The sequence below is a fragment of the Lithobates pipiens genome, unplaced genomic scaffold (assembly GCF_037356315.1).
Source record: "Lithobates pipiens isolate NorthernLeopardFrog02 unplaced genomic scaffold, aLitPip1_a1.2 Scaffold_16, whole genome shotgun sequence".
Classification (NCBI taxonomy): Eukaryota; Metazoa; Chordata; class Amphibia; order Anura; family Ranidae; genus Lithobates; species Lithobates pipiens.
Genome location: NW_027507748.1, coordinates 189,263,434 through 189,407,612, shown reverse-complemented (window position 1 = coordinate 189,407,612; position 144,179 = coordinate 189,263,434).

Below are 144,179 nucleotides of genomic sequence, written 5' to 3'. Positions count from 1 at the left end.
GAGTCCTCCCCTGGGGTTCCTCAGTTGCTGGGCCTCTCCCTTCTGATGAGACGGCACCGGACCATACCTGGATCAGTAGGCCCTGAAATTTGCTCGGGCCTATCCCTTCAGTTGTGTCACCTCAGGCCAGCCAGCCCCGAGACACAGGATGCATAGTTCCGCACCCCAGGCCAGGAGGGCCATGGGGCTGGGTCAGGAGGACCACCAAACAGACAGAAAGTAATCCCCGCCAACATGGTGTCGGTACCTTAAAAACCACCCCCCAGAATGCACAGCAGGAAAACACTCCCACTGGGCTGGTTCCAAGAGATAAGTAGCATTCAATGAATCCAGCTGGACTGCATTTCTACTCTTGCCGGCGGTGACAGCGACACCTGCGGTCAAGGAGAACCCAGTGCAACCCAGCTGGACTGGTACTGAAACCAGAAATTTAGAGAAATAATCCCGAAGCCCAAATGTGGCTTAAGCAAGTTAACTTTACAAAAACAATAGCGCCTGCTCGTCAGGAGCCAGTGCTACAAGTATATAAGCTAGAAAATATCCAATGTATATAGTGTGCAGAGATTGATTGTTTAGTATAAGGTTTAGATGCAGGAGAAATTGGGATATTTAGGGATATTACACTGTATGAGTGAAATACAGTAATTCAATATCTTGATCATCCCCATGAGCAAACATGACTGAGGAGATGGTGAGAATCTTCCAATAAGCATTTTAAGTATGAATCTTTCCATAAGGGTTAAAACATGAAAATAGTAATAAAGAACAAGGGGGTCAGAAAACACAATGTCATCTAACCTTGCAATATTTAGGAGAGGACAAAAAAGTCCTAGACTCACCAACAAGATCTGTCACGACATCCCGGGTAATGGGGATGCAGTACCAGGCCGCGAAAGGGAGTATGGGATCAAACCAACGACGGCAGATGTGCCAGGTAAAAGTATACATATTAAAAAAAACGTAAAGTGCATGGTTATAGAAAAAAACTAAACATTACCTTGAAGATCGCCATAAATGTTAAGTTCTAGACAGAGTACCAACAAGTGTATTCAAAACCATGCTAAATGTCAAAACAAAAACTAAAACAAAAAAAAAGAGGGGGGGGGGATTCTTCCTTTTCTTTTTTTCCTCCCTACTTCATCCTCTTCCTTTTTCTTCTCCACTATAAAGGCGGTTGTCAAGGGTGACTAGGGAGATTGTGACTTAGGTTATGTTGTGAGTGTGGCTCGAGTTTCCAACCGTAGGATGCCATAAGTTCCATTGCATTTTGGGTAGAAATAAATGTTTTGCATGGGGATGCAATCCAGAAGAAAGGTTAGTAGTCTATCACAAACCACATATTTGAACGGGTGAATAGAGGCCCTGTAGTGAATCTCCTTATCTCCGTCATCTTAAGTCATGGTAATGGGTTTATAGAGTGCATAGGTGGACTTGGTATATCTAGAGTACCTACTTGTTAAGGCAAAAAAAAAGAGGTGGAAGGAGGTTTTAAGCTGTGTGTTTAGAAGGTAGAAAAATAGTCTTATAAAAGGGATCCAGCTTGTTGTTGGAGGTGATTATAACATGAAAAACTGATAAACAGTCAATCAAACCAGTAAGGATAAAAATCAAAAACATTTTTGAATGCACGACTGGTAAACTTGAAAGTCGTTATTATTCTTGATCTTGGAAGGATTGGCACCATCTTCTTTGGTCTCTTTGGTTGCGACAAGATGAAGGGCTAGACCAAATAGATGATGAACGGGGGGTTGTAGGAAGTCGATTTGAGGGTTCTGGTTCCAGCAGTCTCAGCTTGACTAAAAGGTATTTTCCTTCTATTATGCTGTAGACTGTGTAAGTAGAGCCATTATGCATCACTGATAGCTTAAATGGGAATCCCCAGTGATATTTAATTCTGGCTGTCTGGAAGATCGTAGTAACTTCTTTCATCCTGCATCTCCTATTTAGGGTAGTTGGGGATATGTTGGGGTAGATTTGTACCCTGATACCATCCAGTTCTATGTTAGGTTTATTCCTGGATGCTCGCATGATATCTTCCTTGGTGAGAAAATCTTTCATACACATTATGATATCACAAGGGTGTTTATTGGGTGATGGTTTTGGGCGAAGTGCTCTGTGAATCCTGTCGCATGTGAAGGCAGACAGGGGTTTATCAAGCAAAAGCATGTGGAATATCTTTTCTTATATTAGCTATCTCCTGTGTTAAGGTGTTTGTGGATTTGTGTAGTTCACACTGTATTTTATCAGCTAGCTTTTCATATATAGCTGATAGGCTAGCGTCAAGATCTTCTTTAGATAGCGGGAGACTGTACTCACGGTCCTTTGGTAATAAGGCATGTTCCTGGAGTGGAGCTGTTTGAGGTCGCCTGTGAGCCGTTGCCATTTTAGGTCATCCATTTGTGATTTTTCAATGCTGAGAAGGTAGTTGGTCAGCAAGTGCTGGGAGCGTCTGCATGCACTATGATGTCCCGCAGAGGTGCTGGAGAAAATCGTCAGCCCGCATGACTCCGCAAATGCGTCCCCGCTAACGCTTTTTTTTAAAGGCACAGTTCCCCCTTACCAAAAAAAAATGGCTATGCAGCTAAGACAATCCATTTACCACCGACAGGGGTCCTTTTAATGTTTAATTTTTATTAATTTATGTAAAATCTTTTTTCCAAAAAGGAAAAAAAAGCTGATGCTGTAACTAGTTCACCTTTACCAAAAAACTGCCTATGCAGGTAAGGGATGTATTTAGATGAAAATCAAACTGTGCAGCTTTGACCAAAATTGAATAATGCTATTGCTATAGGTGCAGGTTATTTGTATACTTATCAAAGCCCGTCTGAATATCTCCCAGAGATAGCATCCCTGCCCTGTTTTGTTACTAGGACATTGTTAGGAGACTCCCGGCTGTTACTGTTCACCTCCACCATCACATAAGTGAGCGCTTTCTCTTATTCAGACCCCCGCACATTCGCTTTCTCTCCCCTGACTCAGTAGCTCTGAGCTCAACATTTGAGAGTTTGCTTGTATGATAGTAGGGGTTAACAGTAACAGCTGTTAGCAACATCCAAGCAACAAGGCAGGATGGGATGATGATATCTCTGGGAGTTTTTCAGTTGGGTTTCGAGAGGTACATAAATGGCTTACAGCTATAGCAAGGGCATTATTCAACACTGGTCAAAGCTGCACAGTTTGTTTTTATCTACAGGCACCCCTTACCTGCATAGGTCATTTTTTTGTTGCTGGTAAAGGTGAACTATGCCTGAGATACAATTAAAGCTTTCGTTTCCATTTGGAAAAAAAGATTTTACATAAAGGAATAACAACTGACCGTTAAAAGCACCCCAGTCAGTGGTAAAGCATTTGTCTCATTGCTCTAACCTCCACCTTTGCTGGAGAACTGTGTTCGTTAAAGCAGGGGTCCACCCAAAAGGGGAAGCTCAGCTTGTTCACATCCTTCCCCATCCACTGCCACATTTTGCACTTTTTTTTGGGGGGGGGGGAGCAGGTACCTGGTTTTGACAGATACCAGCTCCCACTTCCATGTAAGATTGCCGCAGTTATCTCCAAGCATTTTCAGCCCCTCCTCCTTTTCCCTACTGCCTTCTGGGACACACACAGGTCCCAGAAGATGGTGAGACCATTCAGAAAGCGCAGTGACACTCTAGCTGAATACAAAGTGATTGGATATATTAGGTAGGGTGTTAAATTTACTTGTTTTGGTAAATCTAATTTAGATTTACAAAAATTGTACAGCCAGAATGTGTATGGTGACCCATACTGGCTGGATGATCAGGTAAAAATAAAAGGGGAAAATAATACTATGCCATAGCCAAAAGATGGCTATAGCGTGGCTCTCTAGTTCTGGGAGGGCATCCATGGAACACGGGAGAGCTCTGTGACCCCTGTGTCCTTTGGACACAGCTGATCACAGATCAAGGTAAAGGGCCAATCACAGTAGTCCTTTACCATGTGATCAGCTGTGTCCAATCATAGCCGATCAAATGTAAACAAACTTACCAGTTATCAGCATTCCTTTCTTCACGTTCTGCCTGTGGGAGGAAAGGAGAGTCAATAAATTGCAAGACTGACAGGGCACATTTACACTGATAATCAGGGCACTGATAATTAGTGCCCTCATCATCAGTGCAACCCCATCAGTGCCCATCAGTACCTCTTATCAGTGTCCATCAATGCAGCTTATCAGTGCTCACCAGCGCCCACCAGTACCACCTATCGGTGCTCATCAGTGGTTATCAGTGTCACCTAATCAGTGCAACCTTGTCAGTGCCTCTTTATCAATGTACTTTATCAGTGCCCATTAGTGCCACATTATCAGTGCCACCACATTAGTGCCCATCAGTGCAGCCTCATCAGTGCCCGTCAGTGTAGCCTCATCACTGTCCATCAGTGCAGAAGAAAAATGACTTATTTGCAAAATTTTATAACAGAAACTAAGAAAAACTTTTTTTTCAAAATGTTTAGTCATTTATTTAGTAAAAAAAAAATGGTGATTAAATAGCACAAAAATAAAGCTCTAGTTGTGTGAAAAAAATGATAAAAATTTAGTTTGGGTACAGTGTTACATGACTGTGCAATTGTCAGTCAAAGTGCTACAGCTCTTAAAGTTGAAAATTGGCCTGGGCAGGAAGGGAATGAAAGTGCCTGTATTGAAGCGAGCACATTTAAGAATTGATAACTTACAAAATATGAAATGTTTGCATTTTGGTTTAGAGATGGTTTAAATACTATAATCTTGTTTCCTTTTCATACTTGGAACAATTTTTTTTACAAAATGTGGGGAAAAAATAGTTAGTTTCCGTAATGTAATATATATCCAGGGGTCCATGCCTTTACACATATTTGCCCTTCTTTTTAGAAGTCTGATTGTAAGATGATTTACCGCCCACTTGTGTACAGTAGTGGCAAAAGAGATTAATGATTATGATCAAAGGATCATAGGATGGTTTTTCTTTACACTTTTCATTTTCCACTGAGAACTTTATGTTAGTTAAAGAGGAATTGCAGTCTGCTCACATAATTTGTAATAAAAACATTGTTGCCATTCTGAAGCTTCCCTCCAACTACTTTGCATATATATATATATATATATATATATATATATATATATATATATATATACTGTGATTCTGTACTTGCTGAACACTGAGTCTAGCGGCATCCATTTTAACTGTGGGCAGTTGAAGCTGCTGTCTGTTCACTTCCTGGATTTACACAGACACACAGAGGCACACTTCCAGCTCTGCATCCCTGCATCTCTCATTGGTCCTCTTATGACTCATCCCCCCTTCCTTCCTAGTAAACTCACGAGAGTGAGAGGGAGAGCTGTGCATGATGTCATAAGCCTAGGCTTTTTACCAGATAAGAGACAAGAAGTGTATAAGGTATTTACTGGCAGAAGATTTAATAGATGGAAAGTTGAAAAAATGACTGAAGTTCCACTTTAAGTCTAGTGTTTTATCGTTCAGATTTTAGAAATGTAATTACCTTGTTTTGTTTGTTTTTTTACTTCTCCCCATAGTTACATATGTAGCACTAACCCCTGAAGGAGCTGCTGGTTTTATTCGGGCTTAACATTACCTCACCTGCTCGCCTCTTCATCTTAAGGGAGTCCCGTGGAAAGTGGCCCAAATGATGATAGATCAGACACGTGGTCCTTTTTGAAGATTTATTTAGGGGTAACACCAAAGAAAGACACAAGACACAGTCCTTCAATAGAGGGTTGGAGGATAAGGGGGAATTCAGGCACCTAGTTTTGAATTAAAAGTTATTCGTCAGATCCAGAGGACAAACAGCTCCACAGACTGGATCCAGCAGTCACCGGATAGGCCTCTCTCACTTGACCTAGCAGCTGATGAGATGCCAAACAAAGTCTCTGCCACATTAAACTTAGTGGTTTTGAGAGTAGATGCGCAGCAAAGTCTCTGCCACAGACTTGTTAACTGAACTTAGAGATTTTTTTGAGTTTTTAGGAAGAACTACCATACAGTACCAGATTCTTTCAGCCGACCCGGCGATACTGTAAGGCTATTGATCCGAGTTTCATCCTCAAACTGAGTTTCAGGCTCCTCTAGACATGTGCGATTAGTTTAGTACGAAACGAAAATTCGTATGAATTTCCAGAAATTCGTACGAATCCGAAGTATGAATTTTTATGCATACGAATTCGGAACGAATTACAAAATTTTGTTTACGAATTTCGGATCCAAATTCATAATGAAAATTTGTATTTAATGAAAAGTTAACAAACCTAAAAGTTAAAAACCCAGGAAGTCAGCACAGCACAGGGATGGTGGGGACCCTTCATAATGATAAATTCATCATAACAAAAATTCGTAATTGTTACGAAAAGTTAATGAACCTAAAAGTTAAAACCCCAGGTAGTCAGTACAGGGATGGTGGGAACCCTATGGGAATTTCTATGCTTATGAATTTCATACGAAATACGAAATTTTGTTAACAAATTTCAGATCCAAATTAACAAAAACATGACTGGTGTTTTGTTCACCAATCAGAGGAAGCCAGCACAGCACGGGGATGGTGGGAACCGCTCATAATGATAAATTCATCATAACGAACTTTCGTTATTTAACAAAAACTTTACGAATCTAACGAAAATTCGTATTTTGTACGAATCCAAATTAAATTTCATACACAATTTTTTTTTCATACGGAACGAAACGGACCAAACAAAACTAATTTTTTGACGGCGCCAATGTCTAGGCTCCTCCAGAGACACCAGCCTTTCGCTCGGTCCTCCACTGGAAAAGTCCTCCCCTGGATCCTCCAGCTTTTCTTGGCTTCTCCCCACAGGTGAGACAGCACAGGACCACCCCTGGATCAGTAGGCCCCAAGACATTCCTGGGCCTACACTCTCAGTTGCGAAGCCTCGGGCAAGCCGGCCCAAGGCGCAAGACCATGCCACACAGACCCCAGGCCAGGAGGGCCCTGGGGTTGGGATCACGGACCCCGGAAAACGAACCAAAAAAAATAGCGTTGGTACCTTAAATACCCTCTCCCAGAATGCACAGCAGGGAAACTACACCCACTGAACCATTTCCGAGCAAGAGGTGGCATTCAATGCATCCAGCCTGCTGCTGTTCCATATCCACCGACGGTGACAGCGATATCTACGGTCAGGTGGGAATCAGTGCAACCCAGCTGGACTGGTACAGAAACCATAACTTTTAGAGAAATTAGTCTGAACCAAACTACAGCTTCAGACAATTAAATTTGAAAAAAAATCAATAGCGTCTGCTCATCAGGAGCAGGGCGGTACACATAGGAATTGTAATGCAAAGTTTTAATATAGAGTGACCTCTAATTTACTTCATCCAAACAAGTATACCATTTTACACTCTCTTGTCCCTGCCTACCTTTTCCCATAAGATGAAATAGAGAGGACAGTCATCAAGTGAGGCTAAAAAAATCTATAATGGGAGGAATGGCAGGAAGGGTCATATAATGCTGAATGATGTAATGCAAAATATCTCAGATGTCAACACATTTGCAGTATCAATCTCTTCTGATTGATTGCTTGCCACTCCTCTATCTTGTACTTGACCCAGTTAAGGAGATCTTTGTCTAATATCTAAAACTTTTAACAAACAGGAGCACAAGGAACCTTCCTATGGCTGGAAAACAAAATAAAATTTCCTTATAGCATCAGCTTTTTATTTTTCTTATTTTTTTTTTTACTAGTGCAGTAATATATTGTATACGAATAACTGAATTTATTTAAAGTATATCTACAGACAAAAGGTCTTTCCGTTTTGAGTACAGTAATAAATGGTTATAACCCTGTAATTATTTTTGTCCTATGTGTCCCATTCAAGAGATTTTTGTGAGGAAATGTCTTCAGTGTGAGTAAAATCTCAAAGGTGACAGTTGACACCTGAACATGTGTCTCTTTTAAAAGATCTCCCCTTTTCTGTGTTGTGTGATGGATGCTCCATTTTTGACACTTGTTAGTGTGTGAAAATGATCGCTAAAGGTCCTAGCTCTCTCTCACACACACACACACACACACACACACACACACACACACACACACACACACACGGGTAATATAAGTATTGAGCACCTGCTCATGGCTAGTTTATGGTGAAATTATGTTCTTTTCACTTTTAGATTACGGGCCCAACAGTGCTCACTGGAACATTCAGAAGTTTAGAAATCCTTCTGTAACCAATGCCATCAGTAAGTTTTGCAACAATAAGGTTGCAAAGGTCTTGAGCGAGCTCTTTGCTTTTACCCATAATGAGATGTTTCTTGTGTGACACCTTGGTAATGAGATACCTTTGTATAGGCCATCAGTTGACACTGAGCCAGCTGATAATATTTTTCACTAACAAGGGGCAGGATTGCTTTCTAATTACTGATAGATATAGGCTGAACAACTCCCTGTTCGGTTTTCTGCAGAACTTTAGAACATCGTAAAAGTTTGAAACCGAATAATGAACCTCATTGAAGCCTATGGGACCCGAATGTGAAAAATCAAAAGTGCCCATTTTGAAGGCTTATATACAAGTAATTGGGCATACAAAGGGTATGGGGGTCTGGGTACTGTCCTGTGGACCCTGATGGGCCTGCGCCGTAGACAGCGGTGCCTGTGTTTTGGCAAATATCTCCTAAACCGTGTAGGTTTAGGAGGTATTTCTTGAACCTAAAAGTAAGCCTTAATATAGGCTTATCTGTCGGTCAAAGTGGTTTGTAAGGGTTTACAACCACTTTAAAGTGAAACCATCAAAATGAGAAATAACAATAAATGTGAAAAATTACTTTAAATATAGTGCACTGAATGCCCGTTCGAAAATCACGCTGGATGTGGGGCAGCTCAGCAGCTCTTTTGCATACTGGGCAAGTTCTTATTACCCAGATAAGAACAAGCGGCGCCACTCTAAGTGCAGTATTAGGTAAATGTTTAATAGTGATACCCTCACATGTTGGTAGAAAATAAAAGGCTTGTAGATAAGTAGCCATGTAGTGTGCCAAAAGTCTGGGTGGAGGGCTGTCTTCTGCAGCATCTCAGGTTGCCGGCCATGCTGGTGGATTCCAGGGCTCCGGGGCGGTGGGTGGAGCAGCTGTCAGCCTAGTATGACCAGGGAGATCAAGAGGCAGTGGTCAAGATGGCATGCGTTTGGAGCATGCATGGCCTATTCTCATGACACAGTAACCCAGTGAATTCTCATCTGGAAAGCTCTCCATATATGTTTTCACCCCTGGATAATCTCCCACCATATGATGAAGATGCTGCTGATGGGATGTGGAAGCTAACAACCCTGGGCGCCAAAGACTACAAAAATTTCAAAAGGCATCACTGAGGCAGCCCCCTTCTCCACCACTCCTCTCTTGACCAACAGAAGCCTCAAAGCGACGTTTTTCACCAGACGGTAACCTACCAGAGTTGGGAAAGATGTTACATAAACTCCTCTTTAAGGTTTCTTCAAGAGATTTAACTCCTTCCCACTGAGCGTACGCACATATGAGGCCTAGGCTTTGAGATATTATACCGGGATGATGTATGCAGATGTATGCATCATCCTGGTACTGTTTTTTAGAGCGGGTGGTTGGCTCTTCAGAGATAAGAACCGATGCAGCTAACAGCCACTCAGCTGTTATACTGGAGAAGCGAGAGGGCACCCCCCTCCTGCCGCCTTCCACCACTCCTCCCGGGCCTCCCGTCCCACCGGGAGATGCGAGACACGATCCGGATCTTCCGCTGGCTAGAGCAGGAAATGGCTTTGTTCCAGTCTTTTTTCTGTAAACACGGAAGCGGCGTCATAACATCACTTCCGGTTTACTCGGCTGCCAATGGCACCGTTTTTAAAAGTGTTCAGAATCGCCCTTTTTGCCGATCAGAATACTTTGAAGTGCATAGGAGGGATTTGGGGGTCTTTGAGACCACTGATCCCTCCATAAAGAGTACCTGTAACCATCTAATACTGTCACAAGGGGTGTTTACATTCCTTGTGACAGCAATAAAAGTGATCAGACTTTTTTTTTTTAAAGTAACAATGTAAAAAAAAAATAATAATTTGATTTTTTTTTTAAAGCACCCAAAGACAACACACTCGTAAGTTGCGCCTGCATATGTAAACAGTGTTCAAATAACAAATGTGAGGTATCTCCGCGATCCTCAGAGCAAGAGCAATAATTCTAGAATTGGAGCTCCTCTGTAACTCTAACCTGGTAACCGTTATTTTTTTTTAAAAGTGCTGCCTAAGGAGATTTATAGGTACCCTAGTTTGACACCATTCCACAAGTGTGCGCAATTTCAAAGCGTGACATGTTGGGTATCTATTTAATCAGCGTAACATCTTCTTTCACATTATACAAAAAAATTGGGCTAACTTTACTGTTTAGCTTTTATTTAATTCATGAAAATGTCCTTTTTCCTAAAAAAAACTGCCTTTGAAAGACAGCTATGCAAATACAGTGTGACATAAAATATTCTCTGCTAAAAATATATATATAATGTTTGGGGGTTCTAAGTAATTTTCTAGCAAAAAATACAGATTTTATCTTGCAAGCAACAAATGTCATAAATAGGCTTAGTCATGAAAGGGTTAATCTTCTGCTCTCTATGTGGGGAAAAGATTAATCCAGAGACTTTTCCCTTGCAACTATAGTCAGGGAGGGTTGCCAAAGAATAGTGATCATTGGAACAGGTGCATCAGAGCTACTACCTCCTGTGCAATCCTAGGTGATCCTCAAGACCACAGCACTCAGCCTGTGAAGTCTCTGTAAACCTCCACATGGTCCATGCAAAAAAGGAGAAAGGCTTGTGCCATGGAAGTCGGCTAAAACACTGTTTTATTATTGCATGTGAACAAAAGTCAAAAAGAAAGCCAAGGAATTTTCGGCCGAAAACGCCTTGGCTTTCTTTTTGCCTGTTGTTCCCATGCAATAATAAAACAATGTTTTAGCCGACTTCCATGGCACCAGCCTTTCTCCTTTTTTGAATAGTAATCCTTCTCCTTGATACCACGTATTCTCAGGTCCTTTTCGCAGGCTTTGAAGAATTAAGGAGCCCATGCACCGCAAGTTTGCAGAGGCATGAGAAGCAGACTCCTCGGGGTAACTGAGGATTACAGTATCTGGAACTGCCTCCTCCCAGCCACGTACTACTCCCAAGAGTTCTGGGGATGTAAAACAATCTGTTAAGGGTTGACGTATGTCTTGCTCTGCTTCAAAGCCTTTAAAGCTGCCACAATCCTCTTCCTCCTCCTCCTTCTCCTCCCTCTCCTCCTCTGTGTTCTGTGGCATAGGAAATGGTGTCCACATAAAGTGGACTTTGAGAGGAAAGGAAGTCCTCCTCTTCCTCTCGCTGCTCTGCCTCGAATGCCCTGTCAATAATGCCAAGCAGAGTTTGCTCCAGCAGGACCACAACAGGGATTGTGTCACTGATGCATACATTGTTATGGCTCACGATCCTTGTTGCCTTCTCAAATGCTGACAATACACTGCATGCATCCTTTATCAATAGCCTTTTGCATTGGGAAAAAAAGCATAGCCGGCCTGAGCCTGTCGTTGTGCCATACTAACACAGGTACTCATTGATGCCAAAGTCGAGTTCCATCTGGTGGGCATGTCACAAATCAGGCAGTTTCCAGGCAGGTAAAATTCCCACTGAATTTCAGCCAAACAAGCATTGGCTGTGTATGATCGCCTGAAATGGCTACAGGGTCTTCTGGCCCACTGCAGCGGATCTTCCAACCCTGGGTACCTGTTTAAAAAACACTGTACCATCAAATTGAGAACATGTGCCAGGCATGGCGCATGTGTCAACTTTTCTTGTCTAAGGGCGGGCAGGAGGTTTGTGTCATTATCGCACACCACCATTCCTGGCTACAGCTGGCATGGTGTGAACCACCTGTGGGCCTGCTGCTGCAGAGCTGCCATAATCTCTGCTCTGGTGTGGCTCCTGTTCCAAAATGTAAAAACTAGTTACACTTTAATCACACTTTGTATGTTTCAGTTACATTTGAATCACTCTCAGTGTTACAATATCAGGGTTTGGTTACGCACAGCTATATTTTTCATGTGGTCGGTTTTAAAGCTTTTGCTGCCGCTACATTCTTGGGGTTTCCTTTTGCAGGGAAGAGTAGCTAACAGACTTTAAAAATAGACTTTTTATAGTATGTCTCATTATCTTTTAAGAGCTGTATTAGGAGTCATTTTTTAATTGTGGCCTTGTGATACACAGGCTCAGTGTTATTAATGAATTGTTCCTGGTTCAAATTTCACACATGTTCACAAGATTACTGGAGATATGTGCAATATGCTCACTACATATTGTGCTGCATATTATCTGTGTCTGAAAAAGCTTCATCTCTTCTTGGGTTCCAGGAAATTAATATTCTAGGAACGATTTATAAATAGCATCACATGGACTCTTGGTCATCTGTGGTATGCAGAAATGAATGAACTATCTAGTCCCTTGTGAAAACATTTCATTTACTTCCATAATACATTAAATAGAAACTTACAGAATTATAACTGGATTACTTATGTAATGAGTGCAATACTAAAAGAAATAATAAATTAATTTTAATATTATGTATTTAATATATTGTAAAAGAGGACAACGGGAAGGCTAAATCCAATATGATGGCTGCTTTAGACCTTTCCCATGCATTATCCATATGCAGTTCAATTTCTAGACTGATTCATTGGTAGGAATTAGGCACCATACACCACGTTGTCTTTTTCTCTTCATTTTGCATGTAGCTTAATTTTCAATCTTAAAGGCAATTATAAATTATTCTGTGGCATTCCAAAGGAACAGCAATACTAATTTCATTCATTGCAATTCAGTAGATGTCTACAGAATATACATGCATTTAAAAGAAAAGTATGGGTTTTCGTTAACATACTTACCTTAGTGCAGGGGTACCCAACCAGTGGCCCGGGGGCCACATTTGGCCCTCGGGCCCTCTAATGTGGCCCCCTACCTTCTGCTCTAAGATGGCAGATTGGCAAGCCCAGATCATGGGTTTCTGACCTGCCATCCCAGAGCAACAGTTTTGTAAATGAAGCCACTGGTAGTGCAAGCAAGTGGCTGCGGAGCAGAGCCACATAAGCCAATGCTTTCTGTATAGTGGCTGCTCCTAGTGGCTGCCTAGGACAGCAACAGCCAACGATATCAGAATGGAAGACAGTTATTAAAGGTAAGTTTACTACTAAATTCACAGTATATATGGATATATCTGTTTTGCAGTGGTTACTGGGCTGCTTTCAAACAAATTTGCAGGTGCAGTGCAGCTGCGGGTTACCTGCATTGAGCCATAGACATCTGTTATTACCTGTGGGTTTGTTGCGCCTTCAGAAAGTGCGCCAAACCTGCAGAATATAATAGAAGTTTATGGCAAAGTACAGCTAATCTGCAGAAAATCCACAGGTTCACTGTGCTGCACCCGCAGTTTGGGAAAATCACAGCTCATCAGTGTGAAAGCAGCCTTAGGTCCCTTTCAGATGATTGGTCCGACCCAATACTATTCATCTCTATGAAGCAGCAGATGTAAACGGACTTGTGTCTGTTTACACTCGCCGACCTGAAAAAAATAGAAAGGGATCTGCCCCTTCCATCTGGGCTAATCGAATCTGATCAGAGGGCCCATAGAGTAGAGTGGGCTGTGTCAGTGGACACAGACCTGTCATCCTCCCGCTCCACTCATTGTGGCCCACGACCAGTTACCAATTTGCTTAAGTGGCCCTCGCTCTTCAAAAGGTTGGGCACCCCTGCCTTAGTGGATGGAGCATCAGACTGATGCTGCAGCTTTCCCACGGTGTCTCTGCACTGAGAACCAAGCCACCGAACACCGCCGATGGCTCGGTTCTCACTCCTCCTCGAGCAGAGAGATGCTGCCTGTCAGCTAGCATTGACAACATTGGAGTGATGAATTGTGGAGGGGGCGGAGAGTAGCCATCTCAGCGGCTCGCTGAGACTGCCATGAATCAAGGCAGCTGGCAGATCCAGACTTGGGAAGTCGGGATGACGTACTGCCTCGACTGATAGCAGTGATGTCAGCAGAGAGCGGACTTCAGACCACTCTCAACTGAAAACAGGTCACGGGAGTGCAAAATGAATTGCACTCCTGTGACCCAGAGGAGAAACCCAGCCTAAAAAGTTCAGGCTGGACTTCTCCATTAAATTACATTTTACGAATTAGTATTGAAAATCATACTGTACATCCAGTGCCTTGAAAAAATATTCATACCCCTTGAAATTTTCCACATTTTGTCATGTTACAACCAAAAATGTAAATGTATTTTATTGGGATTTTACGTTAATAGACCAACAAAAAGTGGCACATAATTGTAAAGTGGAAGGAAAATGATAACCGTTTTTCAACATTTTTTACAAAAAAATATGTGAAAAGTGTGGCTTATGCTTGTATTCAGCCCTTTTTACTTTGGTACCCCTAACTAAAATCTAGTGGAACCAATTACCTTTAGAAGTCACCTAATTAGTAAACAAAGTCCACCTGTATGTAATTTAAACTCAGTATAAATACAGTTTTTTTGTGAACCCCTTTAGAGGTTTGTTAGAGAACCTTAGTGAACAAAAAACATCATGAAGGCCAAGGAACACACCAGACAGGTCAGGGATAAAGTTGTGGAGAAGTTTAAAGCAGGGTTAAGTTATAAAAAAAATCAAAAGCTTTGAACATGTCATGGAGCACTGTTCAAGCCATCATCCAAAAATGGAAAGAGTATGGCACAACTGAAAACCTACCAAGGCATGGCCATCCACCTCAACTGACTGACTGGGCATGGAGAGCATTAATTAGAGAAGCAGCCAAGAGGCCCATGGTAACTCTGGAGTAGCTGCAGAAATCCACAGCTCAGGTGAGAGAATCTGTGCACAGGACAACTATTAGTCATGCACTTCACAAATCTGGCTTTTATCGAAGAGTGGCAAGAGGAAATCCAATGTTGAAACAAAGTCATAAGAAGTCCCATTTGCAGTTTACTAGCCAAGTGGGGGACACAGCAAACATATGGAAGAAGGTGCTCTGGCCAGATGAGACCAAAATTTTACTTTTTGTCCTAAAAACAAAATGCTATGTGTGGCAGAAAACCAACACTGAACACACCATCCCCACCATGAAACATGGTGGTGGCAGCATCATGTAGTGGGGATGCTTTTCTTCAGCAGGGACAGGAAAGCTGTTCAAAGTTGATGGGAAGATGGATGGAGCCAAAAGCAGGGCAATCTAAAGCCCCGTACACACGAGAGGGATTAAGTCTGACAGACCTCCAAAGGAGTTCCGCCGGAGTTCAGACGGAGTTCCGACGGAGTTCTGGCGGACTTTTCGACCGAACGGACTTGACCACACACCATCACACCAAACTCCGACGGAGTCGAACGTGATGACGTACGACTGGATTCGACGTAGGAAGTTCATAGACAGTAGCCAATAGCTGCCCTAGCGTCGGTTTTAGTCCGTCGGAGTAGCACACACACGAGCGGATTTTTCGACGGGGACCGGGTCCGGCGGAGTTCCGTCGGGAAAATTTGAAGCATGCTTCATTTCTAAAGTCCGTCAGACTTTGGCGAATCAAAAGTCCGTTGCAGCCCACACACGATCGGATAGTCTGACGGACTCAGTCCGTCGGAGTTTGGATGTCGAAAAGTCCGCTCGTGTGTACGGGGCTTTAGAAGAAAAGCTGTTAGAGTCTGCCAAATACTTGAGACTGGGGTGGAGGTTCACCTTCCAGCAGGACAATGATCTTAAGGCTGAACCTACAATGGAATGGTTTCAATCAAAGCATATTCATGTGTTTGAAGGGCTATTCAAAGTCCAGACTAGGGATGAGCCGAACACCCCCCGGTTCGGTTCGCACCAGAACTTTCGAACGGACCCCAAATTCGTACGAACGTTAGAACCCCATTGAAGTCTATGGGACTCGAACTTCGAAATTAAAAGTGCTAATTTTAACGGGTAATATGCAAGATACTGTCCTAAAAAGGGTTTGGCTCCTGCCCCAGGGGACGTCCGTTTTGGCGGGAGCACTGATTTTAATGACGATTAAAGTGGAAAAAAAAGTGAAATATTCCTTTAAATATGGTGCTTGGGGGGTGTCTGTAGTATGCCTGTGAAGTGCCACGTGTTTCCCGTGTTTAGAACAGTCCCTGCACAAAATGACATTTAACGGAAATAACGTAATTTAAAGCTGCTTGCGGTTTTAATGTTATATCTGGTTCCTGCAATATGGTTGAAAATCATTGAGAAAAATGGCATGGGTAGCCCTCCCTGCCCATTACCAGCCCCTTTGGGTCTTGTATGCATATTAAGGGGAACCCCGTACCCATATTAAAAAAAGGAAATGCGTGTGGCCCCCAGGCCCTATATACTCAGAACAGCAGTATACAGGCGGTGCAAACAAGACAGGGACTGGGTAGGTTTGTTGTGTTAAGTTGAATCTGTTTATAATTTTCAACTGGTACATTTTTAAAGTGTAGCTCCAGTCAAAAAAACTATTTTTAAGCTTTTTGGAAAACATAGGGAAGGGTTATCACCCCTGTATAATTTGTTTTGTCGTCCATCTTTTTTCATCTCACTTGCTGTTGTCTCCTTCCGTTTGCAAGTAGGAGATGTTTGTAAGTTGGATGTTTGAAAGTAGGGGCCTGCCCTATATGCTCTGCAGAAATGGCGGAACAAGGTGTTGGTTTTGCCACAACATTGTAAGCCCTCAAAGTGACTCTTGGTGGGCGCTGGAGCACCCTGCTGTGAACGATTATATCAAGAATTGTAATTACATGCCATTGTTGAACAGTGGTAGAAAAATTGACCTTTGGTGGTTGTGGTGCTGGTGCCACAACACTATAAGTCCTCACCGTTACTCTGGGTGGGCACAGGAAGGGGCCCTCCTGTGAAATATTATATCAAGAATTGTAATTACATGTCCCTGTTAAACAGGGGCAGAAAAATTGGGCCTTAGGCACTGGTGCTGGTGCCACCACACTGCAACCTCTCCCATATACTCTAGTTTTATTGCAGGAATTAGCCCTGCTGCAAAGCATTGCATCAAAAATTGTACTTAAACGCCCCTGTTAAACAGGGGCAGAAAAATTGGGCCTTAGGCACTGGTGCTGGTGCCACGACACTGCAACCTCTCCCATATACTCTTGTTTTATTGCAGGAATTAGCCCTGCTGCAAAGCATTGCATCAAAAATTGTAATTAAACACCCCTGTTAAACAGTGGCAGAAAAATTGGGCCTTAGGCACTGGTGCTGGTGCCCCCACACTGCAACCTCTCCCATATACTCTTGTTTTATTGCAGGAATTAGCCCTGCTGCAAAGCATTTCATTAAAAATTGTAATTATATGCCCCTGTTAAACAGGGGCAGAAAAATTGGGCCTTAGGCACTGGTGCTGGTGCCCCCACACTGCAACCTCTCCCATATACTCTTGTTTTATTGCAGGAATTAGCCCTGCTCAAAAGCATTGCATCAAAAATTGTAATTAAACACCCCTGTTAAACAGGGGCAGAAAAATTGGGCTGATGGCATCACCCAGAACCAGAAATGTTCTTCCAACATATCAGCGGAGGAGGAAGAGGATAGACAATCAACATAACAGGACAGTCACTCAGCATCAGCATAGGCAGTCTTGAAGGGATGTGATATTTCAAAAAAAATTATTTGGTTACATCAGCTTCAGGTGCTTGGTAGCTGTGGGTTATCCAAGACTGATTCATCTTGATGAAGGTCAGTCGATCAACTGATTCGGTGGACAGGCGCACCCTGTGATCGGTAACAAAGCCACCAGCAGCACTGAAGGTGCTGTCCAAAAGAACGCTGGATGCAGGACAGGCCAGTAGCTCAATTGCATATTGTGCAAGCTCTGGCCAGTGATCCATCCTCAAGACCCAGTAAGCCAGAGGATTTTCGGTGGGAAAGGTGTCCAAGTCTGACCTTGCCCCTAGGTATTCCTGCACCATGTAAATCAGACGCTGGCGATGGTTGCTGGAACCGATCATACCTTGGGGCTGCGGTCTAAAAAATTGTCTGAAAGCATCAGTCAGACGGCCACCTTCTCCACCACTCCTTCTGACTGATGCCTCAGCAACACGTTGTCTAGGACCAGGAGTTTGTAACCTCCCAGTCTCTGGGAACGCGTTGCACAGACCTTTCTGCAAGGCTTCCCGGAGATGTCTCATCCTCTGCTCCCTCTGCGATGGCAAGATAAGGTCGGCAACCTTACCCTTGTACCGTGGATCAAGGAGAGTGGCCAGCCAGTAATGGTCCCTCTCCTTGATCCGAAAAATACGAGGATCCTTCCACAGGCTTTGCAGGATCAGGGAGGCCATGCAGCGTAGGTTAGCTAGGTTAGCGTTCGGTCCGGAGTCCTCTGGGTCACTAAGGACAACATGATCCACAGCTACCTCCTCCCAGCCACGTACAAGTCCACGGGTTTCTTGGGACTGTAAATCACCCCTACAAGACTGCTGCTGCTGCTGCTGATGCTGAGTGTCAGCCTCCACCTCCATGCTGACACAATCATCCTCCTCCTCCTCTTCCTCCTCCTCATCCTCTTCCTGTGTGATGGGTGGCACAGCAGGAACACTGTCTGGATAAAGGGGGCCTTGAGAGGCAAGGAAGTCCTCCTCTTCCTGCCTCTGTTCTGCCTCAAGTGCCCTGTCCATTATTCCACGCAGCATATGCTCCAAGAGGTGGACAAGAGGTACAGTGTCACTGATGCATGCACTGTCACTGCTCACCATCCTTGTGGCCTCCTCAAACGGTGACAGGACAGTGCATGCATCCCTGATCATGCCCCACTGGCGTGGTGAGAAAAAACCGAGCTCCCCTGACCCTGTCCTGGTGCCGTAGTCGCACAGGTACTCATTGATGGTCCTCTGCTGCGTGTGCAGCCGCTGCAGCATGGCCAACGTTGAGTTCCACCTGGTGGGCATGTCACATATAAGGCGGTTCTTGGGCAGGTTCAACTCCTTTTGGAGCTCAGCCAGCCGAGCACAGGCATTAAATGATCGGCAGAAATGCACACAGACTTTCCTGGCCTGCTTCAGGACATCCTGTAAGCCCGGGTATCTGCCCAAGAACCGCTGCACTACCAGGTTAAGGACGTGAGCTACACAGGGCACATGGGTCAGTTGTCCCTGTCGGAGGGCGGAGAGGAGGTTGGTGCCATTGTCGCAAACCACCATTCCTGGCTTAAGCTGGCATGGCGTCAACCACCTCTCGGCCTCCCCTTGCAGAGCTGACAAAACATCCGCCCCAGTGTGGCTCCTGTCCCCCAAACAAACCAGCGCAAGCACGGCATGGCATCGTTCTGCCTGCGTACTTGCGTAGCCTCTGGAACGCCTACGGAGCACCGCTGGTTCTGAGGACAGAGCACTGGAAGAGGCCATGGAGGAAGAAGAAGAGGAGGGGGTGGAAGAGAGAGGTGTGTCACAACCAATAGTAGCATTTTGGAGGCGTGGTGGCGGAACAACCTCCAACACTACTGCACCTTGTCCTGCATCCTTCCCAGCTGCCAGAAGAGTGACCCAATGGGCCGTGAAAGACAGGTAACGTCCCTGTCCATGCCTGCTGGACCATGAGTCAGCGGTAATATGCACCTTACCGCTGACCGCCCTGTCCAGTGAGGCAAGGACATTGCCTTCCACATGCCGGTAGAGAGCCGGAATCGCCTTCCGTGAGAAAAAGTGGCGTTTGGGGACCTGCCACTGAGGAACCGCACATTCTACAAACTCACGGAAGGGGTCTGAGTCTACCAACTGAAAAGGCAGTAGTTGAAGTGCTAGCAATTTAGCCAAGCTAGCATTCAACCGCTGGGCATGTGGATGGCTGGGAGTGAACTTCTTTTGCCTCTCCAGCAGCTAGGACAGGGACATTTGCCTGCTATAATCGGACGTGGGTGTACTGCTAGCAGAGTGCCCGGAAGCACTTGGCTGTGACACACCTAATTCTACACCTTCATTCCTCTCAGAGTAGGTTTCAGAGAGGACTGAAGGTCTAGTGGGGTTGGAGATGCCAGCTGATGAGGAGCAAGGAGAGGTCCGCTTTGTTCTTTGGTGTGGGTCTTTGAGGTACGCTTGCCAACGAGCTGCATGGCAGGTCAACATATGTCTGGTCAAGCATGTGGTGCCCAAGCGGCTGATGTTTTGGCCACGCGAGATACGCTTGAGACATATGTTGCAAATAGCAGCGGTGCGATCTGATGCACTTATCTCAAAAAAGGCCCACACCAAAGAACTTTTAGAATAACGCGCAGAGGCAGCGCCCTGCACAGGCGGGGCTCTGCGGTGTGATTCAGTCGGTGTGCTGCCCCTAAGCTGGCCCCCGGAGGGCATCCTGCCTCGTTGGACATGTGCCTCCTCCTCCTCCTCCTCCTCTCTCCTACCAGGCACCCACGTGAAGTCAGTGCCCTCATCATCCCCTCCCTTTTCATCGCTGTAGCAAACCTGGCAATATGCTGCAGCTTGTGGAACATGACTGCCAGATTGCTGTCCTTCTTGAGCATCCCCTCTCTCTGCATTCAAGCTACTGCCTTCCTCTAGCTGAGTGTCATCATCAGAGCCTACAAAACACTGGGCATCCTCCTGGAGCATGTACCCAACACTGTGCTCAAAGAGTTCAGGAGATTCCTCAGGAGGACGTCGTGGTTCTAGGGAAGGAGTCACTGATGATGACATTGAGAGGAGGGAAGACGATGCGTTGGCAGCTGCTTTGCTAGTACCCTGAGACTGGGTGAGAGAGGATGAGGAGGATGAAGAGGGCTTGGTCATCCACTATACCAAGTCGTTGGCATGTTGCGGTTCAACATGTCCAGCTGCCGAAAAGAAGGACAAGTGTGTCCCATGGCCACGTGCTGATGACAATGCACCGCGTCCACGACCAGCACTGTTGTCTCTAGACACAGAGCCTGCTTGCCCTCTTTTATCGGCTCGCGCCTGTCTGCCTCTCCTTGCTGGCCTTCCAGACATGGTAATGGCCTGAAGGGAGTTGGGTAAAACAGCAGTTGGGTAGTGTATATTGTGCTGGAGGCACACAACACCCACTAACTCCTGCAGATGCCTTTATTATAGAACACCAGAGATAAAGGGGTATACTGTAATGGAGTCACACAACACCCACTAAGCCCTGCAGATGGCTCTATTAGAGAACAGCAATAAAGGGTAGATACAGGTGTATATTGTGCTGGAGGCACAAAAAACCCACTAACCCCTGCAGATGCCTTTATTATAGAACACCAGAGATAAAGGGGTATATACAGATGTATACTGTGCTGTGCTGGAGGCACACACAACTTCCAATAACTCCTGCAGATGGCAAGTGGGCTTAAATAGAGAAGAGCTATGTAGGTGGATATAGCGGTGTGTACTGGGTACAGAGCACGCAGACAGCACGCACAAGCTCCTAACACTACTGACTGCAAGCTCTATTATAAAAGATAGATCACTAGCTATATAGGTGAGGTGAATATAGCGGTGTATACTGCGGTCAGGGCACGTAGACAACAACCACTACAGAAGAGCAAGATCGAAAATCGGCCGATAACGATCGGTGTGTGTACTGTGTTGAAGGTACACAGAACACCCACTAACTGCTTCAGACGGCAACTTACTACACAAGGCCGCCGCACTGGCGGCCTTATATAGTGTGGGGCGTGTACTACACAGCCTGAGCTATGATTGGCCATAGGCATCCTGCCGGTGGCCAATCATGGCTCTACTCGCTGCTGGCGCTGTGATTGGCCAAGCATGCGGGGTCACAGTGCATGCTTGGCCAATCATGAGCCAGCAATGCACTGCGATGACGCAGTGCATTGTGGGCCGTGAGCGCCACACGAATTTGGCGCGAACGGCCCATAATGTTCGGAATTCGCCAAACGGGCGAACAGCCGATGTTCGAGTCGAACGTATGTTTGACTCGAACACGAAGCTCATCCCTAGTCCAGACCTAAATCCAATTGAGAATCTGTGGCAAGACTTGAAAATTGCTGTTCACAGACGCTCTCCATCCAATCTGACAGAGCTTGAGCTATTTTGCAAAGGAAAAAAGACTTGCAGCTGTAATTGCAGTGAAAGGTGCTTCTACAACGTATTGACTTAGGGGGGCTAAATACAAATGCACGCCAATCTTTTCACATATTTATTTGTAAAAAAAAAATTGAAAACCATTTATCATTTTCCTTCCACTTCACAATTATGTGCCACTTTTTGTTGGAATGTCACATAAAGTCCCAATAAAATACATTTATATTTTTGGTTGTAACATGACATGTGGAAAATCTCAAGGGGTATGAATACTTTTTCAAGACACTGTATTTGCAAGTATGTCCTATGCAGTCACCTGGCAGCTAACAACTAATTCATTAACATTTTGGTTTGGTGGGGAAGAGTTAGCATATGGTAAAAACAAGGCCCGCAGGCCGAATTCGGCCCACCAGGCCATTTCAAGTGGCCCTTGCTCCTCTCCTGCAACTGCAGGACCACCCTCATCTCCACCCCCACTGTCACAGCAGTTGGCAGCAGAGAGGAGGACAGAACTCCTCCCTTCAGATCCTGCATCTCTCTGTGCAGATGAAACACCCTCACATCTCCTTTCCCACTCTGTCTCAGCAGTCGGCAGCAGAGAGGAGGACAGAGCTCTTCCTGTAGTCCCTGCACCTCTCTGTGCAGCCACAACACCCCCCATCTCCACCTCCCCTGGTCTCAGCATTCAGAAGACTCTGGCAGCTGACTGCAGCCCTCCTCTGGTCATCCTACAGACTCTGCATTTTCTGCTTCCCAGTTTCACACCCAGTTTATTCCCATCAACAGCACAAAATAAGGGGGCTGTAATGTATGGGAGGGTGGGGACTCAACTTCTGATAATGGGGGACTCTTGACATCTAATGTAAGGGGGTTTGGGGTACTCTGGACATTTAATCTAGCCCTTTGAGGGCAACGATAATGCTGATAGGGCACGCAATGAAAATGAGTTTGACACCCCTGTTCTAGAGCATGTTGCACCACTGAGCCATTTAGAGACGTGTTATTATCAAGCATTAGCATTAAGAGCAATTTTAGTTATTATAGGAACTTATATAGCATTGTCAATTTACACAGTACTTTACATATATATTATACATTCACATCAGTCCCTGCCCTCAAGGAGCTTATATTTTAAGGTTCTTATTTCTCATTCATATATACATATACATACTGTATTAGGGCCAATTTAGACAGAAATCAATTAACTTACCGACATGTCTTTAGAGCAGTGATTCTCAACTAGGGTTCCTCCAGAGGTTGCTAGGGGTTCCTTCAGCATTGGGCCATTTCTGCCTCTCGGATAAGTTCCCACCGACACCATTGATCTTTTTAGCTATTGTAAGGAAGTAATTCTTCCCAATGACCACAAGCATAAGGACCATTCTTCCCACTGACCATCATACTAATGTATCATGAGTTGTAGATTTCTAATTTTTAGCAGGGGTTCCTCGAGACCGGAGAACTAGTATTTCAAGGGTTCCTCTGTGTTGAAAAGGTTGAGAAAGGCTGCTTTAGAGTGTGGGAGGAAACCAGAGTACCCAGACAAAACAGAGAAAATGCCAGGCAGGTAGTGCCATGTTTGGGGATCAAACTGAGGACCGCAGTACTGCTATAGAGGAGCGCTAACCACTTAGTCACTGTGCTGCCCCAATAGCAATATCAGGATCTCAATAGCTGCATGCTGACCAGGTTCTTCCTCTGTTGCTGAATGTCAACCAGGTAATTCCTGCATGCTTGTAAATAAGTTGATCCAAGTAGATCCTAAAATAAAGTAGCCCCAGGTCTCCTTAGATGTGTATGTTTTTAATGGTGTTTGGAGAGATTTCATGGCTATCCAATAATCTGTCCTGTGGGTGACTGATATTGATATAGTGATCGGTCCTGCTGGCTCTTTATGAAAGAGAAATTCAGCAGTTGAAATAGTTTAGGCCTAATAACTGGCTATAAAGTAAGCACTACTTAAAACCTTTACCTTAAAACAATATTGTTTGCATCTGTTACTTTATTTTTAACAATATTTAGGCATGGCCTTTTTGAGGTTTATTAGATTTGTTTTACAGCATTTGGCATGTGAGCTGTAAAAGACTGATTTTATTTTCTGAATGATTACATTCCAGGTATACTGTGTATTTAATTATGTAAGTAGTAAGCAGAGAGGATTTGGCGCAGCTGTGCATAGTAACCAGTCAACTTCTAACTTCAGCTTGTTCAAGTAAAGCTTTGAAAATAAAAACTAGAAGCTAGCTGATTGACATGCACTACAGCTCCAGATTCTGCCTGCTCCAGTCTTTGATTTTTTTACCTTTTTTCATCCTCCGTTGCTGATCCTCGCTAGCCATTTTCATCAAATTTACATGCAGTCATTGCTGAATTACTGAAAAAATTAATAAAGCGAGCGCTAAACAGAAAAATAAAATGAAATAACAGCTGCTAGCAAAAAAGGCAATATATCCAATTCTCCAAAGCAATAAACATAAAATATGCAGCGCTGTGATGATTATAAACACTAGTTACATAAACATAAAACACATAAAAAAGTCCTTCTGCGTTAAACAAAAAAGTCCAATGTCTACACTCAGTAAGTGCAAAAGAAGATGTCCGACCAACATAAGGATTATGGGGAAAAGGGGAATAGGAGTTTCAAGGCCCCCCTTATTCTCATGGGATCACAGCAGCAAGGGTTTCAAGTCTCCCCTCAGGTCAGGGACTTGTGGCCTTGAAAATAAGCCTTGAAAATAAAATAGAAGGTTCTGGACCCTCTGGAGGTCCCTATATAAAGGGGGTGAGGATAGAGTCAGGTGTCAGTTGCCAGTGGATGGTATAGCTGCAGGATCTCAGGCAAAAGAGCTCCCCTTTGAGCCAGCAGCATTATACCTCCTAAGGCGGCATTAAGACCCTGCTTCTTAATTGGCCGAGGCTGAAGGTGGCTAAGGCTGGATCCGAAGATGCCTTTCCCTACCTACTGATGAAGAGGCTCCAGAGGACAGTGGGGATCCCTTCGTGGATGAGGTGGTGGCCCGCAGAAAGCAAAGTAAATGGGGGCAGCATGGCAGAGTCCCTCTGGGAAGATGATGGAGAGACGCCGGATTTCTTGGTTCCGGGTCGGCATGACGGAACTGCTGGAAGAGGAGCCATCGAGGTTGTGAGGTGGGACCGAAGAAGGAGGAGCCAGAAGAGGCCATACAGTTCACCGGCAACCTCAAGACGAAGGGGAGGGAGTGAAGACATGGCTGTCTATGCCCGCAAGAAGAGAGTCGGCGACGTCAGCTGAGAAGAGGCGGAGGCTCATCAAAACAGGCCCTGCTCGGCAACACGGATTGGATGTTCGTTGCCAAGACGGCTGGCAATGCCGACGCAGCTGTTGGAAGCGCCAAGGGTAGGGTGGGTTTGAGCTCAGGCTCAGTCACAGCAGCAAAGTCCACGTCCTCAGTGTCAGCTGATTTAGAACAGGGTCCTACGGTATCCAATGTATGGGATGTCAGTGTTGCTGGTGAGTCTGATCGGATTAGCCTTTTATTTTCTTTGTCCTCTACTCTTTTGCAGTTGATCTCATCTCTAACTTATCTGCAGTTACACCTCACAAACTAATGGTGGCGGACAATGATGCTGTGGCTTCTGTATGGGCAGGTAACTGCGGGGTCGCTGGGCTTGGGTAGCTTACTAATACACCGATGGTAGTTTCTCCCCCTATTCAGGCTCTGTCTCAGGACAATTCTACATTGAACAAAGTGACTGAGAGCTGTGGGAAAGAAGCTATGCCCTGTACATTGTCCCCACTGGGTTTTCATTTGTCCACCCGCACAAAAGAAAAGATTTGGCGTGGGGAATTTGAAGACATTCTATCATTACATTCTATCATTACTCCCTTCGCAAACAGAATACTATTCTCGGTTGGATAAAGACAGAAGTGAAGATGATAAAAAAAGGCCAGTTGCTAGGACACTTAATAATTGGCTCCGAGCATTCTCTACTTATGCAAGGGTTATGTGCGAAAAATTTCCAGAGCGTAGCTCGGCCCTTTTTCAGCACTTAGATGCCATTTTGGAGGCCTATAGAAATTTAGGTGGTTTATCGTGGTATTTCCAAGATGAATCTTTTAGACAAAAAATGGCGGTACATTCTAATATTCAGTTTGGTAATAAGGATATAGGGATCGGGTTTAATTTATGGTGTCCCTCCTGAAGAACATATTGGGATTAATTTACTAAGATGAATGCGATGCGCTGGTTCACACCTTAATTTGTGCACCAGATAAATTATTAATTGAGCATGTGAACCGGTGCACGCATAACCGCAACAGATAATATGCCGGCGCACGCGATAATGATATGCCATTGTTAATAGCGCACGCCATATCATTAACAGTCCATTCACACAGGGGCAAGACGACTTCCAGCGTGACTTTGGGAGGCAACTTGGACACGAATTGAGTATAAATAACAGCACAACTTGTGTTGACTTACAACACGACTTTAAGTCGCCCCCAGGCCAGGCGACTTTAATAAAAAAAAAAAAACTGGCATGGGTTCCCTTCCAAGAGCATACCAGGCCCTTCAGGTCTGGTATGGATTTTAAAGGGAACCCCGCTCCAAAAAAATGGCGTAGGGGTCCCCCTCAAAATCCATACCTGGCCTTTCAGGTCTGATATGGATTTTAAGGGGAACCCCGCGTCCCAAAAAAATGGCATGGGAGTCCCCCTCAAAATCCATACCAGACCCTTATCCGAGCATGCAACCCTCCTTCTCAGGCCGCTCCGCGCAATGGGAGGCTTCCGCTGTGTGACGCTTCTCTTCATCTGACACTTATTTAATGGAACTGTGCTTAAGAGGGGGCAGGGTCACCAGGTGGCCCCGCCCTCCGTAATATAAGAACTGTCAAAAGAAGATAGGACCGTCGCTGGGGACGTCTATGACGAAATGCGTACGACGGAGCCACGTACACTACGTCACTTCCGGCTGGTACACTGGGTGAAACGCAGCTGGCGCGCACGCTGTCTCTCCGCTGCTTCCTGGTATACAGACCGGAGCAAATAATTTTTCTCTAACTTTTTCAGTGCATGGGGGCATTGTTCATTTTGAATATACCAGGGCATCTAAGACATTCATATGCAATGGACATATTCAATTGAAATACCTTTGTCCCCTGCATTAATTTATGAACTAATTGATATTTTTGGTCCTGGCCATTTCCTAAGCACTTTTTCTAACCAACTAAGGATTTTTTTTTTTTTTTTCATTTTTTTATGATTTCTGTTGGTTTTTGGACTTCTTTATTTTTATTTTTGTTTACTTTTATCCTTCATTCTAATTGTACCCGTGGGCTTTGGAGGATTTTTATGGCTTTTTATGACTTTTTGAGCCGGTCTGTAATAAAGATGTTTTAATGAATAAAACTTTTTGGTGACACTAAGTTACTGCACTGGGATATATTTTTTCATCTCCCTGAGGATCTACTGGCTTGCTTGCACCTGACCTACAGAGGCACCAACCGCACACCTGAGGAGTGCAATAAGGCAGATGATCTGGCTGACAAGCTCTTGGAGATTGGGATTTATAAGCACAACTACCTCTTGTGGGTACAAGGATCCAGTGAGTGGGGACCTGAGGGGGTGAGCACAGAAGTCACTGGCTTGTTTGAATGAGCACTAACGTCACCTTATGGTCCACCTGCATGAAGATTTGCTGTATATAGAATTTTCCTTCTAAAGAACTTTCTAAGGAACTTTGTATGACATTTACAGACTTCTTGCATACTACAGTACAAACTAATGTGAGCATTTGCTCTCTTTGCACTTTGGTTTTGCACAAGCTTATTTATCACTTATATTAACTTATTTTTGTCTTTTGGTTGTTACTATACACATCTTTTGATATCTTGCAATCTTTTGGCCATTTTTTGCATTTTTGCAAATTTTTGCAAATTTTTGCACATTCCTTGCACTTTTGCACATTTTTTGCAAGTTTGCACATTTATCCCTTTTTTGGTAAAACAATTTTTTCTCACATATGGTGTGGACTTTATTCAGCACCCAGCGAATTGGATTAGAATGCCTGCTATATCAAGTTGGAGATTTTTGATATTGGCTTATTGTACTTATAAAATAAGGCCTGTAAAAACCGTATATAGCTAGATAAGTGGAAAGTGACAGAAAGCTATATAAGTCAACCATTATCCTATCATTTTATTCTTATTTTATTTCAATTTATTTTCATTGTTTGGTTACGTCTGATTATGTGCCTGTGATATGATATACCTTATCAATTTTTGATTATCCCTACCACATAGTACCCTTATACAATAAGCAGGCTTATATGGAAAAGAAAGGGGGGTGGTTGTACCATACCCAGTGCCTGTCACTATATACCTACGCATAGAGAATTTCTTCAGGTGGTCTGGACTATATAGTCTGGATTTTCTCCTTCTTGTCGTTTACATTGGGACTTTTTTCCTATTACTTACGGGATATAGGACTAATATAGTTGATAGATCTCAGATCAGCCTATGCGACAAGGGCGTACCCTTATTTACACACTTTTGAGGTAGCGCCAGGGTCCCTATTCTTATTGTAAGTAATTGTCAAAAACTGGCACTTGTAATTTTTAACACTTTTGTCACTTTTTTGGTGAAATGGTAGGGCCCTTACCATTTCACACAGGGGGGAGGCCGGGATCTGGGGATCCCCTTGTTAAAGGGGGCTTCCAGATTCTGATAAGCCCCCCCGCAGACCCCCATAACCACCGGCCAGGGTTGTGGGGATGAGGCCCTTGTCCTCATTAACATGGGACAAGGTGCTTTGGGGTGTTCCAATGTTGAGGGCAAGTGGCCTGGTATGGTTCAGGAAGGGGGGGGCGTTCTCTCATCTCCGCTCTTTTCCTGCGGCCTGGTTGCGTGCTCGGATAAGGGTTTGGTATGGATTTTGAGGGGGACCCTCACGCCATTTTTTTTTTGGTGCGGGGTTCCCCTTAATATCCATACCAGACCTGAAGGGCCTGGTATGGAATTTCGGGGAACCCCACACATTTTTTTTCTTAATTTTTTTTTCTTAATGCTAACATGACCTGTGTGCAATTAGCCTTAAAAAAAACATAAAAGTGAAACAGCGTAAAAAAAAGGCAAGTTGAGAGATGCGCCTGTTCAGCTTATGCAAATGCATCTACGTGGCTTGACATTTACTAAGATTTTGCCGGCGCAGTGAACCAAAGCACTTGAACATGCGCAAATGCTGCTTGCACATGCGCAGTGCATAACTTGACCTCATGCAGTGTATTTGCAGGCGCAGCAGGCTTGTTCACAGAAAGTTAATTTTCCATTCTATTTTGGGCATATTTGTTACTTGGACAGTTATAACTATACTTCCTCACATCACCCACATCACCCCCATAATATTGGGACTTCCACCTTCTTTCAATTCTGAGTTGAAGAATGCGTGCACCATGTCTATAGACATGGCGCACCGATCGCTGCCTCCCGTGCGTCGGCATGATAATAGTAAATGGGGAATTGCGCTGTGTTACAAGCGCAAATGCTTTGTGAATGCGAAAACGGCCCTTGCACATCGGCGTGCACCGCAACTCATGGCGCAAACCATTTGTAAATCAGCCCCATTGCCTCCTACTTCAGCAGGCTTTTATAAGAAAGCCATTTGCTTTTTGTTTAACGACACACAGTGCAAATGGCCAAATTCTTGTAGATTTCATCATGAATGCGTTTTTTTTTCAGGTCCTCATTTGGTCAGTAAATGTTTTTAAAAATCTTCAATAAATGCGCATCAGCTGGGTAAGAATTCCTTTCTTAAAAGCCACCACCCCAAACACTGAGCCTTGGTTGCATCTGTATCCAGACCAAATGACTGATCAATTAATCATTGAAGGTTTTTCGACTGGGTTTTCAATTACCTAAATTTAGTGGTTCTGGTTGTACATTCGTTAAAATTTTTAAATCGGTTGATGAATTGTCAGTAATTGTTAGGGACAAAATGAGTAAAGAGCTTCAGGAGGGTAGAATATCTGGTCTTTTTAATGCCCCTCCATTTGATGATTTTCGTTTTTATCCCCTCTGGGCATTGTTCCTAAATAAGATCCTGGGAGTTACAGACTTATACACCATTTGTCGTACCCTTGTGATCATTCTCTTAATAATCAGATTGGAGATTATTTATGTTCAGTCTCTTATACATAATTTGAGTAATCCATTATTAAATTGCAGAAGCTTGGTCTTGCAGCTTTGATTACAAAAGCTGATATAAAGTCAGCTTTACCCAGATTCACCTGGATAGCTTTAGCTCCCTTGGTTTTCAGTTTGAGGGTCAATATTTTTTCAACAGGTGTTTACCGATGGGATGCTCTCTTTCTTGTTTTTATTCCATACTATATTGAATGGGTGGTAGCTACAGTACACACAGACAATATCATACATTACCTTGACGATTTTTTATTTTTAGGTCCAGCAGATTCGGGTAAGTGTGAATCATTATTAAATACCGTTTTTTGGCATATGCTACAATTTTGGCATCCCTTTGGTGCACAACAAAACAGTTTATCCTACTACATGCCTGCAATTTTTAGGTATAACTATTGATAACGTAACTATGGAATTTCAGCTGCCTCCATAAAAGTTTAATAAGATCTACATAATAATTTCTAGAATTCTTCGAGCCAAAAAAGTGTATCTGAAAATTTTGCAGAATTTATTAGGTCTCCTTACATTTGAAAGTAAGGTACTTCCAATGGGTCGTAGTTTTCTAGAAGACTTTACCTGAATATTTCGGGTTTTAAAAATCCTTACTTAATTGGAAATGTATTTGACTTTTGGCACACAGAAGAGCATTGTCCCGGATTTATGCAATGTCTCTGGATTTGGATCCTAGCCATTTTTCAGTGTATTGGCATGGTAAAAGATATATGGTTTGGGGGAGGGGGACTTTTGACCGAGCTGGGTACTATTGCATATGGTCATCCTCTCCCAGATATTTTGATTATTCATTTAGGGCAGGGGTGCTCAACCTGTGGCTCTCCAGCTGTTGCAAAACTACAAGTCCCATCATGCCTCTGCCTCTGGGTGTCATGCTTGTGGCTGTAGGAGTCTTGCTATGCCTCATGGGGCCTCTGCCTCTGGGTGTCATGCTTGTGGCTGTAGGAAATCTTGCTATGCCTCATGGGACATGGGTAGTTCCGCAACAGCTGGAGAGCCACAGGTTGAGCACCCCTGATTTAGGGGGTAATGATATAGGTAACCAAAAAACTTTGAATTTAATCTTTCAAATTAAACATTACATTTGGTTTTATCAAGGCTATGTATTCCAGTTCGGTCATTATTTTCTCTGAAATCATTCCTAGATATAAGGGGCTGAGCTCTGTTGTTTTTCACTCTTTTAAAAAAATAGGAAAATGTATAGAGTTGTTGAAAAGTTTATGGCGCTTGGTTATGGTTTCTCATATCGTCATTTAGAATTAGAAGGTGGTATCCCAGGCCTTAATCGGAAAGACAGAATTGACTTGTCCAATATCGGTTTGGATATAATGGACAATAATCTCTAGACATGTATTGAACAGGCCACGGTTTGGGTATAGCCAGGAGGGCTTGCGGCCCTCCTGTCTGTGTGGGGACAGTTTAATAAATACTGATGTGTTTTTTTTTTAATACAGCTTTAGCTATACTAGCTATGCTTAATAAATGGTTATTGTATATTTACGTTGGTTTAAATATCTATGGTGATTTTATGTGAATTGTTTTGCAAATATATTAAAACCAATAATAAATGCTGTGGACAATTTTTGTTCCAAATGATCTTGAGTGGTCTATTTATTTAACATGTCTGGTGATTGTTTAATATAGGGGAAAGGGAAATAGGAGTTTCAAGGTCCCCCTTTTCCTCATGGGACTACAGCAGCATGGGCTTAAAGTCTTCCCTCAGGTCAGGGGCTCGTGGCCTTGGGGGAGCCTTGTAACTGCTGAAGAGGGGAGCCTTAAAAATAAAATAGCAGGTTCTGGAACCCTTGGAGGTCCCTATATAAGGGGGCGCAGATAGGGTCAGATGCCAGTCGCTGGTGGATGGTGATGTGGTTTTGTAATACAGCTTGAGTAAATAGTTATTGAATATTTAAGTTGGTTTAAATATCTATGGTGATTTTATGTGAATTGTTTTAAAATTATATTAAAACCTAAAAAATGGCCGCCACCAATTTTTGTTCCAAATGATCCTGAGTGGTCTATTTATTTAACCTCCCTGGCGGTATGATTATTGCAGATTTTAGGTGGTGAAAGCAGTATAATTATTTTGCATGGAAATTTGGCGTTTTATATTGTCGGCCTGTAATTCTTAGGAATAACTCACCTAAATCTGTCCAAACCAGAGTCTAGCAGACATCCCAGGTATGATAAAGTTTGAAAAATTAAATCATAAATTATAATATAATAAATAACTATAAAGAATTATATCAAATAATAATAAAAATGATTCAATAATGTAATCAAATCAAAAACACTGCAATTTGCTCAGTTTCAGAATTGTCACTGTCATTACTTTTTAGTATTTGATGACAGATCTCCCCACAAATCGATATCGCTCAATTCTGCGTGTGATTTTAATTTATTATTGCTGTTTTCTAGCTGGTGTAAAACCTCTTTCGATGTAAAGGGACAGTTTGGTTGCTACGGACAATCTCCAGTTTCCAGGCAGAAAGAACAGTTTTTACAATATAAAACTTCATGCAGGGCACTGGGCAGGCCACTAGGGACAAAGGGGATGTGAAATAATTACATACAGTAATGTAACCTGTAAGATTACATTATATTGTATGTAATGTGTGTGTTTTACTTTTTGAATTTGGCGCCGTTCTCCGTCCCCATGTGTCGCAACACTCGCAGGGAATGGAGCCCGGCGATGTGATAGATCGAGCGGAGGATGAGCCGCTCGCAGTGTGGGGAGACATTGCTGGATCCAGGGGATAAGGTAAGTAAGCTCATCCTGGATCCAGCGATGCGATCCCGAGTCTGGCTCGGGGTTACCGCTAATGGTACTGAATTTTCACCCCAAGCCAGACTCAGGAATACCGCCAGGGGCTATTGGTGATTGTTGGTGATTGTTTGATATATTTGCTGCTTGTGATCCCATGAAGGCTTACCAGAATTTGTGGCTACACAATTAGGTGCAGCAAACACACTTTGATAATGCCACTCATGTGGAGTATGATGAATCCTCTCCTTTGATCGTTATCTCTGGAACTCCAGATAGGCAGTAAAAAGAAAAAAAATAATATGGTGCAATATTGTTACCACTCTGATAAATTACCCCCAGGTGAGTAACATTCACCCCAATGCAGTGCGCACTCATCGAACATAAGAATCATCAAAGGTGTAAACAGGAATGTCCACAGGTTTCAGTAAAAGGATTTTCTCTCATATTATCTCACTTCACAGGGTAGAGCTCCATTCATATGTCCCAAAATACCAAAGGCCATAAACAAAAGATAGCCTCAGCCTCATGGTGAAGTATTTATTAAAAGGACATACAATGAACAGGTAAAATTGCATAAAAACAATATATCATGCCGCTAGACTCACATATAACTCCTCCACATGGACCTCCGCTGTGGCGGCGCGACGTTCTGACTCTGAAACCCTACCCTTCGCTATTCGCATGAAAATGCATCCTCATTTAACACAGGAGGACTTATTTTACATTTTTTATGTTTATGTAACTAGCATTTATAATCATCACAGTGATGCATATTTTATGTGTGTTGCAGAATTACTACTTAGCAGTAGTGATGAACTTCGAGTCAACCTTGAGTTTAGCCAGAGGCTTTCTATCAAACAGGTTAATAGGTGTCTGCAGTCAGTCATCATTAATTTTGTGGTGTTATCACTACCTCCACTAAATTACAACTTTGTGCTTAGCTTCAACCCCTCACATAATTGGTTGCTAGGATGCTGGTGGCTGCCTGAACTGGAACAACCAATGATGCTGTGTGGCTCAGACCACACAACCAAGGATCCTGGCCAAGATGCAAGAGTCATTGTGTGGTATTACGCAGGGGGCCCAACAATATCTTTTTTTTTTAACCAAAAGTTTTTTATTAAGTTTTGCATGGTACAGGTATCAAAAAGAAGACATGGATTAAGGTAATATAGTTGTAGACAGTTAAGACAACGTTCAGCATACTCATAAAAATTAAACTACAGTATCCTATTAGAGCTACTATAGGCTTAAAAAAAAACATAAATGGCCTTCTAGGAGGCCAAGCCTGTCACCCCCTATGGGTTCACACTGTGAGCAGGCTCAGCACTGGAGTAGGATTAACTGAGAGGTAGCTCCCCTTGACCTTACTGAGGGTATGTATGCATCCCATTCGATTTATGACTTATTACAGCAAAACTCATTCATAAAGCATAGGGAAAACAGTAAACAAGAAACTTCAACACAACACAGATACGTTTTCATCTTTTGGTACTACCCCTGGCTTAGAGTGAGAGAGGTTACCTCTACCTACACTGCAATTGGATGTAATGTGTTCTGAATTATGGCAACTTAGTTCCAAGATATGGTTCAACATGAATATCTTTGACCTAGGTCACAAATGTGGAGAGGCGTGTTTGGAAGACTCCCAGGTCTCCCAGTATTTATGGAAACCCGGAGTCCTTCCTTCCTTGTATGCTAACAGTTTTTCCATTAGATATTGATTGTTTACTCTGGCTATTACCACCTCTAAGGAAGGTGGTGTGGGAGACCTCCATTGTCTTGTCAGCGAAGTTCGGGCAGCATAAAGGATATTAATCACTATTTTTCGCAGCAGTGGGGGGAACTGTTCTATGGAAAGGCTGAGGAGTGCCAAACCTGGGTCGAGATTACTCCTGGATTGTGTGATTTCTCTGACTAAGGATTCTATTTTCTTCCAATATGGGGTGATAATTTCACAGCTCCATAAGGTATGGAGAAGATTCCCAGTGGGCTGGCAGTTTCTCCAGCACAGAGGGGTTGTGTCTGGATGCATTTTATGGATGCGTAGAGGAGTTAGATACCATCGGTGAAGTATTTTCTGGGCATTATCCCAATGATCTATACAGGCAGAGGATTTCCCATTATATTTTAGTGCCATATGCCATTGCGAGATTGAGTATTCCTTCCCCAGTTCTTGTTCCCAGTGCAACATGCCAGGCAATTTGGAGTTCAGGTAAAGGGGGTTTGCTAGCTTATAAAAGAGCGAAATCCCCTTTCTGCAGTTAGAGCGTTTGCTTAGGAGATAATCCCACAGTGCTTGCGGAATTTCTACAGGTTTAGTTGCATTGGACATATTATGATGCTTCATTTGGTATAGTTTGTATAAGTCTGCTATATCTCTTTGCCCATCAGGGGGTGCAAGAAAGTGATTGCCTGATTGTTTCCACTGATGTGTTGAGAAATTGGGAATGAGGTATTGGTAGCTCGCTAAGGGAATTTGTAGTTTGCTCATCGGTATGTCAGTGATTTTCCTTTGAGTTAGCTCCGACCACGCCTTAAGCGTGGCTTGTACAGTGGGGTAGTTGGGGGTAGCTGGTTTGTGGTGAATACTAGCCGCCATAGCTAGAGCTGGGAGATCGTGCCCAGGGGTGATAGTACCTTCTATATCCGACCATCTGTTGTCGGATTGACAGGAGAACCAGTATTTCATTTGGTCCAAAATAGCTGCTTGATAGTAGGCATGTGCGTTAGGGAGTCCCATTCCACCAAGCTATTTAGGTTTGTAAAGTTTCGCTAAGGCTATTCTAGGTTTTTTACCTGCCCATATAAATTGTTTAAATTTTTGGCTAGTTGAGAAAAGAATTTGTAGGGTATAGGGATTGGCAACGTCCTGAAATGGCAAAATTTGCATTTGATAGGCAGCTATCCTTCCCACCCAGAAGAGTTGTGCTTTAGCTATGTGGTTCATTTCATCAGCTAATTTATTCAGCAAGGGGGGGTACTTGTGAAGGTACGTGTCAGAAGCGGAGGGGGAAAGCTGCACCCCTAAATATGTGATCGAGGGAGGGTTCCAGTTTACACGGGAAAATATTTTTTAGGTTGTTTTGGGTATCTGGTGATAAGTGCAGCCCCAGTGCAAAGCATTTATTGGTATTAACCTTATAAAAGGATACTTTCCCAAAGTTACTTATCAGATTTTGAACTTCAGTAAGGGATGTGACAGGGTCTGTGACGGTGAGAATGATGTCGTCAGCAAATAGTCCTATTTTATGGGTTTCCGCACCTATCTTAATTCCTTTTACAGTTGCAGCGCTCCTAATACTCTCCGCCAATGGTTCTATGACGAGCGAGAAAATGATGGGGGACAGCGGGCACCCTTGTCTGGTGCCATTAGTGAGATTAAAAGGGTCAGAGAGAAGGCCTGAGTTATAAACTCTTGCTGACGGATGGGAGTACAAGGACATGATAGCTGTGTGGATTTGGCCTGACAGCCCGAATTTTTGTAGGGTCTTAGATAGATATGGCCAGTTTACCCTATCAAAGGCCTTTTCTGCGTCTAAGGCTAGGAATACGCAAGGGAGATTGTTAATTTCGGTGTATCGTAGGAGGTTGATCATCCGTCTTGTCCCATCTGGTGCTTGCCTGCCTTTAACAAAGCCCACTTGATCTAAACCTAGGAGGGTAGGGGAAATATTCATTAGTCTATTTGCTAGTACTTTAGCATATATTTTTAGATCGGAGTTCAAGAGTGAGATTGGCCTAAAATTCTGGGGGAGGGAGTTGTCTTTGCCTGGTTTCAGGATGGTAACTATGACAGCTTGTAGCATTTCCTTGGGAAAGGAGCCTGTGGACATAGCAGAGTTGAAGACAGCCGTTAGTTTGGGGGTCAGAGTTGTCGTAAGCGCTTTGTAGTATTCGGCCGAGAAGCCGTCCGCCCCCGGGGATTTATGCATGGGTAATGTTTTGATTACTGCGGTCACTTCCTCACAGGTAATGGGGGAATTTATAGCAAGTAGTGTGGGGGTATCTATTTTTGGCAATTTCAGATTATGAAGGAATTGATCAATTTCTGTATCAGAGGGCTGGTGAGTGTCAGGGTCCTAGTCGAGGTTATATAATGAGTGGTAGTAATCTTTAAAGGCGTTCGCTATGTCTTTAGGATTGTGAAAAATCTGTTGTGATTTATGGTGCCTGATGAATGGTAGATTAGATTTAGCCTGTCTTTTTTTGAGTTGATGAGCCAGTAGTTTACTTGCCTTGTTATTCTGTGAGTAATAGGATAGTTTCAGTCTTTTAAAGTATATGTCGTGGTCTACTTTAATTTCTTGTCGTAGTGCTTCACGACATTGAGTGAGCTGTTGGAGTAGGGTGGGGGAGGTGAAAGTCGGGTTTTTGTGTAGACTCTCCAATTCAGCAATTTTAGTATGGAGCTGTGTTATGCGGTGGGTTTTCTTTTTGCGTTCCCTCTAAGCTATCTGTATGAGGACGCCTCGAGTGAAGGCCTTGTGAGCGCACCATACCATGGCCGGGGAGGACTCCTTAGTATCATTTATTTGGAAGAACTCCTTAACATTTGCTTCTATCTCATCCCTAATAGTGGGGCGCGACAGAAGAAAGGTATTGTTACGCCAGAGTGGTCTACTAGTAGTCTTATTGAAGTCCACAACCTCAAGTGTCACTGGTGCATGGTCTGACCAGGTGATGCTATGGATATCTGATCTAACCACATTTTGTAACACATGCATATCCGTGAGAAAGTAATCAATCCTTGAGTAGCTGTTATGCATTGTAGAATAATACGTGTAGTCCCTCTCCGTGGCCCTGGTGCAGCGCCAAGGGTCAAAAAGTCTTTCCTCATGGTAAAAGCTGTCTAGACAGGGACGTTGCCTGAGGGCCACAGAGGAGGAGTCAAGATCAGCATCAGTACTATATTAAAATCACCACATATTATTAGGCTACCCTTTTGCAGAGATTTCGCCCTTTGCACTACTTTGCGGACAAAGCCTGCAGATCTAACATTTGGTGCGTATAGATTTACCAGCGTATATACAGAGTGATTAATTTCAGCAATCAATATAATATACCGACCACGGGGGTCAATGTAATCTTGCAACAGAGAAAAGGAGACAGTGTCCTTCACAGCGATCAATACACCATTTTTTTTCTTCAGATCGTTAGCAGTAAATACATGGGGGAATTTGCCATGTGTGCATCTAGGTGGGTTAGCACTGGGGAAGTGAGTTTCTTGTATGCAAAGAATATCGCAGTGCATGTTGATAGCAGATTTCCAGAGTGTTCTACGTTTATGGGGGCTGTTAAGGCCTCTCACATTGTGAGACATAATCTTAATGTTCATTCCAATGCAGTTGGGCTATTCGTTGCCATCCAAGTGTAAATGGTAGGAGTAGAGCCAGGAAGTTATTAGGAACGCTCAGAGGGGTAGTACGTGTCAATATCACTGACAGGGATGGTTGGGGAACTTGAAACAGGGAGTCGGACCTCATGCGGTCAACAAGTAACTTGGGGGGAACAATCATAGGAAGGTCCAGTGAACTGGATACAGGATTCCTCCTGCAATAATAGAAGGGGGGAAAGAAACGAACACAAGTGGCCGTTCAGTGGATGCTTAAGTGAACTGATGCCTGATTAGGCAACTTCAACAGCGTAGGCACTTGGGTGAAAGTTTGTATAAAGGGTGAGAGAGTGGCACGAGAAGGGGTCTCAACAGCATATCACTATGATGCCAAACTTGTACTTATCTGTTTCTTCTATTGAGGCGATGATAGTTCCTTCTGTCATGAAGGGGATCCGGGTCCGCCGCTTCTCCATTGGTTGGGAGGAGGCGCCATTTTCTGAGAAGATCCATACCTTTCTCTATGGAAGCAATCACATGTGTTTCATTATACATTTCCAAAATAAGTTTAGCTGGAAAGCCCCACTTGTACAAAATCTTCTGATTACGCAAAATCTTGGTGATGGGGACTAGGTTGTGCCTAGCCGCGAGTGTAGCTTGTGATAGATCTGCATAAAGAGCAATCCCTGTGAAGGGGTCCGGGAGAGACGGGTATTGTCTAGCGAATCGCATTAGTTGATCCTTCACATGGAAGAAGTGGATTTGTGCGATTACATCTCTGGGGACCTGCTCAGATAAAAAGGAGGGTTTGGGCAGTTTATGAGCTCGGTCAATAATAAGGTCTGCCGGCCCTAGATCTGGGAGGGCGGCAGACATAAGCTTTTGAAGATAGGTAGCAAGTTCAGATGGTTTAATAGTCTCTGGGACTCCTCTGAATTTCACGTTGTTTCTGCGTGCCCTGTCTTCAATATACGCCATTTTGAGGCGCATAGCTTTAATTTCATTCTCAACTTCAAAGTGAGCATCAACCAGTTCATTGTGTGCTAACGTTAATTCCTCCATTTTACATTCCACATATGTCACTCTCTCTTTAACTGCTGACAGTTCTGTCTTAGTGGAACGTACAAACGTAGCCATATCATGTTGCAGGGCCCCCCTTAGAATTTGTAACATCTCTTTCATAGTGGTGTCCAAGATGGGCTGCCCTGATGTGGGGAAGGCATCTAGCTGCTGTGTAGCTAGAGATGATTCCTCCATATCTTCCCTCTCAGCTTCCGCATTTACCTGGGTGTCCCCCTTCTCCCCTAGCCTTCGTTTTTGCTTAAATGGTCTTATGGATGGGGAGGGGGGCATCGGGGAGAGCGAGGGATGTGACTCACCCAGGTCCGGTCGTTCTGCGTGGGCAGCATGTCCCGGGGAGGCCGCTGCGCTGTGTGCTTCGAGGGCGCCATCTTGGGCCTCTCTGCTCGTCGCCGGAGGAAAGAAATCGGTCAGCCTACGTGGCCCCTCTCGCTCCTTTCGTTTACTCATGGCTACCGGTGTGTGCCTGAGATGTTCCCCTACTAGAGGACACTGAATTTGGGCATGTAGATTCGCTGTGAGCCGCTGAATGATGTCCTCTGTGATGGAGCTCTCCTCTCACACCACCATGCGCTCCGGCTGCCGGCTCCGCCCCCCGGCCTAACAATATCTATGGTTGCTAGGACATAGATGGCTAGAGCCACAGAGCGTCATTGGTTGTTCTAGATCAGGCAGACGCAAGCATCCTAGTAAGCAATGATGAAGGGGAGCTGAGCGCCATTGCTGGTCATTGCATTTGTGTCTCTGGGTCACCATTCATTGTGATTGCTGATGGATCTACATCACTGGACGACATGAAGTTGGATCTACACAGTGGGACATTATTTGGGGATTTTTCAAAAAAACTTTTTCAAAACTGCATGTGTTTTTATGTGAAATCTAAAAAACAGATACCACCTACTGTACCTTGTCCTCATGTTGCTAACGCATGTGTATTACAGCTCACCTCAATGCTCTTCACCATGCTATATGGTTTTGTCATGTACCTAGTGGATGAGCCCGACCTTCAGGAAGTGACCTCTCTTGCGGCTCTGACTCGAGGGCCCTGGTAGGATAAACAGAAGCACAAGAGTCAGGAGTGGCACGAGTGCCTGGCAGGATCAACAGCAGAAGATGGATCAGGACTCCAGGAAGCACTGTGCAGCAGGACCTCGGACTGGATCAGAAGATAGGTAGGAGCCTGGAAGGAGCTGGATCGGCAAGCAGGTGCGGCAGACAGGAACTGGGCAGCAGGCAGGTACCAGGAACCAGGAACCAGGACACCGGAGCAGAACCTCAGACTGAAACTGGGCTGCAGACAGGAGCTGGTCAGCGAGCTGATAGCTGAGCAGCTGACGGGGACTAGGAACCAGGATACCGGAGACGGACCTCAGAGTGGAACTGGACTGTAGGCAGGAGCTGGACCATAAACTGGGAGCAGAGCAGCAGGCAGGTGTCACGAACCAGGATACAGAGAATGGGAAATGCCGGAACAGGCAGCTGGCAAATGGCGCAATCTAGTGGAGTCCAGATTGGGGCCAACACTAAGTATGACGCCATGGGCGTCCATATGTTCACCTGATCCAAAAATAACCTCTATTTAACATTAAAGTTTATACTGCAATTTTGTCAAAATGAGATGAACAATGGAAACAACAAAACACAATAGTCCCTCAAAGCTACCATCAAATAAAATCCAAAAAGAATGCAAATGACCCATAGTGATTAAAGACACGATAGAATCAGCCAATCCAAATTACAATTGTTAATAGACACATAACAGCCCAATGGCTTGGAATTCTGCCAGACTTATTAGGTATGGCAGAAGGTAAATTTAAAAGGACATGGCTAAGATTTAGAACCTATAGGAACAACTTTTAGCTGATGGATTCATTTAACCACTTGACTACTGCGCACTTAAACCCCCTTCCTAACCAGACCAATTTTCAGCTTTTGGTGCTCTCACACTTTGAATGACAATTACGCAGTCATGCAACACTGTACCCATATGAAATGTTTGTCCTCTTTTTCACACACATAGCGCTTTCTTTTGATGGTATTTAAGTATTGGCTGAGTATTGCAGAATATTGCACAGTGTTTCAGAGTATTGGCAGAGTATTTCACAGTGTTGCAGAGTATTGCTCAGTTTTGCAGAGTATTGGCAGATAATTGCACAGTATGGGCAGAGTACTGCAGAGTATTGTCACAGAGCAGCGCTGTGGGCACTACACATCCAGCCCACAGCGCTGCTGCAATCTCTCCCCCACTCCCCTCACACTGTACCATACTTGTTTGTTTACAAGTGATCGCTCCGTCATTTGATAGGGCGATCACGTGGTACCTGCACCAGTTTACTGTAATCCGTGTTGCGTTGGGTCTTCCGGACCCGGCGGTCATGGATGTTTGTGGGAGCGCACCCCAGGGGGTGCGCGAGAGCAAGATTCTAGGAGGACGTCCATGGATGCACTCGCACAATAAGCAGACCGAGCTGTAGCCGTCTTTTTGGCTATGACCCGGTCGGCAAGTGGTTAAACCTGGCCACCAGAGAATGCATCCATCTTGTCTCATGTTGGAGGAGAACCTTATCCACAGTGCCTCCTCTATCATGAGTAGGCATATGCTTGAGTGCAAAAAATCTCATCTTAGACACCTGGAACAAATGGTATAGTCCTATATGTCTGCTAATAAGGGTTTCCATTTTTTTCTTGATGATTAGGGAAACATGATACCTTATCCTATGAAAGAAAGGCCTTTTAGTCTTCCCTACATAGAATGCTTGACATTCAAATGCCATGTAGTAGACAACCCCAAGTGATTGGCGATTTGCAAAAAATGGGGTTTATAAATACTACCATTAAGAAGGACCAACGCAGCAGAGTTCATAAGAAATTTACAGAATTCATACCTTCCACAAGGGGCTGTATCCCTATGGCTTTTTCCTCCCAACTTGGGCATCAAATTGGTCCTTAAGGGATCTGGACTTTCTATATGTAATCTGAGGGTATGAATTAACATACTTTGATATCATATTATCTGTGGCCAAAAGGTGCAAATATTTTTAAATGATCTGGCAAACCCTTTTGTTTTCCCCAGCATATCGTTTTATTAATCGCACCTTTTCATCATCTTTTTGAGGATTCTGGGAATGGATTAAATTCAATCAGTTTTTTTGCTTTACTCTGTAATAGGCTTTTTTTTAGGCAGGAACGACTAACTTAACTTCATTGATTGTTTTATTTTTCCAAAGCTCATCAGAGGTCACTCCAGTTGGAGGAACACTAACATCCTTGTGAAAAATAATTTTGCTTTTAGGTTGGACTGACACCCCGGTGGTCTTCAATTTACCCCCCCCCCCCCAATCAAGACCAAATACTAGGACTTTGCGAGAGAACAATGTGCACTATATGAGCTTTTTGGGTTAAACAGCACCAAATGACCCTGGAGAGACATTTATTTAAATACTAAATACAGGCACTTCAGCTGGTGGTGGACTTGTGGAAAGTATTTAAATCATTTATGCGGACTGGCAATCTGTCAATCAGAGAGCTGTTGCCATATGACCCAGATGGGCAATTTAAATCCTTTTTGGATTGGGAAAATCTGCAAGGTCAACATGCAGTAAGTAACCAAGAATAATCCGTCGTTTTGAATATTGCTTAGAGGATATACCTACAAGTTGTGGAAACCTTGGCATGGTTACCAGGATGACAGCAGTACTGATTGTCCTTACTATGGCAGAGATCTTGATGAGTCAGTATAACCACGCAGTGCCTGCTTTTCAATTTCATTCAGTCTGATTGCATTAAAGGCAATTAACTCTGGATGATCTTTTGGTAATATATAAGAACTTTTTTCCTTATAACAGAGGATTATTAAGAGAGAAAGAACATCACATATAGCATAACTATGCTTGGTCTCTTGTAGAAGGAATTTCCTTTTTTTCCAGCTGGAGATATCTTTTGACGGATGACTGACTGTTTGACTGACTGTTTATCATTATTGGTTTCTGGGCCATTTTGGAAGGCAATAGCGTAGATTGACATCCATGGTTTGGAATTATGCTGCTGCCGTCGGAAATTGCACAGGTTCTGCTCGCATTACAGGTGGATTGTGGGGGTCTATATAGGTGTTAGACTAGGTGTGTAACATATCAGGACAGGGTGGTAATCACCCACTGTATCATGTATCCCTCTTCTTTTCAGAGGAGGGTTTATTTATAATATTCTGTACAGATATGGTTTCCTTGGGAATGGGTTACATCTATAGGGATGGCGGTATAGGGATTTTTTTATGTATGGAGTCAGCATTGGGGATTAAGGTTTTTTTATGTGCTTGTTATTTATCTTTGCTATTGATAGTTAAATAAATGTTAGTAATTTAACTCTTTAGGGCCGGTTCACACAGCGAGGCGAGGCGAGGCGACACGGCTCGCCTCGCCTCGCTCCCGCAAGTCGCCCCCGTTCTGTACAATGGAACCGTTCTGAGAGGAGCGACTCGAGTCGCTCCGACTCAGAAAAAAGGTTCCTGTACTACTTCGGGGCGACTTCGGGGGCGACTTGCATTGACTTCTATACAGAAGTCCTCTGCAAGTCGCCGCTGGGATCCCCGCAGGTCGCGGCGAGGTAAGTCGGAGACGCCTCGCCGCGCCTCGCTGTGTGAACCGGCCCTTAGGGTGTATTAGTGTCAATGTTCTTTTTTTGTTTGTTTTTTTTCTCTTTGGAGCAAAAATAATTTTCAGCTTTCTGGCAAATAGATTTACATCCTTAATAACCTGAAAGGCATCTACCTCCTGATCAGGACAGAAAGTCAAATCCAAGCCAAGAACCTGGATCTGATCCTCTGTCAGGGTGTAGGAAGATAAATCAATTACCTGGAAGCTGTTTTGCTTACCACTTTTAAAATTGGTGTGTTGGGGATCTTTTTGAGATCGGGAATAAGTTGGAGAGAAAAAATCTGTGCCATGCGGAGATCCCCTGTGATGGGAATAACAAGTGAGTCCCCCGAAATTGTGTTGGATATAGTTTGGCTTACCTTAGATTCTGCCAAAGAATTCAAGGTAGAAACTGAAGAAACAGAGTTAATAGAAAGAAGTGAAGAGTGTGTACTTTTGGTCTGAGAACGAAGGCCTGGACATGAACTATCAAGTGGAGTGCGTTTAGAAGCACATTTGGTGCCGGACGATCCGTTTTTCATTTCTGTGAGCCAGTTGCTGAGATTTAGTGTGGATCCTGCTAAAGATGAAGACACAGAGGGCAAAGAAGATTCATCTGAATCAGTTGGATCACGATTAGAATTATTTTGTCTTTGAGAAAAAGGTATATTTTTTCTTCTTTTATTTTCTGGAGACCATTTGTAGGCAGTATTGGTCTCATAGGCCAATCTGTCTTACTAATATTTCTTATCTTTAGTTTTTAGAATATCTGTGACAACAGTTTCTAAAGCTAATTCCTCACCACAGAAGGTGGTGTCCGTCACTAAACCACAGTTGTCTGAACAGAGCTTTTCAATATCACCATCAATAATTTCAATCTCTCTCAAAATATTTTGGCATAAGGATTAGAGATGGACGAACTTCCGACGGGATGTTTCGCGAACGGGAACTGCGGACGCGGCCAAAAGTTTGCCAACCGCAAAGTATGCGGCGGGCCCCATTGACTTCAACGGCAGGCGAACTTTAAAAACCTACAGTTCATATTTTCAGCCACACAATACTTACTAGCTGTGCACACATAATCCCACCACATGGCCACTGACAGAACACATGTATGAAGTGAATCTGGGATCGACAACTACAAGCATTCTTTTTTTTATCTGTGAAATTTTGACAATTCAGGACTCAGGAGCGCATGAAGGCAATGGAGGAGAGGAAAGGTCAGGGTAGGCTATGAAGAGGGTGCAGGAGATGATCACCAGCACCGTGATATAGAGCACTGACACCAGCACCGTGATAGAGTGCACTGACACCAGCACCTTGATATAGAGCACTGACACCAGCACCGTGATATAGAGCACAGACACCAGCACCGTGCACCACAACCCTATATATTGTACACCTATACCAGTCCTTACAAGGACCTTTGTGGACCTAGTATCTAGTGATTTGCAAACTGTACCTCAGTCCCTACACTGATAAATGACTGCTGCAGAAACCAGCAGTAATCTGCAGCACAGCCCTGCACCAGCACCCTATATATTGTACACCTATACCAGTCTGTAAAAGGACCTTTGTGGACCTAGTAGTAATAGCTAGCTAGTGATTAAACTGACTGTCCCTGCTCCACACAGCGTCCTGTCCCTACACTGACAAAAGACAGCTGCAATCACCAGCACAGCAATGCACAAACACCCTATATATTGTACACCTATACCAGTCCTTAAAAGGACCTTTGTGGGCCTAGTAGCTAGTGATTTGCAGACTGTCCCTCAGTCCCTACACTGATAAAAGACTGCTGCAGAATAGGGCAGCAGTCAGCAGCAGTGCACCACAACCCTATATATTGTACACCTATACCAGTCCTTATAAGGACCTTTGTGGACCTAGTAGCTAGTGATTTGCAGACTGTCCCGCAGTCCCTATTCCTCTATAGGTAGCGCATGATCAGCAATAATATTTACCTTTGAATAAAGAGATTTTATAGAGTATCAGATAAGACACAATATTAAAACATAAACAGAAACAATAATAAAAAGCACGTGACCTGTTTGGACCTCAATGCAACATAAGCATGCCTCCATCCCTGTATTAATAAAAGGAAATTAAAAAAAGTGGATTGTGGGACTTTAAATGAGGCATGGATATGTGTTTGAAATGGTCTAGGATACCTAAAATTTAATTAATTGTCACTGTTCCTGCGGGGAAAATCGGTATACCCATAGAAAGTTGCTAATCAATCCAATAAATTAAATACAAATACTAAATAGTAGGTATATATAATGTATCATAATATATAATACATGGGTCATGCAACAAGAAGCATAATTAACCACTTGCAGCCCGCCCTATAGGGAATTGACGGTGGCAAAGTGGTTGCATAATCCTGATCGGACGTCATATGACGTGATCAGGATTATGAGCCGCTGCGCGCCCACGGGGGCGCGCAGTCGTGGCGATCGTTGTTGCGGGGTGTCAGTCTGACACCCCGCAACTACGATCTCGGTAAAGAGTCTCCGACGGAGACTCTTTACCACGTGATCAGCCGTGTCCAATCACGGCTGATCACAGTGTAAATAGGAAGAGCCGGTGATCGGCTTTTCCTCACTCGCGTCTGTCAGACGCGAGTAGAGGAGAGCCGATCGGCTGCTCCTCTGACAGGGGGGGTCTGTGCTGATCGATTATCAGCACAGCCCCCCCGAGGATGCCCACACTGGACCACCAGGGATGCCACCAGACCACCAGGGATGCCCAACAAAAGGTAATCCTCCCTAGACCACCAGGGATGCCAGTCAGTGCCACAATGGATGCCAATCAGTGCCCATAATGGATGCCAATCAGTGCCCACAATGGGCATCACTGATTGGCATGCATTATTGTTTGGCACTGATTGGCATCCATTAGTACAGTATAACAATACAATGCCGCCTATGAGTGCCCACCTGTGCAGCCTATGAGTGCCCACCTGTGCCACCTATCAGTGCCCACCTGTGCCGCCTATCAGTGCCCATCCTTGCCGCCTATCAGTGCCCACACATGCCCATCTGTGCCGCCTATCCATGCCCACCTGTGCTGCCCATCCATGCCAATCCGTGCCAGCTATCAGTGCCAATTTGTGCCACCTATCAGTGCCCACCCGTGTCGCCCATCAGTGCCGCCTGTCAGTGCCCCCTATCAGTGCCACCTATCAGTGCCACCTATCAGTGTCCATCAATGCCACCTCATCAGTGCCACTTCATTGGTGCCACATCATTGGTGCCCATCAGTGCCGCCTTATCAGTGCCCATCAGTGTAGCCCCATCAGTGCCCATCAGTGAAGGAGAAAACTTACTTATTTACAAAGTTTTGAAACTGAAACAAAAAAAAACATTTTTTTTTAAAAATGTGGTATTTTTTTATTTGTAGCGCAAAAAATAAAAACCGTGGAGGTGATCAAATACCACCAAAAGAAAGCTCTATTTGTGGGAAAAAAATGATAAAAATTTCATTTGGGTACCGTGTAGCATGACCGCGCAATTGTCATTCAAAGTGCGACAGCGCTGAAAGCTCAAAATTGGTCTGGGCAGGAAGGTGTTTAAGTGCCCGGTATTGAAGTGGTTAATTGTAGTAATAATCATGTTGACATATTTAATGTATATAATGGATAGACATAATTGGTACAAGCAATCACAATTAAAAAATTGAATGGATATACAGAGCAGATGAACATGGTTATCCTAATAAATATAACTATAAATGAATAAAAGAAATTAATGATTGTAGCAAACTTGACTTGGCATCCCTGAGTATGGACTCTACGCGTTTCATGGCGATTTCAGCCAATCATCAGGAGTGGGGTGCATCAAAAATCGCTAAATAAAGAGATTAAATAAATAAGTAAATAGGTCGGTCACAGTCTTAAATGAAAATCATTGCTTTAAAAAAGAGAGCAGGTGTTAAATGTGGATGCATTACCTTTGGCCACGTTCAGATGAATAACCCAGCAGACCCAAAAAGGAATAGGATGTTGGCACTGAATGAGCCGTCTCCCCCGGGGTTGAGGCGGGCACACATCCCCTTCACCCTAAGCCATAGCTCTCCAAGGAACATGGAGGAATGGAGAAGGGGCAGTGGGAAACAGCGGCCAACGGGAGAGGCGAACAGCCACCATTTTAAACACATATCCATGCCTCATTTAGGCCGGGTTCACACCGCTGCGATGCGGGAACGCCGCGAATCCGCTGCGTTTTCCCGCATCGCATTACTCCCGCCGGCAGTTCACACTGCCCTATGCGGACGGCTGGGAGTGTCAATGATATGTTAATGACACCCCCAGATCCGTCCGCATATCGCAGTGCGATCTGCCGACTCGCACAGGAATCGGATCGCATGGTGTGAACCCCCATGCGATCCGATTCTGTTGCGGACCAAAAAAAGGGTCCCGTGCGAGTTTGCTGCGGGAGCGATGCGAATTCAGCCATACTATCTGTATGGCTGTACTCGCATCGCTACGGAGATCGGATGTGATTTGCGGTGCGAATCACTTCCGGATCTCCCCCCGCAGCAGTGTGAACCCAGCCTTAAAGTCCCACAATCCACTTTTTTTCATTTCCTTTTATAAACAGAAACAAGATAAATTGCAGGTGATAAGCAGTTAAATGGGTTTTTCCACCCTTGTATATCCAAAGGAGAAGAATTTTTACTTATCATCTAATATTTAATTTGCACCACATCCCCTAATAAGAGTATTTAAAGATCGAATAGAGAGTTTTTTAAATTTTAAAGGTGCACATTTACAACAAGAATTAATAGAAACATATACATTTATTGAAAAAAACTTTAAAAATAAACATCCAAAGATGAATATCTGATAATACAATACATTAACAGGTGCAGACTGATTCGATATCTACATGTTTCGCCATAATTAGTGGCTTCCTCAGGAGAATTTACTATCTGCGCATCTACTGTAGGCAAAGATTCAAGCGATGCTATATCTGATTCCTGACAAGGATACAATTTGAATAGACAATTGGCCATCTTGCAACTCCTGCTGCAATATTTTTTTCCATGAATGGAAAAATAATTGTCATTTTGAAGAAAGAGGAAACACGACCTTGTCTTTTAACCCCTGTAATGGCTTGCCTCACTGCCTGGGTATATGGCTCCCCGAGGGAACAACTGAAACCAAGCAATTCATTTTCAGGCGGATCCGTGATTTGCTTATCGTGTGAAAGGGGCCTTAGAGTGCGAGCATTAGGGGCTAAAACAAATCAAGGCAATGCACATAAGGAGGCATTCTTTTTCCTGAAAACTTACCAACATGGTGGTCCCCTACCTTTTTAATTTGAGGATCTTTTTACATAAGTAATGACTGACTTATGGTTGAGGAAAATAGGACAAGGATAGCTGAAAAGAAAACAGTAACAGAGAGTGGGTTTTAGACAAAAAAATGTTTTGGGTGCTATAGTTGAAAATAACAGCAGAGGATGCCAGAGGGAAGCCTGCGGATTCAGACCAGGAAGTAGCCACAGCCAGGAGCCACATCTAAGAGTCTGTGCAATGCCCAACAAAAAAAGGCAGTCTGAGCTTTTTGAACTGTCCAAGGAGAGCGAGAGACCCCCCAGGACTACCCCATCCACTGATGGCAAGAACACATGCCCCAAACTAAGATGGTGCTTGGCCTTTCCTGCCGGCATGTGCAGCCCTGTGCAGCCAAATGACATCAAGAGTGTCCTCGGTAAAGAAAAGCAGCACTGGGTGGCCTGCTCTCTCCCTATAGGGATGCAGTGGATGCCCTGTGCAACATGGATCCCTTCCTATGCAAGCAAGAGGGCCACAAAAAATGAAATCTATCTAAAAATGGAGAAAAAGGAGCCAAGAAAGAATGAACCAAGGATAAAGGTAAAAGGTAAAAGGTATAGGGAGACAAAAATAAAGGGAAAGGCAATCCTGTGTGGTACAAGGGACCAAAAGAGAAAAAGCATGAAATAGCTGCCCCCCCCCCCCCCAAACCAGACTGCAGACACTTACATGATGGCAGATTTCTTTCCAGTGAGGCCCCATCAAGACCCACAGAAAGGGCTCCCAGGCTATTTAACGCATTTAGCAGCCCGATCACTGGGACTGTGTTCTGAGAGAGGCTGAACCCAAATGGATACTGCACTTAGGCAGAGGGCAGGGACATAATACTGCTTATTCTGCACTGGTACAGTGAGGTAATAGGAAAAAAGAAGAATCAGGGGCTAACTACGCCTTTTGTTTGCTATTCACTGGTCCTGAGGAAGTGGTCAAGGGGCAGAGCTCTATCAATAGTATGCTGCCATGTTTGCATCAGAAAAAAGTTTTGCCCATAGTTCTACTTCAAATGTGTAACACAGCCGGATTCCCTCACTTTGGAGGGATTTCCTCACACTTCTTAGTTTGGCAATGGAGAGGAAGTGAAGGACGTTCTCCCCAATGGGACACAGATGACAAAAAACTGATGGGAGGTTATAACCCTCCCTTACTCTATCCAAAATGAAAAAGAAGTCTTGACTTTAGTTACACTTTAGAGATTTTATTGTGTTTTTATTGAAAAAAAATTTTGATAAACATTTGCAAAACTATCAGGAGAGTGAAAGAATTTGTAGCACCATCTTTGTGTCCCACCAGCCCCGAGCTTTCAGAAAATTATGTTTTGGGAGTAAACACCTGCCAAAAGACCCAACCCAACCCAGTATAACAAACAAAACAAAATACATATACCTGAACTATCTTACCTGCTATAAGATTTGTAATACACTTAGGGGTTTATGTATAAAACATTTGTTGTGTACTTGTGACAAACTTCCACACAATCAGGATTAAATTGCCGTATTTTCCTTTGGTGGGGTATAGCTAGTTTTATTTCCAGGGTAAGTCCCTGCTGCTTCATCTTCTCAACAGCATGAAATCCTTATACCAAAAACCATTTCACCTTTGATTCCTTTTAGATTTCCAGTACTCTTGACAGTGATGGGCTCTGTCATTGAAAGTCCTAATCTCGTTGACAGTGAAATGTACAAAATATCACTTCATACTGTTAATGTGATCTTGACCATGTTACAGCCTTTAATTAGCACTTCTGCTCAATGCACCATAATAGCCTAATTCGCTACCTTTCCTGGTCTTCTAGTTAATAAGAAAAACATATCTGTAAGTCATTATCTCTTAACCTTTTCCAAAAACTTAGACTATTGCATTTCAGCATAAAAAAATACTATCTTCTGTTTCATGGTTCTCAAAGCTGCTTAGACTTGTACCTGTAACCTTGGTATGGTCTAGTATAAAATATTCTTCGACAGGCATACTTCCCTGCTTTTGTTTATACTTACAAAATATCCAAAATGTTTATATAAATAGCATATATATATATATATATATATGTCAGAGGTGGCTCTCCATTAAGGCAATTAAGGCAATTGCCTTAGGCCCCATGATCACAGGGGCCTCCCCATAGCCGAATTTGCCTGGATACCCATCCCGCTTGCTCTCCCTTCTAGCTGCCGGCACATGACAGGAGCGGGTCCGAGAAGGAGATCTCCTTCACCCCCTGCTCGAGCTGCCGCTAAAAGACTGGAGGGCTCTCTCTTCTCTCTCTACTTCCTGCCCATTCCCCCTCCTTCCTCCTATCAGTTGTGTTGAGCAGAGAAGCAGAAAATTGGAGCTGCTGTGTCTGTATGGAGAGAGAGAAGCTGCTGCGGGCTCTCCCTCCCTTCTCCTCCTCCTCCCTCTCCCTCTCCTCCTCTCACTACTATACTCGTGTTTCTTTCCCCTCCTTATTGGAGAGGGGGAAAAAAACACTAAAATGAAGCAGAGAGGAGGATTGTGGGAAATGTAGTCCCAAAGGCTGGACATTGAAACACTATGGGAAGAAACTGCAGCCCCCAGCATGCCCAGCTGAAGAGGAGGGAGAGAGAGCCAGAAGCCTGGGTGAATTTTGGGGCAGTGCACCCAGGACTCCAGAGAGTGAGAGTCCCACTGCACTTCACCACCAGAGAGAAATCCACACAGCCTAGCACCATCCCTTCTGAAGAAAGGCATGAAGTTATTTCCACAATACAGATCTGGGCACTACCCAGCGGAGTCGGCAAGGGCAACCCAGAATGAGCTAACTCCTGATTAGAGGAACCATTGTTTCTGTATCCCCGGCCCTGGAAAGAGGCCTGGTCGGTCATTATCTACTGCCATCTATAGGAACTGCACACCCTGTTATTCTTTGGCCCTAATACTGCCCGCAGGCCCTATTCACAGCTGCAACATGCACCAGCGATTAGAGATGAAGATTTAGGACATAGTGAAAGTTCACACTGCAGCGATGTTCAACATCGGATGTGATTTGTACCACTCTGTGCAATGAGATTTCATACAGATTAGATGGCTGAATTCATATTGCATTCGGACCAAACTCGCACAGGACCTCTTTTCTGATCTGCAGCAGAATCGGAATGCATGGGTGTCCACACCCTTGCAATCCGATTGCTGTGCGAATTTGCAGTTCACACTGTGATTAAGCTGAACTTTAAACTGAACTCCAGGACAACAGCTAAGTAAACTGTTTAAATACATACATAACAATAATGTCTCACATAGAAGTGTTCTCTTTTTTTAAGTTGCATGTTTACTTTTCTAATCAAATTTAAAGTTGAACAACAGGCAATTTGGTAGTACACAGTATAAACACACATATTTTACTTGCTAAAATATTTGTAGTTGTATCTATGCAGTATTGAAATGTAAACTGCCTGTCAGATGGCACAACTGAGTTGCTGACCTGTTATTTATGTGCTGCAGTTAGACCCCTTTCACACCAGGGCGTTTTGCAGGCGCTATAGCGTTAGAAATAGCGCCTGCAAAACGCCCTAAAGAAGCTGCACCATTGTGTGTAGTGTGAAAGCCCCGAGGGCTTTCACACTACAGCGGTGCGCTGGCAGGACGTCAGAAAAAAGTCCTGCCAGCAGCTTCTTTGGAGCGGTGAAGGAGCGGTGTGTTTACCGCTCCTCCACCGCTGCTGCCCATTGAAATCAATGGGGCAGCGCTGTAATGCCGCCGGCAAAACGCCGCTATTGTGGCATATTGCCGGCGGTTTTAACCCTTTCACGGCCGCTAGCGGGGGGGTAAAAGGGCCGAAATGCGCCGCAAATCCGGCGATAAAACGCCGCTAAAAATAGCGGCGTTTTACCGCCGACGCAAGTTGCGGTGTGGTGTGAAAGGGGTCTTAAGGAATACTGCTTGGTCATCTCCCTGCCCCCAGTCTGTGACTGGGCAATGGAAAAAACAGCAGTGGCAGTCTGGTGAGGTTATGTGTATCCTTCTGTCAGCATGCTCCTTTTCATCATAAATTGCATTAAAGTGGAAGTTAACTATCAATTTAATAGTTTCAAAAAACAGTTCCATTCCGGCATGTGTACGGAATGTAACTGTCACATTGGTTGTGCTCTCAACGGAACTGTCAAACCATCCATGGCAATTGAAGATTAACCAATTAAGCCCCGGACCAATTGTCAGCCTAAGGACCAGAGGTCTTTTTACAATTTCTCACTGCACTGCTTTAACTGGTAATTGCGCGGTCATGCAATGTTGTACTAAACGAAATTTAAGTCCTTTTCTTCCCACAAATAGAGCTTTCTTTTTGATGGTATTTTATTTCCTCTTCGATTTTTATTTTTTACAATATAAATGGAAAAAGACTGAAAATGTGAAAAAAAAATTTTTTTCTGCTTTTTGTTATAAGAAAAATCTAATAAACTCAATTTTAGTCATACATTTAGGCCAAAATGTATTCAGCCACATGTCTTTAGTAAAAAAATGTCAATAAGCATATATTTATTGGTTTGCGCAAAAGTTATAGCGTCTACAACTAGAGTACATTTTCTGGAATTTACACAGCTTTTAATTCATGACTGCCTATCTCAATTCTTGAGGTGCTAAAATGGCAGGGCAGTACAAACCCCCCCCAAATGACCCCATTTTGGAAAGTAGACACCCCAAGGAAATTGCTGAGGGGCATGTTGAACCCATTGAATATTTTTTTTTTGTCCCAAGTGATTGAATAATGACAAAAAAAAAAAGTTTACAAAAAGTTGTCACTAAATGATATATTGCTCACACATGCCATAGTTATATGTGGAATTGCACCGCAAAATATATTCTGCTGCTTCTCCTGAGTACGGGGATACCACATGTGTGGGACTTTTTGGGAGTCTAGCCGCGTACGGCACCCCAAAATCCAATCAATGCCTTCAGGATTTCTAAGGGTGCAAATTTTTGATTTCACTCCTCACTACCTATCACAGTTTCGAAGGCCATAAAATGTCAAAATAGCACAACCCCCCCCCCCCCCAATGACCCCATTTTGGAAAGTAAACACCCCAAGCTATTTACTGAGAGGCATGTTGAGTCCATGAAATATTTTATATTTTGCCACAAGTTGTGGGAATATTACAAACTTTTTTTTTTTGCACAAAGTTGTCACTTAATGATATATTGCTTACACATGCTATGGGCATAAGTGAAATTACACCCCAAAATAAATTCTGCTACTTCTCCTGAGTACGGGGATACCACATGTGGGGGACTTTTTGGGATGCTAGCCGTGCATGGGACCCCGAAAACCAAGCACCGCCTTCAGGATTTAAATATAAAACGCTACCAAAAAAACAGTTAGCGATCGCAGAGATCAGGCTTGACTCTGCGAACACTGCAGTTATGTGTTTAGTGTTTTGTAAGTGACAGTGATCGATCGATACTGCACTTGGGTGGGCTGGGCGGAGGGGCAAAACGCAGGTGCTAGCAGGTATCTGGGCTGATCCCGCTAACAATGCGTTTTTTTGGAACGCTAAACTGCTGGGGACGCTAGTATAGTATATTATATTATAGTATATGTATAGTATATTGATCTGTTCAGATACTATACCACTACGGGAGGTGTATGCTTTGCGTATGGGTGTTAGCAGTACTGGCACTAACCTAGCGCTGCCTGGGGCGACGCAGACCCTATCTGACCCTAAAACCTACTTGATATCACCCGCCGGGTGATCAGGGGGTTAAACCTTTATTGGGTAATAAATGGTGGGTGCCCTGATGCTATAAAAAGCAAACTAACTGACCAAAGTCACCCGTAACACTTATACGGTGATCACTGGTGAAAGGGTTAACTAGGGGCAATCAGGGGGTTAAAACCTTTATTAGGTAGTATATGGGGGTCCCTGACACTATATAAAAACCTGACGGGGAACCTAAATAACTAACCAGCGTCACCAGTGACACTTATATGGTGATCGCTGGTGAAAGGGTTAACTCTAGGGGCAATCGGGATTAAAACCTTTATTGGGTAGTATATGGGGGTACCTAATGCTATAAAAACTGGGCGGTGAACCTAAAAAATAACTAGATACCTAGCGGCACCAGTGACACTAATGCAGCGATCAGAAAAACGATTGCTTAGTGACACTGGCAAAAGGGGGTGAAAGGGTTAACTAGGGGCAATCAGGGGGTTAAAACCTTTATTAGGTCGTTTATGGGGGTCCCTGACGCTATATTAAAACCTGACGGGGAACCTAAATAATAAAATAACTAACTGGCTAACCAGCAGCGTCACCAGTGACACTTATACGGTGATCGCTGGTGAACGGGTTAACTCTAGGGGCAATCAGGGGGTTAAAACCTTTATTAGGTTATATATGGAGGTACCTAATGCTATAGAAACCTGGCGGTGAACCTAAAAAATAACTAGCTACCTAGCGGCACCAGTGACACTAATGCAGCGATCAGAAAAACAATCGCTTAGTGACACTGGCAAAAGGGGGTGAAAGGGTTAACTCTAGGGGCAATCAGGGAGTTAAACCTTTATTAGGGGGGTAGGGGGCTACCCTGGACCTAACACTAGATGCCCTGACAGTTTTTACAGTTACAACTGACACTAAATGCAGTGATCAGTAAATAAATGATCACTGCAATCAGTGACACTGTGACTGGGGGGGGGGGGGGGGTGATCGGGGGGGGGGGGTGACAGTGTGCCTATGTGTACCTATGTGTCAGTGTAGTGATTGGTGCACTTACTATGTCTTCTCTACTCGCCGTCCGGTCAAAAAGACCGCCCCCAGGAGAGTGACATCACTTCCTCCTACCTGTGTTTACACTACACAGGCAGGGGAAGCTTCTCATTCACCAGGAGCGATCGAGAGGGGATGGCCAGAAACTAATGGCCATCGCCTCATCCCGGATCACTCCTGAGGCGAAACAGACCCGATCGGACCCCCCACCTGCTGGAACGTACGGGTACGTGATTGTGCCCGTCCATGCCATTTTGCCGACGTATATTTACATGCGGAGGTCCTTAAGTGGTTAAACAGAGGCCAAGATGACAGCTTCATTGGCTGAAAACGATAGGAGGGTTTACTTCCACTTTAAGGTTTATGTTTCCACCTGTCTTGAGTATAGTTTTAAAACTGATGGTGCTTGAGACACACTACATACAGGTCATACACAGAAAAAGGAGGTAGTGAAGGTGGTTTATGTACAGGTCAAATACAATAGGAGGATAGAGATAAAGAGATAATGTGCACATAGACAACAGAGTACAGAGACAACATTTTGATCAGATGTACTGCAAAGGAGGTAGGGTGAAAAGGTTAAAAAACTACTTGCAGCTGCTGTGATCTGCAGGCTCACAGATATAAACACTACACTGTTTACATCTTTGTTAATTGTGATTAGATTCTCTATGACAAATCATAGAGAACCTAACAAGGCACAGAGCCGCTTGGATCAGCTCTGTACACAGAAAGACAATTTAGTCCACAGGAATTAATGGGTGCACTGGCCACCCGTGCTTTATTAACCATTTATCCATGGCACTGGATAAATAACCATTCACCTCTTCACCCTTTAAAGACATATTGCAGTAGTAAAACAGGTGGTTAAAGTGACACTGTCAGGTAGTTACCAATATTTTTAGTACCCTGCGAAACAACAATATACTTACTGTATCTGTTAAGCAGCCTGTTTTCTAAAAATTTGCCTTAACAGAGCTTCTAGCACCAATCGTACTTCACATTTTTCACATTAAATATAGAACATGGGAAGAGGTAACCAACCTCACTGGACTTTTAACGGTATCGAAAATTACATATTGTAAAGGAAGTCACATAGAGATCACTCAAGATGAGCTTTTAAATAAAAAAATCTTAGAAATGTATTATAAACAAAACAAACAATAACAAATGTTGCTAAAACAACACCAGCACAGATACCGATCCATACAATACATGATGATTTTGAAGAATCATTTAAGAACTCAGTCAGTGTGATATGATGCTCAACATGTTTCACTCATAGACGAGTTTCTTCAGGAGCTTTAAATATCATTGTATTGTATGGATCTGTATCTGTGCTGGTGTTGTTTTAGGAAAATGTGTTATTGTTTGTTTTGTTTATAATAAATTTCTAAGATTCTTTTATTTAAAGCTCATCTTGAGTGATCTCTATGTGACTTCCTTTACAATATGTAATTTTCGATACCGTTAAAAGTCCCGTGAGGTTGGTTACCTCTTCCCATGTTCTATACTTAATATTAAATATCTGGGATGTGGTATCGTTGAGTTTTGGTGGCTTCACTTCGTCATTTTAATTCCACATTTTTCACATGTGACTAGGAGGCAGTAGGAGGAACCACAATGGCGAAAGGGGTGACCTTCTTTTTGACTAGTGCAAACATTCAAATAAAATCAGTGTCAGGAGCTCTGCTTTAGACTAAAGTTTTAGAAAACAAGCCACCAGAAAGGTAGGTATGAAGCTGCTTTCTTTACAGGATACTTGTAAATTTGTTAACCCCTACCAGGTTCACTTGCATAATGTATACATTAAGGCTGGGTTCACACTAGAACACTCAGAGGCTCACAGCAGGAGTCCGGTATGTCTCCATTCACTGTTTCAGGTCTGATTTCAGCCTGAATTTTGAAAGATGCACAGGGCTCCTGTGCAATTCGCACCAGAGTCGCTGTGGAGACGTGTGAACCGATTGCATTGAGAGCTGGTCACAATCTCCTGTTATGCGAATTGGATGCAGAGAAACCCGCATACAATTCACAATAGTGTGAACCCAGCCTTAAAGTTTTATTTCAATACTTACCTAGTCTTGAATCTTCAAAGGCAGTGCTAAGGGCATATCTGTAATAGACTCAAAATGAGACAAGGGCATATTGTCTGCTTTAGAATGTACTGCTTGTCTCCCATTTAGTTTTCTAAATTATATTATTTTTACTTATATTCTATGTTCATTGCATTGCTCTCTATCAAAGACATAAACAAGTCATAAAGTGTTCTGCAATCAAATTATTTTTAGAATAAATTATTTTTGCATGTTTCTAAATAATGCATTGTTTTTGTTTTTCTTTTATATGATATAATGATATACTTTTATTTCCCTAATGTGGAATCTGTCTACTTCTTTTAACACATTAACATGAGAAAATATGATTTCATGGGAAAACATGTATTTCTTTTTTGCAGTGAAGAAATAGCAGCACTTTTTTTTATATATAAAATGGTGCTCTATTTCAAGGATAACGTTTAATCTTGTGTTCCCAGTGCAGAGAATGATCATCCGTCACTTTGTAGCATCGTCCTTGGGGAATGCTGTGAGTAAAGATGAAGGCACAAAGTGCTAACAGACTGAATAATTTGTTCTACATTTTTAGAAACGTTTGTTGGCACATGCTATATAATGATTGCTGGGAGAGAAAAAAACAGCACATTAGTCTTCCACTTGTGCTGTAACTTTCATTCTGGCAAATTATTGTTTTTCTGTAGGCTGTAAAGGTGCTAGTGTGCTGTGTATGCTTTTTCAGATAAGAGTGCACTAAGCATGTACAAAATGTGGACTAAAGAAACCTTCAAAGCATAACTTCATACCTTACATTGTAAAAAGGAAACTGTATGTCTACAGTAATTCTTTGCGTATTTAATTGTATCATAATCTTCAAGTTATAGTTTGATTCATGCATAAACATTACAATGATAATTATAGAGAGAATATACAAAATAACTGGTGAAACAAGTAACTATACAAAGTATATTTAGTATTTTTCTTTAAGTACTATGGCCTTCCATTAAAACAAAACATTTGCTGTTGTGCAGGTCATGGACATGGAATGTCTTCATTATTAGAGGTCCCCCATCAGAGTCCACATTATTAGAGGTCCCTTCATCAATGTCTCCATTATTAGAGGTCGCCCACCAGTTTCCACATCATTAGAGGTTCCTTCATCAGTGTCCCCATCATTAGAGGTTCCCCATCAGTGTCACCACATTGAATTTCCTTTCCGAGGGCTGTATTAGAGGCTTGGAGCCGGGATCAAGTAGCTGGAATTTATGAGGGCGGGACTCGACGGGTGGGATTTTGTGGACTCGGGAACACAGTGCGGCAGCCAGGTTTGGAGGAGGAATTTTGGTTAACTTCTCCTCCTTGGCTGGGGGAGGACCTATCACGTGTTTGATTGGTAGACACTAGGCAACCAACCACTAATGCTGGCAGTGGTAGGCGGAAGGTTGGACTGCAGCAGTGTAGCCATAGAAGAATCATGCTCGGGGATGCCCAGGTCCCCTTGGCAGCCCTGCATGCATCCCCGCCCCACCAGGCCAATACCCGGTGTGCCCTATGGCCAGTTCCAGCCTACTACCATGCACACTTATAAGTACATCTGTACTGACAGTTTTCATTTTGATCTTCTGTATATTTTTTAACTAGTGCAGCACACAGCAGTTAATGTAGGCAACACCTCTACCCAAGCCTCACCCTATCCCCACCATCAGGCAGTACAGTATATATCCAGAAAAGTAGTTTGATGGTTGTGGGTCACGAGATGAATTAACTAAATTATACAAACTCAAATACAGCTTGAAACATAACAATTACCTTGAATCTGCTCTCTGTTAAAGTGATTGTAAAGTCTTGTTTAAAATAAAAAATAAAAATAACAAACATGTTATTGTTACCTTCTCTGTGCAGTAGGTTTTGCACAGAGCAGCCTGGATCCTCCTCTTCTTGGGTCCCTGGTTGGAGCTACTGGCCCCTCCCTCCTGTCAAGTGCCCCCACAGCAAGCATCTTACTATAGGGGCACCCGAGCCAAGTCACAGCTCTGTGTGTCAATTAAGACACGGAGCCCCGACCCGGTCCCTCCCCCTCCCTCTTCTGATTGGCTAACTGACTGGCCAATGGCACCACTGCTGTATCTCAGCCAATAAGGAAGAAAGTAACTCATGGACATCGCTGGAGAGAGATGGGGCTCATATAAGTAATTAGGGGGTGCTGGGGAAGCTGCTACACATGGAAGGCTTTTTATCTTATTGCGCAGAATGCATTAAGAATGCATTAAGATAAAAAAAAAACTTCTGCCTTTTTTAATGCAAAAACACTTTAAAAATTGCAGTTCATGATAAGTGCTTGCATGCACACTTGAAAGTCTGAATTTTAGAGAATGTGGATATCCTGGGTCCAATCCCTATCTTAGTTCTATTATAGATTTTAGATTTCCTAAAATGATTCTCAGAAAGAGGGACCCAATGGTGGCATTTGGACATGTGTAGTTTGTTTCATTATGACTTATTAAAATTAGAAAGAAATGTGCGTGAATGTATCGGAATCTCCAAATAACAATAGTAAAGGAGTTTCAACAAATCCGGAATAAATTTTAATGAAAACAACAAATTAATTCTTATTCATTCTTATTTCTTCGGATAACATGATGCTTTAGTTTGGGCCTTTTGTTAATATATGAAGTATCTGAAATACCATAATGACATACAGCAAAGAATGATCCAAATTGATTTGGATCCATTCATTTTTATTCTAGTGAGCATAGCGTGAATATTTTAATAGGATGCTTTTGTATTGGGGTTGAGACCATTCGTTGAATTTATATGTGCATGGCCCAACAAACAAAGTCAGCTGGGAATGGACAAATTAATTCAACTTAAGAACATAATGAATAAATACGTATTAACTCTTATTAATTTGTTCTATTTAGATGAGAGAGGGACGGTAGTCTTTGACTCCTAGATAATCAGTCAATTCTTTTTGCAATAACATTTTTAATTATTTATTATTATTATTATTATTATTTTTTATTATTATTATTACATTATTATAAAAAATACACTCCTTATGAAATGGAAACATATTGAAATAAATACAGTAAGGTATAAAATTGAAATAAGATGGTTCCTACTTATTGTGTTTGGGCTGAATAGAGAGGTATCCATCAGAATCTCCAAAACATAACATAACAAATAAATCCAAAATTAATTTTGTCCCGTTCTTTTTTTCGGATGCATGCAACTCCAGTCAATATCATCCAATCAGCTCACTCTATTTCTCTTTGTGGGTTAGACTAGCAGGGATGAGTGAATAAGTAATATCCTGAAATAAGGAATTGACACGTTATGATGAATATAGCCAATAACGGAAGAATAACAGAACTTCCGAAAATACAAACTGAATCGGAACAATGAATATATACTTTTTTGGAAAAAAAGTGAATGAAAACATTCCAAAAATGAATCATTCTAACATAACGATTAAGGAAAAAAAATGTTTTACTTGAGTGACTAAAACTGAAATGAAACAAAAAAAAATTCCATTGTGCACATCTATAGTGGCAAAATAGCTGCCCCTGCTTTTTCCTAGGGGCCCTTTGCTTAACTGTTAGCCCTTGTACACACAGTCGGACATTCCGATAACAAAATCCATTGGATTTTGTCCTACGGATTTTGTCCGAAACTGGTGTTGCATACACACGGTCGGACAAAGTTGTCGGAAAATCAGATCGTTCGTAACATGATGACGTTATTTCGTTACGACGGGACTACGTTCAGGCTAGTAGCCAATAGCTTTGGTCTAGGAATTTGATCTGAGCATGCGTGGCACTTTGTCTGATAGGAATTCTCTACAAACGGTCGGACAAAGTCCGATCGGATCATGTTGTCAGAAAATTTTATAGCCCAGCTCTAAAACTTTGTCGGTCAGATATTCAGACGGAAACAGTTCAATGGAGCCCACACACGGTCGGATTATCCGACAACACGGTCCGATCGGACATTTTCCGCCGGGATATCTGACCGTGTGTACAAGAGCCTAGAGGTACTAGGTTCATTTCCATCTTTGTATCCCAGGTAGTATTTTAAAGGAGATTAGCTCAGACTGTTTTTGGCCTGGGTGTTTCATCAGGCAGGGCTGCCAGGATCTCCCCAAACTGTCCTGCACAATTTTGCTTCATTTGCTGCTCTGTATCATACTTTGCAGTCCGGTTCAGATTCATGTTGACTTCAATGAGACTTCTGATATAAAATTTAGAATTTTGGAGCTTTACACATTTTAAAAGATTTTTCTGAACTACTACAAATTTTTCAGATATTTGTTAATCTACTGGCCATTCTATATTTATACTATTATGTAGCAATTATAACATCTTTCAAATTGCTTTCATCAAGTAGCTGGCAAGGATGTTTAAAGAGGGCCTTGATGTCTTGAGTACATGTACTGTAGCCTAGTTAGAGTACTATGGCCATATCTATCTATCTATCTATCTATCTATCTATCTATCTATCTATCTATCTATCTATCTATCTATCTCAGCACCCAAAAAAAGCAAAAAAAAACTCAGCAGGAACTCTACACAAAAACAGGTCACAGCTAATAAGGCAGCTTGCATGTAGCCACCTCTGGCTGAATGGTCCTATTCTCTTTTGCCTATTAAGAATTTTAATGGAAAGCAAATCTACACGTAAAAGGGTAAATACTTTTAAGTGCAGAAAGACTTATATGACATAAAAATATATATATAATTTATACCTGACTCAACTGGCTCTGCAGTCACTAGTAAAAACCGTAATGCCCCATACACACGATCGGACATTCCGACCACAAAATCTGTCAGATTTTTTCCGAAGGATTTTGGGCCAAACTTGTCTCGCATACACATGGTCGCACAAAGTTCTTGGAAAATCCGATCGTTCGGAATGAGGTGATGTCAAACACGTATGTCGGGAGTATAAACGGGCCAGTAGCCAATAGCTTTCATCTCTTAGTTTATTCTGAGCATGCTTGGCACTTTGTCCATTAAAATTGTCTACACACGAATTTAAATGATCGGATTTTGTTGTCGGAAAATTTTAGGTCTTGCCGTCAAATTTTTTGTGCGGCAGAAAATCCGACAGAAAAAAAGTCCGATAGAGCCCACACACAATCGGATTTTCCGACAACATAATCCGATCAGATTTTTTCCGTTGGAATTTCCAACCATGTTTATGGGGCATATGAATGAACATCTTTCCAAATAGAGGATTGATTATTGTACCTTCACTTCAAAGTAAAGATTCTCCAGTATGTTCGAAAGATCTTGTACAATGAATGTTAATAAGCTTAACATGAGGATTTCTTGCCAGTAGATAGATCATTTCAAACAGTTAATATTAACCCTTTAATAAGTCAATGTTATATAGGCCTACAAGTCCCTTGTCACATGCATTTTTGTTATGCATACTTTCCTCAGTACTCAACACTTTACAAAATGAATTATGTAATTTAACACCACCAGCATCAAATTAATATTCAAGGACTCTATGTCCTCAGGCGCCCTGCCAAACAATTTGCACACAGCAGACATAGTGACATTTTTTAAGAAGGGAGCAAGATCATACATGGGAACTGTTGTATGGATTTTTACTTTAGAGTGGAAAAGCTTCTTAAGATATGTCAGGATAAACAAAAGTGACAACATAATCGGATGAGTGAAATGAATGATATGAAAAATTGAGTAATAGCTAATGGTCATATTTTTTTTTTCTGAATTTTTCTTCGACATGCATGGCAATTTCAACATAAAATAAGCTTATGCTCTTCATTCTGAGTTAACTACTTGAGTCACCATTACTGTTTTAAAATGGCAATAGATTTGCATTTACATGTTCCAGTGCTGTTCCTAACAGCAGGAATGGGTCAGTGTCTATCATGGCCCAGGGTGAAGCCCAGAATTCAATGAGTGTTATGATCCTACTACACAATGCTCTTAACATTTGCTCAGTAGCACAGTATAACAGTATGCTTCCACATTGTAATTAGAATGGAAAGGCTTTGAAGACATCTCCAACTCTGTTCAACCCCAACCCCTGCAGCAATAAACCAATACAGCAGTTATCTATTGCCTGCTCATAACAGCAAGCAATAGGTCAATGCTGTAAATTATCTGTTACCGTAGAGGTAAGTATTGTAAATGTATAATTAAATAAACCAATTAAAATGCCCCCCCCCCCCATTTATCCCCAGGTTGCAACATGTTTATTTGTTGCTCTGGATGACATTCGCACAAACAATTGCCATTGTCATTGGACAATTTTGCGACTATATACTTCTGAAAATTGCCTTACTAGTGATGGACGAACTTCCGACGGGACGTTTCGCGAAAGCGAAATGCGAACGGACCCAAACGTTCGCGAAACCGAACGTTCGCCGCGGGCCCCATTGACTTCAATGGGAGGCGAACTTTGCAAACCTTCATGTCGAATTTGCGGCCACGTGGTAATTATTAGGGGGTAAAACGTAGTCCCACCATCTGGACAATGACATAATACATGTATGAGGTGAATTTGGGATCGATAACTACAAGCATTTTTATTTTATTTGGGAAATTGTTCTAACAATTCAGGACTATGGAGCTAATGAAGGCAATGGAGGAGAGGGAAGGTCAGGGACCAGGGTAGGCAAAGAAGAGGGTGCAGGAGATGATCACCAGCAGCGTGACATACCGGAATGACACATGCACCGTGATAGAGGCATCTGACAGCAGCACCGTAATACAGAGCGCTGACAGCAGCACCGTGACATACAGCGCTGACAGCAGCACCGTGACATACAGCGCTGACAGCAGCACCGTGACATACAGCGCTGACAGCAGCACCGTGACATACAGCGCTGACAGCAGCACCGTGACATACAGCGCTGACAGCAGCACCGTGACATACAGCGCTGACAGCAGCACCGTGACATACAGCGCTGACAGCAGCACCGTAAGCAGCCCCAGGAGGAAGTCAGCACAGCACAGGGATGGTGTGATCCCCTCATAATAAGAACCCCCAGGAGGAAGTCAGCACAGCACAGGGATAGTGTGATCCCTTCATAATAAGAACCCCCAGGAGGAAGTCAGCACAGCACAGGGATATCATAAGCAGCCCCAGTAGAAATATGACACCGCTCAACCTCTTCAAAGAGGAGGGTAGGGGCATATAGTACGGTGTGCTTTTTTGGGTCAAGGAAGTGAGCCAAATGAATTAAGAAGGTCTGTGTGCTTGATTAAAAAAATAGTTTATAGACATATACATGGTCTACTGGTCACATGTGTTGAATTCCTCCGAGATCCATGCCTCATTCATTTTTAGAAATGTGAGGTAGTTAACACTGTGGTGAGCTAGGCGAGTACGCTTATCGGTCACAATCCCCCCTGCTGCGCTGAACGTCCTTTCGGACAGGACACTGGATGAGGGGCAAGCCAACAGTTCGATTGCAAATTGGGCAAGCTCTGGCCAGAGGTCAAGCCTGCCCACCCAGTAGTCTAGGGGTTCATCACTCCTCAGAGCGTCCACATCGGCCGTTAACCCAATGTAGTCGGACACCTGACGGTCTAGGCGTTCCCTGATGCTGGATCCGGATGACACCTGTCGATGGGTCGGCTGAAAGAATGACCTCATATCCGAAGTCACCAACACATCTTCAAACCGGCCTCTTCTTGCAGGCGCTGTTGGATTGGTACCCGCAAATCCTTCTCTGGGAGTGGGAATTGCTCCTCTGCCAGCGCACGCAAAAGCAGAATGCAGCATTTCTCGAAGCAAGGCCTGGAAGTGCTGCATTCTGACAGCCCTCTGCGACGGCGGTAACATTTCCGCCATTTTGTGTTTGTACCGGGGGTCTAAGTACGTTGCCACCCAGTACTGGTCCTTGACCCTCATGCTTTTTATACGGGGGTCCCTATTAAAACACTGGAGCATGAAGGCCCCCATTTGCACTAAAGTGGAAGCGGTGTGGTGGCCTGGCTCCTGCTCATCATCCAGGATAATGTCGTCCTCTTCATTCTCCTCTCCCCATCCTCGCACAACAGGGATCCCAGAAAGGTTTAAAGCATGCTCTTCTTGCTCCTGCTCATCCGCCCCGGCACCATCCTCCTCTGACTCCTCATCAGACTCCTGTTGTTGACTTGTCTCAGATAGAGTAGCCCCCCCTGGGAATTCATCCAGCATTGCGACTTCCTCATCTTCCCGCTCCTGCTCCTCCACAGCCTGATCAATGACACGACGCAATGCACGCTCCAGAAAGAAGGCATAAGGTACCATGTCACTGATGGCGCCATGGCTGCGACTGACCAGTTTGGTGATCTCCTCAAATGGCCGCAGAAGTCTGCATGTGTCGCGCATGAGCAGCCACTGGCGCGGTGAAAAAAAACCCAGCTCCCCAGAACCGTTTCTTTCGCAGAGTTCATACAGGTAGACGTTAACTGCACGTTTCTGCTGGAGCAGCCTATCAAGCATATAGAAGGTTGAGTTCCATCGCGTCGGGCAATCGCAAATAAGACGTCTGACCGGCAGATGGTGTCGCCGCTGAATGTCAGCAAGGCGAGCCATGGCCGTGTAAGATCTTCTGAAATGGGCCGAGATTTTCCTTGCCTGCCGCAAGATGTCCTGGACCCCAGGGTATTTGACAAGGAATCGCTGCACGACCAAGTTTAAGACGTGTGCCATGCACGGCACGTGCGTGATTTTGCCCTGTTTCAATGCGCTAAGCAGATTGGCACCGTTGTCACACACCACTTTACCAACTGTCAAATTGAGCGGTGTTAGCCACTCATCTGCCTGTGAACGCAAAGCTGAAAGGAGTGCCGGGCCAGTGTGGCTCTTTGCTTCCAGGCACAACAGACGCAGCACGGCATGGCAACGTCTCACCTGGCATGTGGAATAGGTTCTGGGGAGCTTGGGCGGTGCAGTGGAAGAGACGCTAGCAGCGGAAAAGGAGGAGGCAGCTGAGGAGGAGAGGGAGGAGGATGGAGTAGGAGGAGGAGAAGAAGAGTCAGGCCTGCATGCAATCCGTGGCGGTAAAACCAAATCTACACGGGTGCCACGGGTTACATGCTTGACGGCCGTCAGAAGGTTCACCCAGTGGGCAGTAAAACTGATATACCTTCCCTGCCCGTGTTTGCTAGACCACGTGTCTGTGGTCAGATGTATCTTGGCACCGACACTGTGTGCCAGAGATACATTCACTTGCCGCTGAACATGGCCATATAGCTCTGGGATGCCCTTCTCTGAGAAATACTTCCTTCCTGGGACCTTCCATTGTGGTGTTCCAATGGCCACAAATTTGCGAAAGGCCTCCGAGTCCACCAGTTTATATGGCAGTAGTTGGCGGGCTATGAGTTCTGACAAGCCAGCCGCCAACCGTTGGGCAAGAGGGTTATCCGGCGTCATCATTTTTTTACGCTCAAACATTAGGCCCACGGAAGCCTGCCTTTTTGCAGAAAAATGTGAGCTTGGCGTGATGGAAGGTGGAGTGGAGGACAATTGTGAGGAGAGAGGAGAAGGAGAAGTAGAAGACGAGGCTGGACGGTGAGAGCCTGCAGTGTGGCTTTGTGTGTTCCGTTGCTCCCACTGGGCTCGGTGATGGCTGCTCATGTGCCTTCTTAAGGCGGTCGTCCCTAGGTGAGTATTGGGCTTACCGCGACTAACGCGTTGACTGCAAAGATTGCAGATGGCAACGCTATTGTCAGCAGCGGACACGTTAAAAAAAGCCCACACTGCGGAGCCATGTGCCGGTGTCCTGGGAGCGCCAGATGTGACCGTACATGGTCGATGACTCGCTCCTGATACATTTGCAGTCTGCTTTGTCCCTGCTGTGCAATGTAAGTCATTGCTGCTTCTCCTCCCTATCTGCTGGTCCATATCTCCCTCTGAACTCCCCTCCTCTTCCTCTCTTGTGGGCACCCACGTGACATCACTAGACACGTCATCATCAACGTCACCTTCCCCACCGCTATAAGTAGAGATCTCGGAGTAGGCAGCAACACCGGGGACCAACCTCCTCCTTGGGCTGATCTGGGTACTGGCGTCAGACTGCTGAGTAGCGCTTGTTGCTACCTCCTCTTCCTGATCCAATACCAAGAGTGGCTGCGCATCAGAAATGTCCTCTTGATATGGATCGGAAAATAATTCCAGTGACTCAAGCGGAAGGTATGTGGTGGTGGTGGTGGTGGTCGTGTTGTTGGTGGTAGTGTCTTTGGGGGTGCACATAGCAGAGAGTGAAGAAGAGGGTGCAGATCGAGAGGATGAGGAGGGTGCAGAAGAGTAAGGCTGAGCGAGCCACTCAACCAAGTCTGGTGCATCCTTTAAAGTAATTGAACGCACCTTCTGCAACTTCCCACTTTGGCTCAAGCCTGTTGCTCCTGCCCTACCCCTACCACCCCTGCGGAAGGGCCTGCCTCTTCCTCTGCCTGTCATTTTTTAAATGACCCTGTGACAAAACTCTTAGTCCCTATACCGATGAAGGACTGCTGCAGTATAGGGCAGCGGTCAGCAGTGGTGCACGTCAACCCTATCTATTGTGGACCGATAGCGGTCCTTACAGAACAGCAGACTGTGCCGCACTCAAGCCTATGTACCGTAGCACCCTATACCAAGTTACCAGTCCTTATAAGAACTTTTGTGGAACAAGCAGGTTGTGTGTTAGTGATTAGCAGACTGTACGTCAGTCCCTATACCGCTGAAGGACTGCTGCAGTATAGGGCAGCGGTCAGCAGTGGTGCACGTCAACCCTATCTATTGTGGACCGATAGCGGTCCTTACAGAACAGCAGACTGTACCGCACTCAAGCCTATGTACCGTAGCACCCTATACCAAGTTACCAGTCCTTATAAGAACTTTTGTGGACCAAGCAGGTTGTGTATTAGTGTTTAGCAGACTGTACGTCAGTCCCTATACCGCTGAAGGACTGCTGCAGTATAGGGCAGCGGTCAGCAGTGGTGCACGTCAACCCTATCTATTGTGGACCGATAGCGGTCCTTACAGAACAGCAGACTGTACCGCACTCAAGCCTATGTACCGTAGCACCCTATACCAAGTTACCAGTCCTTATAAGAACTTTTGTGGACCAAGCAGGTTGTGTATTAGTGTTTAGCAGACTGTACGTCAGTCCCTATACCGCTGAAGGACTGCTGCAGTATAGGGCAGCGGTCAGCAGTGGTGCACGTCAACCCTATCTATTGTGGACCGATAGCGGTCCTTACAGAACAGCAGACTGTACCGCACTCAAGCCTATGTACCGTAACACCCTATACCAAGTTACCAGTCCTTATAAGAACTTTTGTGGACCAAGCAGGTTGTGTATTAGTGTTTAGCAGACTGTACGTCAGTCCCTATACCGCTGAAGGACTGCTGCAGTATAGGGCAGCGGTCAGCAGTGGTGCACGTCAACCCTATCTATTGTGGACCGATAGCGGTCCTTACAGAACAGCAGACTGTACCGCACTCAAGCCTATGTACCGTAGCACCCTATACCAAGTTACCAGTCCTTATAAGAACTTTTGTGGACCAAGCAGGTTGTGTATTAGTGTTTAGCAGACTGTACGTCAGTCCCTATACCGCTGAAGGACTGCTGCAGTATAGGGCAGCGGTCAGCAGTGGTGCACGTCAACCCTATCTATTGTGGACCGATAGCGGTCCTTACAGAACAGCAGACTGTACCGCACTCAAGCCTATGTACCGTAGCACCCTATACCAAGTTACCAGTCCTTATAAGAACTTTTGTGGACCAAGCAGGTTGTGTATTAGTGTTTAGCAGACTGTACGTCAGTCCCTATACCGCTGAAGGACTGCTGCAGTATAGGGCAGCGGTCAGCAGTGGTGCACGTCAACCCTATCTATTGTGGACCGATAGCGGTCCTTACAGAACAGCAGACTGTACCGCACTCAAGCCTATGTACCGTAGCACCCTATACCAAGTTACCAGTCCTTATAAGAACTTTTGTGGACCAAGCAGGTTGTGTATTAGTGTTTAGCAGACTGTACGTCAGTCCCTATACCGCTGAAGGACTGCTGCAGTATAGGGCAGCGGTCAGCAGTGGTGCACGTCAACCCTATCTATTGTGGACCGATAGCGGTCCTTACAGAACAGCAGACTGTACCGCACTCAAGCCTATGTACCGTAGCACCCTATACCAAGTTACCAGTCCTTATAAGAACTTTTGTGGACCAAGCAGGTTGTGTATTAGTGTTTAGCAGACTGTACGTCAGTCCCTATACCGCTGAAGGACTGCTGCAGTATAGGGCAGCGGTCAGCAGTGGTGCACGTCAACCCTATCTATTGTGGACCGATAGCGGTCCTTACAGAACAGCAGACTGTACCGCACTCAAGCCTATGTACCGTAGCACCCTATACCAAGTTACCAGTCCTTATAAGAACTTTTGTGGACCAAGCAGGTTGTGTATTAGTGTTTAGCAGACTGTACGTCAGTCCCTATACCGCTGAAGGACTGCTGCAGTATAGGGCAGCGGTCAGCAGTGGTGCACGTCAACCCTATCTATTGTGGACCGATAGCGGTCCTTACAGAACAGCAGACTGTACCGCACTCAAGCCTATGTACCGTAGCACCCTATACCAAGTTACCAGTCCTTATAAGAACTTTTGTGGAACAAGCAGGTTGTGTGTTAGTGATTAGCAGACTGTACGTCAGTCCCTATACCGCTGAAGGACTGCTGCAGTATAGGGCAGCGGTCAGCAGTGGTGCACGTCAACCCTATCTATTGTGGACCGATAGCGGTCCTTACAGAACAGCAGACTGTACCGCACTCAAGCCTATGTACCGTAGCACCCTATACCAAGTTACCAGTCCTTATAAGAACTTTTGTGGAACAAGCAGGTTGTGTGTTAGTGATTAGCAGACTGTACGTCAGTCCCTATACCGCTGAAGGACTGCTGCAGTATAGGGCAGCGGTCAGCAGTGGTGCACGTCAACCCTATCTATTGTGGACCGATAGCGGTCCTTACAGAACAGCAGACTGTACCGCACTCAAGCCTATGTACCGTAGCACCCTATACCAAGTTACCAGTCCTTATAAGAACTTTTGTGGAACAAGTGAGTTGTGAATGTTTAGCAGACTGCAGCAGAAGGGCAGCAGTCAAGTATAATATCCTTTCTATATTTGGAAGAAAGAATATTATACATGTACAAGCCTATTACTGTACCACTGATACCAGTCCTGAAAAGAACCTTTGTGGAACTAATAATAACAGCAAGTCTTTAAAATTACCCTCACTGCCTGACAACACTGCTTCCTTCCTGTCCCTATACAAATTGGCAAAAAAAGAGAACGATTAGTGGTTACTGGAACAGCTCTTTTGTGGACCTTGATAGTAACAGCTAATGATGATGATGATGATGATGATGATGAAAGACTAATCTGGCTGTCCCTGTAGCATACACCGTCCTTTCCCTTTCTCTAAACTAACAAAAGACACTCAGGCTGCTGCAAGAATCAGCAGCACAGCAAACCTATCAACACCTAACACCTATACCAGTCCTGAAAAGAACTTTTGTGTACCAAATAGCTAGTGGTTTATCTCTCCCTACTCCACACAGGAACCTGTCCCTATCGTAACAGAAGAAAGAATGTAAAATGGCCACCGGATCGGGTGTATTTATAGGTTAGGGGGAATGTACAAGTGTCCATGTGCTGTCATGTCTCAATTGGCTGTCCTGTATCACATGATAAACGTGTCACCAAAGGTTAAAGTTCTTGTATACATTAAACACGTAAGTCCGCCGCGGCGAACGACGGAAAAAGGCGTTCGAACGTGCGGACCGCGAATGTCGGAAATTCGCCGCGAAACGACCGCCGGGCGAAACGTTCGTCCATCACTATGCCTTACTATACTAATTCCTGTCTAAACTTACAATTTACTTAAACATATTATCTTTACCTTGTGTCTCTATGTAAAAATAAAGCACTACTAAATCTAGCTATTAGATGATGCACAAATCTCTAAGCCCATGTACACACTGTCGGAGATTCCGACAACCAAATCCGTCAGATTTTGTCCGTCGGATTTTGTCCGAAACTGTTGCATACACACGGTCAGACAAAGTTGACGGAAAATCCAACGTGATGACGTTATTTGGTTACGACAGGACTACGTTCATGCTAGTAGCCAATAGCTTTGGTGTAGGAATTTTATCTGAGCATGCGTGGCACTTTGTCCAATTGGAATTCTCTACACATGATCGGAGTATGTCCGATCGGAGCATTTTGTCGGAAAATTTTACCAACAAGTTGGAAAACTTGGTCCGTCTGATACTCCGATGGAAACAGTCCGATGTAGACCACACACAGTCGGAATATCCGTCAAATCGGTCCGATCGGACACATTCCGTTGGAATCTCCGACCGTGTGTACAAGGGCTTAGACCCCTTTCACACTGGGGTGCTTTTCAGGCGCTACAGTGCTAAAAATAGCGCCTGCAAAGTGCCCTGAAACAGCCGCTGCTGTCTCTCCAATTTGAAAGGGCTTTCACACTGGAGCAGTGCGCTGGCAGGATGCTAAAAAAAAGTCCTGCTAGCAGCATCTTTGGAGTGGTGAAGGAGCTGTGTATACACTGCTCCTTCACCGCTCTTGCCCATTGAAATCAATAGGGCAGCGCAGCTATACCGCCGACAGTGCTTTGTGGTGGTTTTAACCATTTCATAGCTGTTTTTAACCCTTTCCCGCTAGCAGCCGAATAGCATCACTAAAACGACTGTAAAGCAGTGCTGAAAATACCACCTGGCGTCGGCAGTGTGAAAGGGGCCTTAAAGTAAACAAAAAAATTAACTTCATGCAGGCCATAGATGATACACACATTTGCACAATTTTACCAACAACATAGACAGTTCTGACAGGGGATTCCCTAATGTTGAGCAATTGTCTGCTCCCAGTGGGGTGGGTGGGTGGAGGCATGCGGGAAGAAGCCCTCCCTGCTGGGAGAAGATAGTGATAATCACAAGTGAGTCTGAAAGGCTGGTTGTTCCCAAGTTGATCGATCAATCAACTTGTTACATTCAGCCTGCCCACACACTGTTTGAATCTTGACCGGCCAAGATTTGAACATCTATGGTCAGCCTTACCTTTCCTGACTAAATGTCTTTCATTTGTGTCCCACGTGTTCCCTCTCCAAGACATTACAACTTACAGTGGGAGGGTTTCAGGAACAGAGGTAGTGCTGTCAATCCAGAAAACAGTGGCAGGCTTGCAAATCAGTAGTGACAATTCTGCTAACCACACCCCATGCAATGTTTTTTCATCCAACTCTATTGCAAGCAGGCACAGCCTACACAATAGTGGCTGATTTTATTTCTGTTGCAGTGCAGTATCGTTGCCACATCATCACAGGAAGCTACAATGAACGGACTTCACTGGCAGGCTGAACAGATATTTGTTTGACTTTGCAAGAGAGTCTAAGGAAAAACTGTAAGTGCACATGTTTATTAATGGACAAAAAAAGAGCGTCGCCCTGGGACTTTAAATTAGGTGGTCACAGTTAGGCACTGAGTAACAAGAATAATAAATAACAGTATAAATGTTTATTAAAATTAATGTACATACACGCATTATATAGCATTTTCGCTCAGCCAATGGATTTTCACATAATGAAGAGAATAAATAAAGTTAATACAAACATTATACAATACAGTATATACAAATGCATGTATCAGAAAACCAGACGCGTGTTTCGCAAGATCATTGCTCACTCATCAGGGGTGGATGAGATGTATCTAAATAGACAAAAAAGTTGTGTCACAGTGGTAAATGTAAGAACAATGGCAGAATGGGCCAGAGCAAAATGGCCCAATACTTACCAATGAACAAAACCTGAGTTTCCATTACTGAACCCCCAAATGGACGGCAGCAGCCAGAGTATGGCACGGGAGCTGAGGGGGAGAAGACGGACATGGGTACCCCCAAGGGGGATGCCAGGTGGCAGACATGGCATAGGTGAAGGTGACGGGTCCTAATTGTCTCAGTATGTAACTTGATAGATATCAGCTGTAAACATAAATGTATATGTCTGAAAGATTTGCCAAATTTAGTAAGATGAACATCAAGTTGTATAATGGAATAATATTTTTGTATGAGAGCATGTATACTCTAAGATAAGTATATATATAAAGCCTTACTAAATAAACAGAGTAGACAAAAGTTGTACAATTATTTGTATAGAAACATATGTCAACTAACCTGATCCAATAATGGAGCAGACATAGAGACCATGAGTAAAAAAGTAAATCCTGAAATAATGTGTTTGTCTGGGAAATCAACCCCTATATTGAAAAAAAAGGGGAAAAAGGAAAATTTATTGTCAAATACTTACCGTAATTTTCCTTTCCTGATGGACTCCATGGCAGCCTACGTGTGGGTTGACCCCGCCTCCACTCCAATGCTATAGGACCCCATTTAAATAAAAGAGCACTCACCACTCCACACGGTGTTCCGTAACTAGCCTCCTCATAAGACTTATGGATGGGAACTCCGTCTGCCATGGAGTCCATCAGGAAAGGAAAATTACGGTAAGTATTTGACAATAAATTTTCCTTTTTCCCTGACAGACTCCATGGCAGCCTATGTGTGGGAAATAACTAGCCGACCACACGGGTGGGTATGCTTTAAACAGAAAACATTTAATTTGCTTTATCAACCGATAAAATCTTTAAACCAAAATTTACAGAGGATAGAGAAGCAGGCTCAACACAGTAATGTGACATGAACGTATTAATAGAAGACCAAGAGGCCGCCTTGCAGATTGTGTCAGGAGCCACATACCGAGCCGCTGCCCATGAGGCTGCCATTCCCCTGGTAGAGTGAGCCGTCACCGCCTCTGGAGGAGCCAAGCCCTTCGCCCTATATGCCCGTTGTATAGTTCTTACAATCCAGCTGGCCAGCGTCCTAGTTGAAGCTTTCTTGCCCTTGTTGCTACTTGAAGGTAGGATAAAGAGATGCTCCGAGCGTCTGAAGGGGGAAGTGATAAGAAGATATTCTTTCAAGGCTTCTCCAACATCCAAAGGGTGAACGTCATTAGAATCTGAAGTCCTAAAAGTAGGCAAGACGTTTTCCTGGTTCTGGTAAAACACAGAAGTAACCTTTGGATTAGATTCCAACATGGGAATAAGGACTACTCGGTCTGGAAAGAACGTCAAAAAAGGCTCTTTGAAGCCCAAGGATCCAATTTCCGAAACCCTTTTGGCTGAGGTGACTGCAACTAAGAAAACAACTTTTGCTGAGAAATCCTTAATAGAGAGCGGGGATGGCCCCGTCATACTTAGACCGGAGATTGAGTCCAGGACCAGAGGAAGATCCCACTTGGGGAATCTAGGCTTTCTTTGGGGTTTGAGTCTTGAAGCTCCCCGGAAGAACTGACGAATCAGTGGATGCACTGCCCAAGATGTACCTGAGAAAGCCGATAGAGCCGACACCTGCACCCCGAGGGAGCTTACCGATAAAGGAAGATCAAGGCCGGACTGCAAGAAGCTAAGAATGTCCTGTACTCCTGGATGTTCAAAAGGTCTATTCGAAGAAGAGCAGAACTTAACACATTTGTCCCAGATTCTGCCATACACTTTGTTTGTACTTGATCTCCTTGCACTCATCAGAGTGGAAATCACACTTGATGCACAACCAATGGATTCCAGCCTCTTCCTCTCAAGAACCAGACCATCAGTCTCAGAACTGCTGGGCAAGGGTGCAGAACTGTACCCTGAGAAAGAAGGTCCGGCCTGAGAGGGAGAGGTATGGGATCTCGAACACTGAGTTGGACCAGGAGGGGAAACCAAGGCCTGTTGGGCCAATAGGGAGCTATCATCACAACTTCTACTGCTTCCACTCGGAGCCTCTGAAGGAATCTGAGGATCATGGGAAGTGGAGGGAAAGCATATGCCCTCCTGAACCTCCACTGGTCCGTCAGAGCGTCCGTCCCGCAGGCCTGACTGCAACGACTTCGCGTGTAAAATTTCTTTATTTTGAAATTGCAGGGAGAGGCAAAAAGATCCACTTCTGGACTGACTCCTAATGACAGGATCCACTTGAAGGTTTGAACAGGAAGAGACCATTCGTTGTTGTCCAGTAGAGACCGGGATAGAAAATCCGCCTGAGAGTTCTGAACTCCTGGCACAAAGACCGCTGAGATGTTCATCAGGTTTTTCTGTGCCCATGATAGGATGGTTCGACCTCCTGTAGAAGAGTAGAGCTCCGAGTATCCCCCTGTCTTTTCATGTAGGACACTGCCGTGGTGTTGTCCATCCGTAATAACACTGACTTCCCCTTCAGAAGGTGAGAGAATTGCTGGAGAGCACACCAGGCTGCCCGAAGTTCCAGGACATTCGACCCTGGTAAGGGGAGATGAGCGTCCCACTTGCCTTGTGCAAGATTTGATCCGTAGAGAGCCCCCCAACCTGTCCCACTGACGTCGGTCGTGACCGTGACCCAGGAGATGGGGATGATGGAATGACAGTTCAGCAGATTCTTGCGCTGTAGCCACCAAAAGAGGCTCTCTCTCATGGTTGAGGTTATACGAATACTCTGATTTTTGTCCCCTGACTTCCACTGCTTGAGAAAACCTGCTTGGAAGGGGCGAAGCCTCCACAAAGCCCATTTCACCATCGGGGCTCTCGAGACCATCGTACCAATGATCTTGAGACACTGAGAAGCTTTTAGGTGCTGAGTGTATAGGGCCCGAGAGACTCTTTCTCGTATTGTCTGTATTTTTTCTTCCGGGAGAGAGATAGTACTCTGCAGAGTGTCGAATTGGGCTCCTAGATATATTAGCCGTTGGACCGGCTCTAGATGACTTTTTGCCAGATTTAGAAGCCACCCGAAGCTGGACAGAGAAGAGATTACTTGTTCCCGGTGCTTCAGCAGTTGTTCTCTGCTTTGGGACAGAACCAGCAGGTCGTCCAGGTAATGGTACAGTCGAATACCTTTTAACCTGATAAAGGCCACTACAGCCAGGAGGACCTTTGAAAAAACTCGGGGAGAGGTCGTCAACCCGAAGGGGAGGCAAATAAATTGGAGATGATCTTGACCTATGTGAAATCTTAGGAATTTTTGAAAATCCTTTTCTACCGGGACATGGAAATAGGCGTCCTTTAAGTCGATCAAAATCAACCAGTCTCCCGTCTGTATGGCTTGTTGAATGGTCGAAAGAGTTTCCATCTTGAATTTCCCATACTCTATGTATTTGTTTAGATAGGTGAGATCTATCACTGGGCGCCAGGAACCGCTTTTCTTTCGAACCAGGAAAAGAGGAGGATAGACTCCTTGAAACCACTCTTCCTTTGGCACCTGAATTACCGCTCCTTGAGCCTTCAGCAGATCCACATAAGAAGACAGTACTTGACTTTGTTCCTCCGAGCGAGGGAGGAGGGTGGGCACGAATCTGGGAGGAGGGGAGCTGGAGAAGGTACATCTGTGGCCCACCGAGACCGTTCTGACTACCCAGTAATCTGAGATCGAGGCCACCCAAACGTGCCGAAAGAGGGATAGCCGAGCCCCCACCCGACCTGTCTGGGCGGGCGCAACCTCAGAAAGACTTAGCCTGCTCGCGGCCACTGGATGACTGGTTCTTGCTGGGCTTACGAAAGGAAGTCTGACCTCTGTACCAATTCCTTCTGAAGTCCCGACCCGGTTTGTAGGAACGTGTGTCCCTTGTCCGCTCTGGGCTGCGTTTTTATACTGTGGTCTCTTCCGACCTAAAAGTCTTCTGTCCTGGGGAAGGAAGCCAGACTTGCCACCTGTAGCACGTGTAATGGCGTCATCTAACTTGTTACCAAATAACGTAGAGCCCTCTAAGGGGATCTTACACCACGCCTGCTTAGAAACCGGGTCCGCTAGCCAGGGACGTAACCACAAGGCCCGCCTAGCCGTAACCGAAGACAGCATCACGCGTGCCAACAGACGGATTAGATCAATGGACGCCTCCCCCAGAAAGACTGCCGCCAGCTTCAGTTCTGCTGCTGCTGAATTCTTAGCCAGATCCTTGGAAACGCCCTTAAGGAAGGATTCTACATTTTCAGACCAAGCTTCCATGGCCTTAGACATAGCTGCTAGTGCCAGGGCAGGTTTGCAGGCCATCCCAGCCAGACCATAAATCTTCTTAAGGTCTTGGTCAATTTTCCTCTCCAGGCCGTCCTTAAAGGACACTGAATCCTCCAATGGGAGGGTAACGTGTTTGGCCAAACGCATCAAAGCCGCATCCACAAGGGGGGCATTTTCCAGATGCTTTACATCTTCTTGTTTGAAGGGATACAACCTGGAAGTTTTATTAGTCATAGAGGACTTCCTGTCCACTTTACTCCACTCTTCCTCAAAAATATCTTTGAGTTCAGTAAGAAAAGGAAAGTTTGGACGTTCCTTCCCCAGCTGTTTGAAGAATTTCTTCTGCTTGGCTGGAGGAGTAGATGAGTCTTCCCACTTAAGGGCTTCCTTAACTGCCTTAATCAGAGGGGAGACCATAGAAAAGTCGAAACCCCCGATATCTTCCTCACCTAGGAACTCGTCTTCCGAAGTCGCATCAGATGCTGCATAAAGCTGGGAAGTGCCCGGATCATCACGGGCCTCATCAGCCTGAGGGCCAGACAAGGAAGTAGATTGACTCAGCGTGTGAGAGGTGTCCATGTCTCTCAGAGACTGCTGCACCACACGTTTCACGAGGGATTCCATACGCTGGCTTTCTGATTCTTTTTCTCCAACCGCCTGGGCATAGCATTGATTACACAGCGATTTGCCATCCGGGACTCGAGTCCCACATCCCCAGCAGGCTCTGCGATCAGAGCGACTATCATGGCGGTGTGAGGGGTGTCTGGAGGAGGAATGTGAACTTCTCCTCTGATGATGAGATCCATGCGGGGATTCCCTTCTGGATCTAGACGAATGGTGATGTGGCCTGGCAAGGTCTTTATCCTGAGGATCCAACCTGAAAGGGCTAACACAAGACAGGAAAGGGGGAAAAAATGGCATCAAAAAGAAAACGCAAACAAATGCGTTAATTCCACCCCTCTCCTTATCAGCACATACCTAGTGCGTAAGGGCTGGCCACTTAAAGGCGGTGATTTGTCCATAATTTTAGGACGAAGAGCGTCACGATACAAGATAGTCTGCAAAGAAAAGATGAGGTCCCAAGGGAAAGCACATAAATATATCTCACTTAATAATATTTAGAAAGAATTCATTAAATATATTATATATATATATATATATATATATATATATATATATATATATATATATATATATATATATATATATATATATTTTTTTTTTTTAAATACATGTATTCCAACATGCACACACTGCATCTAATTATCCATAGTAACGATGCTCACCTTTGCAGACTGGGGCTGGAGAAAACAGGCTTGCTGCTTCCGATGCACTGACATACCCAGTGAGACTGAGGCAGCAGTCTGGTTTTTAAAATCCCCGCCCATGACATCACCGCCCCCTCACCTCGCACTTGCGTAGTAGAGGGATGGCCAAACTGCGCCTGTGCGGCCGCTTTAACTCGGACGAACTGCGCACACGCACACCAAGCCTCCATATCGAAAGAGGCTACTGCGCAGGTGCGTCCAGAACGCGGAAGACAATGCGGTGACCTGGAACGCAAAGCGCTCCAGCCGCCATACAGGGGGAATAAACAAATGCCAGGGAATAGCCACAAACATATACAAATATATGACTGCCATGGAGAAAGAAAAAACTCTTCAGACCTTTCCAGCCGTAGTGATTCCTCCTGAACGTTCGTCCGGGGCATACCGAGGCAACCACCTTCATACAGGGGACCGTCCAGCCTCAAAGCTACTCGCCCGCCCATGGCTGGGTACTGAGCTTGCACCACATAGGTATGCAAAGAGAGAAATCCGAAATCCAACCAAACAGCAAGTGTAGGTCCAAATGGAGGAGGACAAAAAAGGAACACCGTGTGGAGTGGTGAGTGCTCTTTTATTTAAATGGGGTCCTATAGCATTGGAGTGGAGGCGGGGTCAACCCACACGTAGGCTGCCATGGAGTCTGTCAGGGAAAACGGTGTTTTAAATGAAACAAAAAAGTGCATGGAATGCAGATGAAGCACCATGTGAGTGCTAGGGTGGGGAGAGTGTATTTACCTTGATATGCAAACAGCTGGACAGCAATGGACCTTTTATTTTATTTTGTTTATGTTTATTAATGGAAAGTCATAGTTCTACTTTAATATGTACACGTTCTCCTAAACAGAAAGACGAACAGACTTTTGGTCAAAAGACTGTCAATTATATTGTGGGGTAAATATCCATACAGTAAGTGTTATTAAAAAATAGGGGACTCGTGCTCGGCCACTGTTTAGGTGAGACTACTACACTAGACAAAATCCATACAAGACCTCCACAAGCTTAGTTTATAAATAATGTGTTGTCTCATTAAGTATCATGTGTTACAATTAGTGAATAAAGTACTACACAATACTCTAAATTATCCCATATCCTCTACCAGGTAAACAATATATAATGTTAAAGTACAAATCATATACAAAAACAAATGCATCCAATAATCCTGCTGAGATCCTATTGGTTTGGTAGGGAGTCTGATTTCCCTAAAAAACACAGTTGTGCCACAGCATCACTTTTTACATTTTTTAGCATAGAGCACTTTTTTCCAGCACTTGGATGGACTTTAACTGAATTATTAATTGATTTATGATTTTTTATTTATTTACCTGTGAATTTTCTGCCACAGTTATGGCATAGAGGCACCTTTTACATTGTTTAGCACAGTGCACTTTTTTTCAGCACTTGGATGGACTAGCTAAAATACAAATTGGTTTATGGATTAATATTTATTCACTTGAACTCTCCTTTTTTTTTGCACTTTGCACTTTTCTCTTGGATTAGGATTATTGGATGCATTCGTTTTTGTATATCATTTGTACTTTACCATGATATATTGTTAACTTGGTAGAGGATAGATATGGGAACCTTTAGGGCAGGGGTTGGCAACCTACAGCCCGGGGCTGTTATGCCAAGCAGCGGGAGGTACCCCCCTCCTGCCACCTTCCATGCCTCGCTCGGGCTCTCCCGTCCCACCAGGAGGCTTGAGTGATCAGCCAGCATGTCCGCCGGCTGCTCGGAGACCTGAAAAGAGCCGCAATTGGATTCAATCGGGTCTCGGATCTGATAACGCGGAAGCGATGTCATTACATCTCTTCTGGTTTACAGAAGACTTAAACTTGGCATTTTGAATGCTTTTAACTGAAAAGGAGGGATTTGGGATCTTAAAGATCCCAGATACCTCCATAAAGAGTACCTGTCACTGGCTATTGCTGTCACAAGGGATGTTTAACATCCTTTTGACTGAAATAAAAGTGATCAGAAATTATTTTTTTCAAAGGGACAGTGTAAAAATAAATAAATAAATAAATAAAATAAAAAGAAATACAGTGCCCCATCCCTCTGTGCTTACACAGCTGGGGGGGGGGGGGGCTGTGTAATGTACAGAGGGGGCTATGCGATATGCAGGGGGGCTGCGTAATGTAAAGGGGTCCAGAGGTATTCGGGCTGTGTAATGTAAAAGGGGCTAGAGATGTGGGGCTGTGTAATGTAAAGAGGCCCAGAGGTGCAGGGGCTGTGTAATGTAAAGGGGTTCAGAGGTGGGGGGCTGTTTAATGGTATCTTCATTTATAAGCAGGTGAATTCAGCCCTCCGTGCATTCACATACATTGAATCCAGCCCCTTAAGTGGAAAAAGGTTGCTGATTTCTGATTTAGGGTATGGGGTAATACTTTTATTCACTGATTGTAACATGTGGTACTTAAAAGACAAGTGCAATATTTTTAAACTAAATATCTGTAACTGTGCTTATTACTAAACTTTCTGAAAGTGCATTTTTTCTAAATGTTTCTTTCCTTCTCCCTAAATAAAACCTAGTAAATAAAACATATATGTATCCAAAAGAAGAGATGTATGATTTGTTAGATTATTTTATAAAGCTAAAAATGATAGATGTGAAACACCGGTACTGGTGTGGTTAAAGAAAAATAATTTTAAAGAGACCATGATGGTCTCTAAAAAATTGTAATGCAAGTTCCCAGCAAAAGAAGAGCTTTTATTAATCTCCTACCTTCCCTCCATCTAAAGACACATTGACGCAGGATTCAAAAAAGGAAAACCATGGTGTGCGGCAAAGGACAAAAGCATCTGTCACTGCTGAAAATGTCAAATGCCATGAAAGTCTACAAAGTTTTCAGTGCCGAAACAGAAGGGAGGTAGGAGCCCTGCATCACAGAAATGAGAGTAAATGTTTTTTTCTTGGATAGAACTTGCATTATGTTTTTTTTTAGCCCGTTAGCATGAATTTCAGGGAAATAGCTTAATACAGCTACAGACTACATATATAAGAACCATTCTACCTTCCAAAGTCCTGAGATTTACACAGTTCTGCCCCACAGCATAACTCTATCTAGCAGGGATCTAGACAGGGGGTGGGGCTTATCTCACAAAGGTAACACACCAGGATAAATATCCTTTTTTTTTTTTAAATGACAGTAACTTTTAGTTGAGTCCAGTGAACACTGAAAATTACAGTCACATAGCTGAAAATAGATTGCCTTATGCTGATGTTAAAGCCTAATAGGCTTTATTCACAATATTTTGCCACAAGGATAAGTATATTTACTTTGACAATATGACTGTAAATTTTAAATCCCATTGAACGCAACTGCAAATAACTACACTTTTTGAAAATAACGGTCATCATCTTGAATTGATGCTATCGTGTTTTTAAGAAAGGTTTTATACTTTACTGTTACAGCTAGATCTTGATAACGGCTATAGCCAGTTTTCTGAAATTCTTAAACTTCATTGTCACAAGGTGAGTTTAAAACGTTCAGATATGTATCACTGCAGTAAAAAGCTCATGCAATCAGAGCCACTTGACAGTGCTATATCATAAAAGCCAAATATATCGCCATATTACACAGCTGTGTTGAAGGTGACATTTGATATAAGTTCCATAATATCATATATTTTTGTTGGTAATGTTACCATTTGGCAGATGCTGTATTTGATGTCTTCTTGGACATCTTCATTTCTAGGTCAACTACTAACTACTCATCAGCTATTAACTTTGGACTGACTGGTCATTGCTTGAATCCCTTTATCCCATTTCTTTGCTACTACTGAACACCCTATTTCATCACTGCCCGTTCGCCACCATTTCACCCACCTCCCACTTTACAAACAAACAAAAATTTCCCAGCAAACTTACTAGCTAGTCTGCAAAAAAACAAAAAAAAACGAACCTGTCTAAAAATTCACATTAAAAACAGAGGATTTAGTTGCCTACATTTGCAAATATATGTGGAGGCCACGGTGCCTACACCAAGGCCCCACTGTAAAATGCACTCCTATCTAACTGTGGATAAATTAAGGGCAGGTTTGCCTGGAGGGGGACACACTGGATGCCGAACCAAGAGCACAATGGCAGCTGAAGGCATCCAATTTGTCCACATGTCAAATCCAGCAAACAAGGCATACAAAAAGATGGAAACCACCCCAATTTATAACAAGCTTTTGCAGTAAGGTGCACATGGACGGATAATGTACCTCACAAACAACCATTTTCATTAAAAACCGAGGATTTGGTTGGACATGTGATGATAATACCAACTGGGCAGTGGGCACTCCACAAACTGGTGTGAGACAGGGCAGCCATATTGTTCAGGATTCCTAAGTCAGCCATGACATTTTGTAAAATGAAGGAGACACATAACAGCAGTGATCCCCTTAAAATAATCCCAGGAAGGCATCTTATGCATTTAGCAAACCTTTAGCTGCATTCCAAGCACACTTATAAGTACTTTGATAGAATTAGCAATCTTGTGGCCATTATAAAACTTTTGAAACTTTCAGACTTGAGTAACTAGAAGCTTAAAGTGGGCATAAACTCCAATCTCTGACTTGCTTCTATAGGTAAGCCCATAATAAGGCTTACCTGAAGCTTAGGTTCTGTAAATATCTCCTAAACATGCACTGTTTAGGAGAAATGTACTGTATATGCAGCACGTGTGCCTGGGCCGTTCCTTCAGAGGCCTGGGCCATAAACAGCTGCTTCCCAGCACATGCACGGAAGTGACGTCATTGTTGCTCTGGTGTCAGGGCTGGCTAGCCTTCCTCCTCTGGGCTGGCCGCTCAGCTGTTGGCTAATTGCCAGCTCTCTTCTCTTTCCACAGTTACCAGCTGTTCCCGATGATGCTTGCCTGACCTGCCTATTTAAAGCCTTCCTGCTCACTTTTTCCTTTGCCTTTGCGTTGGTCACATCACAAAGAACCATCTCCTGATGTTTGTTTCAAGACTGGTTTGCTGACATCCTTCCTGGCTTCTTATCCTGCTTGAAGTTGCTCTCCTTGGATCCCTGACTTCTGGCTTGGCTGATTACCCGATCTGGTTAATGAACTTTGGACTGGCTGACTACCCGATCTGGCTACTGGACTCGGGCTATGCTTGACTACGCTTTTTTCTATTTACCTTTTTATTTTTATTAATAAACAAGTGTGATTTGATTGTACTTCTGTCTCAGTCTGTTTCCTGGTTTCTGACATCTGGCCAGTCATATACAGCAGTGTCCGCAGACGGTTGAAGTTTTAAGCGGCCTTGAGTAGTGACAGTGCATCACTGGAAGGCTTTGTTTTCAGTTAAGTTTCACAATGCATACTAGCACATTATGGCATTACCTTTCAGATCAGAAAAAAAATCACCCAGCGGTTTACAACGGCTTTAACAAACACTCTTTGTTAATAGTATCAGATTCATCACCTGTTCTAAATAGCTCAGCTGGTAGAACAGCCAAATACGTATTTCTGGATGGATCTTATTAGCAATGAATGTAAACTTTAGTGTATTTCATAACTACTGAGCTGATAGTAGTACAGCCAGAACAAGGATATATTTACATGTATCAGTTAATTAGCAGCATTTTAAGCCTGAACACCACTATAATAGAGGGTACAGGAGGCAAAATGAACACATCAACCCATCACCACAACTTCTGAAATCTCTTGTGATGTAAGCTTCTCATAAAATTCCTTGTGGTGCTTTTCATATACAATTTGATTGGTTACACTGCTTTTTTGTAACTGCTTCAGCTTGAGAGCTGTCTTAATTATACCTACCGAAGATTTAAAGAGCGATTCCACCTACAAAAAAAATATTAAAAGCCAGCAGATGCAGACTTTTAATAAATAGACACTCATCTGTCCCAGGATCCAATGATGTCGGCAGCCAAGACCTATCGATCGCTCGGGTCTCGGCTGCTGCCGCCGCCATTCTACGTGAGGCAATCAGGAAGTAAAGCTTTGCGGTTCCCTACTGCGCATGTGCGAGTCACGCAGCGCACTAGGAATGATCCGCGCTGTCCCTGGGACCCGTGTGTGTCCCAGCAGACAGCGCGGTGGGACAGGAAACGGCATAGACTCCCGTGGGTGTCTATGCCCGGAAGTGTGTGCAAATACCTGTCTTAGACAGGTATCTGCACCCCCCTCCCCCCTGAAAGGTGCCAAATGTGACACCGGAGGGGGGTGAGGGTTCTGATGAGCGGAAGTTCCACTTTAGGGTGGAACCCCGCTTTAATTTCATATATGATAATCTTCAGTCACCACAACTGATTGACCACCATCTCTACATCAGCTATCTAGCTTGTGGTTGGCTTCCTCCTTGACATATAATAGAACAGGTCAGGATCAGGGGCAACATTTCTGCTCTGGATTCAGAAGAACTTTGTTCTTGGGGGTCAACATTTAGTTTATTGTTTGCTATTTTAAGGGTTAGATGGTATAATTAATTAATACTTACTAAAAATAAATAAAAAAATTAATAAAAATACAAAATAAAACAGCCCAACTTTAAAGTGGAGTTCCTGCATTTTTATTTATTTTTCTTGAAAAACACCCCATGTTATTCGCACCAAAACCTGTAGCAAGCGTCATTAGTATCTAATGTCGTTTTTTTTTTAATGTTATTTATTTAAAAAAAAATACTTGGCAGTCCCCACTGAGCACATTCCCATCATAAGTGTGGGCAACCAAAGCCCACTGGTATGCTAGGAGTGGTGATTTAGGGGGATCTGTATTGAGAAGGGGGGGGATTTGTGCTAAGAGGGGGGATTTTAGTGGTAGAGGGTTTATGCTAGGAGAGGTAATTTGGAAGATGGGGGCAAAGATATGTTCTAGGAGGGGGGATTTCAGCAGGGGGGTGAATTTGTACTGTTAGAAGGGGAAATTTATTCTGAGGGGGTGTGATGGACCACCTGGCACCCCGGCTGGGTGCTTCCACTAATCAATGCCTCATGCCCTCCAAACCCTTCTAGGAGATCGATAGCTAATACCAGACCTTTACCCCAAACATTGTACACAGACAAGTTGTTTAGGAAAAAAACAAATTAATGACTGTTTACTAAAACTCAGATACATACTTTAGACCCCCCCAGCAGGACATCCCCATATTGGGGATATTAGCATGACAATGCAAACTTCAAACAACAATCCAATTAACAGATAACAACTATCAGTGATCTTAATTAAACAGTGATGTAATTACCAGTAAGCTAATCCACAGCCAGACTCCCAGACAATGCTTTGATTAATTAGGGATTCCAACCCACCTCAGACAGTCTGGCAGTCTACAACAGTCTATGAGACAAAACTCATACAATGTTCCAGCAATTTGAAAAAGTGAAATTAATTTTTCTTCATAGATTTTTTTGAGGGATAGTGTTGCTAAATATTTCTGTCCCAAGAAGAGGAGCTTCTCCAACCCAGTCTGCAGGAGAGGCACCATATTTCCTCTGACCATTAACCTATACAAGATTAATAATACACTTTTCCATCCACTCCAGAAGGGAAGCTTTATTGTCTTTATTCAGAGAATCAATCCAAGTCTCGCTCTCAGCGTTAACCTCCCTGGCGGTATGATTATTTCAGATTTTAGGTGCCGAAAGCGGTGCAATTATTTTCCATTAAAATTTGGCGTTTTATATTGTAGGCCTGTAATTCTTAGGAATAACTCACTTAAATCTGTCCAAACCAGAGTCTAGCAGACATCCCGTGTATGATAAAGTTTGAAAAAGGAAATCATAAATTATAATATAATAAATAACTATAAATAATTATACCAAATAATAATATAACAATAATAAAAATTATTCAATAATGTAATCAAGTCAAAAACACTGAAATTTGCTCAGTAGCAGAATTGTCACTGTCATTACTTTTCGGTATTTGATGACAGATCTCCCCACAAATCACTATCACTCAATTCTGCAAGGGATTCTAATTTATTATCGCTGTTTTCTAGCTGGTCTAAAACCAATTTTGATGTAAAGGGACAGTTTTGGTTGCTATGGACAATCTCCAGTTTCCAGGCATAAAGAACAGTTTTTATAAGATAAAACTGCATGCAGGGCACTGGACAGAACACTAGGGACAAAGGGGATGTGAAATAATTACATACAGCAATGTAATCTGTAAGATTACATTATACTGTATGTAATGTGTGTGGTTCACTTTTTGAATTTGGCGCCGTTCTCCGTCCCCGTGCATCGCAACGCTTGCAGGGAACAGAGATCGGCTCCGTGATAGATCGAGCGGAGCACGGCTCGCTCGTACAGTCAGGGGACATCGCTGGATCCAGGGGAGAAGGTAAGTAACATCTCCCTGCATTCAGCGATGCGGTCCCGAGTCTGGCTCCGGGTTACTGCTTTTGATATAAAATCTCCACCCCGAGCCAGACTCGGGAATACCACCAGGGGGGTTAATCATGTAGTCGTGCATCATTAGAGAATGATCTGCTCTCTCCATGGGATCAGAGGCTGAACTGAGCTTTTTTCTATGTTCTCACTGGGAGAGCAAGACAAAATCCCTGTTCTCCTCCATGGGCCATAATCAGTGGGTAGAAGGTTATCCCCTAGTCCCCGCCAAAAACCTGTGTCCGGGTTGGGTCCGTCACAGGGTGTAATCATATAGATTAGTGCTCAGTTTATTTTTTTTTGGGGGGGGGGGTGCTTTTGCTAACAAACAATGCTCATGCATCTTGGGGGAGGCGCAGCTTGGCATGTTCACCCTGGGCTCTAGATGACCTTGTCCCGGCACTTGTTGGGGTGCACTTCCCGGTTTATAGGCATGCATGTGCACATTCCCTGCTGACCTGTGCTGTTACTGGACACAGCACAAGATTGTCAGCAAGTTACCTCCTGATCAGCTGTGGCCAATCACAGCCCAGATATGTCTGTTTGTAACTACAGGCTTGGTCTAGATTTCTCCTTCCACTTCAAACAAGAAAGCAAGGAGAGAGACCCAGTCAGATCTGTGAGTAAAAGCAGCAGAAATACACTTACATACACTTGTTAGGCACACAGTTAACCCCTTGATTGCCTTCCTGATAACCACTGTCACCCAGCCAGTGCCATTAGTACCATGTACAGTAATAGCATCACTGTATTAGTGTCACTAGAGACAACTATGACAGTTAATCAGAAAGTGTTACTCCTAGCCAGTGTCAGTTAGCATCAGATGGGCGTTGCCTGCTCTACTGTGGATTTTTATCCCTTTCCCTTCTATCATTTCCTGGCCCACCTTACAGTCTTCTTTCCTATATATATATACATGCTCAGTGCAGCCAGTGTTGCTTGAGCAGCTTCCTAGTTTCTTTGTGATCCTGGTTTGCCTTATTACTTGTATTCTATGCTTGACTACCCATGTACCAACCCTGGCTTCGTCTACCACTTTTGCCTGCCTGCTGCCTGCCTTGACTTCGGCTCATTTACTGGCTTATGTTGCACCCTGCAAGTGCAGTTGCTCCAGAGCTTAGTAAATGAGGTAAAGAGTACCCAATCATATAATTTTCTTAGAAACCCCAAACTTCTTTTTTAGAGCCAATTTCACCCAAAACTTACTTTGTTTGGCTAGAGCAGGAAAATGTTAGAGTTGAGTTGCATCTTGATATAGCATGGTCCTTTACCCCAAAGGGTTCCGACATGCTTACAAACACATACACACATACTAGGGCCAATTTTATAGACAGGATCTGATTAACCTACCAGCATGTCTTTGGAGTGTGGGAGGAAACTCATGCAGGCACAGGGAGACCATGCAAACTCCAGGCAGATGGTGTTGTGGTCAGGATATGAACCAGCAACCAACGACCCTATTGCTGCTTGGTGAGAGTGCTAACCACTACACCACTGTGCTGCCCCTGTTCATCCACATGGCACATGGACCCATACCTCCATGTGCCATGTGCCATGTGCCATAGAGCTTCTTGCAGGTTTTTATTTCTACCCTATTAGGAACATTCAAGGAGGACACAAAAATAAACATGAGAGACAAAAATATATTTTGGTAGTGTGAGAAATGGGTAGAACTTTAGACTCTCCCCCTTTATTTATTGTACAAGTACCACAGAGACAGAAAGCATGAAACAGTCTACCCAAAGGTTACGTGAACAGAAACCAGATCAAAAACATATCTAAGCCCTTGTACACACGGTCAGAGAATCCGTCAGAATGTGTCCTATCGGACCGTGTTGTCGGATAATCCGACTGTGTGTGGTATGCATCGGACTGATCCATCAGAATATCCATCGGACCCAATTTTCCAACATGTTGGAAATATTTCCAGACCAACTGGGCCGATCGGACATACTCCGATCATGTGTAGCCTACGCCGACGGATAAGGTGCCACGCATGCTCACATTCAAATTCCGACACGGAAGCGCTCGTTCAGGTAAAACTACTGCTCGTAAGCGATATAGCACATTCGTCACGCTGCAATGTTAAAAATTCTTTCATCAAGCGCATTCTCTTGTTCTTTACAATGCTGCAAGAACGAACTTCTTTTGATGCTCATAGTCACACACACTTCTCCTGAACCTAATTCATTACTCTTTTTTAACCATTTCAGCAATACAATTTTAGTTTGCGTCACATCTACACAATTTTAGATTTGTTTTTTTCTTTTTTGGATGTTTTTTTTTTTGGGATTCCCTAAAAATCTAATTTTAATAGATTTTTTTCTAATAGTTTGCTCATTTCTCATTTTTTTGGGGGTTTTTTTTTGGTGTGTAAACTTACCACAACAACATTATTCTATTTTTTATATTTTGTTTTTCTTTTTTAATCTACAGGAGGTTGTTTAGTGTTGGTACCCCTTGTTATTTATTTCACTTTGTATTTTTGAAATGTACCTGCCTGCTCACAAATAAGCTGGCCTTTTGGAAGGAAAACACATACGCAAGTATTTCTTCAAAACAAAAAATACCTTTATTTTGGTGTCAGTAACAAATAAAGAGGGAGGCAGCAATGTTGAAACTGGGGAGATTCATGAAGCCTTTGGCCCCCAGGGCACACATCAACTATTTCAACGCAAAACTTGGTGGCCTGAGGAATACATGTCTGAGGGAGAGAAGTCTGGTCCTGAAGTTCATGAAACCCAGAACAGCAGCAGATGACATCTATGTTCCCAGGCTGTGGTACTACAACAGGCTGCATCTTCAGTCAGACCAGACTGAACCCAGGTCATCACACTCTGGTCTTCCTTCCACACTTCCTTCCAGGCTGTGGCTGTGGTGCTGGGGGTGTGGCAGAAGGAGGAGGAGGAGAAGGAGAAGGAGGGGCATGGGCCAAATCACACAAGTGTGTTGTTTGTGTCATTTTTCCCAACAGACCCTTGTGGAGGGTGTGGAGAATAACCTCCTCACACATGATCTGTTGCCCCTCCTCCATTTTCTCAAGCTTGCATGCAACCATGGCGGCAAAGGCCTCTTGGTCGGTGGGTTTGGCTTGGAGTGCCGCAGGAGCCTCACCAATCAGCCTCAGGGCCGACTCCTCAACATTCCCCCCCTTTCTCGCCCTTTTGGGTGCCCACCGCCTGGCTGCCGCTTACCCCCAACTCCTCCTGGCTGCCACTTTCCACAGCCACCTCCTGGCTGCTGCATTCTACACCCTCCACTGTTGCAAATTGTTAACCAATAGAAAAGACTATCATTCTGAGCCCAACATTTTTCTTTCTTGTCCCAAAGGTTTTGGCCACTACTGTCTATTGATATGTGAAACACTTTCTAAACTCAGCAATTAGTGAGCAAAAATCAAGTTAACATTCATTTTGACTCCACAAATATGTACAACAATACTATACCTGGCTCAAGCTGGGCTCCCACAGTTCTTCCTGAGTGGAAGGCCCAGGTTGGGCGTCAGAAGACTCAGCGGGTGTGGAATGGAGCATAGGACGCGTGGAAGGAAGGGGAGGGATTCTCTGACCTCAGCCTGGTCTGACAGAAAATGCATCCTGTCATAATACCACAGGGTGGGGACATAAACGTCATCTGCTGAAGCTCCAGATTTCACTGACTTCAGCACCTTTTTCCTCTCCTTCAGATATGTACTCCTGAGGTTACCAATTTTCTTTTTTACATATTTGTCATCTGCCCTGGGGACCACCGGCTTCACAAACTCAACCAGTTGCAACAGTGCTGCCTGCCTCTTTTGTTTGTTACTATATAGTGGGTGTGTTGATTGCCACAGGATGGGCATGTCTCTGTATTTATCAATGAACAGAGGGAGGAAGCTATGGTCATTAAACCCGTCCATAATGTCTGCAAGACACAACACAAGACAAACCCTAATGTCAGGCTAAACTCCACTAATGCAGGCCTCAATCTAGAAGCAGTGTAGCCTAGTGATGTACCAAGTTCCAAATTTTACCTTTGTTTGCACGTTCGTCGCCTCAGCTTCTCCCTCTGTTCACAGATCGTACGGACGACACACGCGTGTTGCGTTTTATATACTGTGCGCATGCGTGAAACTCCGCCCGCCCCTGACGTTCTTTCCAGACTATTCCCCGCCCCTTCGCTTCCGGCACAGTGGGGAGAGCACATGGTGGAGAGAACACAGGTGCGCACTAATAATTCCACTAACGAGGAGGAGGGTGAGGAAAGCCCCGGAGACTGAAACGTCTCGATCCAGGAAGAGAAGATTTAAGGCCTCAAATATGTCTTTTGGAGAGATGTTGGAGATGGTGGACATATTGAACAGGAGCGACTATGATGGGAAGTATGGACCTTACCCAAACTCAAATATCAGAAAGGCCAAGATCCTAAATAAAGTTGGGAAGAGTCTTCTGCATAATTTTGGGGTACACCGATCCATGGATCAACTGAGAAAACGCTGGTGTCAGGAAAGGCTGGCTGGGGACAGTGGTCCGTCACCTGTCTGTGCGCACCTGCGGGTGCCTGGTGTGCGTGTTCGCGGTTGCGCGTGATCGGGGTCGCGCCGGTTACAGGCGCCAGGCGGGCTATTTAAACCCAGTTCTCCCTTCAGATCTTGCTGCTTGATCTACAGCGTTCCTGAGACTACTACCCGAATCTGATCTGTTGTGTATTTGACCAGGCCTGACCTGTGACCTTCCCTGCCTTCTGCCTGCCTCTGACCTCCGGCTTGTCTACGACTCTGCACCTGTCTCATCCTCTGGTCCATCCGTGCTCATCTGTTACCGACCCGGCCTGTTCCACGTTCCTGCCTCTACCTGCTGCATCTGTTCCTGTACTGACTGTTTGGTTTGACCCGGCTTGCCTGACTCTTCTGCGTGCCTGCCCCTGAGTGACCCACCTGTTCCTGTTGGTCTCCTGCTGTCTACTGGTTCCTGACCGCTGCCACTGGGGCCTGCTTGTCCAGCTACAGTTCCTGAAGTCAGCCTGATCCATCCACCGGCTGTTGATCCTGCCAGGCACTCGTGCTACCTTTGACTCCCGTGCCTCCTGTCACCATCATCAGGGGCCATGAGTCGGGGACGCAAGAGAGGTCTCCTTCTGCATTCCGGGCTCACCACTAGGTACGTGACAGTATCAAGCAGCCATGACCGAGCCCGGGCAGGGAGCCTCTCCTTTGGATGAACAGTGTTTGCATTTGGCGGGTTTGACCCAGGCAGTCAAGGGTCTTCAAGAAAGCTATTCCCGCTTGGAGGAACGTGTTCAAGCCCTCTCTCCGCCAGCTACTACCCAAGGGTCACCATCTGCCTCTGCCAGTATGCCTGTTCCACCAGTAGTGGTGATGTTACCCCCTGAACCTCGAGTGCCCACGCCTGAAAGATTTTCTGGTGAACGCAGCAAATTCAGGGCCTTTCGCAACTCCTGCGAGCTATACTTTGCTCTTCTTCCACGGACATTTTCTTTAGAAGCCACCAAAGTGGGCTTTGTGATCTCCTTGCTCCAGAACGAACCCCAGATATGGGCACATCGCCTTCTTGAACAAAAGGCTGATGAACTTTCCAACCTGACCACCTTTTTTGACGTGATGGCCCGAATCTATGAGGACCCTCAGCTCTCAGCAACTGCCGAAGCTGCTCTCCATGCATTACAGCAGGGTCGCAGGGCCGCAGAGGACTACGTTGCAGAGTTCAGGCGTTGGAGTGCAGACACCAATTGGAATGATGCTGCTCTCCGCTACCAGTTCCGGTTGGGTCTGTCTGATCCCCTTAAAGATGAACTCGCCCGTGTAGGGGTTCCTCAGACTCTGGGTGAACTAATCAATCTATCCATACAGATTGACAGGCGCCTATGTGAACGCAGGTCAGAGAGAGCCGCATGTCCATCAAGGCCCACCTGGATGTTGCCGAGAGTGCCCAGTTAAGTACTATGCCACCAGCTCAGTCTACTCCTACTACTGATGTGCCGGAGCCTATGCAACTGGGTTTGCTACGACCAACACTCACACCTGAAGAACGTCAGCGTCGCCGCATGAATGATCTGTGCATGTATTGTGGGGAGCCTGGGCACTACGTGAGGTCCTGCCCAACCAAGATCCGTAAGTGGCTTCCTCCTTCTGCTGATCAAGTCCTTGCAATCACCAATGCTTCCCCTCATCTTGCTCTTTCCGTTTTGTTGCAGCTCCCCGGAAAGAACATCCAGGTTCCCGCTATCGTTGACTCGGGAGCATGCAGCTGCTTTATGGACTCTGCTTTTGTAGCGTAACACCACATACCACTACGCCCAAGGATTACTGATACATCTTGCCGATGGATCTGCCATCCGGTCTGGTCCTGTCACCCAGGAAACCATCCCCATCTCTGCCAGCATATTCAAACTACACCATGAACTTTTATGTCTTGACATCATCACTTCACCCTTGTTTCCAGTTATCCTGGGAATGCCCTGGCTCCAGGCCCACAACCCCTGCATTGACTGGACTACCAGAGATGTTACCTTTCCTTCACCTTATTGCTTCCAACATTTTCTACCAAGGACTTCCAACCAGCCCACAGCTCTGATGTGCCTGGATACGGAAGCTCGCCTATTAGTTCCAGAGGCATACCACGACTTCATGGATGTCTTCAGCAAGAAAGGTGCAGAGACTCTTCCCCCTCACCGGGTCTATGACTGCCCTATCGAGCTCCTCCCTGGGGCCGAAGTACCATTTGGAAGAATTTTTCCTTTAACTGAACTAGAACTGGCAGCACTTAAGGACTATATTGCCGAAAATCTTAAGAAAGGATTTATCCGCTCTTCTACATCCCCTGCAGGAGCTGGCATTTTCTTCGTGGAAAAGAAGGATCATACCCTTCGTCCATGTGTCAATTACCGGGAACTAAACAAGGTGACTATTAAAAACCGATATCCTCTCCCTTTGGTGCCGGAACTTTTCCAGAGACTGGGGGCAGCAGTCATTTTTACTAAATTAGACCTACGGGGGGCCTATAATCTGGTCCACATAAGGGAGGGTGACGAATGGAAGACAGCTTTTCGCACCCGATTCGGACATTTCGAATACCTAGTTATGCCTTTTGGGCTCTGTAACGCCCCTGCAACCTTCCAGCATTTTATAAATGACATCTTCAGAGACTTCCTGGACCTATTCGTCATCATCTACCTGGATGACATTTTGATCTTTTCTGCCTCCATCAGTAGCCATCGTCAACGTGTCAAGTGTGTGTTGGAGCGACTCCGTCAGCATGGCCTTTATGCAAAACCTGAGAAATGTGAATTTGAACAACAGAGCATACAGTTTCTGGGACTAATCATTTCTGTTGAGGGCATTAAAATGGACCCTCAAAAAATTTCCGCTATCCTTGAGTGGCCTGCTCCTGTGGATAAAAAGGGTGTTCAGCGGTTTGTGGGCTTTTCGAACTTTTATCGGAAATTTATTAAAGGATTCTCAGCCATCATCTCACCTATTACCCAGCTGACCAAGCAGGGAGTTCGATTTCATTGGACTCCCGAAGCCCAAACTGCTTTTGACACCCTTAAGAGACTTTTTACCTCCGCTTCCATACTGAAACACCCTGACCCGGCTCTCCCGTTTGTTCTGGAGGTTGATGCATCCGAAGTTGCCGTTGGGGCAGTACTCTCACAACGACAAGGTCCCAAGTCTCTTCTGTTCCCTGTTGGCTTCTTTTCACGCAAGCTTTCTGCTCCTGAAAAAAACTACGATGTGGGAGACAGAGAACTTTTAGCAATTAAAGCGGCTTTGAAGGAGTGGCGGTACCTTCTGGAAGGAGCAGCTCACCCGATCCTGATCTATACGGATCACAAAAACCTGGAGTATCTGAAATCTGCTAGGAGGTTGAAGCCACGTCAAGCCAGGTGGGCGCTGTTCTTTTCCAGGTTTGCCTTCCATGTCACCTACAGACTGGGTTCGGAAAATACCAAACCGGACGCATTGTCCCGCATGTTCAATGATCCCAAAGTACTTACCTCTCCGGATACTATTCTGTCGGCGGAAAACTTTCTCCTTCTTCAGGAAGATCTTTTAAGTCGGATTAGGCAAGCTTCCAGTGAAGTCCCCCCTCCGGCAGAAGCAAGGCTGCTTGCGAAAGACGGTCTGTTCTGGCTTGAGGACAAAATCTTAATTCCAGAAAATCTTCGGGCCACCATACTCGAGCTCTGCCATGACCATGTACTAGCCGGCCACTTCGGTGTCTCCAAGACGTCCGACCTCGTGCAACGCACGTTCTGGTGGCCGCAAGTTGCAAAGGACTGCAAAAGATACGTGGGGTCTTGTACCATCTGTAATCGAAATAAGGGTAATAAGGCCAGGGCTTGGGGCCTGCTCAAACCTCTACCTGCTCCAGAGAGACCCTGGAAACTAATCTCCATGGACTTTATTGTTGAACTCCCCCCTTCAGAAGGCCATACGGCCATCTTTGTGGTAGTGGATCGGCTGTCCAAGATGGCACACTTCATCCCCTTGAAAGGAACACCATCGGCACTGGAAACTGCACAAGTTTTTATCTGGGAAGTCATCAGACTTCATGGAGTTCCAGCCAACATCGTATCAGATAGGGGGGTGCAGTTTACCTCTCATTTCTGGAAAGCAGTGTGCAGTTCCCTTGGCATCGAGCTATCTTTTTCTTCTGCATACCACCCTCAGACAAATGGGCAGACAGAGAGAACTAACCAGACTCTTGAGCAGTATCTTCGCTGCTTTTCCTCCTTTTCTCAGGACGACTGGTTCTCTCTGTTGCCACTGGCCGAGTTTACTTATAATAATTCCATCCATTCTACCATCAAGCAGACCCCGTTTTTTGCCAATTATGGTTACCACCCATCATTTCTACCTAACTCTGTTCCTGAATGTTCTGTGCCAGCCGTTCTCAAGACTGTGGATTTTTTCAATACCAACAATAAACTGTTGCAGGAAACCATGACCAGAGCACAAGCACTAAACAAAGAGACTTTTGATAAGAACAGACGGGGGGAACTGATTCTGAAACCTGGAGACCAAGTTTGGCTGTCTACAGTTAATCTCCGACTCGCTTGCCCTTCAAAGAAATAGGGCCTTAAGTTTCTGGGTCCCTTCTCAGTCAAGAGGAGAATCAATGAGGTGGCCTACGAACTGGAACTGCCAGAATCACTTCGGGTACACCCCGTTTTTCATGTTTCTCTCCTGAAACCCGCCATCTCTAATCCTTTCCCAGGACGAGCCACAGATCCCCCTGCTCCTATTTTGGTCAATGGTGAAGAGTTCGAAGTGGAGGCAATAATGGATTGCAGGAAGAGAAATAACTGTGTCCAATTTCTCATTAAATGGAAGGGGTACGGTTCCGAGGAAAACTCATGGGAGCCTGAAAGCAACATACATGCCAAGCATCTGATACAAGCCTTCAAGAGATCCCATCCTGAGAAAATGGCCCGTTTGGGCATCCGGAGGCTGCCCCTTGGGAGGGGGCAATGTCAGGAAAGGCTGGCTGGGGACAGTGGTCTGTCACCTGTCTGTGCGCGCCTGCGGGTGCCTGGTGTGCGTGTTCGCGGTTTCGCGCGATCGCGGTCGCGCGGTTGGCCAGGCGGGCTATTTAAACCCAGTTCTCCCTTCAGATCTTGCTGCTTGATCTACAGCATTCCTGAGACTACTACCCGAATCTGATCTGTTGTGTATTTGACCCGGCCTGACCTGTGACCTTCCCTGCCTTCTGCCTGCCTCTAACCTCCGGCTTGTCTACAACTCTGCACCTGTCTCATCCTCTGGTCCATCCGTGCTCATCCGTTACCGACCCGGCCTGTTCCACGTTCCTGCCTCTACCTGCTGCATCTGTTCCTGTACTGACTGTTTGGTTTGACCCGGCTTGCCTGACTCTTCTGCGTGCCTGCCCCTGAGTGACCCACCTGTTCCTGTTGGTCTCCTGCTGTCTACTGGTTCCTGTCCGCTGCCACTGGGGCCTGCTTGTCCAGCTACAGTTCCTGAAGTCACCCTGATCCATCCACCGGCTGTTGATCCTGCCAGGCACTCGTGCTACCTTTGACTCCCGTGCCTCCTGTCACCATCATCAGGGGCCGTGAGTCGGGGACGCAAGAGAGGTCTTCTTCTGCATTCCGGGCTCACCACTAGGTACGTGACAGCTGGTCAAACCTGAAACTGAGGGAGCACGAGCAGTACATAAGGATCAAGCGTATTCTTGACAAAAGTAAGTAGTTGTCGTGTGTTCATATTATTATTATTGCTTGCATACTGCTCCATGTGCTTTGAGTTCATGTTGTGCATTTTAAAATGGCCACTTTCAAGTTCATGGTTTCATTCGTTTGTAGGAAACATCGTTCTGCAGATAAGTATTCCAGCTGAACACAGTGTCCCCAATAATGTTATGACCTTGAAGCTCGGCCAAAATAAACAATTGAACAACACTTCCAAACAATGTTTCATATTGTTAATTCTGCCCTCTGTGTGCTAATTGTTTATTTGTTTCCATTCTCATAGGGGAGAGAAGACTCGGCAAGTATGAGGACACCAGGGACCCCACCCCTCCCAAAGAAGGCCAACTTCCAAAAGCAGAAACAGAAGAGAAGGAGGAGGAGGAGGAAGGAGAGATCGTGGAGGTTGGGCAAATTGTCACCACAACAGGTGAGTGTCGGAGAACACAGTTTCCGGTAAGCTCATCAATGTATGTCACCATATTTTTATTACATGGTGTTTTTTTTTTTATTTGTTTTGTAGGTGATGTGGAAGAAGATTCCCGTTTTACCAGTGAAAGTGTCCAGATCCAGATTGGGGAGATAATGGGGTGCAATCGGGATTTGGAAAATATCCTGCAAAACATCAATGATGTTAAAAAAAAAATGAAGAACATCATTGATGTTTTGGGGAGAGTGTGAAACACTTGCTAAAAAATGAGGGGGGGTGTTTAGGACAGGTAACCCTCTCCACTTGATTGAGAGCTTAATGGCTAAATAATGTGTGCTACTTTGGGAAGCCCCTCCTTAGTTACACTATTGGCAGCCCACCGGACAGGTAAGAAGTGTCATAATAACAAAAAAAAAAAATGGAAGCACTTTTCGACATTCTGCTATTACATATCCAGATAATTAATAGGTTAAAAAAAAATAATAGCATTTGAAAGTATTGAGGCAGGCCCTTGCACTACATGCTTAGGTGAATTCATCCATAAATGTGAGCATCAAAAAGGTCGGTATAGTGTGAATTGGGTTTGGTAAAGTCAGCAGATCGAGGATTGCTATCAGCTGAGCTAGCAGTTGGGGGGAGGGGGGTTCCTAATGAGTTTGGCACAACACCAAAAAAAAAAAATGTCACTCTGAATGAATTGAAGCACACACATAACATTTGTAGACATTTTAGGGGGTGTTTAGGAGAAAGCAATACTATGGAGCTGCCAAAAGACATTGTTAAGTGACTAGGCTATAGTTTTATGGGCCAAGGAGAGCATGGTGGGGAAGTTAGTGAGGCAAATCTGCATGAGGACAAAGGGGCAGAGCATATGAATTAGAGCATATTGCAATGATGGTAATTAGGGAATGAGGAAAGAAATGCAAGACATTAGCAATCATGAAATACATAGAATGTGATGTTAAAGGATAAAACTTACCTTCATATAGTCCTTCTGCAGGACCTGAATGATGGCAGAACAGGTCTCTGGAATAATGATCCCCAGAGCCTGGGGGGAGATGCCTGTAGAGAACTTGAGGTCCTGAAGGCTTCTCCCAGTCGCCAAGTAGCGCAACGTGGCGATGAGCCTCTGCTCCGGAGTGATGGCTTGCCGCATGCAGGTATCCTGCCTGCTGATATAAGGGGTCAGCAAAGCCAGCAGACGGTGAAACACGGGGTCCGTCATCCGGAGATAATTCCTGAAATCATCAGGATTATTCTCCCGGATCTCACGGAGCAAAGGCATGTGTGAGAACTGGTCCCGCTGGTGCAACCAATTCTTGGTCCACAAACGCCTCCCCTCCCTGTTCATGGACCGGGCTTGTGTCAAAGTAAGAACCCCAACACGAAGCCCCTGCACAGCATAAACTCTACGACGAGTACGTAGAGGAAACATGGCTTGAAAACGGTCGGCTCGTCAGAACGGACACCAGAAAGCACCGATAAACAGCAAGGCCTGAAAGAACGACCTGAATAGCAGAAGCAAGCAGACAATAAAAAATGCCTTTCAAAGCGTACTATACCAAGATATAGTCCACAATGATCAACAAATACTTACTGACTGCACGCACTGATTATCAGATACGCAAAGACAAGCACAAACCGAAGAGCGGTAGCGATCTGAATCACAAATCTGAAAAGCGCGAATCGTCTCTCACCAAACTTCTACTAACACGCGATAGACACGAGATCAGCAGAAGGAGCCCAAAGGGTGCCGGACGTGGTACTGAACTTCCCTTTTCTATCCCCGCCGTACACGGCTTACGTCACTGCGTACTTGACAACCGCTAAATTCGACAACTGGGTCTGACTGTGTGTATGCAACAGTTTCGGACACAATCCGTCGGACAAAATCTGACAGATTTGGTTGGCAGAATGTCCGACCGTGTGTACAGGGGCTAAGAATAGTCTTCCCAAAACTACCATATTTTTTATAATAAAAAAATCTAAAACCTAAACCTTAACCTAACTTAGCATATATGAATAATTTAAGACTATGACATTTAATTTTTTTGTCAATTAACTGCTTGCCGACCTCCTCATGCCGATATACGTCGGCAGAAGGGCTCGTACAGGCAGAATCACGTACCTGTTTGTGGCCCTTTAAGAGGCGGCCAGTGGACGTGCACGTCCGAGGCAAGCTCCGTGAGTGAGGTCGTGGGTCCTGCGGACTTGATCACCTCAGGGATACCCGCGATCACCTCATGGTGAGGAAAAATGGGGAGATGCTAATGTAAACAAGCATCTCCCGTTCTGCTTAGTGACAGTGTCACTGATCTCTGCTCCCTGTGATCGGAGCAGAGATCAGAGATGTGTCACACACAGCCATGCCCCCCCACAGTTAGAAACACGCCCCAGGACACATTTAACCCCTACACTTCCACCTAGTGGTCAACTATGCCAGTGTAATTTACACAGGAATCAGTGCATTTGTATAGCACTGATTGCTGTATAAATGACAATGGTCCCAAAAATGTGTCAAAAATTTCCGATGTGTCCGCCATAATGTTGCAGTCATGATAAAAAATCGCTGATCGCCACCATTTAAAAAAAAAATGCCATAAAACTATCCCCTATTTAGTAAACGCTATAACTTTTGCACAAACCAATCAATAATGGCTTATTGTGATTTTTTTACCAAAAATATGTAGAAGAATGCGTATCGGCCTAAACTGAGGAAAAAATAGTTTTTTTATATATTTTTGGAGGATATTTATTATAGCAAAATTGTCGCTCTTTTTTTGTTTATAGCACAAAAAATAAAAACCGCAGGGGTGATCAAATACCACCAAAAGAAAGCTCTATTTGTGGAAAAAAAAAGGGCGTAAATTTTGTTTGGGAGCCACATCGCATGACCGCGCAATTGTCAATTAAAGCGACACAGTGCTGAATCACAAAAAAGTGCTCTGGTCAGGAAGGGGGTAAATTCTTCCAGGGCTGAAGTGGTTAAGGTTCATCCACATGGCACATGGTCCCATACCTCCATGCGGAGGTTTGTGTTTATGTGCTTGGGGAACAATAGGTGTTCTGAGCAGCCGCATGCAATCAGCCTGTCAAAATCAATGACATGCTGGGTCTTACCGTACATGTCAATGTTTACATCCCTACAGGGACAGATACACAGCTCTGGATGCAAATAATCTGCATTCAAAGTCAAGAAAGGTATTTTTGCAGTGTATTTGTTGAGACTACATAAAATCAGTAGGATACTTCTCTGCAGTGTTTCTTCATGAAAGTACAGTTGATATTCCAACTAAAAATAATGAAACTGTGTTTCTCAGTTACCCCCCACCACCATACCATTATGTATAAATAGTATGGATTATTTATTTTTGCAAGTGTATATATATATATATATATATATATATATATATATATATATATATATATATATATATATATATATATATATATATATATATATGGTATGTATTGGTTATGTATATACAGTAAGTATATCTGTATGGCAGTAAGTTTTGCAGCAGGTTAATTTCTGCATCACACCTTGGTGACAACCAACATCTCCCCAGTGAGAGAAGTATTAACTCAAAGACCATAATAATTGCTCTGGAACCAAGCTGTAAGATAATAAAGAGCATAACTTCAACAGCATAAGTAGCTTCACACTAAGAATTCACAGTATGCCGTTTCTAACAATGCAAATAACACACTCATCAAGGAATATGAACTTCAGGCGATATAAACAAAAACTAGTTAAAGCAGTTATGAGTTTATTAAAAAAATATATTACATTTATTTTTAAACTACCCAACTTTTGACTTAATATCAGCCTTTTATACTCCCCACTCAGACTGGAAGAGATGCTACAACTGTGGGCAAGTCAGTCATTATGCAGTGATTATAAACATACAGTGTCTTGAAAAAGTATTCACACCCCTTGAAAATTTCCATATTTTGTCATGTTACAGCCAAAAACTTAAATGTATTTTATTGGGATTGCATGTGATAGACCAACACAAAGTGGTACATAATTGTGCAGTGGAAGGAAAATGATAAATGGTTCTCCAATTTTTTTACAAATAAATATGTGAAAAGTGTGGCGTGCATTTGTATTCAGCCCCCGAGTCAATACTTTGTAGAACCACCTTTCGCTTCAATTACAGCTGCAAGTCTTTTTGGGGATGTCTCTTCCAGCTTTGCACATCTAGAGAGTGGCAATTTTGCCCATTTTTCTTTGCAAAATAACTCAAGCTCTCTCAGATTGGATGGAGAGCGTCTGTGAACAGCAATTTTCAAGTCTTGCCACAGATTCTCAATTAGATTTAAGTCTGAATTTTGACTGGGCCATTCTAACACATGAATATGTTTTGATGTAAACCATTCCATTGTAGCTCTGGCTATATGTTTAGGGTCGTTGTCCTGCTGGAAGGTGAACCTCTGCCCCAGTCTCAAGTCTTTTGCAGACTGTAACAGGTTTGCCCTGTATTTGGCTCCATCCATCTTTCCATCAACTCTGACCAGCTTCCATGTCCTTGCTGAAGAAAAGCATCCCCACAACATGATGCTGTCACCACCATGTTTCACGGTGGGGATGGTGTGTTCAAGGTGATGTGCAGTGTTAGTTTTCTGCCACACATAGCATTTTGCTTTTAGGCTAAAAAGTTAAATTTGGTCTCATCTCACCATAACACCTTCTTCCACATTTTTTCTGTGTCCCTCACATGGCTTCTTGCAAACTGCAAACTGGACTTCTTATGGCTTCCTTTCAACAATGACGTTGTTCTTGCAACTCATCTACAAAGGCCAGATTTGTTGAGTGCATGACTAATAGTTGTCCTGTAGACAGATTCTCCCACCTGAGCTGTGGATCTATGCAGCTCCTCCAGAGTTACCATGCTTCTCTGATTAATGCTCTCCTTGCCCAGCTTGTCAGTTTCGGTGGAAGGCCATGCCTTGGTAGGTTTGCAGTTGTGCCATACTCTTTCAATTTTTGGAAGATGGATTGAACAGTGCTCCATGAGATGTTCAAAGCTTGGGATATTTCTTTATAACCTAACCCTGCTTTAAACTTCTCCACAACTTTATCCCTGACCTGTCTGGTGTGTTCCTTGGCTTTTATGACGCTGTTTGTTCACTAAGGTTCTCTAACAAACCTCTGTTGACTTCACAGAACAGCTGTATTTATACTGAGATTAAATTACACACAGGTAGACTTTCTTTACTAATTAGGTGACTTCTGAAGGCAATTGGTTTCACTAGATTTTAGTTAGGGGTATCGGAGTAAATGAGTCTGAATACAAATGCATGCCAAACTTTTCAAATATCTATTTGTAAAAAAAAATTGGAAAACCATATATAATTTTTCTGCACTTTGTGTTGGTCTATTACATAAAATACCAATAAAATGCATTTATGTTTTTGGTTGCAAAATTACAAAATGTGGAAAATCTCAAGGGATATGAATACTTTTTCAAAGCACCTTTATAAACCACATACTGACAGAGGGAGAGAACAGAATGAACAGAGGGATGAAATTGTGATTTTGCTTTGCTTTTCTAGTCCATCGCTGTTTAGGGAGCAGGGAATTGACCAGGGTTTCATTTTTAAAGCTGAATTCCAGGTATGGCTGTTTTTACATACCGTATATACTCGAGTATAAGCCGAGATTTTCAGCCTCTTTTTTGAGGCTGAAAGTGCCCCCCTCGGCTTATACTCGAGTCATCGCTGTCTGCCCGCTCGATCAGCGTGTCGAGCAGACAGACAGCGGCCATTCTAGGATTCAAAAGCCGCGCCTCCGGCTCCGCCTTCGCCTGTGATAGGCGGAACACTGAATTTCCCAGCAGCCTGTGTTCCGCCTATCACGGACATCGTATCATCCTCGTACTACGGACGAGGATGATACGATGTACGTGATAGGCGGAACACAGGCTGCTGGGAAATTCAGTGTTCCGCCTATCACAGGCGAAGGCGGCGGCGCAGCTTTTGAATTTTACAATGGCCGCCGAGGCGCCGACGAAGAGGGCACGGGACGGAGGCAAGGCAAGGCACGGCACGGGACGGGACGGGACGGGACGGGACGGAGGCAAGGCACGGCGGCGAGGCACGGAGGCAAGGAGGCAAGGCACGGGACGGAGGCTCGGGACAAAGGCTCGGGACACAGGTAGGCTGGACACACACACACACACACACACACACACACACACACACACACACACACACACACACACGGATGGATACACACACACACAGGGATGGATGGATGGATGGAGACACACACACACAGGGATGGATGGATGGATGGATGGAGACACACACACACAGGGATGGATGGATGGATGGACACACACACACACAGGGATGGATGGACGGACACACAGGGATGGACGGACACACAGGGATGGACGGACACACAGGGATGGACGGACACACAGGGATGGACAGGCATGTCTTACCCTCGGCTTATACACGAGTCAATAAGTTTGCCAGTTTTTTTGGGGGTAAATTGGGGGCCTCGGCTTATATTCGGGTCGGCCTATACTCGAGTATATACGGTAGTTACATTGGTGCAGCTTTGACCAATGTATAAGTATGTATATATCATGTTGGAATTTCCTGGAAGCTGGTATAAGTAGGTACAACGAAATGCAGTCATTGCCACCAGCTTCTGGGTCCCGCGTCGAGCGTCTGCTTTTCTGCCTAATGTACACAGGACGACATCCTCTCAGTATGGGCACCATTTAGAGAGCACTTTTCAATTACAAAGTGTTCTGTGATGGGGCATGATGACATCACTGCCTTTGCCTTTCCATCTTGTCCAATCTGAGAATGCTTGGCATTTATTGAGAGAATGCAAAGTATTCCCTGAATGAGCGAACAACCACCTTTGTTCATAATGCAGCAGGGCAGCCACTTGGCACAGGACCTGGAAGCTAGTGAAGATCAGTGTAGCAACATATGTTCATGTATAGGGTGGGCAGGGCAGGTTATTTTCCCTTAACTTTAATGCTATCACATAAGGGACAGATAGCCCTCTGTGTTATGGCATTTTTACTGGTGCAGGTATTTTTTATTACTTTTATTATTTATTTATTTATTTATTTATTACAGCTATTTATTTAGTGCCCTCAATTTACACAGTGCTTTACATATATTTGGTACATTCACATCAGTCCCTGCCCTTGAGGAGCTTACAATCTAAGGTCCCTAACACACATTCATACACATACTAGGGCAAATTTAGACAGGGGCAATTAGCCTACCAACCTGTCTTTGGAGTGTGGTAGGAACCTGCAGTACCTGGGGGAAACCCATGCAAGTACAGGGAGAACATGCAAACTCCAGGCAGGTAGTGCCATGGTTGGAATTCAAACCAATTACTCTAGTGCTGCCAGGGGTATATGCCAACTACTTAGCAGCAATGCTGCCTGGATTCATGCCATGGTATCATGAAACCACATAAACCTGGAAATGTTAGGCTTAAATTATTATAAGGAACATCTTAATTTTTTACGCACGGCACCCCGTAAAGTTTCCAGCAAATTATACTGCCCATACAAGGCTCCTCTTTTGTTATTTTCTGGAGAGAAGTAAGTTGCAGTGAAAAGCTGCGGTAGTACAGAAATACAGAGAAGAGTGACATTACAGGCCATTGATATAATGATTTTAAACGCTTCATATTTCTCCAGGTACAGCTCTTTCAAGCATGACTGGAATGTCTGATGTGACGGTCCCAAAGTACACCAATTTTTTTGTCGCTCACACAGAGGTGTACTGTTCTATTAAAACAAGCTTCTGTAATTGAATCGGAATTTGATTGTACAAAGTGAGATCATGTGTAACATTTTGGAAAATTTTCCTGCACTACTGTGGTGTGACTCCGGTGCGATTTCAGTCCCATAGACTTCTATGTTAACTCACAGAAGTCCCATCAGTATAAGATAAGAAGTGATTCCTATACGACTTTGATGAGATCAGTGTTTTTTTTTATATTCCTTACCTTTCCTCACAGGTGATCTTTGCTGCCTAAAAACTCGGCTCCAAAGCACATTCCAATTACACCTTTGCATAGCAGGAAATACGTGTCTCGGGTTACGTTTTTTTGTGTGCTTTTCTTGCCTTGGCGCATTTGTAGCACATGATGTGAATACAGCCTAATTGTGAATGTCACCCCAATCATGGTTAGCAGACGTATGTTTTAACACATGCTTGTCTCATAACAAAACGCAGTTCAAATGCGTTAAAATGCACACTGAAAAAATGCTTGTTGCTTCACCATCGAAAAGTTCTTGAGCTACTTTTGGGCATTTGTCACTTGTAAGGCAGCCCATTCAACTGAACCGGCTGCCCCATGAACGATGCACGTTTACACATGAAAACTACAGGAAAAAAAATGTGAGCGGGAATGTGCATTATCGCTATGCTAAAATGTCAATAGAATGTGCTTGGGAGTAGAGTTTTTAGGCAGCAAGGTCAAGAGAGGAGAGGTGAAGGCTAATGCCATGTACACATGACCGGTCTTCCCGTCGGAATAAACTCTGAAGGTTTTTTCAACAGAGTTCCGCTGAAACTGTCTTGCATACACACGATCACACCCAAGTCCGATCGTTAAGAACGCGGTGACACACAACACGTAGGACGGGACTAGAAAAAGGAAGTTCAATAGCCAATAGCCTCCGTCTTGTACTTGCTTCAGAGCATGTGTCGTTTTTGGTCCGTCGGAACAGCATATAGACGAGCAGTTTTCCCGATAGGAATTGGTTCCATTGGAAAAATTTAAAACATGTTCTATTTCTAGGTCTGTAAGAATTTTCGTAAAAAAAAAGTCCAATGAGGCATACACATTGCTTCAGTCGGACTTTTTCTGTCAGACATTCCACTCGTGTACGTGGCATAAAACAAAACCCCACTGATCTCAACAAAGAACTGTTTCTTATCTAATGCTGATGTGACTTCTGTAAGTGAAATGGACGTGAAGTTGCATAAAAGTTGGAAGCAAGTTGCACTAGAAATCACATTAAATCACACCACAGTATTGTATACCAAGCCTGAAGCATAGCCCTTAAAAAAATCAAAAAACCTATGTTAGAAACTCTGTAGACATACAATTGAGGTAAACTCTTCTTATTTGAACATTGCGGGAAACAGAAGTCATGAAAATCCAATATGGAGCCATCGTATACTTTCAAATGGGGGCAAGAACAGATGTTCATAGAAAATAAAAATGTTGGTATTCTATTGTAGAGATCTGGGGAGATGCAGACTAGAATACTGCAATCGCTGAGCAGCAAATGATATCACCTGTGATGTATTTCAGTTATCTTGCAAACCTGGCCTGTTAGAGGGCCCTGAGGACAGGGTTGAAGACCACTGACCTAGCCTACAGATGCTGGAAATTTGTGCACATTGTGGGATCCTTTAGAACAGGGGTAGGCAACCTTAAAGAGGTGGAGATCTACCTGAGCAACAAGGGAGAAGTCAAAGATCACCGGGCACAGCGTTGCCCAGTGTCACCTGCTCACACCTGGTTTAAACTTCTAATTGCCGTAATACCGTATTGCAATCCCATGCATTGCACGGCAATTATGGGTATAATTCAGGTGATGAGGAGACAACATATCACCTCCTCACCACCTGTCAAACATACTCTGATCACTTTTCAGAGGAGCAACAGTTCCTCCTGCACTTGTGAATGAGCCCTAAGACCCCTTTCACACTGGGGCGTTTTTCAGGCGTTTTTCATGCGCTTTAGCGTTAAAAAAAGCACCTAAAAGAAGCTGCAACTGCAATCCCAATGTAAAAGCCCGAGTGCTTTCACACCAAGATCCCTTTCACACTGGGGCGTTTTTCAGGCGCTTTAGCGTTAAAAAAAGCGCCTGAAAGAAGCTGCAACTGCAATCCCAATGTAAAAGCCCGAGTGCTTTCACACTGAGGCGCTGCGCTGGCAGAGCGTCAAAAAAAGTCCTGCAAGCAGCTTCTTTGCAGCGCTTCTGGAGCGGTGAATACAACGCTTCTAAAACGCCCCTTCCCATTGAAATCAATGGGAAGGGCTTGTAAAACACCCGAAAAACGCTACTGGCAGCAGCGTTTTGTGGGCACTTTTAACCATTTATTTGGCCACTAGCAGGGGTTAAAAGCGCCCCATTAACGCTCGAAAAACGCTGGTAAAGCGCTGCTAGTTTAAGCGGCGCTTTACGAGTGTTTTTCGGGCGCTGACATTTCACATTGGGACTGCAGATGAGGCTTCTTTCAAGCGCTTTACAGGCGCTTTTTTTAACGCTTGAAAAACGCCTGAAAAATGCCCCAGTGTGAAAGGGGTCTTAGTTGCATTTTGCAGCGGTACCCTTAGGGCTCATTTACACCTAAATTTTAGGGGGATCTTATTCACTTGAATGGGTCATGCTTGTCAGGTGCTATACCCACCAACCAAGACGGTGTATAACTCCTGCTGTTGCTGCAGAATGTGTACAACCTTGGCTACTGCAGCTAAAGAGGGTGCCATTGGGGTGGGGGTGATAAAAACACATCTTAATTATTGGGTTTTACCACCCCCAAAACTGCAAATGTAAATGGATCCTTACTATTCTGAGCCCCCTATAAGGCTGCTTTCACGCTGATGTAGTGTAGTATAATTTGTGTAGTGTAATTGATAGGTTAAAAGATATATAATGTTAAACAATTATTTTGAGAGTTTTATACATGTATGTATTACTATTATTATAATAAAAAATAATGGGATGAAAGATTATTTATTTTTTATTTTATTTTAGATTTTTTATTTTTTTATCATTTACATTTACTGTAGATTAGATCATTAGGATAATGACCATTCTACTGCTACTGAGTATTGTTTAATATAAATGTATACCGTATTATGGTTTTTGGATTGTGGGTTATAACGTTGATATAATTTATATTATTTTTATTAGTGCGCAGTGACACGCTAGCTTCTGTGCTTTATATACATGCGTGTACACATGTTTTGGTTTACACATATGTTGGAAACTGGTTAATGTACTGTCCCCAATAATCCCAAAGCAGGGACACCAGTCAATGGCACATGCACTTGTAAGATGTGTGCAAATGCACCCACAAGGGAACATTCACGTATGCACTACCTCACACAAGCGCATATGCCTCCACAGCAGCCACAGTGAACTGCCCACTATGATTAAGCGTGCCGGGCAACCCCCACCCCAAGAAAAGCAATAAGGAAACAAATGAGGATGAATTTAAATGATGGTACTAATCTCAAATTTTTCATTGAGCCCCCAGGACTCATGAAATTGAGAGTAAAAATCCAAAAAGTCTCTCTATGACATAATTTGGAGCATCTTTCGCCTTCTGGCAAAAAAATTCCATGAATGTAGGAATAAAAATAAAAACAACTAAATATCAGTTCATAGTTTCAGAATTAAAAAAGTTCATCAATCAAAGAACGTTCATCCAGATGCTCAGGAGGAGGTTCAATCAGTGAGTAAGGTAGCCAATGCCAGGCACTGTCCATTCTTCTACACTCTACTCCCTTCCTCAAGACAGCAGCATGGCAGTGCCAGTGGACAGGCAGACTTCTGCTGGTAGAATCTAACCAATCACTACTCTTTCACCGTGGAGACACAGCAAGCAGAGGTGGCTTACATGGTCACTAAGTTCTGGCAGTGAGAGTGTCAGTTCTCATAAGTGGAATACACTAAAAGTGCTGATGATTTCCTTTGTGACATCATAACGTCCTGGTAAGCAGCTTCTGTGGCTTAAGGAGCAAGTTTGAGACATTAAAGCACCAGTTTTGCTTTTAGAACACTTTTTGTCTTAGCACCTGGATGAACTTTCTTTGACTGAAGACCTTTTTGATTTTCATGATTTTGTATAAATGAACTGTTAACTGATTAGTACTTTATTATTTTATTATTGCTTTCTTGCTAATTTTCTTAGATATTTTTGGATTTCTCATATAATTTGAATATGAATTATTCATTAGTTGCAATACATACTTAAAGACACAGCACATTACTTATTCAGTTAAACTATAGTTTTCTGTGAACAAGGCTTATCACCAAAACTAGTCTGCTGCTGACTGTACTCACTGTGAAGGTTTTACAATAAATATGCTTGATGTTATGGAGTTGCCGGCTGCTTCTTTTTCCTGAAAACTATAGTTAGATACAGATGTTTCAAAAGCCACACACTCTCTCTCCACCTATCGCAGCTTTGGTTAAAGTGGATGTAAACCCGATTCATGAAATTTGAGCTGGGCACATATATCTGTAGTGTTTTGATATCTCTATTCAAAGCACTATGTCCTGTGGCTGTCTCCTACTCCATTCTTCTGTTATCAGCCTGATAACTCCTGACAAGTTCTATGATAAAAATTGCCTGAGTTTTGTATTGGGGAGGATGATATAAATAGATTAGCAGCATGCTGAATGATTCAACAAACAGAGCTGAAGGAGAGGGGTGTGTGCCATTCCTCCAACCAACTATCTTGACTGTATGCCCGGACTTCACTTCAATGCTAACCAGGAAAATCTCCCAACACAATGTGCACTTTCTAAACAGTATATAAAGATGAATACAGCAGATATTCATGTAAAACATATGTGGGGAGATTTTTTTCATCCCTGTATATTATCTGAGGCTGTTCACTTCACTGGTTATATGTGAGGGTTTACATCCACTTTAAGCTCAGCACTGCAGGAATAGGCAGAGGCATGTACTGCCCTTGTGCAGCTTTTAAAAAAGAAGCATGTTTGCTCCTGAAATGCTAGAGGAGGGAGCCAATAGCTGCTGTGTCTTGCAATTCACTCAGGACATAAAGATGCCAATAATGGAATATTTCTACGAGGCTGAATGGGTAGCAGAAATGGCCTATCAGTATGGTATCTGCATCTAACTATATTTGAATAAATCACACATGGCATTTAAAACCACTTTGACCTCTTCTTTTGATCTTCCAGTTTCTGTTATAGGTAAACTTAGCCTTTAAAAGAAACAAAAAAAAAATCCTGGAAGGGTCTTCTTTTTTTCTTTTTTTTTCTTTTTTTAAAGAATCATTTCAAAATTATCTTTGAAGATGAATTAAATAAAGAATAATTACCTGCAGGTTATTATTTCATCAAAAATGTATATCTTATTATAAAATGGCAATAATATTTTTTTTTTGTAATAATTCATTTCATGGTCTTGGCAAAACATGTAATGGTTATTTTATTACACACGATAATTCTAAGCTGTAAAATGTGTTGATAGAAATAATTTATTACAATTCTATGTTAAGGATTTGTGAGAATATGTATGAACTTCAAAGAACAGTGTTTGATGTAAAGTACATTTTTTTACATGAAGAATGCAACAGTAAATCTTTACATACTCTACACATTAGACGTTACCTTATTCATTGCCCATTTTAAATCCTCACTGATTTGCTCTGTGCACTATATCTATAATCTCTTATCTATAATATAAATAAAAATGCTGTTATGTTAAGGTTCAAATAGCATGATGCTCACTTTTCAGTTGATCCAAAAATATATTATACCATCTTACTATTACTCCAATACATGTACACCAGTGGCCTAAAGCAGTGGTTTTCAGCCACCAGGCCGTGACCTGGTACCAGGCTGCAGCCATCTTTCAGTGGCATCAATGCTTCCTGTCTGTTTTGGCAGCAAGACTCTAAACACATAGAAACACACTAGTGAGGGAGTGCATCCACCTCCTTTGCAAGGGTCTTTCTAACCAGATCTGCATGCCCTGGACACCTGACAGTCCTAGCAAAGTGAGATGTATCAGGCTCTGGCTTCTTTACTAGTATAAAGCAGGTGCTCCGAGGGGGGGGGGATTTGGGGGGTCCTGCTTGGAGTATGCACTTACTTTCATATTCACCTCCTGAGCTCTTATTATTCTGCAAGTTTAGAGAATAGAAAATTAGAAGATAATCAAAGCTGTAACTAACAGGGACCTGCTTGAAGGCTCTCAGGGTCTTCCTAATGTAAAATTGAGAATTAAACCCCATATGTACCATGTAAAAGGGCTCTGACAAACAGGCCTTGGTAGAAGTGGCAATCCTTGAATCTTCCTGTAATCACTTGCTTTTCTTCCTGAAATTTGAATTGTACTATTCAAGGTTACAGATTATTGTATGTCAGTAGAAAACAGATGCAATTTCATACATGTAAAAATAACATATTAGCATAGATCTGAAACCTAACTAGAAGACATTTATATATAATAAACAATTGCCATTTTTTCCTTAAAGTTGTTATAAACCTCAATCACAGAATCTAAACAAAGCACATACATCTTTAACTATATACTGTATACAGTATATTTATTGTTGTTTAATCAATAACGTTACAGCTCAATGACTAAATTACTAAATAGCATAACATATTGCTTTGTCTCCTAAAATGTTTGTTACTTATCTCTTAGGCCAACAATTTAGAAGTTAGAACCTGATTCAGTGAGAAAAACAGACTGTCAACCCTTCCTATCTCACTAATAAAATTAATAATGTTCAACTTGTGAGTTTTTGTTTAGATGACCTGGAAAAAGGTGAACTGCATTGACCTGTTTTTTTCCTTTATCTGTGTTATTGCAGAACTACATTTGTAAGAACCAAGACTAAAATAGGTCACAATATGCATTTATCCAATACGACAGCACTGCATGAAAAATATTGTGTATTACCCCTTCTGTTTGTCTCAGATGTTTAGCAAGTATGTCTTAGAAACGCAGAAGGGTCAAATAATTACTTTCCATTATGTTGCACTTCGGCTTATACAGCTAAATATTTTCTGTATTTCTTACTACAACTTAAAGCTGGATTTCAGGTAATTGATTCAAAACACAAATTAAACACATACATTGGAGATCTGTTTTGTAATTTTGTTTACCCAGTCATGAGATCTGATTAACTCTGAAAGAAATCATAGCCAAGTTAGTGACCTCACTTTTCTTGTTCAAATTTTTTATTGGTAACATATCAAAGAAAAACAAGGAGTATTCATTGGTATCAAAAGACCAATACAATGTTTACAATGATCAAGGAATACAAAGGAGGCATTATTGGTAACAAGGGATTTAGAGTGCTAACAAGAATGTAAGCTCAGGGGAAAAGTATCACTTGGCGACCTGGAGGCAGGCAAAAAGAAAAAGTTGTACCAATATAACAAGCTACCAATGGTGTACATAAGAAGGGGGAATGAGAGGGGGGGGGGGGGTAAAGTTGAGCCATGGCTTTTTCACTGCCATGGCTCAACTGTATGCCGATCCTTTCCTTCACCAGACTGTGGAAACCACGCTGAGCCACTTGCAACAGGTCTCAAGGCCTGTGGAGGATTATGTATCGGACTTTCGATGAGAGCTAATACCAAGTGGAATAACTCAGCATTACGTTTCCAATTTCGTCTCGGCCTGTCTGAAGCTATCAAAGATGAACTTGCCAGGGTGGGAAAACCCACCTCCCTGAATCACTTAATTCATCTCTTTATACAGATAGAGCGCCGCCTGTGCGAAAAACAGTCCGAAAGAGCTGGGAACCTCCATCTGATGCCTGCTCGTTCCGAGGCCCCATTATCTGCCTCCTCTTTGGCCATGCCTAAGAATGCCACTGACATCAAGAAGGTTCCACACGCCAGCTATCCTAGATCTCCTCTTTCAAAACAAGAACGTTTTTGATGTCCCTGTAACAATCTCTGTCTCTACTGTGGCAATGAAGGACGCTTTCTACGGACTTGTTCCTGAAGACACCATAGGAGGCCCTCTCCTCCACCTCATACTGTTGCTGCACTAAATCCCAGCCAAAACCATACCTTGCTGCCAGTCTCCTTCCAGTTAGCAGAAAAGACTCTAGCTGTTTTCGCCATCATGGACTCTGGGCATCAGGCACTCTTACGTTTTGATGTCATTACGTCTCCTCTGTTCCCTGTTATCCTTGGGCAACCCTGGTTTAAGGCACATAACCCCCTCATCAATTGGTCCACTGGGGAAGTGTCTTTTCCTTTCCGATTATTGTAGAGAATTCTGTCTTCTTCCTACACCCAGTCCTGGAGAACCACTCCTCTGCATCAACGTGGACTCTGAAACTGCTAAACTTGTGCGTTCTGTCTATCATGAGTATCTGGATGTTTTTAATAAAAAGAATACAGACACTCTTCCCCCTCACAGACCTTATGATTGTCCTATCAAACTTTTACCTGGTGCAGAAATCCCCTTTGGCAGAATCTACCCACTCTCTGAACTTAAACTAGAGAACATAACATTACAAAAGTACATCGATGAAAATCTTGACAAGGGATTTATCCAAACATCTTCATCTGCTGCTGGAGTGGGAATATTCTTTGTTGAGAAGAAAGATCACACACTCTGGCCTTGTATTGACTATCGGGACTTAAATAAAGTAATCGTTAAAAATCGATACCCCTTACCACTCATCCCTGAACTGTTCCAGAAACTACGAGCACGTGTATTCTTCAAATTAGATTTAAGGGGAGCTTATAACCTGATCAGAATCAGAAAGGGTGATGAATGGAAGACAGCCAATACCTGGTGATGCCCTTTGGACTCTGAAACGCACCAGCTACCTTCCTGCATTTTATGAATGATGTGTTCCGGGACTTTCTTGACTTATTTACTATCGTTTATTTAGATGACATTCTAATTTTTTTTTTACTTCTCTAGTTACATCGGGTCCATGTAAAGAAAGTATTAAGCAGACTGAGGGAACATCATGTCAATGCCAAAGCGGAGAAATGTGAATTCGAAAAGCTCACCATCCAGTTCTTGGGTCTCATTATCTCCGCAGATGGGATTGCCATGGATCCACAGAAGGTATCTGCAGTACTCGATTGGCCTGCCCCTACTGATAAAAAAAACGGTGCAGCTTTTTGTGGGGTTTGCCAATTTTTACAGGAAATTCATCAAGGACTTTTATGGTATCATATCCCCTATCACACAGTTAACAAGAGTACGTACAACTTTCACATGGACCATGGAAGCTCAAACTGCATTTGAGAGGCTGAAGGGTCTTTTTACATCTTCACCCATTCTGAAATCCAGATCCTAATTTTCCTTATGTTCTCAAGGTTGATGCCCCTGAAATTGCTGTGGGAGCCATGCTGTCTTAACTACAAGGGACAAAATCCCTACTTCACCCTGTCGCTTTTCTCTCCAGGAAAGATCTATGATGTTGGTGATCGAGAGTTACTTGTTTTAAATCAACCCTGGAGGAATGGCGTTATCTGCTTGAAGGAGCAGCACATCCTATTCTTGTGTTCACTGATCACCAGAATCTTGAATATTTGAGAGCAGAAAAAATATTAAGACCCCGCCAGGCCAGATGGGCCCTGTTTTTCGCAAGATTCTGCTTCCATATTACCTATCGGCCTGGATCTAAGAACGGGAAGCCTGATGCTCTTTCACGTATGTTTCAAGATACTGGGGTGCCCCCTGAACTTGATACCATTTTACCTGCTAAAACCTTTCTTTTGTTACAGACTGATCTCATCTCTCAAATCAAGACAGCAGTCCTGGATCATCCTCCATCTCAGGAACTTCAACTTCAGCTAAAAGAGGGTCTCTATTTTCATGGTGAGCAGATCTTTGTTCCTGAGCAGTTACGGACAGCTGTTCTCTACATGTGCCATGACCACCCCTTGGCAGGACATTTTGGAGTACATAAAACTTCAAATCTAGTTCTTCGCTCTATCTGGTGGCCAGATTTGGTACAAAATTCCAGGGACTATGTTAAATCTTGCACAGCATGTCTATGAAACAAGTCTGATAGAGCTACAAATTGGGGTCTGTTAGAACCTCTTCCTGTACCATTTTCATAATTGTGGATCGTTTGTCCAAAGTGGCCCACTTTGTGCCCCTGAAAGGTACCCCTTCTGCTACAGAAACTGCCTCTTCTTTTATCAGGTAAATAGTACGTCTATACGGTATTCCTGTTAGCATTACTTCAGACCATGGGGTACAATTTACCTCCAGATTCTGGAAATCCTTATGTGAAGCCTTGGGCATTAAACTGTTTATCATCTGCCTATCAACCGCAGACTAACGGTCCAATGGAGAGAATGAACCAGACCCTGGAACAATATCTGCGTTGGTTTTCTTCATTTGCACAAGATGACTGGGTATCTCTTTTGCTGTTAGCGGAATTTGCTTATAATAACTCAAAACATTCTGCTATCAAACAAACACCCTTCTTTGCAAACTATAGGTTTCACCCATCCTTCTTGCCTCATGTCCCCCAAGAATCTTCGGTACCAGCAGTACAGGATAGTCTGGAGTTCTGGAGGTCCAATAACCAGTTCTTGCAAGAAGCTATTACCAAATCCCAGGCAAATAATAAAAGGTTCTATAATAAGAAGAGGAAGGGTAATCTAGACCTGAAACCTGGGGATAAGGTATGGCTATCTATTGCAAACCTAAAGCTTGCCTCTCAAAGAAATTAGGACCAAGGTACATTGGCCCATTCCCAGTAAAGAAGAGGATTAATGCTGTAGCCTTTGAGCTAGGCTTGCTGAAACATGTGTGCGCTCATGGGTGACTGCAAATGCCTATAGGCACCAATACGCATGCGCAGCCGACTGCATGGACATGCAGGAGTGTGTCCCTTGTGCCATTTGCCACCAGACGGCTTATTTAAGGGTGCCCAGAACCCTGATCAATGCTGACTGGTCTTCAGCTGTTCCCTGAATCCTGCTGTTATCCTGCTTGATACCCATTGCTGAACTTGGCTTTCCTTATCCCTGCTTCTGGACTCTGCTATACTCCTGATTACTGGCTCCTGATCCTCGCTTCCCATTTGATCTTGCTTCTGCCTAATGCCTTGGTACCTTGCTGCCCACCCGTTTCCAAACCCGGCTATCGTGGTGACCTTGCTCCTGTTCCCTGCTTGGCTCAACACTGCCCTCTGAGTGTCTGTGACTACGGTCCTGCAACCAGCTGCATCTTCCTGCTGCCAGCCTGCCAGAAACACTACATCGCCTGATGTCCCAGTTCTGCAGTCCAAGCACGGTGCCTGTTTAAACTCAGCTGACCCATGGTGCATGGCTACCCTTCCTAATCAGATGGTTCTCCTGCCTTCCTAAGGTCGCATCCTCTGCTACAAGTTTCCGGGTCTACATCTGCAGGCCCTTGTGTTCCTCCTGCTCCCTCTGTTCCACTCTCAGTGGGACCTGGTCTGGAGATACAAGAGAGGCCATGTCAGGTCACCTTGAGGCGAGGTGACAGGTGCACACCGTAGGATCAGGAGTGCACCGCAAGGTTGTGGACCCTATGGCTGACTGCTGCAGATGGGGGACAGATCCCACTGGGGTTAGAGAGTAAGATTCCCTGGGGCGCGGAGTCTAAGAGCCAGCAGGTGTTCACCAGCGCCTCTGGTGGTGAGGATGGACTTGGCTGCAACTGGCTCCAGGTCGCGACCCCCAGGGTCCCCCAGCTCACACCCACAGTAGGCAACAGGAGGATAGGGATGGTGAGGGACAAAGCCAAGGTCGGGGCCACAAGCAGACAAGAATAGTCAGGACACGCCAAAAGGTCAGGATCACAGGCAAACGGGCATAGTCAAAACACGCCAAAGTCGGTAACGGAAAACAGTAGCAGAGCACACGGCAGGAAACAGGAAGCTAGCACACAAAGGAATACACAATGGTTGATCAGCACTGATGGCCTGCAGTGCACAGGTTAATATAGGGCTCCCTGATAGGGCCTGGGGTGGAGCCATGCTTAGAGGAGAGGCTATAAAAACCACCAGGTGGAAGTGGCTGGCCTCTAGTCTGAAGACATGAGGGGAGGTAAGCAAACACAGGAAGATCACTGCATCACTGGAAGCCTGGAGAGTGGTGACCTGAGTGGTGGCCTGGGTACCCCTTGGTCTACCAGAAAATGCAGCCTGTCAAAGTGAACCATCCTGGGGTAATAAACGGCATCTGTATCTCCTGCTCTCAAGGACTCCAGGTGCTTTTTTCTCTCCCTGAGATATGTAATCTTCATGGCCCCAATTTTCCTATTCAGATAGGCCCTGTCTGCCGTGGGAACCATGATCTGCACCAAAAGAAAGCAGTTTCTCCAGTGCTGCGTTCCTCTTTGTTCTGTCAGCATAAAACTTGTTGTGGAACTGCCACAGGCAGGGCATCTCCTTGTAGAGTTCTAGGAATAGCCCCATAAAATTTTCATTTTTGAATGGATCCATATTGTCTGCAAGACACAACACAAGACAAATCCTCAAATTCTAATAATGCCATTAAAAACCCTCCTAATCTTGTCCCAACATCGGCCTAGATAGAAGCAGTCTAGTCTAGTGAAGCACCAAGTTAAAAATGTTACCTTCGTTTCCACGTTCGTCACGTCCGCGCCTCACTCTCTTCCCAGATCATACGGACGATACACGCGTGTTGTGTTTTATATACAGTGCGCATGCGTGAAACTCCGCCCGCCCCTGACGTTCTTTCCAGACTATTCCCCGCCCCTTCGCTTCTGGCGCAGTGGGGAGAGCACATGGCAGAGAGAACGCAGGTGAGCACTAATATTAGTTCCGCTAACGAGGAGGAGGGTGAGGAAAGCCCGGAGCCTGAAACGTCCTGATCCAGGAAAAGAAGATTTAAGGCCTCAAATATGTCTTTTGGAGAGATGTTGGAGATGGTGGACATATTGAACAGGACCGACTATGATGGGAAGTATGGACCTTACCCAAACCCAAATATCAGAAAGGCCAAGATCATGAATAAAGTTGTAAAGAGTCTTCAGAAGAATTTTGGGATACACCGATCCAAGGATCAACTGAGAAAATGCTGGTCAGACCTGAAACTGAGGGAGCACGAGCAGTACATATGAATCAAGCGTGTTCTTAAAAAAAGTAAGTAGTTGTCGTGTGTTCATATGATTAAAGCGGTAGTAAACCCGCAATTTTTTTTTTTTTTTTTTTAAACCTGCAAAGCAAAAGGCATAATGAGCTAGTATGCACCACATACTAGCTCATTATGAAATACTTACCTTAGAACGAGGCCCCGACATCTGGCCCGATCCACGCCGAGGGAGCTGACATGCTCCCTTGGCGTTTCTTCCGGGTATTGCGGCTCCGGCCACTCACAGCGCGCGGGAGATTTCATTCCGGCCGGCCGGCCACTGCCGGATTTTCAGGCCGAGAATCCCCTTGTGCGCATGCGCCGCTGCAGTCAGCGGCGCATACCGAGGGGAAAATCTCCTAAACCGTACAGGTTTAGAAGATATTTTTTTTTACCTACAGGTAAGCCTTATTATAGGCTTTCCTGTAGGTAAAAGTTAAAAATTTGAGTATACAACCACTTTAACAAAGTGTACCCAATAATGTTCTCACCTTGTAACTCGGCCCAAAAACACAATTGTACAACACTTCCAAGCAATGTTTCAGATTCCTATTTCTGCCCTCTGTGTGCTCTTTGTTTACATTCTCATAGGGGAGAGAAGACTCAGCAAGTATGAGGACACCAGGGACCACACCCCTCACAAAGAAGGGCAACTTCCAAAAGCAGAAACAGAGGAGCAGGAGGAGGAGGAGGAGGAAGGAGAGATCGTGGAGGTTGGGCAAATTGTCACCACAACAGGTGAGTGTTGGAGAACACAGCTTCCGGTAAGATCAGCAATGTATATCACCATATTTTTATTACATGGTGTGTTTGTTTGCTTTGTTTTGTAGGTGATGTGGAAGAAGATTCCCGTTTTACCAGTGAAAGTGCTCAGATCTTGATCAGGGAGATAATGGGGTGCAATCGTGATTTGGAAATTATCCAACAAAACATCAATGATGTAAAAAATAAAATGAAGAACATCATTGATGTTTTGGGGAGAGTGTGAAACAACAAAAACTAGATAGGGTTTTATTTTTGCTCTTTTAAAAACAAAATGTTGTATTTATCGAAATTCCAAATTTGGAAGATGCACAGAGTGTGTAAACATGTACTATCTCTCATCATGGGGGATCAATGTTGTACATGTTTTGTGGAAAGTGTCTGAGATGAAAGGGTTGCAGCCCCAAAGCATGTACATTGATCCCCCATGATGACACATGTTGACACACTGTGTGCATCTTCCAAATTTGGATTTTTCAGGGGTGACACCCCATGTGATGAAGGCAATATCAGCCCAGTTTGTACATACTCAGGTCTGATATTGTCTGCACTTTTAAAAGTTGAACTTTGTAAGTTCCTGTGTTCAGTATTTTACGGTTTAATACATGCCTGTTTACACAAAAACAACAAGGAAACCAAATTCTGATTAAACTCTGTTTTGGATACACACAATTTCTTGGTTTGTTGTAAAAACCTTTTCAAAACGCACATGTGAATGTGCTTGTATTAAAAAGTTTAATTATAAATAATGTGTGGCTTCCTTTTTCATTGCGCATAAAATGTATTTGTAGTCAAATTTTAGTTTGTACTGAGAAGGAGTGTGATTTACTAAAGGCAACTCCACTTTGCACTCCAAGTGCAGTTTCAGTTGTACTTTTGCAGTGCACTTGTAGTGCATAGTGGATGTGCCTTTAGTAAAAAGCACCCACAGTGAGGTGTAAATTTGGACAATCATGCCATTTTCCTGCCATGGTGCTGAAAATGAGCACGATTTTGGTCAGTAATGCACTACATACATTAGTTACAAAAAGAAGGTGTGTGTGTAGCAGACCCACAACATAATAAGATTATCTGAAGAAGAGACTGTCCCCTCATCTCGCTCTGAACTTGGATTTGCACTGTTGGTGAAAAAGGCACAACTTAAAAAAAAAAGGCAAAGTGGGAGGCCACAGTCTGCCATTCCTGTGGCGTTGAAGGACACTGTGTAGTGAAACAAGTCAAAAAATTAGTAATTTGACAAATCAACATTGCAAGCAGATTAGACACCCACATTTTTGGTCAAAATTAGTATAACCTTTTGGGAACTGAGTATTTAAAGCCTATAAGTAAGTATAAGGTCCCCTTATGAAAGTCATCACCCCCCCCACCCCCCATATCCCCCATATGATGGGCCCTTGCTAAAAAATGAGGGGGGTTGTTTAGGGCAGGTAACCCTCTCCACTTGATTGAGAGCTGAATGCCTAAATAATGTGTGATACTTTGTGAAGCCCCTCCTTACTTACACTATTGGCAGCCCACGGGACAGTTAAGAAGTGTCATAATAACAAAATGGAAGCACATTTTGACATTCTGCTATTACGTAGCAAGAAAATGAATGTGTTAAAAAAATAAAAATAGCATTTGAAAGTATTGAGGCAGGCCCTTACACTACATGCTTTGGTGAATTCGTCCATAAATGTGATCATGAAAAAGGTAGTTATAGTGTGTATTGGGTTTGGTCAAGTCATCAGATAGAGGATTGCTATCAGCTGAGCTAGCAGTTGGGGGGAGGGAGGTTACTAATGAGTTTGGCACAACCCCAAAAATTAAAAAAAGGTCACTTTGCATGAATTGAAGCACACACATCACATTTGTAAACATTTTAGGGGGTGTTTAGGGGAAAGCAATACTATGGAGCTGACAAAAAACATTGTTAAGTGACTAGACTATAGTTTTATGGGCCAAGAAGAGCATGGTGGGGAAGTTAGTGAGGCAAATATGCCTGAGGACAAAGGGGAAGAGTATATGAATTAGAGCATATTGCAATAATGGTAATTAGGGAATGAGGAAAGAAATGCAAGACATTAGCAAGCGTGAAATACATAGAATGTGATGTTTAAGGATAAAACTTAGCTTCATATAGTCCCTCTGCAGGACCTGAATGATGACAGAACAGGTCTCTGGAATAATGACCCCCAGAGCCTGGGGGGAGATGCCTGTAGAGAACTTGAGGCTCTAAAGAATTCTCCCTGTCGCCAAGTAGCGCAACGTGGCGATGAGCCTCTGCTCCGGAGTGATGGCTTGCCACATGCAGGTATCCTGCCTGGTGATATAAGGGGTCAGGAAAGCCAGCAGACGGTGAAAAACGGGGTCCGTCATCCAGAGATAATTCCTGAAATGATCAGGATTATTCTCGCGGATCTCACGGAGCAAAGGCATGTGCGAGAACTAGTGACGATGGTGCAACCAATTCTTGGTCCACAAACGCCTCCCCTCCCTGTTCATGGACCGGGCTTGTGTCAAAGTAAGAACCCCAACACAAAGCCCCTGCACAGCACAAACTGTACGACGAGTACGTAGACGAAACATGGTTTGAAAATGGTCGGCTCGTCAGAACGGACACCAGAAAGCACCGATAAACATCAAGGCCTGAAATAACGACCTGAATAGCAGAAGCAAGCAGACAATAAAAAATGCAAATCAAAGCGTACTATACCAAGATATAGTCCACAATGAGAAATAAATACTTACTGACTGCACGCACTTATTATCAGAAACAGAAGAGCAGTAGCGATCTGAATCACTAATGTGAAAAGCGCGAATCGTCTCTCCCCAAACTTCTACTAACACGAGATCAGCAGAAGGAGCCCAAAGGGTGCCGGACGTGGTGCTGAAATTCACTTTTCTAGTCCCGCCGTACACAGCTTACGTCACCGCGTTCTTGCCAACTGCAAAATCCGACAACTTGGTCCGACCGTGTGTATGCAACACTTTCGGACACAATCCGTCGGACAAAATCCGTCAGACAAAATCCAATGGATTTGGTTGGCAGAATGTCCGACCGTGTGTACGTGGGCTTAGTGTTATCAATATCACAGGCTTTTGTATATATGCATTTCAAACAAAGGAAGCAATACAAAGAGAACAAGATATTTTTTTCAAACAAATACATGGTACAGCAGGCACATATGGGGAATTTGAAATGTTGGGCTGAAAATTCTTTAAGACATTGTAAATCTTTAATGATATTCAGTCCTCATTAAACCAATTCTTGTTCTGTAAGATCATTTATAGAAAAATAATTGTATTATACCTGATCTGGGGTAGAGTAAAATTACCATTGTATTTTTACTGGAAAAAACTGTAAAATAAAAAAAGCGTTATAAATTAAGAAATGTACAAAACGTTGTTACAAAATGACAACATTCATTTACCTGGAATTATTTTTATCTTTGTCAATATGTGAAGCAATTGTCATAGTTGATATATATATATATATATATATATATATATATATATATATATATATATAAAACTGGTGATATTGATTCTGACCTCAAAGTAAATCTGTTTCTTTGATATAGACATTTTTGATATTTCATGCATTAACTATTCTAGGTATTTAATAAAAGAGTCATTACCCAAATTTACTAATTGCTGACAGATTAAAGGAGAACTCTGGACTCCAAATAAATGTAAACTATACTCAGTACATTGTAAGTAAACTAAGTAACGATATTAGAAAATAATATATATTTTTTTTCAATAATTGATACACAATGCATTGGTCCATCCTATACATCCTATACTTCTTTTGAATGATTTTGTGATTGTTATGAGATTTAGCCATCAGCAACTAAAATTCCTAGCTGTTGCACCCTGGCTAAGCTGGCTGCCAAAAGGGAGGGCCATGTAAGCAGGGCACAAAGGAATATGCCTGTCTAAAGACAGAGGCGGCTCTAGACTTTGCGAGGCCTTAGGCAAAACTTAGACATGAGGCCCCACTCATGCCCATAATGGGAAAAATAGTATAGGTAAAACAAATTAACTGTATAAATGCATATATTAACAGCCTTAAATCCTATGAACTCACAGTTTCTACAATTTTCTCTGACCAATTATTCTTTAATAAAATATCATTAAACATAGGATATCTCTATAGGATAAATGCAGCCACCATGCCCCATCAAGTGCAGCAACTGTGCCCCATCAAGTGCAGCCTCACTGTGCCCCAGCAAATGCCGCCACTGTGCCTCATCAAATATAGCCTCACTGTGCCTCATCAAATATAGCCTCACTGTGCTCCATCAAATATAGCCTCACTGTGCCCCATCAAATGCTGCCACTGTGCCCCATCAAATGCTGCCACTGTGCCCCATCAAATGCCGCCACTGTGCCCCATCAAATGCCGCCACTGTGCCCCATCAAATGCCGCCACCGTGCCCCAAATGCCGCCACCGTGCCCCATCAAATGCCACCACTGTGCCGCATCAAATACCGGCACTGTGCCCCATCAAATGCTGCCACTGTCTGTGCCCCATCAAATTCTGCCACTGTCTGTGCCCCATCAAATGCCGCCACTGTGCCCCATCAAATGCCGCCACTGTGCTACATCAAATGCCGCCACTGTGCCACATCAAATGCCGCCACTGTGCCACATCAAATGCCGCCACTGTGCCACATCAAATGCCGCCAGGGGACAAATTACATACAGCTGATCTGGAGTCACCGGCCGCTTATGGTGGCACCAGTCCCCCTGGCCAAGCACTCCCCTAAATATTTACAAGTGCAGCCTACATATAGAAAGCTGGCTACTCTCCCGCCTGCCTGGGGCTGTATTTGTGCAGGAGGCGGCCGCTAAAGCCAGGAGTCAAGAGGGTGGGTCAGGGGGGCTTTTTTTGGTAATGGGGAGGCTTTCTTGTCACCCCTGTAAAGTGCCGCCCTAGGCCTGGGCCTTGTTGGCCTAGGCCAAGACATAGCACTGAGACAGGGTACAGACCATGAGACCATAGACAGACAGGGTACAGACCATGAGACCATAGACAGACAGGGTACAGGCCATGAGACCATAAAAAGACAGGGTACAGGCCATGAGACCATAGACAGACAGGGTACAGGCCATGAGACCATAGACAGACAGGGTACTAGGGACAGGCCATGAGACAGGCAGACAGGGTAGAGACCATGAGACAGGCAGACAGGGTAGAGACCATGAGACAGGCAGACAGGGTAGAGACCATGAGACAGGCAGACAGGGTACTGGGGACAGACCATGAGACAGACAGGGTACTGGGGACAGACCATGAGACAGACAGGGTACTGGGGACAGACCATGAGACAGACAGGGTACTGCGGACAGACAGGGTAATGCGGACAGACCATGAGACAGACAGGGTACTGCGGACAGACCATGAGACAGACAGGGTACTGCGGACAGACCATGAGACAGACAGGGTACTGCGGACAGACCATGAGACAGACAGAGTACTGCGGACAGACCATGAGACAGACAGGGTACTGCGGACAGACCATGAGACAGACAGGGTACTGCGGACAGACCATGAGACAGACAGAGTACTGCGGACAGACCATGAGACAGACAGGGTACTGGGGACAGACCATGAGACAGACAGGGTACTGGGGACAGACCATGAGACAGACAGGGTACTGGGGACAGACCATGAGACAGACAGGGTACTGGGGACAGACCATGAGACAGGCAGGGTACTGCGAACAGACCATGAGACAGACAGGGTACTGCGGACAGACCATGAGACAGACAGGGTACTGCGGACAGACCATGAGACAGACAGGGTACTGCGGACAGACCATGAGACAGACAGGGTACTGCGGACAGACCATGAGACAGACAGGGTACTGCGGACAGACCATGAGACAGAAAGACAGGGTACAGACCATGAGACAGACAGACAGGGTACAGACCATGAGACAGACAGGGTACTGCGGACAGACCATGAGACAGACAGGGTACTGCGGACAGACCATGAGACAGACAGGATACTGCGGACAGACCATGAGACAGGCAGGGTACTGCGGACAGACCATGAGACAGGCAGGGTACTGCGGACAGACCATAAGACAGGCAGGGTACTGCGGACAGACCATGAGACAGGCAGGGTACTGCGGACAGACCATGAGACAGGCAGGGTACTGCGGACAGACCATGAGACAGGCAGGGTACTGCGGACAGACCATGAGACAGACAGGGTACTGGGGACAGACCATGAGACAGACAGGGTACTGGGTACAGACCATGAGACAGACAGGGTACTGGGGACAGACCATGAGACAGACAGGGTACTGGGGACAGACCATGAGACAGACAGGGTACTGGGGACAGACCATGAGACAGACAGGGTACTGGGGACAGACCATGAGACAGACAGGGTACTGGGGACAGACCATGAGACAGACAGGGTACTGGGGACAGACCATGAGACAGACAGGGTACTGGGGACAGACCATGAGACAGACAGGGTACTGGGGACAGACCATGAGACAGACAGGGTACTGGGGACAGACCATGAGACAGACAGGGTACTGGGGACAGACCATGAGACAGACAGGGTACTGGGGACAGACCATGAGACAGACAGGGTACTGGGGACAGACCATGAGACAGACAGGGTACTGGGGACAGACCATGAGACAGACAGACAGGGTACAGACCATGAGACAGACAGACAGGGTACAGACCATGAGACAGACAGACAGGGTACAGACCATGAGACAGACAGGGTACTGCGGACAGACCATGAGACAGACAGGGTACTGCGGACAGACCATGAGACAGACAGGGTACTGCGGACAGACCATGAGACAGGCAGGGTACTGGGGACAGACCATGAGACAGGCAGGGTACTGCGGACAGACCATGAGACAGACAGGGTACTGGGTACAGGCCATGAGACAGACAGGGTACTGGGTACAGGCCATGAGACAGACAGGGTACTGGGGACAGACCATGGGACAGACAGGGTACTGGGGACAGACCATGAGACAGACAGGGTACTGGGGACAGACCATGAGACAGACAGGGTACTGGGGACAGACCATGAGACAGACAGGGTACTGGGGACAGACCATGAGACAGACAGGGTACTGGGGACAGACCATGAGACAGACAGGGTACTGGGGACAGACCATGAGACACAGGGTACTGGGGACAGACCATGAGACAGACAGGGTACTGGGTACAGGCCATGAGACAGACAGGGTACTGGGGACAGACCATGGGACAGACAGGGTACTGGGGACAGACCATGAGACAGACAGGGTACTGGGGACAGACCATGAGACAGACAGGGTACTGGGGACAGACCATGAGACAGACAGGGTACTGGGGACAGACCATGAGACAGACAGGGTACTGGGGACAGACCATGAGACAGACAGGGTACTGGGGACAGACCATGAGACAGACAGGGTACTGGGGACAGACCATGAGACAGACAGGGTACTGGGGACAGACCATGAGACAGACAGGGTACTGCGGACAGACCATGAGAGAGACAGGGTACTGCGGACAGACCATGAGACAGACAGGTACTGCGGACAGACCATGAGACAGACAGGGTACAGCGGACAGACCATGAGACAGACAGGGTACTGCGGACAGACCATGAGACAGACAGGGTACTGCGGACAGACCATGAGACAGACAGGGTACTGCGGACAGACCATGAGACAGACAGGGTACTGCGGACAGACCATGAGACAGACAGGGTACTGCGGACAGACCATGAGACAGACAGGGTACTGCGGACAGACCATGAGACAGACAGACAGGGTACAGACCATGAGACAGACAGACAGGGTACAGACCATGAGACAGACAGGGTACTGCGCACAGACCATGAGACAGACAGGGTACTGCGCACAGACCATGAGACAGACAGGGTACTGCGCACAGACCATGAGACAGACAGGGTACTGCGGACAGACCATGACACAGACAGACAGGGTAAAGACCATGAGACATACAGGGTACTGCGGACAGACCATGAGACAGACGGGGTACTGGGGACAGACCATGAGCCAGACAGGGTACTGGGGACAGACCATGAGACAGACAGGGTACTGGGGACAGACCATGAGACAGACAGGGTACTGCGGACAGACCATGAGACAGACAGGGTACTGCGGACAGACCATGAGACAGGCAGGGTACTGCGGACAGACCATGAGTCAGGCAGGGTACTGCGGACAGACCATGAGACAGGCAGGGTACTGCGGACAGACCATGAGACAGACAGGTACTGCGGACAGACCATGAGACAGACAGGGTACAGCGGACAGACCATGAGACAGACAGGGTACTGCGGACAGACCATGAGACAGACAGGGTACTGCGGACAGACCATGAGACAGACAGGGTACTGCGGACAGACCATGAGACAGACAGGGTACTGCGGACAGACCATGAGACAGACAGACAGGGTACAGACCATGAGACAGACAGACAGGGTACAGACCATGAGACAGACAGGGTACTGCGCACAGACCATGAGACAGACAGGGTACTGCGCACAGACCATGAGACAGACAGGGTACTGCGCACAGACCATGAGACAGACAGGGTACTGCGGACAGACCATGACACAGACAGACAGGGTAAAGACCATGAGACATACAGGGTACTGCGGACAGACCATGAGACAGACGGGGTACTGGGGACAGACCATGAGCCAGACAGGGTACTGGGGACAGACCATGAGACAGACAGGGTACTGGGGACAGACCATGAGACAGACAGGGTACTGCGGACAGACCATGAGACAGGCAGGGTACTGCGGACAGACCATGAGACAGGCAGGGTACTGCGGACAGACCATGAGTCAGGCAGGGTACTGCGGACAGACCATGAGACAGGCAGGGTACTGCGGACAGACCATGAGACAGACAGGGTACTGCGGACAGACCATGAGACAGACAGGGTACTGCGGACAGACCATGAGACAGACAGGGTACTGCGGACAGACCATGAGACAGACAGGGTACTGCGGACAGACCATGAGACAGACAGGGTACTGCGGACAGACCATGAGACAGACAGGGTACTGCGGACAGACCATGAGACAGACAGGGTACTGCGGACAGACCATGAGACAGACAGGGTACTGCGGACAGACCATGAGACAGACAGGGTACTGCGGACAGACCATGAGACAGACAGGGTACTGCGGACAGACCATGAGACAGACAGGGTACTGCGGACAGACCATGAGACAGACAGGGTTCTGCGGACAGACCATGAGACAGACAGACAGGGTACAGACCATGAGACAGACAGGGTACTGCGGACAGACCATGAGACAGACAGACAGGGTACAGACCATGAGACAGACAGACAGGGTACAGACCATGAGACAGACAGACAGGGTACAGACCATGAGACAGACAGGGTACTGCGGACAGACCATGAGACAGACAGGGTACTGCGCACAGACCATGAGACAGACAGGGTACTGCGGACAGACCATGAGACAGACAGGGTACTGCGGACAGACCATGAGACAGACAGGGTACTGCGGACAGACCATGAGACAGACAGGGTACTGCGGACAGACTATGAGACAGACAGGGTACTGGAGACAGACCATGAGACAGACAGGGTACTGGAGACAGACAGGGTACTGGGGACAGACCATGAGACCATAGAAGACAGGGTAATGTACAGACAGTATGTACTAGATCTAGATGTACTGTACCTGTAACCTGCTCCTCTGTCTCCTACCCTACTAAAGGCAGCATGAGAAACGGGTCACACCCACGTGATATTGTCTTTGAGCTCCCTGCAGTGCAATCTGGGAGTTGTAGTCTCTGCAGAGCACAGGCACCAGAGGGTCAAGTCTGCTGTCTGTGCTCAGTGCTGTGAAGAACTCCAACTTCCTCCATGCACTGGGGCATCCGACTGGGGGAAAGACCAGGAGAACGGTGCCTCGGCGGTGGAGCCTGCTATTCGATGCAGCTGACCAGACTGAGCTGAGATGATGTCATCTCCTACCTCGTCCACGGAGGCTCATTAGCTCAGTCAGACAGGCGGCGCCAGCGTCAGTCTATGTGCAGCGCCCGCCCACTCACCCTGCCACCGGCTTGCGTGCACACATTGAGGGATATTTCCTTTCACTCACGAGGGACCCCACACACTGTCCTGTCAGGCAAATTAGGTGGTCGCAGCCCGCGAGGCCCTTGTGTGTGCGAGGCCTCAGGCAATCGCCTAATTTGCCTAATTAAAGAGCCGCCTCTGTCTAAAGACTTCTGATACTACATGGAAAATTAAAATGTGTGCCCAGTCAAATTTATTTTCAGTTTTAATAGAGTGGGGAGAATAAGAAACCCTGTCAAGTTTTTACATCTATCTGGGGCTCTGCACATTTATGACAATGGTTTCACCAAATCGTATAAGTGAAGGGAAATCAACAGCAGGGACACATATAGCTTTAAAAAATCTGACTGGCGATTTAGCTTTTCCCTATTATGCTGAAATAAAACACAACATTTGTATTTCTATTTCTGTTGTAGGCCAGACAGCTTCCAAAACACTGACAGGGTTTTAACCCTTTCTCACTCTATCCAAAATTAAATAAAAATGAAAATTTTCAAAAAAATAAAGTTTTGACTTCAGATATTCTTTAAACAGAATGATCCTTAACCACTTTGTACCCGGGCCATTTCTGACACTTCGCACCTTCATGTAAAAATCTACTTTTTTTTTCCTCAAAATTATGGCACGGGTTGCATCGCTCCCGGCCTCCGCAATGGGACCGGAGAGTCCGGGAGAGTAGATGGCGGGAGGGGTCCTGCAGAAGTGATCGAGTGGCTAATTAGCAAATCAGATACTTTTTGCTTGAAACTGAATCGCCGGCAGAAAAGAAAAAAAACGTGATGATGCTTGTAAGTGTCGGCATCATATCAGTGTAACCACTGAAACCCAAGGATGTTCTGGTACATACCCTGGGAAGGAAGTGGTTAGCAACTTAATCTCTTTCATGACTAAGGCCGCGTACACATGGGCGGATTGTCTGGCCAACTAAGTTCGTCAGACAATCCGACAGACAGTCCGTCCAAACTTTTGAATGAACAGACTTGCCCACACACGGCACTTTTTGAGCGGACTAATACGGCGGACTAAGTTCGCCATACAATCCGCTCTACTTTTGAAATGAACGGACTCGCCCACACACGCAGAGAAAAGTCCGCGTCTCCAGGTAGGCGGGGCCTGCGAAGGAGACGTCGCTGGCCCCGCCGCCTGGAATGGACTTAAAGGGGAACCCCAACGCCGAAAAAAATCGGCGTGGGGGTGCCCCCCAAGTCCACAACAGACCCTTGTTCGAGCACGCTACCCGGCCGGCCAGGAAAGGGGGGCGAGCGAGCGCCCCCCCTCCTGAGCCGTACCAGGCCGCGTGCCCTCAACATGGGGGGTGCCTTGGGGAAGGGGGGGCCGCGCGGCCCCCCCACCCCAAAGCACCTTGTCCCCATGTTGATGAGGACAAGGGCCTCTTCCCGACAACCCTGGCCGTTGGTTGTCGGGGTCTGCGGGCGGGGGGCTTATCGGATACCGGCCCCCCACCCTATGTGAATGAGTATGGGGTACAATGTACCCCTACCCATTCACCTGTAAAATAAAAGTACCAAAAAAAAAACACAACACACGAGATAAAATATTTTATTGCACAGCTCCGGGGGTCTTCCGTCTTCGGGGGTCTTCTCGCCGGACTCCTCCGCTATCTTCTTGTAGCTCTTTTGCTAGCGGAGGAGTCCGGCTTTCTTCCTCCCCGCCGCCGGCCTCTTCTCCTGACTTCGGGGGTCTTGTCCCCCTCTTCGGTTCTTCTGCCGGGCCACCGCACCTTCTTATAGCTCTTTTACAGGCGGTGGCCCGGTCTTCTGTCGCCGCTGTCGCCGCCGCCCGCCGCCGCCTTCCGTTCTTCTTCTTCTTCTTCTCCAGGAGATGTTGCCTCGACGATCTCTCCGGCCGGAATGCCAGAGCCGCGCTGCGCAGCCACTTATATAGTGACAATGGGGCGGTGTCACATGGTATATGTCACATGGGTTGGTCACATGGGTTGATGTCACATGGGGACTATGACATCGTAAGGGAGCGGGGTCACCATGTGACACCAACCCATGTGACATATATTTTTCGGCGTTGGGGTTCCCCTTTAAGTCCATACCAGGCGGCGGGGCCCACGACGTCTCTGTCGCGTGCTCCGCCTACCTGGATACCCGCTCGAAATGAGCAGACTTTTCTCCGGGCGGGAAAAGTCCGCTCATTTCAAAAGTACAGCAGACTGGCACACACACGGGCGGACTGTCCGCTCAAACCAAGTTTGGACGGACAATCTTACGGAAATTCCGTAAGACTTTGTTCGTCAGACTGTCCGCTGAAAAAGTCCGCTGAAGCCCACACACGAGCGGACTGTCCGCTCAAATGTGTTTCGGCGGACTAAGTTGGGCAGACAGTCCGCCCGTGTGTACGCGGCCTAAGCCATTTTTTGCATTACGGCCCTACATTATTTTCTTTTGGTGATATTTAATCATCACTGTTTTTTTTATATTTTTTGTGCTATAATTAAAACAAAATGACAATTTTAATAAAAAAAAATATATTTTTTTTATTGTCTGCTATAAAAGACATCCAATAAGCAAACAAAAAAATAAATCTAATTTCTTTATAAATTTAGGCCAACATATATCCTGCTACATATTTTTGGTAAAAAGAAATCCCATTAAGACTTCTGATACTCCTAGATGTTATCAATCAAGAGAATTCAGACCATTAGCTGTGTTTCAAAAAGGGAAGCCCCACTGCCTTGTACAGATACTACATGGAAAATGAAAAAGTGTGTCTAGTCAAAATTATTTTCAGTTTTAATAGAGTGGGGAGAATAAGAACCCCGTCAAGTTTTTACATCAATCTGGGGCTCAGTTCATTGATGATTATGTTGAGAGTGGTTTCACCAAATAGTGAAGGGAAATCTTCAGCAGGGACACATATAGCTATATAAATCTGACTGGTGATTTAGCTTTTCCCTATGATACTGAAATAAAATACAACATTTGTATATCTATTTGTGTTGTAGGCCAGACAGCATAGCCTGGTTGCTTCTCCATTGTATTTTAGCAATACGGCTGGGTAACTGACCCACCCCAAACCTTCTGATTGTACAATGACAGAGTATTAATACCGCATAAGGAGAATAACCTCTTTCTATCATGATCCCAGTATTAAATTGCTTACAATGTGCAGTAAAGCTCCAGCTAGCTGAAAGTACCAGCCCTCCCGCTACCAGCCAGAGTCCTGCTGAGCAGGGAATTACATGATGCTAATATAAAGAATGATTTCATTTCTTACATTGGCTGTATTTAAAACAAATGTAAAAAGTTTGGATTACATAACTATATTATATATACCTGGAGTTCAGCTTAAAAAGACACAGAACATTATGAAACCATGGCATATAAATGACAAGTTGCATATTCTACTATCTCAGCTTTCAGATTTAGAACTTGATAATTACTTGTCTAACAAATCATTCCAGGGTTTGTTCTTAAGAATGAATTATTATTGCAAGGTGGTGATGTCCTTGAAAATTTAGATTTGCCAAAGCTGCTTATTTCCAAGCAGGAGATGTTCTATTAAAGAAAACTGTAGGAATAAATACCCTTTGGCTGCCAGATGCATACTGAATGGTTTATCATGACAATGATTTTCTAATTTATTCCTAATCATGCTGCACGTCTGACTTTTTGCAGCAACCTGACACCTAGTGAAATAATTCATGAAAATAATCTTAAAGCGTATGAGCCACTTGTATCTGTTTTAAAAAAGATCTGTGCCATTTTATACTGGAGTCGCCAACCAAATTCAGGCCTGACCTAGATATTTATAGAGGGAGAACTGTGTGTCTGACAAGGAGCTGTCGTGGTAATTACAGCATTTATAACATAAGACAAATTAAAAATTAAAGGAGAAGTACAGCCAAAGCTTGTTTGCTATGACCTGTTTTCAGCAGACAGCGGGCTGAAGCTCACTGTCGGCTGATGTCACAGAGTCCATCCAGGCTCAATGAAGGATCGCGACCATAAGGTTGGGATCCCCCCACATGTCTGGACCGGCACCTGGCTCAACGGCTCAGCAAGCTGATGAGAGCCTGAGCTGCCCACTGTCTCCCTCTCCACAGTCCAGAACCCCAGAGAGCATGGGGGCAGAGCAGAGCTCTGAGAACCAAGTAATCGGCGGTGTTTGAGCAATTGGGTCTCAGTGTTAGAGCCAGCGGGGGACCAATGCTGCATCCAGCTAGGTAAGTATGATTTAAAAAAAAAAAAAAAAGAAGACATACTTCTCTTTTAAAGCATAACTAAAGGGAAAAAGTTTTTTTTTTAGATAGGGATAGAGTAGGGTAGGGTTAGAACCACTGTCAGTGTGGGAGATTCACCCTCATTATTTGCCCTGATCAATGTCAGTGTAAATGAAAGTGAGGGTACATCTACAATTTTTAGCTACCGAAATACTGACAGAGTTTTAACCCTTTCCCACTCTATCCAAAATGAAATGAAAATGAAAAGTATCAAAAAAGAAAGTATTCTTAAAGTGGAATGATCCTTAACCACTTGACCTGCAGAATATTCACCCCCTTCATGACCGGGCCATTTTTGTGATATAGCACTGCATTATTTTAACCGACAATTGAGCGGGCAAGCCATTGGGAAGTCCTGTGCGTCAGAGGGGGACGCAGTCACCCTGGTACATCACTGTGTGGCCCCGCCCTCAGTTATAAAAGAACTGTCACCTGAGAGGACCGTAATTATGGTGGTTGCCTCCCATGGAGGCGGAGCGGTGGTGGCGTGTGGGTTTTTTTGGTCCGTCGGCGGAGCAAGAGAAGATAAATGGACTTTGTGGGACACATTTTTATTTTTTAGTTTTTAATAAAGGACTTGTCCCAAGATGTGTCTTGTAGTTTTTTTAACATTTTGACACTTTTTTGTGAAATGGTTGGGGTACATTCGTACCCCGTTACCATTTCAAACAGGGGGGCTGGGATCTGGGGGTCCCCTTGTTAAAGGGGGCTTCCATATTCCAATAAGCTCCCTGCAGACCCCCCAACCACTGGACAAGGGTTGTGGGGATGAGGCCCTTGTCCCCACCAACATGGAGGCAAGGTGCTTTGGTGGGCCCTATATGTTGAGGGCATGTGGCCTGGTACAGTTCAGGAGGGGGGTGCTCTCTCATTCCACCTCTTTTCCTGCGGCCTGCTCGGATAAGGGTCTGGTATGAATTTTTGGGGGGACCCCCACGCCATTTTCTTTTTAATTTTGGTACGGGTTTCCCCTTAAAATCCATACTATTCGGGTCTGGTATGGATTTTGAGGGGGCCCCTATGCCAATTAAAAAAAAATTGGTGCAGGGTTCCCCTTAATATCCATACCAGACCTGAAGGGCCTGGTATGGAATTTGGGGGGACCCCCACACAATAAAAAAAAATTGGTTCGGGGGTTCCGCATAATATTCATACCAGATCCAAAGGGCCTGGTATGGATATTTGGGGGACCCCCGTGCCGTTTTTTTCAATGACTTGAATTCAATTCAATTGCCAAGACCCGACAATTCATTATAGCCGTGAGTAGTTTTAAATTATTTTTTTATCTTTAGAAATGTAATTTTGTGCAGGGACTGTTCTAAACACTGGAAAATGCACTATTTTGCAGACATACTATAGACACCCCCCAGGTACGAAATTTAAAGGAATATTTCACTTTTATTGTTTCACTTTAAGCATTATTAAAATCACTGCTCCCGAAAAAACTGACATTTTTAAAACTTTTTTTTCGCATTGATACATATCCCCTCGGGCAGGATCCAGGCCCCCAAACACTTTTTATGACAATATCATGCATATAAGCCTTTAAAATTAGCACTTTTGATTTTTCCCATAGACTTTTAAAGGGTGTTCCACGGCTTTCAAGTTTGCTGCAAACACCCCAAATTGTTTGCTATTTGGCAAACAGGCGAACATCCGACTCGAACATCGGGCTCATCCCTACTCTGGGGTAGTCTAGAATGGAAAAGGGCCTGGGGGTCTTAGTAGATGACAGGCTTAGCAATGGCATGCAATGCCAAGCTGCTGCAAGCAAAACTAATAGAATATTGGCATACATTAAAAAGGGGATTAATACCAGAGATAAAATGATAAACGCCCACTCCACAAGACTCTGGTCTGGCCACCCCTGGAGTATGCTATCTAGTTCTGTGCACCAGTCCTCAGGAAGGATGTGCTGGAACTGGAGAGAGTCCAGAGAAGGGCAACAAAACTAATAAAGGAACATTAGTTATGAGGAAAGGTTACAAGCACTGAGCGTATTCTCTCTGGAGAAGAGACGCTTGAGAGGGCATATGCTTTCAATGTACAAATACCATATTAGTGACCCCACAATAGTGATAAAACTTTTCAGTAATAAGACACACAACCATTCACTAAAATTAGAAGAAGGGTGGTTTAACCTTAAACTGCGCAGAGAATTCTTTACTGCATGAGCGGTAAGGATGTGGAATTATTTTCCACAAGCAGTGAAACAGAATTCTTATTAGATAAGAACCTGAACCACCACAAAATACAGGGATAAAATCACACACATATGTTGGACTTGATGAACTTGTGTCTTTTTCAACCTCGCCTACTATGTAACTATGTAACCACTTTAATTATTTTTTGTATTTATATGGCACTCAGGGGTGGATCCAGGTGGGGGGCAATGGAGCAATTGCCCCCCCCCCCCCCCCGAGAAATTAGTTGCAAGTGAGTGAGCAGGCGTCTCGGGAGGCAGGCAGCTCGGCAGGTGGGTGAGTGTGCAGGCAGCTTGGTGGGTGAGCAGGCGGCTCAGTGGGTGAGCGGACGGGCAGCTTGGCGGGCAGCTGGGTGGCTTGATGGGTGACCAGGCGGCTCTGTGGGTGAGTGGACGAGCAGCTCGGTGGGTGAGTGGGTGACTGGCCAATCAGAGGGCCAGTGGGTGGGGGAGCAGAGAGGCAACATCATCTCTCACCGCCCGGCGCCTGCCCTGGATCTTTCAACCTTGCCTACTATGTAAGTATGTAACCACTTTAATTATTTGTTGTATTTATATTGTATTCAGGGGCAGATCCAGGGGGGCAAAGGGGCAATTTCCCCCCCCCCAGAAATTATTTGTGGGTGAGTGAGCAGGCGTCTTGGCAGGCAGGCAGCTCAGTAGGCAGGTGGGTGAGCAGGCGGCTCGGTGGGTGAGCAGACGGGTGGCTTGGCGGGCAGCTGGGCAGCTTAGTGGGTGAGCAGGCGGCTCTGTGGGTGAGCGGACGAGTGGCTCGGTGGGGGAGTGGGTGGCTGGCCAATCAGGGGGCCAGTGGGTGGGGGAGCAGAGAGATGACATCATCTCTCACTGCCCGGCACCTGCCCTGGATCTCTACAGTTCCACCCTCACTGGGCAGGCAGCCATGGGCAGTGAGCGATTACATCATCCCTCTGCTGCCTGACTTCACTCTGGGACACAGGAAGTGACAATCCCCACCTTAGTAGGAAAGTGACACAGCAAGTGACAATTGTAGCAGGCAAGTGACAATCCACAATGTGTGGCAGGTGACGTGGTAAGTGACAATCCGCAACATGTGGCAGGTGACCTGGCAAGTAACAGTCCACAACGTGTGGCAGGTGATGTGGCAAGTGACAATCCGCAATGTGTGGCAGGTGACGTGGCAAGTGACAATCCACAACTTGTGGCCGGTGATGTGGCAAGTGACAATCTGCATCTGCTGACAGGTGACATGGCAAGCAACAATCCGCCACCTGTGGCAGGTGATGTGGCAGGTGACAATCCGCAACGTGTGGCAGGTGACACTGCAAGTGATAATTTGCATCTGCTGAAAGGCAGCATGGCAAGTGACAATCCGAAACTTGTGGTAGGTGATGTAACAAGGGACAATCTGCAACTTGTTGGCAGGTGACGTGGCAAGTGACAATCTGCATCTGGTGACAGGCGTCGTGGCAAGTGACAATCCAGAACTTGTGGTAAGTGACAATCTTCAACTTGTGGCAGGGGACGTGGCAAGTGATAATTCGCAACATGTGGCATGTGAGGTGGCAAGTGACAATCTGTATCTGGTGACTGGCGATGTGGCAAGCGACACACTCAGGGCTCCCACTGATTCTGCATTATGATGAGTTGAACTATTTCATTTTATATAACAATCTAATAATAGAAATAATGTGCTTCAATCATCCTGACACCATAAAAACCATGGTGCCAGTATGGTTGAAGCACCAACAGCAGCCATTTCCCTGATAAATTGCCTGCAAAAAAACATATTTTCTGGCAGTGCACCTCCTGAGACTAGACTCTGGATTTGCCCTTGATGGTACTTACATGTTGCAGACTGCAAAGGCTTTTTTCCTGAAAAAGAGTCTTACTGCCCCTACCACATTCATACAAAAACCGACCAGCATATTTTAAGACAGATAGGGGTTACTTTTCTAAAGGCAAATAGACTGTGCACGTTGCAAATGCAGTAGCACTCTGTAAGTTTAGTTGCTCCACAGCTAATAAATGGGGGGGGGGGGGGGGGGTCTGCTGATTTCAATCATCCAATCATGTGCAAACAAAAATGTTGTGTTTTTATTTTCCTACCCCAAAATGTTCCTGGAAGAAATTAATTCCATGAACTCATGACTTCAAAGCTAGACTGATAGCTACTTAGTAAGTATATGCTTTTCTTGATTACATAGTTACATAGTTAGTAAGGTTGAATAAAGACACCAGTCCATCTCGTTCAACCTGAGTGAGTGTCTACAACTGTCCCTATCCCTGTACATTGCACACTCACATTGGTCCCTACCCTCAAGGAACCCACAATCCAAGGTCCCCATTCATATACTAGGGCCAATTTGAGACAGAAGCCAATTAACCTACCTGCATGTGTTTGGAGTGTGGGAGGAAACCCATGCAGGCATGGGGAGAACATGCAAACTCCAGGCAGGTAGTGTCGTGGTTGGGATTCAAACCAGCTACCCTTTTTACTGCTAGGTGAGAGTGCTAACCACTACACCAGTGTGCCGCCCTAAACCTGTCAACTACATTGTAGTGGACAGGACATGCTTATATGCATCGAACATTAACTCTTTAGGCTGGGTTCACATAATTGCAAATTGGATGCGGAATTCACAATAGCAGGAGATTTTGACCGGCTCTCTATGGGGCCCGTTCACATATCACTGCTGCGGCTCCCATGTGAATTTGCACAGGAGCCCTGTGATTGGTGATTGGATTGGTTATCCCTATCAATGAACCAAAGGCGCTTTTCACAATAATATCTGGTGAGTGGCCAATTCTTATGGTGGTGGCGTTGTCACTGGATTGGTGGATATGGAATGCACAGAATCACGGATATAAGAAGTTGGATTTTTTTCACAGCAGAAAATTTGAAAGAAGGATTTATTTATATGTTGGTTTTCAGATACCAATCTAAACGTTGAACATTTTCTGTATAAATAGCAACAAAAGTTGCACATGAAATATAGACACGGGTGGATTACTTAGATACATGCATGTATAAATACAGTATTATATTTATTTATTTTTCACAGTAGTGTATATATATATATTTTTTTTTTCACTGTGTTTTTTTTTCTAGAATATTATTTTGATTGTTCTGTTTGAAAGTTTAGAGCCCTTTTAAACTCAAAAGATTTTCTAAGGGCTCTTCCAGATAAGCATGCACAGAAAAAAGAGCTACATTCATATGTGGACTGTGTGAGTAATGTAAGGTGGTGCCTTGTGTTTTTACAAAGCAAAGCACTGTTTACCTTTTTTAACTTTATTGAAACATTACAAAGTGACATTTTTATTTATTTCTATGCACCACAGCTCAGCTGCGGAAACCTCAAAAGAGCTCTGGTGCACTGCAGAGAAATGCAGACATGCTGCATTTTTCTGCACCTCCTAACTCCACACCTTTCCACTTTGTAGTGTGAATGAGGCACATAAAAAACCAGGAGGCAGCTGGGGTGGGAGCCTCTCACGCATGTGCAGAGATGCAGTTTGGCATCCTCACCTTGTACCAGCACTAACTCAGCACAAGTTTCCTTTAAAAAAAAAAAATCTTTTGCTGTTTATTGGGATAATTGTATGAAATAACCACAAAAGATGTGTGAAAAAACACTAATTATATATATATATATATATATATATATATATATATATATATATATATATATATATATATATATATATATATATATATATGTATATATATATATATATATATATATATACATATATCAGTATTGAACCTTGTATGGCAACAGACATTTAGATAGATATTCATTGGCTTCTATGGGCAACTTTTTAATGTATCCAATTTATATCAGTGTCCCAATATCTTGATCGATATCAGCTGCAAATGGTCTCCACTAAATAAAAAATAAAAACCCATATTTTCATTCTGTACTAAGATTCAAAACACTTGCAAGAAAATTGTTGGAATAGGGTAATACACCATGTTATTATAATCTGACAAGAAAAAGACAAGTGTAGATAAACTGTTATGTATTATCAAGAGAAAACATGAGCCTCATACTCCAAATATAGCTTATATATTAAAAAGGTAACCTAGTAAAACCTATACACACTATTATAAAGATAAAAACACAAGAGAAACTGTTATTTTGGGTTAAGTGCAAAGCTTCTTGCGGGAGATGAGCATTCAGCTGGGACTATAAACAGCAAGTAATTGTAGCGAGTGCATGCAATACAAAACAGCTTATGAAGGCAGACAGATTGTCTGATGCAAAAAAGATAAAGCAGGATGTGTCACAGGTGAAAGTGATTAATATGAAGAGATGTTCAGACTACATCTTGGCAGAACATTTTGTGAAGATTTGACTTCACATGCTAAACTACACCGAATCACATGCAGTATTTATTTTTACCATTCCGTCTTTTTTTTTTTTTGCGCTCAAAAAATATACATTTGGCAGGTTCAGAAATAAAATATGAAATATATTAAATGTTTCATAACCAAACAAATGAAAACATAGAAGACTTTGGGTTCAATTCAATAAAGGATATTATATGCGAGGTCTGGGTCACGTGACACATTGGGGGATTTACTAAAACTGGTGCGCACAGAATATGGTGCAGCTGTGCATAGTAACCAATCGGCTTCTAAATTCAACATGTTCTACTGAACTTTAACAATAAAACCTAGAACAGGGCTCGACAAACCCCAGGCGCCAGGTCAACATGGCGACAAAAAATTGCTTTCTGGTACCTGGGCTGCCGCCCGAATGCTCCAGACACCCCATGTGCGCACCCCGCCATATCTCCCAAGCTAAAGTTGCACCCAGGCACATAAAATCCTCCCTCCAAAAATTGGAGGCTCCTCACCCTCACATATACGTACGTACAAACAAAAAAGCATGCGGTAGCGAGCCTGTAAACATTGATTGCAATACATATGTTACATATCACTGTGGATGCTGGAATGAGAGCAAACATTGTAGCACCAGACGCTAAAATGATGACCTATAAGGCTCGATTCACACTAGCGCGTTTTTTGATGCATTTTGCATTTTGCAGAAATGCAAGGAAATTTTTTAACATGGGTTCCTATGGAACATGTTCACATCAATGCATTTTTGTGCCTCTGCGTTTTTGGAAAGGGTAGGGGACTTTTTTTCATGCAAAATGCAGCGTTTTGCATATAATAGAAGTCAATGGACCTGCATCAAAAACACAAGTACCCCATTTTTACCGTGTTTTTGACGCGATTTTGACGCAGGCTGTAGTGTAGACTGTCTCCAGTTGCTTTAAATGTTGCTCTGCACCGAGCAGGCCTCAGTGCTCTTCGGACGCACACCCACAGATCCCTGTGGGCAGGCCATGCGTCCCAGCAAGAAGAGAAATAAAATGGCCGCATGGGGCCCTTTATAGCCTACCCAGCATGCAGTTCAGCCACTCAGTATTCATGGGTGAGTGGGCATTCTGGGTAGGTGAGTCCTTTTGCAAGAAAAAAAAACGATTAAGTCACTTACTGTTAGGCTTTCCCAATGCTCTTCAAATGAGGAATAAACAAAGTCCATTTTACATTTATACCACTAGATGGAGCTAAATACCAATTTATAGCATTATCCATTGTTTACATTACATAGCATTAAAAGGCAAAAATACCAGTGCTACATACTCCCCCTCTTTAAATCTTTGGTCCCCAAAGATATTCAAAACCTTTGTTCTGCTAGATATTTTTGCCTCTATCCGATTGCATAATACAGACTCCTAACTTATGTATAATGTATCTCTTTTATGTTTTGGCCCTTACAATGCTTATCAGTATTGTAAGCCCAAGCTTTTATCTTTCAACTTTCACTGGCCTCAATTCATGAAACAATATTTGTTGCTTTAACCACTTCAGTCCCGGAAGAATTTACCCCCTTCCTGACTAGGCCATATGGCACTGCGTCATTTTAACTGACAATTGCGCGGTCGTTGTGACGTTGTACTCAAACAAAATTGATGTCCTTTTTTTTCCCACAAATAGCGCTTTCTTTTGGTGTTTGGTATTTGGTCACCAATGCCGTTTTTATTTTTTTGTGCTATAAACAAAAAAAGAGCGACCATTTTGAAAAAAATACAATATTTTTTACTGTTTGCTATAATAAATATCCCAATTAAAAAAAAAAATCAAAAAATCTTTTTTCATAAGTTTAGGCCTATACGTAATCTACATATTTTTAGTAAAAAAAATTCACAATACGCATATATTGATTGGTTTACACAAACGTTATTGCGCCTACAAAATAGGTTATTGATTTATGACATTTTTATTATTATTATTTTTTTTACTAGTAATGGCGGCGGTCTGCGATTTTTATCAGGATTGCGACATTGCAGCCGACAGATCAGACACTTTTTTTTAAACCATTGACATTTATACAGCGACCGGTGATATAAATATCCACTGATTACTGTATAAATGTCATTGGCAGGGAAGGGGTTAACACTAGGGGCGATCAAGGGGTTAAATGTGTTCTCTCACTGTGTGTTCTAACTGTGGGGGCATAGGACTGACTGGGGAAGGAGACCGATCAGTGTTCCTATATACTAGAAACACACAATCTGTCTCCTCTCCCCTGACAGGACATGGATTTGTGTGTTTACACACACAGATCCATGTTGCTGCTCTGTCACGGGCGATTGCAGGAGCCTGGCTGACATCACGGCTGCCGGTCACGTGTATCGGCTGCTCAGTTATGCAGCAGCGCACCCCCTATACCCCTTAAAGTGGCCGCTGTACAGCTACGGCAATTCGCACAGGGGAGCCATTCTGCCGCTGTCAAGCGATGGCGGGCGGTTGGCATGTGGTTAGGATTAGTGGTAAAATTAATCAAAACCCGCTCATAAAAATAATGCATGTGTTATTCCTACAAAATGTACAATATTTGTTTCAGTATTTTATTGCATGACATCTTATCCATCAGTGTTTTTTTTTTTTTCAGGTGGACACTTCTGAGTGACCTTGCAGAAGAGGGAGTGATTCTGGGGAGTCCAGAGGAAAAGCGCAATGTTCTGGATCTTGTAGAACAATTGACACTTGTTAAACCCTTCCATACCCTGCCCATTGAGGTATACTTTTACCTCATATATCATACTTTCTTGAAATATGGCATGTTGGGATCACTACTTATTTAAATCATGCATTTATTTATTTGACTTTATTGCTGTTTTATGCGGTATTTATTGATCGTTTTTGCTTTTTGAGTTACATACTGCTTTAAGGGATAGTAAATTGAAATTTTTATATTTGGATAAAAGGGGGAGATTTATTAAAACTGGGGCAAATCATCTTCTGGGTCAGGGTTTGACAAATTTGCATTGGATCTAGGAGCTAACTTAAAAACTTAGGAGGCAGTTTTTTTTTAACTAACAAAGCAAACAGGTAGAACATATAACATGTTCCCGAAGGTGAACTTATCATTTAATCCTTTTGCTGCCAGAGCCATTTTTGGGTTTTTTTGCACACATTTAAAAAATTATTTTAGACTTGAAGTTTACTTAAAACCACCAAACATTAT